Source organism: Diospyros lotus, chromosome 14, assembly GCF_014633365.1.
Source record: "Diospyros lotus cultivar Yz01 chromosome 14, ASM1463336v1, whole genome shotgun sequence".
Taxonomy (NCBI): Eukaryota; Viridiplantae; Streptophyta; class Magnoliopsida; order Ericales; family Ebenaceae; genus Diospyros; species Diospyros lotus.
In genome coordinates, this window is record NC_068351.1 from 20,001 (window position 1) to 136,402 (window position 116,402).

Below are 116,402 nucleotides of genomic sequence, written 5' to 3' on the forward strand. Positions count from 1 at the left end.
TCCCAACCTCCCATTACTCTCCCAACTTGCTCCCATCCTAAGTTCCCACGTTTTCCTCAAGAACCTCCCCTCTACACTCTCCAACTTCATCATTTAAGGTATGTGTGGAATCATTTTTAATGTTTTTGCATGGATTGATGCTCTATTGTGGAAATGGGTATTGAGTTGATTTGTGAATAGGAGAAAAGATGTTGTGGTTGGTGTTGTTATGGCTGTTTGTTGTGCTTTTATTTGGGGAATTTTAGTATATCCTAAGCCCTATTTGCATTTCTCCCTTTCAACAATGCCCCCCATGTGTTTGATAAAATGTCCCAACCAATGTTTACCTGTGCATTGCACCTTAAGTTTGGGATTGTGAGGTTTAAGTTTGGGGGGAGTTTGGGCATCCATGTGACTCTGTCTACCTCATGTCGTTCTTATTCATTGTTGCTCTCTCATGTTCAAACTTGTGCATTGTAGGTACATTTTTGGAAGTGATAATGCAGTCGAAGAGTAGTCCTACACCAGCTGTTTGCAAGGGCAAAGCCATTTTTGAAAGTTCTAATACCTCAAAACGAGCATGTGTTGATCTATCTACCATCACAACCTTGACACTATGGACCAAGTACACTCCTTCCTTTTCTTTCTTTTTGTTCCATTGGGACAATGAAACGTTTAAGTTTGGGGGGAGGTTCATTATGGGTAGCTTACATATGTCACATGATATAGTTAAATGATATTAAAAAAATTGTCTTATTTTGTTGGGTAGACATGCCATCAATGATGAAGCCTATTTGGTACCATTTTGATGAAACAAGTAAAGATAGTGATGCTATTCATTTTGTTTTGTGATTCATTATCCATGATAAACGAATGTGAGCACAAGTGTCAGGAGGTTAAATGCGTAGGTTCCCATTTAAACTTTCGCCCTTAAACCAACTTTGTGAGCAACTCAATCATCAAACATTATGAAAAGGAAAGTTTGGGGAAGGTTGAGCCATGATGGCAAATATTGAGGAATGTGTTGACTCCGTGCTTTGTGTGGAATGTGTTAGGCATATTAAGGGAATCTAGGCAATGACCATAGGTTAGTGATCTAATCCCTATGTCACTATGTCGTGCACCAAATTAAATTTAAGCATGCATACATCTTATACCTTTCTTCGTAGCCTGAATGACTTGAGTGATTATGCCCGTAGGGGTATCTTAAAACCTGATGCCCTGTGGTCATTTGGCTCGGCAGTCATCGGCTGAAAGCTCGTTACAAGGGTCATTCGAAAAACTTAATGGAGTCAAGGCTTGCACATAAGATATCTAAAAAAAATGAGATGGAGCATAAAATGCACTCGTTTAGCAAAAAAAAAAAATCGCAAGGCTCGTAAGGCCAAAGAAAAAAAAATCTCAATAATGGTACTGATGTTTGTAACTCTTGAGGATTGAGAAAACTAACAGGTTTGACTGTCTAGGGGATGTTAGCATACAGAAGCATTCAAAATAAAGGAGAGTCTTCACAAACCGAGACAACGCCATTTTTGGCTGAGTCCAACCAAACTTGAACAAGAAAGAAAAGAGTGGTTGAGAACACCTAGGGATTGAATGAAAAGACCAAGTTTGGGGGGTGGACTGAATATCGCGAGCGGGAAAGTGTACAGGACCATCAAGGGGTCAGGATAGCAACAACCTAATGCATGATAAAGAATCCGACTATACACACACACACGTCAAGCATGGAATGAGTCCAAAACTATGGTGGAGCATTACTTGATAACTCTTGGTGAATTTTAAAAGATACCAAAATTTGAGATTAATGGTAAGGCTATCAAATGTGTGTGTGAGTGATAATCTTGTTCGGGATGACCAAGAGGCTAAGTTTGGGGGTATTTGATCAGCATATTTTGCACTATTATATAATGGGTCAAGCCTAGCATTTAATTATTCAATGAACATGATTGCTACTCATTTTGGGCTTAATATTGTCAATATAGGTACACATTGCATGTAAAGCGGACATGGAGCAAAAAGAGTGATTTTGGTGCATGATGGGAGTTGAAATAAAGCTTGGAGGCATGGTCGGGTATCGATTCAAAAGAAAGCAAAAGAGTATCGAGAGAAAAAAGTGAAAGATGATGAAGAAATAAGCAAAAGAAGAAGGCTAGTGGGCTTATAGTGGAATGCGTACCGCTGTAAGACCGCTGTAAGATTTAGTTTCTGGAGCTCATCGTCTTACAGCGGAATGCATACCGCTGTAGGACCGCTGTAAGATTTAGTTTCTGGAGCTCATCGTCTTATAGCGGAATGCATACCGTTGTAAGACCACTTTAGGAATTAGTTTTTAGAGCTCACGAGTCTGCAGCAACAAGCATACCGCGGTAGGACCGCGGTAGGGTGTTGGAAATGTATGCCCTAAAGACACGTTTTGTTTAATTTATGGTAATGATGTTTCTTTCTTCGGTTTATGGCACATATATTATTTGCATTTAATTGTTGGAAAGGTGTCCATGCTATTAAGTAAGTGATTCATGTGATGGGTCGTTCTTCACAGTTAGGCATGAATCATGGGTACTTAATAAGCAAGAAAATATAACTCTTGATCTTTTGATAGAACTGGGCATTCTATCATGATAAGATCATTGTGCAATAGATCCTAATGGAGGATGGCTTGCCTTAGCCAGTAAACAGTCCGTTTACTCTAATTGTACAAGCGCATTTGGAGCTAGAGTGGACCTGTGATAGAAGCTAATGACAAAGTACTAATTATCATGGAGCTAGTCTATCACTGCTACTACGTGGACGAGTACTCTAATACTTGAGTATTAGTTGGTGGTCTAGTGAACCTAGAGCTATATTCTTAGATTCATTATAGGTGAGGTCTATCAAAGATCAATATCCTTTTGAGTTGGGAGTATGGTTTCTAATTAGCTAAGACAGACTAATACAAGATAGTTTCTGTGATTCACCCCCTTGTGATTGTCCAAGAATAATCGAATAATCCAGGGCCCTGGGAACGTGACTTAAGAGTGTGTGCTTCTGGGTAGCTCCCAGTGATAAGCAAGTACATTCGAGTAGTCACGGATTATTGGACTAGTGATCTAAGGATGGTAGAAGTCATTTAGAAAGGTGTTAGTACATTATTCCTTTCTAAATGATGGGTGTTACGCAGAGGGGTATTTTCGTCATTACACTAGTAGGTCAAAGACATGGCATATGCAAAATTATTCGTGGGGTCAGTGTTACCATATGGTGATAGTTGGAACACTTAGAATGACAAAATATAGCTACTAGGTAGCAGGGATATTTTGGTCATTTTAGTAGCCGTGAATAATTTGTCTTTTGGTCCCCGGGGTAGCTCGATGTAACTCATGTATTTTTTAATACATTTGGCTTGTTGGATGAATTACATTGAGAGAGAATTATTTTATTCAGAATGGTCCATTGGGCTAGAATAAAATAATAGTTCATTAGGGTTTTTAATTAATTAATTGGGCTAACCCAATTAGAAAATTAATTAAAAGATCTTGGCCCATTAGGGTTTGGCCCACTAGGGTTTTAACCCTAGGGTTCTCCCTATATATATCTCTCTTTAGTTGTTTTTTTATCTAAGTCGTTTTTCATTCTTCTTCACCGAAGAGAGGCCACGAGTTCGAGTCATACTCCGGAAGATCGAAAGGGTGCGTTTGAGTTCTGATGCGACGGAGCCGAAGGCTAGCAGGACAGCCGTCGTCTCCACCACGCGAAGAAGCTCCCATCGCTCCATTCCGTCCGGTAATCCGTCGCAAAAGTAAGTCTCCTAGACTCTTATCAATACGAGGAACGTTTTTTGATTTTAAAACGCTTCCGTTGCATGCTTTGTTTCCTCGTTCATGATCCTTCATAGGGTTCAAACCTTCGTGAAAATGCCATTTTAAGCCCGTTTCAATCCAAATCAAAGAGAAATAGACTTCTTCAAGGTGCACGACTTTGATAAGCTAAAGAGGACTGTATAAAGACTTGTTTTGGGGAGATTAAGGAGTTTTGGGGAGGAGGAGAAGACGACAAGTCGAGGAAAAATGAGGAGATTTTCTTGAAGATCTTCAATTTTGGTTTTATTTTTCTGTTCTTTCTTTTCTCCAATATCTCGATGCCCCTTTGTGTGATCATATACCCTAAGAATTTTCTAGACTGAACTCCAAATGCACATTTTGCTGAGTTTAGGCGCATTTTGTATTGCCTAAAGACTTTGAGCACTTGTGCCAACTTTTTTACATGCGATTCCTTCTCCCAACTTTTCATGATCATATCATTAACATATGTTTCCATTGTATCACCAGTGTAATACCCGAAGTTTTCCTAGGCATTGTTGTTTAAGAAATAAAACATTTCCTTGGAAATCGAAGGATACATGTGAAGTTCCGAGGTAATCGCCGAGGAACGAATGAAGGGTTTTCCGAAAAATCACGGAAACTATCGCAAGGGGACATCATCTAAGGTATTTTGGAGAAGTTTAAGGAGTTATAGGGGCTCAAGGGATATAAGTGCAAAGAAGTATTTGGGTTAAAGAGTTATTTGTAAGAAGTTAAAATATCTTGTAACTAGTTAGTTAAAGGAACCAAGTAAGCTAACTTAGTTAGGAGACATAATCATGAGGAATCTTGAAAAATCAAATTAACATGTGGTGGCACATGTTTAAAAGGACACATGTCACAAGGGGGAGAAATGGCTCAAATCTCAAGGGACACTTGGCACAATCCTACGAAAGTGATGATTACAACCTTATCTAAGTGACACATGGCAAGTGACACATGACACTCTTGGATTGGCCATAAATGCCTATAAATACCAAGGCCATGGAAGGGAAATTCTCACCATTAATCAAGAGGAAAATGGGAGGTGAGTTGAGAGGAAAAGCTTTGCCCAAAAATAGAGTGGTAAAACACTTCGTCGGAAAAGTTGGACCGCCACCGTAAAAGGCGTTAAACAGTGACAAAACAGCAAGGTAATTCTAATTTCTTTCCTTAGTTCGATAGATAATTGAATAAGGGTCGTGTGGGTTCAAACGGAAGTCAAATCGGAGTCCGGATGAGGGAGAACGAGCCAAAAAACCTCAAGACGTCAAAGCTGGAGGGGCGGTGCATGCAGTTCACACGCCACCTGACTGCCGCGAGTGGAGCGCGTGAGGCTCCTTCCCCAAGCACGTGAGGGCGCGTGAGATGCCCTCTTAGGCCCAAATTTTGTACAGTTGGCCCTTAAATTTTTCCCTAGGACCCCATATAAAAATATTTTAGGTTTGAGTTTCGAAGTTATGTTATTTTTGCAGAAAAACTTTCCCGAACCCTGTGAACAGTACTTTAGAGCTTCCGAACCAGCAAGGTGAGTGCTTCTTGCATCTTTATATTACATACCGAACATTTTGTCTTCACACGGGTAAGGGTGATTACTTGCATAAGCATGACTTTCCTTTAAATCAAGTATTTTCTCTTTCTTTGTCATGCATCACTTGGTGTGTGTGGCTAGTTGAAGTCAGGATCTCATGTTAGACTGGTGAAAAGTCTTGGAGATGTGAGAACAAGATTGATCAGCGGGGGTGATTGCAACACCTCGGCGTCACTACCACACAGGCGGTTTCATATCATTTTACATATCTCATCACATGCATGTTATCTCTTCTTGTTGCACTCACTAGATATAACTATCTAACTTGGGTGTCTCATACCCCTGGAACATTCAACGTTCCAGGTGGGTTAGTCGTGACAGGTGCCCCGGAATCAAGTCAGAGGAAAGGAAATGAAGTGGTTCTTGGATAGTTAGCTCCTTTATGTTTAAATTGCAAAGCGTTGTACTATTACTTTAGTGTGAGTTTTACTTGTTGTAAAAGGGAGCCTAAATGATCCCTAGATTTTCAAGTTGTATTATGGCTTTTCAGATGGTTTTTGTGTTAAAAGCATATAGTGGAAGCCTTAAATATCTAGCTTATGGTTTTATAAAGCTTTTAGGTTCGATCCTTGCTTCTGTTGGCAAAGGCTTCCATAAACGCCCTTTGATTACCATACGGTTGCTAGCGTCATCATGCATCTTTGTATGTGTACCTTGGAAAAAAAAAAGTGGGGCGTTACAACCAGTAATTCCTTAAAGACTTTATTCACCATGCGCTGATAAGTGGCTCCAGCGTTCTTGAGCCTGAAGGGCATAACTTGGTAGCAATATGTCCCTTTCTCTATAATGAACAATGTTTTCTCCTTATTCGGCGGATACATCATTATTTGATGATACCCTGAGAAGGCATCAAAAAATCTCAACAGTTGATACCCAGATGTTTCATCCACCAGATGGTCAATTCGAGGTAACAGGTAGGAATCTTAAGGACACGCCTTGTTGAGGCTGGTGAAGTCTATACACACGTGCCATTTTCCATTGGGTTTTTTAACCATGACGACATTTGCCAGCCACTCTAGATATAACACCTCTCGAATGAAACTTGCCTTTAGTAGCTTATTAACTTCATCTTCTAACGCTGACAGTCTATCAGGGGCAATATTCCTCTTCTTCTGTTGAACAGGATTGAACTGAGAATCCACATTTAGATGGTGACATATCACGTCTGGATTGATCCCCTGCATATCCTTTGGTGTCCAAGCGAAGACATCCAAATTTTCTCTAAGGCATTCCACGATTTCTTCTTTTACTGGTTTCGAAAGCTGTGTGCCAACATACGCTAACTTCTCAGGATCTGTATCGCTTAAGTATACTGCTTCTAACTCTTCCACTGGTTGGGGCTTGCAAGCAACCTCTTATGCCAAGGATTTGTGTATGGTTTTCTCAACAATAGACAAAGTCTCTTCTGTTCTTTTTCCTTTTGTAGACGACACATAACAGGATCTTGCTTTCCTCTGATTTCCATGCACATGCCTCACTCTTGAAAGCATGGAAAATTTCATTAATAAGTAGCAAAAGGACACTACAGCCCTCATATCATTGAGGAGCAGTCGACCCAAAATCACGTTGTACGCTGCAGAAGGGGCTTTGACCACCATAAAATTTGCCTATCTAGTCACACTTTGAGGGTCGGTGCCCAATGTGACTGGTAGTTGAACAGACCCCGCCACTAGAACAGCTTCCCCAGTGAAGTTGTACAAGAGAGATGACACTTTTCTCAATTGGTCTTGGGATATATGCATTTGCTCGAAACAATTCCAATAGATCAGATTAACAGAGCTGCCGCTATCCACCAAGATTCTACTGATGGGGTGTTTGGCGACAATTACAGAAATTACCATTGGATCGTCATGAGGGAGCATTATATCACCTCTATCAACAGGGGTGAATGTGATTGGCTCCTGATCTTCCCTTGCCTCCATCACTGAATTGACCTAGTAGGCCTGACGGGCATAGGCTTTTTGAGAAAAAGAAGTATTCCCAGCTAGAGTCTCGTCCTCGGAGATAACATGAATGGCTTGATGTGTCGGCTCATTGTTAGGGGGGGCACTATTCTATCATCCCTTGTCCCTTCATTTTGCCGCAAATTTCGTCTGTCTTGACCCTCAGGTCGGTCTTTCATTCTCTGACGCTCTCGATCATTTCTTCCTTCAGTCCTTACATACCTTTGCAAGTGTCATTCACGAATGAGTGCTTCAATCTGGTTTTTTAACTCCCTACACTGATCAGTAGAGTGTCTCCGAGTTCGGTGATACTTGCAATATTCTTCTTGATTTCTCCCCATGGGGCGATTTGCCTTCTTCGAAAGCTGGAGAAGGCCCGACCCCTCTACTGCCTCCAGTATAGTTGATCGGGGTTGATTGAGCCTAGTGTAATAATGGAATTGTGGTCCAACTGTATCCGACCTCCTGATCCGTTCTTTTCGCTGGTTTGATCCTTCTTTATTATCTCGTCCTTTTCTCTTTCTCTCTCCATCTTCATTTCCCTTTACTGTTCTCATCATCTCCATATGGAGTATGTATTTATTAGCCCTGAAAAACAAGTCTACTAGAGATTTTGAAGGGTCTAGAGACAATGATTCTTGCAAAAGGGTTAATCGTGTCCCTTGGAACATAGTGGACACTGCCATTTCAATAGGTAAATTACAAATCTCAAGCGTGGCATTCCGAAATCTGTCCACGTAGTGACGTAGGGTTTCCTTATGCCCTTGTTGAATGCTAAAAAGGTATGTTGTGTCTTTCTTCCTCTGACTATTAATAATGAATGCCTTAATGAACTCCGTTTTTAACTGCCCGAATGAAGAAATAGATGCTTCGGGTAAACCATTAAACCAAGTCTGAGCGTGCCTAGTTAAGGTTAATGGAAATGCCCTACACATTATCTCATCGTTCCATCCATGAAGCATCATTAAAGATTCATAATTTTGCACGTGATCATAAGGGTCGTCATTGCCTGAATAAGGGTTTATCTGGGGCATTTTGAACTTTCTCGGCAAGGGTTTCTCCATTACTTCTGCCACAAATGGTAGTTTTCCTCGAGATTGTTTCTCGAAAGCGGGTAGTAACTTATTCTGTTGTAGCACCCGTTCTATTATTTTTTTCATATTGGCTACCTCCCATGCACTAAATGCGATAGAGTTGTCATCAACCCCATCTTTATGTTGGGTTGTGAGTTTAGAATCCCGATATCTTTCTATAAGAGTGTTGGCTACCGTTTCAGAATATCTTCCTTTTTGTGGACTCCGCATTTTAATCTTTCAACAGTCAGTTCCTCTGTGTTTTTCTCGCTAGGGAGAAGTTTGGCTATAAGCTCCTCTTAAAGGAGATTTTGGTTGATTGTTTCGAATAAGGACTGGTTGAGCATGAGTTTCATGGCTCACTTCTCGATAGGAGACGTCCCCCGGTACCTCATGACGAGCCCTGTGGGAGGGAACTGTCTCCGGTATAAATTTTCTTAATGCGTCTGGGATTGACCCGTGAGGAACCAAACTTTGCAAAATACCAGCCATCTCCCAAAGAGCTTGCATTCCTTCAGCATGTTGTTGTTGTAGGGCCTCGTAGTCCGCCCAAGGAACGACCGATGGGATCTATATCCCTGGGTAGGGTCCTGAGAGAACATGTGAAGCAGTAAGGGGCGGCACCTGAAATTGCACCCCCAATGGGTGAGAGGGCTCTGGAAGAGGCGGTTGCTGGTGAGTGAGGGATGGGTGACCCTCACGAGGGGATTGATGGGTGAGGGACAGTTGACCCCTAAGGGTGGGGGGGATGTCCCTCATGGGTGAGGGGTAGATGACCCCCATGGATGAGGAGTAACGGGCCCTCATGAGTAGATTGATGTTGATCTTCTACTCTAGTGAGGGTCTCTCGTCAAGGTGATTGGGCACCATGGGAGAGGGTCTAACAATTACTTCGGGTTTGAGCCATAGTGAGGGAATAGTTCTGTAGCTTTTTGTTTGCGTTTCCCACAGACAGCGCCAATTGTTGTTCCGGTTACAACAATAAATTTGTATAAAAGGGAAACTGCCCATGGATGACTCTCTTATGTACGATCCGAGCAATGGGTGACCCTCTTGTGGCGTACCTGAGCGATGGATGAGTCTCCCAGGGGTGGAAACAACGATGGGTGAGTCCCTTGGTTAAGTTGAAAATGATGAGGTGACCTGCTGGAAAAAGAATCGATTAGGGGAGCAGGCGAAAGTCCCCGCATGGACCCTCCGATGCTTAAGTCCGATCACCGTAGAAGTAGAGTACTTTGAAAGCAATAGTGTAAATACGAGAGCCAGAGTATAATACCCCATATTTTCGTGAAGATGCCACGTATTTTAAGTGAGTTTAAAATATCGAAAAATATGCTTGAAATGGCAACAAGTGACCGAATCAGTCGTAAGGAGTACCCTAGAGCTTAGATACCTAAGGTTAAAGGTATATTTTTGACGAGCGTCTCGAGGCGAGATTTATGACGCTGAAAGAAATCAAATCAGAAATGGTTTTCAGTTAAACTAAGTTGTAGCCTAAAAAGACCAAATTATGGTAAGGGGCTTCTCAAAAATCGTGTATATTGAGTAATTTTGAGTTATTAATTTTGGGATTTTAAGTATCTCGATGTTTGAGGGTGTAATTGTGATTAGAAAATTATCCAAACGAAATAAGGATAAAATTAAGAGCTTATGTGGTAAAATATTAAAGTTGAGGACTTGAAATAAGGGCCAAAATGTTATTTGAAATAAGTTTGGGGTTTTATCTTGGATTCCAAAAGTTTAATTCATTCTAGTTTTGGATTTCAAAAGCCACTCAATTATGGCTTTGAGTCTTTGGAGTCTATGGCTAAGATTTTGACAAGTGGCATAATGTGATTGGTTGGAGAAATCTATAAAAAGGCACCATGGGTTCTTCTCAAATCACTCAAACCAAGTTTGAGGAGTGAAGCACTCTAAGAGGAGGATCTTTCTCTAGAGAGAGAGAAGGGAGTTTGGCAAGAAGGCGGGAAGAAAGCGACGAAGAAGCGGCGGAGAATGAGCCTCGTCGGAGTTGCGGGTCTTCGCCGGAGTTCGCCAAAATCAGTCAGAAAAAAAGTGAGGTAAGTTCAATTCTCTTGATAATCCTGTAGAGGGGAAAGAGAGGGTCGCGTAGGTTCAAACGGGGGTCGAATCGGAGTTAAAACGAGGAAGTTATGGCCGAAATACGAAATCAGGACGAAGCTGTCCGAATTCTGCTAGGAGATGCGTGAGTTACACGCGCCGGAAGTGGCTGCGCATGAAGGCGCGTGGCCGACCTTCTCGGGGCGCATGAGAGGTCCTTTTTTCTTCAAATTTTTCAGATATACCCCTAATTTAATACCCTTCAACCCTATATAAAAATACTTAAGGTTAGGTTTACCAAAACACATGTTTTCTGCAGAAACCTAGACCGTTTGCTGTGAAATTATACCGTCGAAGAAATAAACCAACAAGGTGAGACTTCTATACTCCAAATCCTATTTTTTATTCTCTTATGAGAGACTTCTATTGCATGAGACGTGTTTCGTGAAGTTCTTACACATAAACGCTTGTTATTCTCTTACGTGAAATCATGTTGCATATATGAATTGTACTTTTCTAAAAAATATATGCTGTTGGCTTTTTAACTGTTGCATTTATAAAATTCGTGTGGCCATACTGTTGTACCTATTTGTTGTTGGCCGAGGGCAAAAGTCGAATATCCCCCGAGAAGCGCTAGCGTGCGCTATCGAGAAAGCTCTCGTGGGGAAGACCATGAGCCTAAGGAACAACGAATGCGGTACTTGCATGAGTGCTATGAGGTCGGGCCAAAGTGACATGGTTAGGGACCTCCCGAAAGGCGTTATGCGTGCGCCATTGAGAAAGCTCTCGTTAGAGGAGGCTAACGTGTTCACGAGGCACTTTGGAGTAGTTTTCGTTGTCTTCTCATACATTTTATACCTGATCATGCATCGATATAAACTGTTTTTGGAGTTTCTCACTAGAAGATTCATCTTCTAATTGGACTATGTCCCTGGAATATTCAAACGTTCCAGATTTGACGAGCAGCTCTAAGGGAAAAGAGGTAGCTGAAGGATAAGCTTACTTTACTGCCTGTAGCATGTTTAACATATCTATGTTTATGTGCAAACCTATGTAATTTTGGATATGTTTAAGATGTTCGGTTATCACTTGATGATGTCCATGTAATATATTTTGTAGACGTCTTGAACAATTTTATAATGAATAAAGTATTATGGTTGTGAACCATATCAGGTTCGATCTAGCTTCTACATTCGAGATTTTAACGCCTGTCTTAGCTATTCGATTATTGGGTTTGTTAAGATTAGAATGTGTAAATTTGGATTTTTGGGATATTGTGTGATGTATAACAGCTATTGTGATATGAAAAAATTTTATATTCCTGAAATCCTAAGATATAACACGCTCAAGAAATTTGGGGTGCTACACAGAGATTGTGTACCAAATGAGGGAAAGAGACCTCCTATTTATAGCAACAAAAGGGGCATCCATGTGTCGCGTGTCCCGACTTTCACGGCAAGAATCTCAGAGAGGCTTTGACCGAGTCTCACGGGAGTAGTTTTAGGACGATTCTCCTGGAGGCATTGGTGCAAGAACAGAGGGCACGCGGATGTGAGTGTGGTACCCCGGGTGACCCTTACTCGAGGGTGTGTGCGAGCACCGGCAAGGGGAGCACGAGAGGCCGTGCGCGCGGATGCACGGGGCCGGGTGCGAAGAGGTCGCACGCTAAAGCGCAGCTCCCCCCGAGTGGGGTCACTCTGGGGAAGGCTGCCCCCGAGTGCCCTCACTCAGGGGCAAAGCCAAGGGCGCAGCCTCTGCCAGGCAGCCGCGTGCTGCCTAGCTGCGCATGCGAGGGAGGGGCCGCGCCTAGCGCTCCCACCAAGTGTCGCTTGGGGGCGCGCCCTTCTGCCACCCTTGAGTGACCCTTACTCCGGGGTGGTGTCCCCCTGGGTGGCCTCCCTTGGTTGCCCATGAAGGGCTTGCCACGTAGCGTTCCTTCGGGCTACCATGTGGCGCTTACACCATCCTTTATTTTCAGTATTTTATACATAACAAGTATAAATTAAAGTAAAAAAGTGTTTCTCAACAGTGCAAATATACATACATTGACATATATTTATACACGACTAAAGGCATACCCAGCCCCCTCACCTTTCACCATTTAACCATTTTGCCCCCTTAACTTAAACAAAGACCTATTAGCCCTATCAACTTCCAATTTTGAATCTTACACACACTTGGGGTCAAAAGAGTGTATTACACACGCGATTGAGGCGTGTTGAGCACAACACCTCATTCTTTCTTCTTGTCTCCGGCGACCTCCTCTCGCTCACTGCCTTTCTCCTCCCACCCGCTGCCTCTTTCTCGTTCTCGTTCTCTCTGTCGGTGGTCGCCAGTAGCGTCCGAGGCGTCAACCGAGGTTGAGGGGCCGTCGATAGCAGCGACTAGGCGTGGGCGGGCAGATCTGGGCGATGGCGTCAATTAGGGTCGGGGGGCGGTGTGGGAGGTGGGTTGCAGGCAGATCTAGGCGTTGGGCGTCGATTGGGGTCGGGGGGCGGCAATGGCGTCTTCCTCTTCCACGGTCGTCTTCTTCCTCTCTCTGCCTCTATCTTGCTCTCGCTCTCTCTTTGTCGGTCTCTCTCGCTCTCGCAATCTCTCTGTTTGTATCTCTCGCTCTCTCTCTCTCTTTGTGTATCTCTCGCTCTCGCTCTCGCTCTCTCTCTCTCTACCTCTCGCTCTATCTTGATATTTTACTCTTAGTAATAAAATGGTTTTGATAATGATTATATGAAAATCAATCTCTACAATATGGATTATATGAATGAGAAAATAAATTTTTAATATGTAAATCTAGAAGCAAGGAATAAAATCCTTTAGAAGAAATTTTGAGTATAGTTGAGTGTGGTTCATTTAAAAGTATACATATTTTGATAATCTCAACTTGTTTTCAAAAGAATCAAAATAAGAATTTGTTAAGTTTTCAAAGTTGTCTAAATGATAGTCGACTATGTATTTCATTCTGTTGACTATGCATAAGAATAGTTGACTATGCAAAAGGATAGTCGACTATGCTATTTTGATATGTTGACTATTTATGGCATCTGTCGACTATTTTTGAATTTGTCGACTATCATATAAGGATAGTCGACTATGACTTTTTATCTGTCGACTATTTTTGTTCATAAAATTCAAAATTTTCTTCACATTTTTACAATAGTCGACTGTGCATATGTATCTGTCGACTATGGATTTTTTTGTGTTAGAAATAGTCGACTATCTCTTTCTGTCTGTTGACTATATTTGTTTTTATTTGATAAAATAGTCGACTAACTTATTATCTCTATCGACTATATTTTTTGCAAAAACTTATAACGGCTAGTTTTTGACGTATTAAATGCTCGCCCAACCACCCACAACGGTCCAAATTTTGAACATATTCACCATCAACTATAAATAGGTGGTTGAAGATGCATTGAAGGCTGCTGAAACACATTGAATATCTTAAACGACTGAGCCTTCACTGTTACATCGAGTTTTTAACGTTTTCTCTCTGTATTTCCATTTAAGAGGCTCTGATATCTTACTGTTCTATTCTTTTAAGACTCGATCATTTATTTAAAGAGAGATAGCTTGTAACTAAGAGTTGTACTCTTAGAATTTCTACTTCATCTCTTATATTTGTCCTAGCAGTAGTTAGAGGGTTCATTAAATTGGAAGGTTGTACACTGCCTAGTCAAGGACTAGAGGACCTGTTCGTATTGAGTATGGGGTTTGATAGTGATATTGATTTTAAAAATCCTTAGTGGATAGCTAAGGTAGTGGACTAAGCTTGAAAGACTGAACCACTATAAATTTGTGTCTTCACTGCTTTTCATCATTTCCTTTTTATTTTTGCATCCTTGCTCTATTGACTTTGTTTGCTCATTGATAAGTTTTTATTTTCACCTTACAAAAGTATTTTGCTTCTCAAAAGATATTTAAATTTTAATTATACCAATTCACCCCCCTTCTTGGTGTGTGTCATATCGGTTCAATTCTTTCATATCTTTCGTTCTCGCATTTCTCATTCTCTCTCTGTCTGTATCTCTTTGTCTCGTTTTAGGCGACTATTAGCTGCAGTTGGCCCTCTTCCTTTCTTGCAGATCGAGACAAGTGGCACACTTCCATTGGTTTGATCGATGTGGGGTCCACATCAGACAGCACGTGCAACTCACGCAACAACGCTTGCTTCACTTAGGTATGTAACTATTATAAAATTAGTAGTTAAGGTACATAATAGGTTTAAAATTAGAAGTTAAGGGGGTTAATAGGTCCTTATTTAAGTTAAGGGGTAAAATGGTTAAATAGTGAAAGATGAGGGGGTTGCGTATGTCTTTAGCCATTTATACACATATACATACATGCATTACATAACATATATAAATATACATACATATAATATACAGCTCAGAAATAAGAAAAATCGCAGTCTAGAATACAGCTCACAGCGAGGGCTCTGGGCAGTGGGTTCTGGAGCCTGGCCCTGGGCTACTTTTTCTTAATTCATATTAACTCCCCTCCCCTCTCTCTGGCGCAAAGAATTCCCTGAAAGCGAAACCCCACCCACAATCCCGTCGGTTATTTGTTTTTGAGTAAATTTCCGGTCAGGTTTATGTCCAAAAACCTAACCAGCGCAGAAGAAGAACGCTGGCGACAGGCAGATAGATCGAATCGAACTTTAACAGTTTCCTCAATCTCTTTACTATCGCTTGTCAAATGGCTTCCACGGAAGGTCTGGTTCCCATAACTAGGGCATTTCTGGCTTCTTACTACGACAAGTATCACTTCCCTCCCCTATCCGACGATGTTACTCGTCTTTCGACTCAAATTCGTTTAATGACGAACGATTTGTCAAAGGACATTCCCCTGACAGAAGGTGATCTTTTTATTTTTATTTATTTCTTGATCGCTTCAGTTTCCATTCTGTATTCCTTGTGCGGCATTCTTTCTCTAGGCGACTCTTAACAACTTAGACTGAGGCAGGCTATGGGCATTTATGCTTTTCAGGGGACTTTTAGGGACATTTAGATTGGCAATTCTAGCGTCAAATTCTTAGAGGGTCATGATTTGCACAACATTGACATGCCCATAATGATGCGGTCGGAAAGTGTGAATTACACGATTGAACTCTTAACCTTGAAGAAATAAGGAAAACAGAACTTTGGTAATGATGGAGAGTAGAAAGAAACCCAAAAAGTAAGAATTGTATTATAGAAACCCTGTAATGCATAACGTACTTATAGAGAAGAAAAAGGAAGACCAATTGGTATGGAATAACTCATTTAATCTGTAGAAGTGGAGAACAACTCTAACCTGGACTCCAGGAATAATCTGGACTTATAACTTCTGTTAACGTAGCCACTTAATTTGTCGGGACCTATTTTCTAGGACCTATCCAGTACAATAATTAAATCAGTGCACTTATTTTAAAAAATAATCAATAAACTAAAATTAACTTATTTTCTTTCATCATCATTAACTGCACTTTTTCTTACCTAAGTTAGGGTTAGCGGCACGGCATTTACATTGTGTATTGACTTCTAAAAGTCAGATTAACAATACAAATCCATGAAAATCCATGCAAGAGAACAATGTGACTAATTTTATGTCAAATGCCCTTCTTGATGCAACCATCTATGTGGGAATCATGAGATGTAGTTCCAACACCATCCTCATGTGGAAAAGTTTCAAAACATGTTGGTGAATGAGGATAATTGATATAGTTGTAATCCATCACATATATTATACTATGAAACCAACCTGTTCAGCATGGAAACACTAAAAAAAATAACTTCTAAAACAGAAGTTATCTGATTAGTGTAACTCTTTGGCTTGAAATCACCAAGATTTATCAATTCTTTTTATATTGTTAATGTACATAATTTTTCATGTTTCCTAAGCTATACAATGATCCCATTGATATCGCTTACAAATTCAGAACAAAATATAAATGGTATGTTAGAGTAAGAACACAACAATCCCTCTAGACTCTCTTAACCCAATAACTCACATAAATCACTCAACACCTCCAAGAACACAAATGATAGAAGAGAATAACAAGAATAAGAAAAACAGTAAAGAACAAAGTGATTTATCCTGGTTCAGTTCCAAATTATGGGACCTACGTCCTGCAACCTCTTTCCAATCCACTATCTTGAAACAATCTTTAGGATGATTACAGAGAAAACCCGACTTCTCATGTCATGAGAAGAACTAGCTTGCTCTGAGATTTTAATTCCTTAGTAGCCAAATATTCTGTTATTTCTTATTGATGTAACTCTTAGTTATCTAGTTGTATTTTTTCTGTTGAAAGTTAGTTTTAAGCCCCACATGCAATGGGCGAATAGGACAAAAAGGTTGGTTGCAACTGCATGAGGGAAGGAATCTGCTATGGTAGACTTACCTTACCTCTTGCTAGTATAAATATCCTCTCCCAGGTTCTTGGGAGGAATGATCAAGCAATAGAATCTGAATTTCTTCCTACTTCTCATTTCCTCTCTATTCTCTCTATCCTTTCTATTCATCTCGCTCTTTCTAGCCCTCTTACTCTGTTCTTACTTCTTTTATTACTTTGGAACTAGTATCAGCTTGTCACAGTCAAACTGTGGCAAATTGGTATCAGAGACACCATCCTCGACTGAGCTAGGATAAAGACGATGGCGGAGGGAACTTGAATGAATTCCTTGGAGTTGCAATTACAACAGTTCAACTCGGCTATGACCGACACCCATAATCGGATAGAGCAATTGGAGTTAGGAGCTAACCGGAGTCACGAAGCGATTGTGGCAATGGATTGGAAGGTAGAAAGTTCCATGGAAGGTCTGGAGCGAAGGCTTGAAGGCTCCATAATGAGGGTGCGAGAGGATCTGGCTGCCCAAATGCAGTAGTTTATGTTAATGTTCGGCCGCCAGAATCAAGTAAGTATATCTCTCGAATTTCCTCCTAGGGAGAGAATAGAGACAATTCTTCAGGGGAATCAGAGGACAAGGTGCTGTGGAGATAGAGGGTGAACCCGAGGATGAGTTGGAAGGATTACTCCACGAGGGGAGGAATGGTCTGGGTAATATCCACCAACCTGGATTTCCCATGCCTCGGGTAGACATTCCCACATTCGATGGAGTGAATCCTCGATGGTGGCTAAGAAAATGTGAAAGAATGTTTGATTGGTATAACATCCCAGACGAACAGAGAGTGTCACTGGCGTCAGCTTACTTCAATGAGGTGGTTGATGCCTGGTATCAAGGGTGCATAAGGCGGAGGAGGGATTGTACTTGGGCGGAGTTCTCGGAGAAAATGTGCGAGAGATTCAGGGAAAGGAGTATGGTGGATGTCATAGAAGAATTCAATAAGCTCAAACAGACTGGAAGTGTAGAGTCATATCAGGTACGATTTGAGGAGCTAAGGTCTCTCATGATTCAACATAACCCCACCTATCCGAGACATACTTTGTGTCCAGCTACTTAAGTGGACTCAATGAGAAGCTTAGGCCGATGGTTAAAGTATTTAGGCCTCAAATGGTAGAGCAAGCAGCGGAGAATGCCCGCCTACAGGAGTTGGCAGTGGAGGCGCTATTAAAAAAACAGAGGCAACAAACAAGGGGAATGGTTGTGGGAGCCTTTAACTCGGGGGGAAAGGGTTACGCTAGAGAGCCAGTGAAGGTAAACCATGGGAGTAGAGGAGGAGTGGGCACAGGTTCACTGTCGTATGGGGATCAATTGAGAGAACATACGAGATTAGCTGGCCTTTGCTTTCGTTGTGGGGATAAATACCACATTGGGCACCAATGCAAAAGACAGATCCTACTGCTAGAAGGGGATGATAACCAGGAAGAAGGGGTGATAGAGGAAGGAGATTGCGAGGACCTCAAAGAGGAAGATACTGAGGAGATTTCCATTCACGCCTTGAAGGGAGTAGTTAACAACAAAATCATCAAGATGGAGGGGCAAGCCAAAAAGGGTGCCCTCTTGATCTTGATTGATAGTGGGAGTACCCACAGTTTTCTTGATAAAAGCACGGCCAAAAGGCTGAAGTGTCCGTTGGCAGGGACACTTCCCTTAAGTCACAGTAGCCAACGGCCAAAAGGTGTTGAGCAGGTCATCTTGTAACGATTTTTGCTGGGAAAAGTTTGAGGAGAATTTAAGGTTGTTGCAGCTGGGGAGTTGCGATGTAGTCCTTGGGGTGGATTGGATGAAGGGGGTGAGCCCCATCAGCTTCGACTTTAACAAAATGGAAGTATCCTTCGAGAAGGAGGGAAGGAGGATGACTTTATCGGGAGATAAGGAGGCTGGAACTTGTAAAATGATTTCGGGAAAACGGCTAGAAAGAGTGTTCAAAGAAAGATGGAATCAGCTGGCACAATTCTTCTCAATGATGGCCATAAAGGAAGGGCTGGAGGATCAAACAATACAAAACGAGATTGGCTTTACTACCAGCACACCTGAGGGAGGTCCAAACCTGGTACATTACTTAGAGATTATTAATGAATTGTTGATAGAATATGAGGATCTTTTTGTGGAACCCAAATCTCTGCCCTCAACTAGATTATTTGACCATTCCATCCATGTTAAACCCAACATGGAACCTGTTAATAGTAGGTCCTATTGATACCCCCCAATTCAAAAAAATAAGATAGAAAAGATGGTTAGGGACATGCTTCAACAAGCCATAATTCGACCTAGCCAAAGTCCATTTGCCTCTCCCGTTCTCTTAGTTAAAAAAAAGGATGGATCATGGCGATTTTGTGTAGACTACCGCCAACTTAATGTTATGACCATCAAGGATAAATTTCACATACCCTTGAGGACCTTCTAGACGAACTTCATCATGCCCAATACTTTTCTAAACCAGATTTGTGTTTGGGATATCACCAAATTAGGATGAATCCCGAAGATATCCATAAAATAGCCTTTAGGACCCACCATAGGCACTTTGAATTCTTGGTGATGCCATTTGGGCTCACCAATGCCCCAACTACTTTCCAATCCCTCATGAACAGAATTTTTGAACCACATCTTCAAAATTTATACTTGTATTCTTTGATGACATACTTGTCTATAGTCCTACCTTTGAGCAACACTTGAACCATCTTAGAACTACCCTTAATATCCTCAGATCTAATCAACTTTTCATTAAGAAATCTAAGTGTGCGTTTGGTTAAGGACAAGTTGAGGACGAGAATTGTTTTTTTAAGGGTGGGGGAATTGTCACAATCCCATGGGCCTACATGTAATTTCTTTTAAATTTTCAAATGTAAGCGGGAGCCAACTGCATATTGGCATTGTTGTTCTCCTCGATAAGTTGTAACCGCAGGGATAATAAGCCTATAAAAGGCTTAGACGGGCAGATAGGAATTCATAGTTGAATGAAAATTGAATTATTTCCCTCTTAAATTCTCTCTCTCTCTCTCTTCTTAAACGTTCCCAAGTTCAAGTCTCTCTCCCAAGACTTGACAGGCTATATGTCCCTGTGCGGGTTAGTCTATGCAAAACTGTCTATGGGTGTATTATCCTACTTTACATTCAGAAGCGGGTTTACACAGTCAAAAGTATGAGGCAGCACATTGAACATCCTATTGCAATGCATGGCTATATTGATTAAGAAAATGATGCCACTCTCCTCAACAGTCAAGCATTTGTAAAGAAAAACAATATACAGTGTGAGTCACATTGACACAGGGAATTAGACCATCTATAATAGGAAGGAGTGAAACATTGCATTGCAAGAAAATAGAGTTCAATGCAACAAAATATCTTTTACTTAAAGAAGTTAAATAAGGTTGTAAAATACCATTTAATATACAAATACAGATGCATGAAAAGAATGTGGAAATATAGGTGGGAATAGACATAGCAGCGCATATCATGTTCGGCAGGCATGAGCCTGCCTGTCAGGTTTTCAACTTACTGAAACTGTATCCAATAAACATGCATATGTGTTGGCCAGCACATAGCATTAACATGTCTCCTGCTAACTTGTTTTAACACAGTGCATCATGGCTGATAGTATTTACTATTAGAAACAGTATCCTACCTAGTTTCCTAAATAATGCATGCATGATCCAAGTGTTCAGGTAAGAACAGGTATCTATACTAAATCATCATTTCAATTTATAAGCAAGTCATATGCAAAAACTCCATCATCAATATCAACATATATCAATATCATGTCAAGATACCATAATTATCTGTTTTACTGGCCAACCTAAAGTTTCAAATAATTTGCGTATGCAGAGAAAGAGTTCATGAGTGGTGTACAAAAATGGCACATGGGGTTATAATATGTGTATAAGTAAAGGAATGTGCCTGCAAGAAAAAGAGTAAATGGATAAAAATCTCACTATTGCATAAACCATTGACTCACTTTGCTGGCTGAAGTGCTTTCACTCAGGCGTGCCTACCCTCATTAGTCTACAAATTACAATTAAATTCAGAGAAGGGAATTCTTGGTTGGCTTCAAAGTAACAAATGAAAGAAGGATCTCTCCATGAACCTCACATATTCTTTCACATGATTAATTTCCAAAAAACAAAATTAGATTCTGTTCTCCTTACTGTGTGTTGCCTCTTCTCAAAGTGTTCTTATTATTGCATATCAATGGCCTGCATTATGAGTTGGTTGTGATGTAAAAGACTTTAGGCAAATACATCTGAAGTATTAAGTTGAACTGTTCACCACCATGTTGCCTACCCTACTTAAGCTACCACGGGTGGGGTTATCATTTTTGTCAACCACTGTATAGTCACATTCTATTTACTAAGCAGGTTCAAGACATGCCAGTCAATCTAGTCAGAAGATGTTTTGATTGCCTTGTACCATGTTGAATTGTTAACTGCTTTCTCATCTAAAATCTTAACTGTTTAGAGAGAGGGAGGGGTCATTTTATTATTTATTCTCTCAACATACTATTTATTGTTGGAATGGTTATGAGTACACTTTTTAACCATAAAAACTATGAGCAATCATTATTTCTCTGTCAACTGATCTAGTAATGCAGTAAGAACCTATTCTATGAACTAGTTTAACACTGAAATAAGAAGCTAAGACTTTGGGAAAGGTGGATGCTGTAGAATCTATTCCCTGGACTAGTCCTGTGCTGCACTAACAAGATAAGACTGACAAGAACTAGAACTTACAGTTTTAGTCTTGTACTGGAGAGAGAACTTCCTGAAGACACACATGCATGCAGAAAGTACTGTTTCATTGTCAATCATTCTTTGATTCACCAAAGTGCAAATTATACTCCCTCAGTTATTCGTTTTCCTCTATACTTTCTTGAATGGTTTGTTCTGCAACTTATATTTGGAATGAATGGTGTCCTAGGAGAAAGTTTGTTGGTGCATGAAGCAGAACGCCAACCTCCCCACAAAATTGATGAAAACATGTGGAAGAACCGTGAACAAATTGAAGAAATTATTTTCCTGGTAGACAACTCTCATTGGCCAAAAGTGGTGAGATATTCATAGTTTCTGATTTTTTAAATTGCTGAAAATATTTTCTATCTTTTATTACAAATGCAATATGTGATTCTTCTGTGGAAGCTTTAATAGGGAAGCCTCAGCATCATCACATGTTACTAATTTTAGTACCTTTTGGTTATGATTGTGTGATTTTAAGTCACAAGTCCAAGCAGTTATAAAATTTCAAGGGAGTGATACCTGTTTTTGTGTTTTTCTTACTACTGTAGCTTCAACAGCAATCAAGTAGTGAAGATGTGGAGCTTGCTTCTGTTTTTGGGCAGTTAAAAGACAAGTTTCAGAACACTTTGAAGTTGTTAGAGTTTTTTCAATCCAGGAATTCAGAATATATATTCAACACGGGTTTGTTCTTTATTTTTGCTTAGAGTTCTTTAAGGTCTTGTAGCTGTGCATGTATGAGTTCCAAGTTCTTGTAATTTCGTAAATGAATTCTTCCTGTAGGTGCCTAGTTTTAACTGTGCCATTTGTAAACTCAGAATGGGGCATCACACATGGACTAAAAACCGTTGGGTGGCACATTGTTACAGTTACTTCCTGTACGGACTTAGGTATCTAATTTACCATGATAGTGTACATATCCCCACCTACCAGAAGCCGTCGGAATGCCTGTCAAATTTAATGAGCCCTTGTAATGAAAATGTCATTCTTGTATGGGAAAGTACCTTGATGCTTCATACCTGCATTGGTAGGTGGCGAGTTAAGGGAGTCCTTGTGGCTCGCTGCTTGATCACTCTTTCTTGTTGCCACATGCACCTCTAAATACCTACTGGGTGAGTCTAGAGGGTTCTAACCTGGAAAACCTGAGGCAAGGGCTTGATTGTTTTTGCTGGTCCTGCTACTAAGGATGTAGCTTTTTGGGGTTAGTCAACCCCCCAATTAGCTCTAGATTTATGCAACAATGCACTGATCCTATTTCACTAGGTGGGGTTGGTTATTTAGATTTTAACTTTGCCAATTATCTCTATCTAAGCCCATTCTAATTCATGTCATGTCTAACAGTTTTTTACCAAAGCTTTTTTGGTCTTCCTCTACTTCCTTTGCTACAAACTTCCTCTATTCCATCATTGCTCCTCCTTCTCACATATGATCAAACTGTCTTAATTATGTCCGACTCATCTTATTGTCAATAGGTGGCTTTTCTCAAATAAACTCTACACATAATATCACTGCAAGAATTTTGTGGATGCCCCTAATATTTGTCATAGGCTTAGTCAATGTTATTAAAGGCACGTCTAGGTGCAAGGTGCACCTTGGGCGCCTGAAAGCATTCCAGGTGGGTGCAGACCAAAAGGCGCAACAAGGCGCGCCTTAGGCTTTTTAGCTATTTTTCAAGGTTTTTATTCATTGTTTTTACTTTATTTAATTTTTTACTATTTAGGGTTTAAATTTATTGCTTCAACTACAAATTTGATAATAAGTAAAAAGGCTACTACTTCAAATGCTCCAATTGAATTTGAACTAGATGAAGATGGATAGGGAAAATTGAACAAATTCAAGGTATGCAATAACAAAATACAACATTAAGTCACCAAAACAGCACCCCCATACTTGCAACCATTTTTCTTAGGCTTCTACATATCACCCTAGATGCAAGAAGTGGACAAAAAGGGAAAAAGAAAATTATATTTTCATAGGCCCAAGTTAAATAGTGGCTTTTCCTTAGTTTCCCATCTTCCTTGATTGTGTTTCATTTACTTCAACAATGTTTTGTTAAAGCTGTTCAAGTCTCGATTTTCTTAAGATTATATTATTTCAGTAATAAAAAGTCAAACTACACTCAATATCCTATGATCGACATTCTATTGACGTGATCAATATTTATAGACACCGCAGAAGCTGAGTTTTCATTATACAAAGAAAGATGCAAATTCAAGTCTAGCATATTACTGTCAGACTACGAATCTGACAAGGGGTAGTTTCCTCACAATTCAGTAAGGATTGCGTGGGAATCTCGCGTATTAGGAAGAGAAAGAAGAGTGGGGGGAGAGAATTGGAGAAAAGAAAGTGAGTGAGAGAGAGAATGAGAGGGAAAAATGAATCAATTATCCTGTCCAAAGTTGCTTTCTCTGGACGCGAAGGCTGGTTATATAATACCCATACCTTGGCGCCACTATTTGGTTACATTTGAATTAGGCCCATGTGCTATAATGTCCAGCCTACTCCATATTACTATAATATCCTATATCTTTCCCTTATTTACATACTGATCCCGTGACAAGCCCCCCTGCTAGAAACATTACTTGTCCTCAAGTAAGTCATAGGAGACCAGCAACCTTGGGAAACTGTTGCAGCAGGTTGGGAAGATATTCCCACGTGTTGTTTTCTGGGTGCAAATTGGACCAGCGAACCAACACCTCGGTGATAGGGGCCTGGTGTCGGTAGATGATTCTTCTGTCGACTATAGCTATTGGTTCTGTTTCTTGGTGTGCTGGTTGTATAGCGGTAGGTAATGTAGAACTGACAGGATGGCTGCCTGGGGAAGGTTTGAGGAGTGAGACGTGAAACACAGGGTGTATGTGAGACCTTTCTGGTAGTTGTAGTTTGTACGCCACCTGCCCGACTTTGCCAATTACTTCAAAAGGCCCATAAAATTTGGGACTTAGCTTCAAAACTGCCTTAGGCGCTAGAGTCTTCAATTGGGCTTGTCGCAGCTTGAGATACACCTTGTCTCCCACAACGAATACCCATTCACTTCGCTTTCTGTCTGCATATTGTTTCATTCTATTTTGGGCAGTGGCTAGTTCCTCCCGTAAGGTCTGTAACAATTGTTGCCGCTGAATTAAGTAATCGTCTACTGTGGCCACTTGACTGTGGCTTCCTCTCAGTGGTAAGAGAGGTGGCTTGTAGCCATATAGGGCTTCAAACGGGGTCATCTTCAAGGAGGAGTGTGAAGTGGTGTTGTACCACCACTGTGCGAGGGAAAGCCATTTGTGCCACCCCGTAGAATGCATTAAACTCACGCATCTGAGGTAAGTCTCCAGGCATTGATTGGTCCGTTCCGTCTGACCATCCGTCTCCGGGTGATATGAAGATAACATGTGCAGCTGGGTACCGAGAGATTTCATCAGTTCTTTCCAGAGGAGGTTGGTGAAGATTTTGTCTCTGTCCGAGACAATTACTTGAGGTAGCCCATGCAGTTTGCCCACCTGATCCAAGAAAACTCGTGCCACTTCTTGGGCGATGAAGGGATGGGTCAAACCCAAGAAGTGGGCATATTTTGTCATACGATCCACCATGACCAACACACAGTCCTTACCTTTGGACTTCGGCAGGCCTTCTACAAAGTCCATGCTGATGTGGGTCCATGCTTGAGCGGGAATGGGAAGTGGCTGTAGCAATTCGGGAGGATGTATGTTCTCATGTTTGCATCTGTTGCAAGTGTCACAGCCTTTGACATACTCCATCACATCTTTCGTAATCCTAGCCAGAAGAAGAGCTGTTTAACTTTGTTGTAGGTGTTTTGTATTCCCAAATGACCCCCCACCAGGGAGTCATGCAATGTTTCTAGGATCTTGTGACGTAGAGCCTGGTCCTCCCCAATTAGTATTCTATCCTTGTACCGTAATAGCCCATTTTTCAACGCATAACCTGGCTTGCTGTCTGGTGCCATAATTTGCTGTTCCAACAACTCTTTGATCCATTCCCCTTTGTTGTAACTGGACGCCACCTCCCGTAGCCAATCTGGGGTGATTGCGGTGATGGCTGTAGATGCTCCTTCTTCCACACAACGAGACAAAGCATCAACTGCTCTGTTCTCCTGGCCCTTCCGATACTGTATGCTATAATCAAGGCCCATTAGCTTTGACATGCCCTTCCGCTGGAGGTGTGTATGCAATTTTTGCTGTAGTAAAAACTTAAGGCTCTCATGGTCAGTTTTTATAGCAAATGAGCCTCCTTCAAGGTAGTGTCGCCATTTCTCTACTGCGATGAGAACAACTAGTAGCTCTTTATCATAGACACTTGAGCCCAAATGTTTGGGCGCTAGTGCCTAACTGATAAAAGCCAACGGCCTCCCTCCTTGCACCAACATTGCTCCCACCCCTCCATCACTAGCATCAGTCTCCAATATGAAAGGCTGATTGAAATTAGGCAAACTAAGTGTAGGTACCATACTCATGGCAGTTTTCAATCTCCTGAAAGCTTCCTCTGCCTTCTCATTCTAGCGAAATCCCTCATTTTTAAGCAAGTCCGTCAACGGTTTACTTATAATGCCTTAATCCTTGACGAATCTATGGTAGTACCCTGTGAGGCCCAAGAATCCGCGTAAGGCTTTCACGTTAACCGGTCTGGGCCAAGCTGTCATGGATGCCACCTTTTGTGGGTCGGTGCTAACTCCCTCTCTTGAAATAATATGGCTAAGATACTCCACTTGGGATTGTGCAAATGCACACTTCGATTTCTTAATATACAACTTATTGAATCGGAGGATTTGTAGAGTAGTCCGTAAGTGCTCAAGGTGTTTGGCAAAGGAAGGGTTGTATACCAAAATATCATCAAAAAATACCAAGATAAATTGGCGGAGGTAGGGTTCGAATATTTGGTTCATAAGGGATTGGAATGTGGCTGGGGCATTGGTTAAACCAAAGGGCATAACCAAGAATTCATAATGCCCTTGATGGGTTCGAAAGGCTGTTTTGTGGATATCTTTGGGATGCATTCGGATTTGGTGATATCCCGATCTTAGGTCAAGTTTAGAGAAAATTTTGGCGCCCTGCAGTTCATCTAATAGGTCTTCAATAATGGGTATAGGGAATTTGTTCTTGATGGTTTGTGAATTGAGTTGGCGGTAATCAATACAAAATCGCCAACTTTCATCTTTCTTCTTTACTAACAACAAGGGGGAGGCATAGGGGTTGATACTAGGCTGTATAACAAAAGTGTGTAGCATGTCTTTGATCATGTGCTCAATTTCCGCTTTCTGTTTTTGGGGGTATCTATATGAACGGATGTTGATGGCTTCAGCATTGGGTTTGAGATTAATGGTATGATCTATTGGTCTTGGGGGTGGTAGAGACTTAGGTTCCTCAAACAAATCCACAAATTCATCTAAGAGTAAATTAAGAGAATCGGATTGAGTTACCTCCCGAGGAGTGTGCGTCGCCTCTACTAAGTTCAGCCCGCAGTGCTCGTCATCATTTGTGTCCACCCTCATGTCCATGGCCTGTACTAAGAATAACTGGGCTACTTGTGTCCACTTACTTTTGAACAACTTTTGTAACCTTTTACCCGAAATCATCTTACATGTCCCAGTCTCTATGCTGCCGGTCAGGGTCATTCTTTTTCCCCCTTTCTCAAATGTGACCTCCATCTTGTTAAAGTCGAAACAAATGGGGCTCACTTCTCTCATCCAGTCCACACCTAAGACCACATCACATCCCCCCAGCTTAAGCAAGCGGAGGTCAGCTTCAAAGTCTTCCCCCTGCATCTGCCAACAGAACCCTACACAAGCAGATTTGCACAAGACCTTTTAACCGTTAGCTACAGTCACAGACAGGGGATGAGTTCCTGAGAGTCTGCATTTCAGTGTTCTTGCTATCCCCTCATCCAGGAAGCTGTGTGTGCTTCCACTATCAATTAGAATCATCAGGCGACTATCTCTTGCTTTGCCTTCCACTTTGATAATCTTATTGGTCACAACTCCCCTTAGTGCATGTAGGGAGATCTCTACCTTCTCCTCGTCATCAACTTCTTCCACAATGTTGCTATCCTCTTCAGCAAGTTCTCCCCTGTCTTCTTCCCCTTCCAACAACAACAACTATCTTCTACATTGATGGCCAGGTGTGTACTTGTCTCCATACCTGAAACACAAGCCTGCTAACCTTCTTTGCTCGACCAATTGTCCTTGAGACAGTTGGGTAGGCGCTGGTAGGGCCGCCAATCCTCTGCTTCCAGTTCCCACATGTCCTCCATTCCTTCCCCATCCCTTATTATTGGATGGTAAGGGCGTCGTTTGCCATACTCTAGTCACACTCTTCTATTTTTTAACCAGAGCCTCCACTGTTAACTCCTACAACTTAGCGCATTCAACTGCTTATTGGACCGTCTTGGGTTGGAACATCTTAACTGTGGGACAAACTTCTTCATTCAAGCCGCTAATGAAACTTGATACAAAGTAGCCTTTTGTCAATGTGGGATTTGATAGTAACATGAGAGCCTTCAGCTCCTCAAACCTCTGTTGATAAGCCTGTACCGATCCTCCCTATTTTAGTTTATTAAACTCTTCTACCACATCCAACATTCCTTTCTCCCCAAATCGTTCACAAAGTCCTGCCACAAATTCTTCCCACGAGCACTCTTCCTTCACCCCGCTCCAACCTTGATACCATGCATCTCCTTCGTCATTGAGATACGCAACCGCTAGCGTCACCTTCTGAGCGTCTGCCACATTGTGTAGGCTAAACACCCTGCCACAACATCTCGCCCACCATCGTGGGTTCTAGCTATCAAAGAGAGGTATCTCCATCTTAGGCATAGGGAGGCCGATCTGGTGTGTTCCGGCTCCGTAGCCTGGCCTTCTAATACCCACATTCTCCTCTCTGACTGGTGGTTCGATCTCTAATTCCGCCTATCCTTTCGATCGGGAATTTCCCCCGTAGTCATGCAAAATCGGCTCCGATCTATCCCTCGGAGGAAACTCAGGTGAAAGTCGTACTTGAGTTTGGCGAGTGAGCATCAAAACAAATTGTTGCATCTGATCTTTGAGGGCCTGACCCTGCTCCCTCATCTGCTCCTCCAACCTCGCCGCTTGCGACCTGCTTTCCTCTCGCCAAACTTGCACCACTCCGTCAATTCTTCGATCTACAGAATTCTCCAATGCCTCCATCCGGTTCTGCATCTCTCCCATCGTTGTCGACATCTGATGAAGCTGCGATTCCATCTGTTTCATCCGAGTTCCGTCCGCCATCTCTGACACCAACTTATCACCCAAGATGATGCTCTGATACCAAATTGTCAGACTACGAATCTGACAAGGGGTAGTTTCCTTGCAATTCAGTAAGGATTGCGTGGGAAACCCGTGTATTAGGAAGAGAAAGAAGAGTTAGGGGAGAGAATTGGAGAAAAGAGAGTGAGAGCGAGCGAGCGAGAGAGAGAGAGAGAGAGAATGAGAGGGAAAAATGAATCAATTATCCTTTCCAAAGTTGCTTTCTCTGGACGCGAAGGCTGGTTATATAATACCCATACCTTAGCACCACTATTTGGTTACATTTGAATTAGGCCCATGTGCTGTAATGGCTAGCCTACTCCATATTACTATAATATCCTATATCCTCCCCTTATTTACATACTGATCCCGTGACAATTACCTACCAAAAAAATGTATGAAACTATCATCACTTTTAAACCATAGAAATCATCCAACAAGAGGAGTAGATGATATGGAAGAAGATATTATAGATGATGCTTCTAATGATGAAAATATAGAAATGTTTGATCTTGATGATGAGGATGATTTTTAGGTTATTTAAAATGCATAATTAGTTAATCTTGATTAAGATTTAAGATCTATAAATTTTTTTAAGATTTAATTTAAGTTGACTTAAAGACTTTTAGATTACATCTTTTGGCATTTTTTATTGTTCTTTTCATTAGTGTATATGTTAAATTTTTTAATTTCCTTGATAACATACTTGTAAATATGTCATTAGGAGTTGAAATTTATTTTATACCCTTATTTTTCAAGTAGAATATATATTTTTCTTTTTTTTTGAGTAAGCATGCGCCTAGTTCTATTAAGCCCGCGCCTCGTCTTGCGCCTTATGCCTCAGGCTCCAACACCCTTTTGTGCCTTAGTGCGCCTTGAGCCTTTAATAACACTGGGCTTAGAGTTGCTACCAACGACCATGCAACACTTAATCACCTTTGCTCTTGACTATGTTAGCCTACTCGTGCCAAGCATGGCGCAATTGCTTCAATTGAGGAGAACGTTGATAGGAAAAGGAAAGGAAAGTACTTTTGTTGGAATCTTGGAAAGAGTACTTGTATTACTCAAGAACACACTACCCAAGGCTTAAGAGAGCATTTAGCTTTTCTCCTGTTTCTTACAATGCCCCCTTGGGCTATTTATAGGCATTCCACCTCCTCAACGAGTGATGGAGATGCATCTGATCCTATGGCTAGCAATGCTTCTCTAGAACATTCTACAACATGCTAGATATGTACAAGATATTTTATAAGATTCTAGGACCTTCCACAACCTTCTAGAACCTTGTGGAAGCTTCTAGGTCTCCCCACATTCTTCTAGTACCTTCAAGCTTCTTGAATGTTCCACGTCCTTCTAGAATATTCTAGAAAACTCTAGAACATCCTAGAGAACTCTAGAATAGTCTGTATATTTCTTAGTCTTTTTAGAATTCTCTTCATCATTGAACTTTGGAGTCTCTAGACTACCTTGCTCTTTTGGGGTGTGGAAAATGTGATGAAGATGTTCACTGAATGTGTAGCCATATCAAAAAGGCCATAATTAGCAATGAGATTATTTGTAATAGAGCCAAAGTGGTGTATATTCAAGATAAGATGCACTAAACATATTTAAGATGGTTTGGACATGTGAGAAGAACACTGATAGAATAGAGCACTTGTGAGGAGATTGTATGTAATAGAAGTTTTTTATAGTGAAAGAGGTTGAGGAATGCCAAAGAAAACTTCGTGAGAAATGTCACACTTATGCTGTGACAATAGCAACTCTTCTAATTCAGTGTGAATTAGAAGTGATGGCTGAAGAATCGTGAAAAGAATGGGAGAGATTGGAGAAAAGAATGAGAGAGAAATTTGAGAGAGTAAGAATCAGATTCTTGATTGGATTTTCGATAACTCTTACAGGAGTAGCCCAAAGTTTATATAGTTTGCTCTAGGGTGCTGCCACAACAAATCATCTCTCCTATAACAAACTATTTTGTCCTATTCTAGCCACCTTTACACCTGGTTGTACTATCTAACTAACTATCAATTGGAAAAGGGAAATTACAATTAAAAGTAGTAGAGAAAAACAATTAATAGCAACTAAAGTCTGCAGCAAAATTGAGCCATAATTCGACGTCTGTTTTGTGACACTACCCCTCCTTTCAGCAATTTCTTGTCCTGAAGAATTGTTCAAGAGGCTGGTTGGCCTTTAAATTGTTGTAGTAATTGGGGAAGGTATTCCTAGGTGTCCTTCCTCGAAGATCCTCCTTGCCACCTGACCAACACTTGGATGAGAGGGGCTCCTTGGTGGTAGACTACTTTTCTTTCCATTATAGCCTTTAGCTCCTTTGTAGCTTCCTTCTCCTTAGGTAGTACTGGTAGCTTCGGATTAACCTGCTCCTTTGCCAATTATCCTCTTAAGTAGGGAAACATGAAAGACTAGATGGATTTTGGATCCTTTCGGTAGCTGTAAGTGGTAGGCCACTTTGCCTACCTTGGCTATTATGGGAAAAGGGCCAAAGTATTTAAGGCTGAGCTTAGATATTGGCCCCTAGGAGATAGACTTTAGATGGGGATGCCTGAGTCTTAGGTAAACATTTTCCCCAACTTCAAACTCTCGGTCACTCCTCCTCCTATCGGCATATTGTTTCATCCGATTTTGAGATGCTACCAACTCTTGCTTGAGTTGCTGTAACACCCCCCCTCCTCTACTACAAGTATTCCTCAACAGTTGTGGCCGAGGTATGCCCTGTAGTGGCTGGTAGGATAGGGGGTTTATACCCAAATACACCCTCAAATGGTGACATTTTTATAGAAGCATGGTGGCTAAAATTATACCACAATTGTGCTAAAGCTAGACACCTATGCCAACTCTTGGGTTACAGCAAACACATGCATCGAGGGAAGGTTTCTAGGCTTTGATTTACCTTTTTTGTTTGCCCATTAGATTGGGGATGATAGGCAGTTGAAAGGTTGAGTTCCGTGCCCATGTTCTTCATCAACTCCCTCCAAAAATGACTTCTAAACACCTTATCCCGATCAGATATAATGAACTTAGGAACCCCATGCATAGCTACCACTCCATCAATGAATGCCCTTGCCACTTCTTGGGTTGTGTAGGGGTGGGTTAATCCTACAAAATGTGCATACTTAGTCATCTTGTCGACTACCACCATTACACAATCCTTACCTTCAAATTTTGGTAGTCCCTTAAAGTCCATGGACACACTTGTCCATGACTACTTCGGAATTGGTAGGGGTTGCAGTAGCCCTGGATATGCCACATTCTCATGTTTGCACCTCTTACATGTATTGCACCCCAAAACAAAATCCTTCACTATCACTCTAAGCTGGGGCCAATGGAATAGTTGCCTCACCCTCAAATAAGTATTTTGGATGCCCGAATGTCCCCTTAAAAGGGACTCATGCAGTGATTGCAAAATTTTCCTCGAGTCTCTCACTGTGACCCACTACTATTCTGCCTTTATATCTCAACAGACCATCCACCATAATGTACCCTTCTGCCTCCTTATTTCTCAAAGCCAATTTCTCTAGCAAGCCTTTTGTGTGTTCTTCTCCCTCATAGTTATCCACCACCTCCTTACACCATTCGGGGATTACCACAGCCAAAGTGGCTGCACTCCCTTCCTTTTGACATCTCGATAAGGCATCTGTTGCCAAGTTTTCCTTGCCTTTCTTATATTGTATGGAGTAATCCAACCCCATTAACTTGGCTATTCCCTTCTTTTGCAATTGAGTTTGCAGCTTTTGCTGTAGCAAGAACTTTAAAGACTCATGATCAGTCTTGATTACAAACCTCCCCACCTCTAAGTAATGTCGCCACTTCTCCACAGCCATAAGGGCAATCAAGAATTCTTTCTCATATATGCTTAGGCCTAAGTGCTTTGGACGTTGTGTGTGCTTCCACTATCAATAAGAATTGACAAATTGCCCTCCTTCACCTTGCCCTCAACCTTAATTATCTTGTTTTTGGTGATTCCTTTGAGTGCATGGAGTGATATCTCTGCATCGTCCTCCTTCCAACTTCTCTGAAATCTTCTACCTCTTCTCCTTCTTCCACTTCTAGTCCATCTTCTTTATCCCCCTCTAACAATAACAACTAGCGCTTACATTGGTGCTCGGGGTAGTATCTATCCCCGCACTTGTAACACGCCCTAGGTTGCCTCCTAGGTTCATTAGGCCTTCCACCAAGATATGGACCACCAAAATTTCTTCCTCGTGCATTTCCCTTGATCGAGTCTCTGTTGGTTCCTTTGTTGTTACCCCTTTGCTGCCAATTTCCCATGGCTACAAAGTACAACCTACCTCTGTTTTTTCATCAGGGCCTCAACTACCAACTCCTGTAGTTTGGCACTCTCAACTGCTTGCTCCACTATTCATGGTCTTATCATCTTCACCATAGGCCTCAAATCCTCATTAAGGCCACTAAGGAAGCTAGAAACAAAGTATGTTTCAGATAGGTGAGGGTCATGGTTGCTCATCAACGACCTCAGCTCTTTGAAGCTTCTCAAGTATGACCCAACGTCCCCAACTTGCCTTAACTTGTTGAACTCTTCTATGGTATCTGACATGCTCCTTTCTCCAAATCTCTCACATAGTTTTTCAGTAAATTCCCCCATGTATAGCTCTCCCTTATTCGGGTCCACCCTTGGAACCATGCATCTACCATGTCATCAATGTTGGAGATAACGTGACACGAGTAACTAGAGTTTGTTATCTTTCTCTATGGTTTAGCTTTTTGTTAGAGCTTTTCGTTAATTGGTCGTTGTAAGTTAAAACGTTAAGCTTGTATCAAAGGCTGGCTGATTGTATATATATATCAGCATAGTCTTTCTTTTCTGTATTCGATTGAGGAATTAATTCAATATCAGTTCTCTCTCCCTATTTCTCTCTGAATCATTCCTCCATTTTCTTACATTTTGACATGGTATCAAAGCCTTTGGATTAACATCCATGGCGTCAAATCCTAGTTCGAATTCTGCTTCCTCTCTTCCTCCACATGCCTCGTCGTCACTTTCGTCTGCATCTCAGTTGAATTTTGTTGAGATGACCAAGGCGTTTAACTACATTTCGATTCGCCTTGATCCGAACAACTTTCTTTTCTGGAAGGCACAGATCTCTGCCACTATTCGTGCTTTCGATCTTCAGTCGTTTATCAACAAGACACCACCTCCTCCGAAATATAGCTACTTCAAATGTTGATGCAGAAGATAATACAGCGGTGAATCTTGAGTATCTGGCTTGGATGCAATCTGACCAGTTGTTACTTGGCTGGTTGTTTTCAACTATTGACAAGGAAGTCTTAGCTTAAGTGATTCATTGCAAATCATCCTCTGAGGTATGGTTGTGTCTAGAGAATTTATATTCGAGACAAACAACTGCTAAATCTTTTCAACTTAAGCAACAACTTCGATCGGTTAAGAAAGATTCTATGTCAATTAACGACTATATACTCAAGATCAAAATGAAAGGACACTCTCTTGCTGCTATAGGCGAACCGTTGAATGATAAGGATGTTCTTCTAGCAATTCTTAATGGATTGGATCAAGAGTATGAGACTGTTGTCAATCTCATAACCTATCAAATAGACGACATTGATTTAGACAAAATGCAGTATCTTTTGTTAATGCATGAACAATGGTTGAGTGTCAAGAATTCTGCTCATACATCTGTTAATGTTGAGTTGTTTTTACCATCGACACTGAATGTAAACTTTAGTGATAGCAAGGCGAGAGGTACTGGTGGTTCAGTGAATCATGGCGTAGGTTACATACAAAATAGAGGTGGTTATAATCGTGGAGGAAGAGGTGGAGGTCGTTAGTCTAATAAACGTGTGTATTGTCAGCTTTGTGGAAAGCCAGGACATGTTGTGGAATAGTGTTATCATAGATTTGATCGTAATTTTCAAAGAGGCACTTCTTTTCAATCAAGTCAAAATCCTGGTCAGGCCTATGGGAGAGGTAACTCGAGTTCTTCTTTTGACCCAAGAGCCTATATAGCCTCTCACTGTGAATCTAACGAGCCCTACATTAGTGATGTAGGTTCTGCGTATGGAACAATTGGCCATTTTTCTCAGCCATAGAATTTTGACAGCTCTCAGCCTTCTGTTTTACCAGATTCTTCATGGTTTGTTGATTCCGAGGCAACTAATCATGTTACATCAAACCTCAACAACCTTTCTTTACATGCTCCATACAATGGCAATGACAAAGTCTTCGTTGGTAATGGTAAGAAACTTCCTATCTCTCAGGTTGGTCTTGGATAGTTGAATACCCATACTCAACCAGCTTCTACCATTTCTCTATCCAATGTTTTACATGTGCCTAATATGAGTAAGAATTTAATTAGTGTTTCTCAACTCACTAGAGATCATGATCTTGTGGCTAAATTTAACTCCTCTTCTTGTTTGATCAAGGACAAGAATTCCGGGCTGGTTCTTCTCAGAGGATTTCTTAAGGATGGGCTTTATCGGCTGCATTCAACATTTGGTCATGCTAACAGCACTTCTGCCCAGCCTCTTGAATCAACTCTTCATTCCTTTTGTTCTAGTAGAACTTTTCTTTTAGCAAATAAATGTAATAGGCCAGATTCATTTTTTCTTGAACTGCCTATGCATGTAAATGTAGCTTTTAACAGCACATTGTGTAATAAATGGCATGCCAAATTAGGCCATCCCTCTTTTCATATTCTGAAAATGGTATTGAATAAAATTCATATTCCCTGCTCTAGTTCTACTCTCTCCTTTTGTGATTCTTGCAAGGTTGGGAAACTACATCAATTACCATTCGTTGATTGCTCTATAACACCAAAACAACCTTTCGAATTAATCTACTCTAACCTCTAGGGACCTTCACCTACTATTTCTGTTGAAGGTTATCAATATTATATTGTTTTTGTAGATGCATATACACGGTACACCTGGCTATACCCTCTGAAACTTAAATCCGATGCCTTGTGTGTTTTTAAAACCTTTCACAAGCTTGTTGAAACTCAATTTTCGACCAAACTTAAGGCCCTACAAACTGATAATGGTGGCGAATTTAAAGCTTTTATTCCTTATCTTCGTCATCATGGTATTCAACCTCGGTTCACATATCCCTATACTCATCAGCAAAATGGAGTGGCTGAACGCAAACATAGGCATATTGCTAAAATGAGGCTTACTCTATTGTCTCATGCCAATATGCCTCTTAAGTTTTGGGTTGATGCTTTCAACACTGTTGTGCACACTATTAACCTTCTACCTTCTTCTCCTCTCAAATTATGTTCTCCATTTGAAGCTCTTTTTCACAAGCAGCCGAATTATCTTAAGTTACAGCATTTTGGCTGTACATGTTTTCCTTATCTTCGACCTTATCATAAACACAAGTTTGATTTTCACTCTACCAAGTGTGTTTTCATTGGGTATAGCTATGGTCAAGCCGGTTATAAATGTTTGCATTGCATCCTTCTGGAAGAATCTACATTTCTTGTCATGTAGAATTCAATCCAGTTGAGTTTCCTTATATCAAGTTGTTTCCTTCACCTGTATTGGCTTCTTCATCATCTTCTACCTCTGGTGGACTTTCCACCATTGTGTTTCAATCTCTTCCGTTGTCTAAATCCTCTAGCGGAACTCAGCCTGTGAATTCTTCTCCTATGAATACAAATGGTTGTCGTACCTTAGCCACTGAATCTCCATCCAGCCTTGTGGCCACTAGATCTCAATCCTGGATTCCTAACCCTATACCTGCATCAGCTCCCTCTACCCATCCTATGCAAACTCGGTCCAAGACCAAACTCCTTGTTTCTTCTCAACCTTCTCCTCATGTTCTTATTAGTTCCCTAGAACCTACTTCAGTTAGTGAGGCCTTGTTAGATTCCCAGTGGGTTCAGGCTATGACTGATGAATTTCCAGCTTTGCAACGCAATCATACATGGGATTTGGTTCCATTTTCTACTGATATGAATCTGATTGGTTGCAAATGGGTGTTTAAAGTGAAGTATAAATCTGATGGTACAATACTTAAACATAAGGCTAGGCTTGTAGCCAAAGGGTTTCATTAAACACCCGATATTGATTTTGAGGAGACATTCGGTCCAGTTGTTAAGGCTCCTACAATCCGAGTTTTGTTTACTCTAGCAGTGACTTATGGCTGGGATATTCAACAAGTGGATGTGAATAATGCTTTCCTAAATGGAGATCATCATGAGGATGTGTTTATGGTCCAGCCGGAGGGTTTTGTTGATGATCGATTTCCCACTCATGTCTGTCAACTTAGAAAGTCGCTCTACGGCCTTAAACAAGCACCTTGAGCTTGGTATACCAAGTTGAGATCAGCTCTCCATTCTTGGAGTTTTGTTAGAGCCATTTCTGATGCTTCTTTGTTCATCAAGCGGACTGATCAGTTTGTTGTGTATGTTTTGGTGTATGTAGATGATATTTTGATTACAAGCTCTAACCAATTGGCTCTTCAAACATTCATTTGTGATTTGGACACTCACTTTGCTCTCAAGACTTTAGGGTCGGTTCATTATTTCCTTGGGTTTGAGGTGTTTCGAAGTTCCACTGGAATATTTCTTTCTCAATCTAAATATACAGTTGATTTGCTTAGAAAGGCGTCTATGCTCGGATGTAAACCTTGTGACACTCCTATGACTTCCACTAGTGCATTAACATCTGAGGGTGAACTATTTTCTAATCCTTCATTGTATCGAACAATCATGGGTTCTTTACAATATTTGACTTACATTTCCTTTGCTGTTAACAAGCTTAGCCAGTTTCTTTCCGCTCCGACACAGCAACAGTGGGTGGCTTGCAAACATTTATTGCACTACCTCAGAGGTTCTGTTGGTCATGGTTTATTCTTCTCTCCAGTTCCTTCTGATCTACCACTTATAGTCTACTGTGATGCGGATCATGTAGGTTGTAGAGTTACTAGGAAATCAACCAATGGTGTCTTTGTTTTTCTTGTCAACAATTTAGTGGTGTGGAGTTCAAGAAAACAGACTGTTGTAGCTCGGTCAGTTGGAGAGGCTTAGTATAGAGCTATTGCTCAAGGTGTCACATAAATTATGTGGTTGGTTTCTTTTTTTTTTTCTGAATTGGGTCTTAAATCTCAACATACGCCAATTATTTGGAGTGATAACATGGTGGTGAAGAGCATTGCAGAAAACCCGATTTTTCATTCTCGTACAAAACACTTTGAGATTGACCTTCATTTCATTTGAGAAAAGGTTGAGAAGAGAAAAGTGGAGATTAGATATGTTCCTACATCTAATCAGTTGGCTGATGTTTTTACTAAGTGTCTTCCTAAGAACAGATTTCAGTTCCTATGTACTAATATGGGTCTACGGATGTCTCCTGCTCAAGCGACTCAGTCTAAGCCAGATGAAGAACAATCATTGGTCAACAGGAAGTTTGTTTTGAGGGGGAATGTTGGAGATAACGTGATTGTCAGCAATAAAGGACCAAATCCAGTTCCTATTCTCGGTCAAGAGCAAATCAGTGATTGATTGATATATTTGTGATATGTTTCCTAAAATAAAGATAGTATTTTTGATTTAGAAATCTGCTGTATATTTCCTATTATTGGCTGTATCTTTTAGCTGTTGTATTTTAGGAATGCTTTCCCATCCATTCTTACAATCTTTCTTATTAGGAACCTCCTGATTTAGGAAAGGAGTTTTGTATATATTTTGTCCTACCCGTCTAAGGGAAATAAGATTGAAGAGAAGCATTTTTTTCATCTTTCTTGACATGGTATCAGAGCCCTAGGTTTCTTTCCTTACAGATTCCTTGGGACGTTTTTTTTTACCTATCTCTTTCAGTCTTCTCTCTACTCGTTTCTCACTTAGAGGCTTAGTCTACGATGTCTACCATCCAAAATTCTACTCCCGATTCAGCAGATTCCAGCCATACTTTGGAAACTCCGACGGCTAGAACTCAAAATGGTGGCTCCGGAGGGGAACTACAGAATCTTCAAGTTGCTTGCCGATTGAATGGTAAGAACTATCTAAAGTGATCACAGTTAATTCGAACTTTCCTCAAAGGAAAAGGAAAGCTTAGTCACTTGCTGGGAACTGGCCCAAAGGAGGATGATCCGGCGTTTGGAGCATGGGATGAAGAAAATTCTTTGGTAATGTCTTGGCTCTGGAATTCCATGATTCCAGAGATCAGCGACACTGTTATGTTCTTGACAACAGCCAAAGATATTTGGGACGCCATAAAGATGACTTATTCAAAGGTCAAAGATGCGGCTCAAATCTATGAGATACGAACAAAGGTGGCCGCAACCAAACAAGGTACAAAGACCATTACAGAGTATGCAAACTTGTTGCAAACCCTTTGGCAAGAACTAGACCATTACCAGTGCTTGCAAATGAAATGCAGCGAGGATGCAGCACTACACAAAAAAATTGTTGAAAAAGAAAGGACGTATGACTTTCTAGCCGGTCTCAACATAGAGTTCAACGCGGTAAGGTTACAAATCTTAGGTAAAGAAGATTTACCTTCATTGAATGAAGTAATTTCTTTAATAAGGGCAGAAGAAGGAAGAAGGGGTGTCATGTTGGAACCTCCTCCGATGGAAAATTCTGCTCTAGTATCCTTGAAATCTAATAAAGGGTATAAAGAAGAAAAGAAAGCAGTGGACAGAGACACTCTATGGTGTACCCACTGCAAGAAGCCTAGGCACACCGTAGAGAGGTGTTGGAAGCTTCATGGCAGGCCACCACTAAAAGGAGGAGCAGTACGAAATCCAGGACAAGGGCAGGTGTATATAGCTAACTGCCAACAACAACCTGAACCTAAGGATCCAAATTAAGGAGATGGTTTTGAGCTCAATAAAGCTGAGATCGAAAGGCTGAGGAATTTTTTGGGATCCCTTGACAAAAAGGCTGAGAAAAGTACCTGCTCTCTTGCCCTTACAAGTACTTCTTCCCCTTCTTTTTCCCTACACGCTTTAGAAATTGCACACTACAATTCTTGGGTCCTAGATTCTGGAGCTTCAGATCATATGACTCCTTTTCCTCATGTTTTCATTACTTATAACCCCTGTCCTAGCTCCAAAAAAATCATGATGGCAGATGGCTCCCTGACCACTGTTGCTGGCCTAAGAGATGTTCTTCTCAATGAACATTTCACTCTTAAAAATGTCCTACATGTTCCTAAACTATTTACAAGTCTCATATCCATCCAAAAACTTATTGAGGACACTAATTGTAGTGTTATTTTTCATTCAAATGTCTGTGAGTTGTAGGAACTGGGCAAGAAGAGGATGATTGGACTTGCTAAGGCAAGGGCTGGACTTTACTATCTTGCAAAACCGAGTGGACAAGACAATAAGGAGGGTACTTCTCTTATGTCATACTTAGCTCAGTCCAACCAAGATCTAGTTTGGTTACATCATTATCAACTTGGTCATCCATCTTTTCTAACTCTTAGACATTAGAAGTTTACATTATGCTGTGTGTGAGTTTGCAAAACATAAAAGAGTGTCATTTCCTCTATCTAATAAAAGAATCGAGTCTCCTTTTACTTTAATACACAGTGATATTTGGGGTCCATCAAGTGTTCCCAACATTTCTAGGGCAAGGTGGTTTGTTATCTTTATAGACGATTGTACAAGAACAGTGTGGTTATATCTGTTGAAAACAAAGGCTAAAGTCAGTAACGTGTTTCCTGTTTTCTACAACATGGTTAAAAATCAATTTGGAGTTGGAATAAAACGATTTAGGTCAGATAATGCTAGGGATTTTTTCAACCAATCTCTATCTGTTTTCTTCCAACAGAATGGTATTATACATGAGTCGTCTTGCCCCTACACTCCTCAATAGAATGGTGTGGCCGAAAGGAAGAATGGCCACCTTCTAACTATTATTCGAGCTATCTTGATTCATCATAATGTCCCTAAACACTATTGGGGAGAGGCAGCTCTAACAGCCACCTTCATTGTCAATAGACTGCCCTAAAAAACTCTTGGGTCTCAAAGTCCAATCCAACTGTTAACTAAACACTTTCCTGATTTTCATGTAACCAGTTGTTGGAACCCCAAGGTATTCGGGTGTGTGGCCTACGTTCATATTCCTACAGTCAACCGAGGAAAATTAGACTCTCGTGCACAAAAATGTGTGTTCATTGGATATTCTCCTACTCAAAAGGGATACCGGTGCTATCATCCTCCTTCAAAGAAACTCTTAGTGTCAGCAGATGTAACTTTTTTAGAAAATGAGTCCTACTTTGGATACTCGAATGCTCAGGAACAAAACCTATCATTCTCTAACCAGGACCATTCTCCCATTTCTTTTGGTCCTGACCTATTATCCTTCCCTATGTCAGTGTCTATTCCAGAGGATCCATTAGGTATGACATCTGAGGAGCCTAATCTAGAGACTCCTAGACCACTGTAGGTATATTCAAGAAGGACAAGACCAGAACCTACTCCTATGCAAGCTTCATCATCCACGGCTAGCCTAGGTCTTACCACAGACAACACTGACAATTTAACCAATCCTTCTGACCAATCACCAGGTAATTCTCTTCCTAATCCTATAATACCTGCTGATAGCCCTGCTAAATCTACTGAACTCTCTCTTGATACTTCAAAGAGTGACCTTGATTGGCCTATTTCTCTTAGGAAGGGAACCCGAAACTACACTAAACATCCCCCGCATCTATTTTTATCTTTTTCTAAGTTGTCATCCACCCACAAAGCCTTCCTTACCAATCTCCATACAATTCCTATACCCAAGACCTTTTCTGAAGCAATAAGGGATAAGAATTGGAAGGATGCCATGGAGGCTGAGATGGCAACCCTAGAAAAGAACCAAACATGGGAACTTGTGCAATTACCTAAATGGAAGCATCCAGTGGGCTGTAAGTGGGTGCACACAATGAAATATAAATCTGATGGGTCGTTGTATAGGTATAAGGCACAGCTGGTGGCTAAGGGATATACTTAAGTGTATGGGGTAGACTATCTTGATACCTTTGCACCAGTTGCAAAGCTAAACACTGTTAGAGTCCTTTTATCTTTGGCTGCTAACCTAGGTTGGCCATTACAACAATTCAATGTGAAGAATGCATTTTTGCATGGGGATCTAGAGGAAGAAGTGTACATGGAGATACCGTCGAGATATGGTCCAACAACACAAGAGAAGGTAGTTTGCAAACTAAGGAAGGCCTTGTACGGACTAAAACAGTCCCCAAGGGCCTGGTTTGGCCGGTTCACAAGTGTGATGCTTAGTTTGGGCTATAAGTAAAGCCAAGGGGATCATACCCTATTCATTAAACACTCAGCTGTAGGGGGAGTGACAATTCTTATTGTGTACGTTGATGACATTGTTGTCACTGGAAATGATGAGGAAGGAATATGTAAGCTAACGGAGTGTTTGGTAAGAGAGTTTGAAATCAAAGAATTAGGGAGGTTGAAATATTTTTTGGGAATCAAAGTAGCTCATTCAAAAGAGGGAATCTTCATCTCACAGCAGAAGTATATAGTAGACCTTCTCAAAGACACTGGGTTGCTTTTCTGCAAGGCAGCAGAAACTCCTATTGAACCAAATCACAAGCTAGCAGAAGCCTTGGAAGATGATACGGTTGACAAAGGGTCTTACCAAAGGCTGGTTGGAAAATTAATTTATCTGGCTCATACTCGACCAGACATAGCTTATGCGGTTGGAGTAGTTAGCCAATTTATGCACAATCTAAAGGAGACACATCTAAAGGCAGTTTATAGGATCCTACACTACTTGAAGGGGACACCTGGGAAAGGTATTTTATTCAAGAAAGGAGAAACCATAACTCTTGAGACTTACACGGATGTTGACTATGCAGGATCCATGGTCGATAGGAGGTCAACGTCGGGTTATTGTACTTTTCTAGGAGGTAATTTGGTAACATGGCGAAGCAAGAAACAAAATGTGGTTGCTCGATCAAGTGCAGAAGTTGAATTTAGATCCATGGCCCTAGGGATGTGTGAACTTCTATGGCTAAAGATATTGTTGGATGATCTTAAGATTCAATGGACAGCACCCATGAAGCTGTTTTGTGATAATAAATCAGCAATTAGCATTGCCCACAATCCGGTTCAACATGATAGAACAAAGCATGTTGAAGTGGATAGACATTTTATAAAGGAAAAATTGGATGATGGTTTGATTTGTACTCCTTATGTTTCTTCAAATGAGCAACTAGCGGATGTACTAACTAAGGGACTTCCGGCTGCTATGTTTCACAGAATGGTAAGCAAGATTGGGATGCATGATATCCACTCCCAATCTTGAGGGGGAGTGTCAGCAATAAAGGACCAAATACAGTTCCTATTCTCGGTCAAGAGCAAATCAGTGATTGATTGATATGTTTGTGATATGTTTCCTAAAATAAAGATAGTATTTTTGATTTAGAAATCTGCTGTATATTTCCTATTATTGGCTGTATCTTTTAGCTGTTGTATTTTAGGATTGCTTTCCCATCCATTCTTGTAATCTTTCTTATTAGGAACCTCCTGATTTAGGAAAGGAGTTTTGTATATATTTTGTCCTACCCGTCTAAGGGAAATAAGATTGAAGAGAAGCATTTTTTTCATCTTTCTTGACAGTGACATGAATAACTAGAGTTTGTTATCTTTCTCTATGGTTTAGCTTTCTGTTAGAACTTTCCATTAGCTGGCTGTTGTAAGTTAAAACGTCAAGCTTTTATCAAAGGCTGGCTGATTGTATATATATATCAGCATAGTCTTTCTTTTCTGTATTTGATTGAGGAATTAATTCAATATCAGTTCTCTCTCCCTATTTCTCTCTGAATCATTCCTCCGTTTTCTTACATTTTGACAATTAAAGTAGGCAACAACCAAAGCTACCCTTCTCTCCTCAGGTACATTATACCATTTGAACAATCACTCACACTTCCTAATCCACTATCTGGGATTAGTTCGCTCAAACACGGGTATTTCCATTCGTGGCATGAGGAACCCTGGCTAAGAATCAACTTCAGATTCTTGATTGGATTTTCGATAACTCTTACAGGAGTAGCCCAAAGCTTATATAGTTTGCTCTAGGGTGTTGCCACAGCAGATCATCTCTCCTATAACAAACTATTTTGTCCTATTCTAGCCACCTTTACACCTGGTTGTACTATCTAACTAACTACCAGCTGGAAAAGGGAAATTACAATTAAAAGCAATAGAGAAAAACAGTTAATAGCAACTAAGGTCCGCAGCAAAATTGGGCCATAATTCAGTCTCTGTTTTGTGACAAGAAACTCTTGGACAGAGATAGGAGGATACAATTGCCTTATAGACGTTTACACGAGGAGGATGGAGAAGCCAATGTTACCAATATGTTTTACCGATACACATGATTGTGTTGTGGGTTGACTTTCTCAGGCTATGCCTAGATATTTCTTATTCAATTATTAGATTCTGAATGTGCTCGCAGTAATGACTTACATGCCGCAAGATTTTCGAGGGACATTGATTAGACAACAAAGAGAGCGTTCGGAGAGGAATAAACAAGCTGAAGTTGATGCACTAGTTAGTTCAGGTGGAAGTATACAAGACCGATATGCTCTGCTATGGAAACAACAAATGGAGAGGTAAAGTTTATCGGTTTTACTTTCCTTGTCAAGTATAGGTTTGGAACAAACCTGTTTAGCAACTGCTTATGAGATGTCACTCATCCAGGAGGAGACAGTTAGCTGAGCTTGGTTCTGCTACAGGTGTATATAAGACACTTGTGAAGTATTTGGTGGGAGTACCACAGGTATGCATGATTTGGCTTATTGGGTCATTCAATTAATGATGTTCGTGGTTGTTTCTGTCTTTGAAAATTCTTAACACCAATTTTGGTGGGAGTACCACAAAAAAGTGTTGTTCTTTAGTGGTAATTGATACTCCAGAAGTAGAGTTCCCTATTTATTATAGTTATGTAGCTATGCTATAGAGGCCTTCAGATATTTTATCCTCCATGATGGAGGTTCCTTCAAATGAATCTGCTAAACTGTTACTGAAATTTTAAGTGGAAAAAGAAATAATAAGTTGTGATGCACTTTAGAAGGGGACTAGGACTTATTTGTATGTTGTATGACCAATGGTTAATTTTTTATGCTTTTACTTGGTGCAGGTTCTACTGGATTTCATTCGACAAATTAATGATGATGAAGGGTATCTTCTTTCTAATTTTAGGGTAGTAATATTAGTCATATTATCAGAATTGAACTTAGTTCAATGATTTGTCTGTTCATCCCCACTGCAGTTTAACTGGTTTGAACAAATATGCAAAAAATAGATCGTTTTATTCAAACTGCTTATATTTAAATGATAGTTTATAATACATGGACAATGAGAAGCTGTGGTACACTAGTTCCACCTACACACCTTTAACCTGCCAATGAACCCTAGTGCTGTCATTCCTTGGATAATTCTGGGTTCTGAATCAATGTACTGTGCTCACAAAATCTCAAACTTGGTTTTGGCTTTTTCTTTAGCTGATCCAAGCATTTGTTGGATGAATTTTCACCGACCTTTTGTTCAACATATAGCAACTTTGTACTGAAAACAAGCTATTACTAGGCCCATGGAAGAGCAACGACAACGCTATGGACCTCCTTTGTACAGTCTTACAACAATGGTTCTTAAAATCAGAGTTTTCCTTTCTCTTTTGTTGGGGCGACTTGAAGCTGGAAAACCGTGAGCCATCTTGCACTCTATTCACTTCAACAGATTTTGTTAAAATTATAATAATTATTTTTTGTGGAAGGTGAACAGTGTTACTTATTTCATCAAATAGTGCTTAGGTGTTGCGCATGTGGTTGTTTTTCTCACCTTTTAATATCATTTGGCACTTGTATGTTGAGCAGACAGCAACATCAAATAGCGGTTTTGTTGGAAGCAGTTGACATATATACCTGTGAATTTGAAAGATTCGTCAAATTTATCAGGTATTCTCTTTTCTGATTCTTACTCCAACTTGTTGTAATTCCATTTTGTTCTGATGATGAGAAAATAGTACCTTATTGTATACTCATGACTCTTCCCTGATTTTCATTTCATTAATTAGCCTATTGTGTTCCCATTTTATGTTCAATTTGTTGGTCTGTCTATTTGTAAAGTGACTAAATGTTTGTGTCTGCATGAGGTTCTATTTGAAGGATTCCTAATTATGAATTTTCTATTAACTTTTTTCTGATAGATAAAGGCAATCAAGAAAATCATGAGAGGAAGGGGGGGGGGGGGGGGGGGGGAAGGAGGGTGAACCAATACAAGTTGAAACAATAGAAAATAGAAAACCAGAATAACATTTCGCAAAAGCTCATCAACTAAAAGAAGAAAAATGCTCTGGAGAGGATCCAGTATTCAGAAAACAAAAAATCTGGGAATCAAGAGGCCAACTCTCTAACCCCTTGGAAGTCAAATATGCCAGGCAGAAAAAGGAATCAGCCATCAGTACCACGGAACCTCTTACTATTGCAAGACCTACTCCAGCCACTTAACACGAAAAGGAGAAGACCATATGTCATATTCATATATATCACTAATAACAATACAATGTAAAAGTAAATTATCATTTGACTCCCCATTCCTCTCGCACAGATAGCATCAATAACCAAGACCCTTCTTCTTCAAATTGTCCCTGGTATCCAAATGAGGCAATCACAACCTCAACAAAGAAAGCCACTGGTCAAAAAATTTCCAAGGAAACATGAGATGCAGGACAACCCCAAAGAACGCTCTGATACCAATTTGATGTGGAACAGTAGAGATTTGTAGAGATATTGATGATGAAGAAGCTTGTGAAGAAGTAACGAGAGAGAGAGAGAGGAAATCAGTACCAGTTCTATCAATAATCACAAGTTTAATAAAAAAAAAAAAAATCAGGTGCCTTATTTATAAGCGAAATCTAATCCTAACATTATTAGGAATCTAATTCCCACTATGATTCCAATCCAAATCCTATCATAACTATAATTATCTAATAAAAGTGGAAATAAAACAATATAAAACCTAATAGAGATCTAATCTCTAAAAATCAAAATAGGAAACTTTTTCAAAATATCCCTATCTTCATCCCTATCATCCTCCCCCAGTGGGAGAAAAACTCATCCTTGAGTTTTGCGGATCAGCATTGCTCTATCTGGGAGATGCGCCCAATAAACCAAATGTCTTGTTCATAGAGCGTCATCTTGTGAGGAGGCAGGGTAGGAAGGATCTCATGTGAAACAGTATCAACGGAAGCTTCAAGAATTGGCAGAGGACCAAAAGGTTTTGAGAATTCCTCATGCAAGGTTCTTTGGCTTTGGTACGTCATGTTCAGGCTCTTCACAGATACTAATCCGAATTTCCTTTCCTTTGATTTCTTGAGCAGTCTCTTTTTAAGTCACCCAATTCATTAATAAGCTTGTTTTTTTGGGGGGTTCTTCCTGAGTCACTCTTCTTTTGTTCCATATATTAGGAAGCAAGAATGCACAATTTCCAGCCAATTAACCAACATGACTACATGTAGAACACTGTGGTGTCACATTAGGTGAAAGAGTACCTGAAAAAACTAGTTGTTATAGCTTATGTCCCAAAGCATTTGTAGTATTTGGCACCATTGTTGGGACTTGGATGCAGACAGGTTTGACTCCATGCCTAAGATGGTTGTTGCACCTTGTTCCAATGGATTCTATTGGACTTCCTAGTGTTAGTAATGCACTGTGTTCTTCTTACGGTTGCTGTGTATTGTTGTGAGCAGCTCGTTGAAGGGCGCTGTTGCTGAAGACATCTGTTTGTTGCAGATTGATTTTTGCTATAACAGCTGATGTGTTGCTTCAGTGGATGAAAGAAAAAATTAGTGGACGCCGAAGGAAATTTGGAATTGAATTTTGCTGATACCAAATTTGGTGCGGGACAACCACAAAAGAATGCTTTGACACCAATTTGATGTGGAACAGTGGAGATTTGTGGAGATATTGAATGGCCAGATAGAAACAACAGCAAAGCCATTTCTAATATTTCTTATTTACACCTAGGAAATATAATCTTAGATTAACTAGGAAGTGTATAAAAGAAGTGAATAAAGCTAATTCCTATATTTATGCCTGCAGTAATATTTTTTAAAATATGTGCTTCTATGCCCTTTATCACACATGTTTGTAGAGCTTTTTTTGGAGGGAAGCCATTTGTAAGAGCAAGACAAAGGAAGAGTGGGAAAAAGAAAACGAGTTCCTTATAGCTGGTGTTTGGTTGCCATGCTCAGCATCTTGGATAGAAGGTTTAATTGTTTGTTTGTATGGCAGGGGTATGGGGTCATTGTTTTAAAGTTAAGTTCAAGGCAGAATTTGTTGGTTTTAACACTTTGTTTTTTTATAATTAAGAATATAAGTCTGGGAGCAAATATATGTACACATGGAAGTAACTGATCTAGGAACTTCTTTTTAAGAGTGTAGACAAAATGAAAACTCCTGTATTAACAACAAAAACAAGGAAACAAGAATGGTTCTCTGCTCTCTTCAAATTATGAATTCGGTTACTATACCTTTGAAATCTCCCCTATTTCTCCCCAAGTTATGAAATCAACTACTAACCCTTAGAAATGTTTTTCTCTTATGCCAAATGTGCCATCACATATAGAAAGGATGGTAGTATATGTGAGAATCCCACATCGCCTTAGCAAGGGAGACTTGGGCTATATATAAGGAGGAGAATCCCTCCACCCATAGTTCTGAAAGGCGCGAGGCGCAGCGAGGCGCAAAGGGTCCTGGAGCCTGAGGCGCGAGGCGCACGAGGCAAGGCAAGGCGCGCCTTTGCGAAGCGAGGCGCACCTTTTAGAAAAAAAACTAAAAATCTTGTAAAATCATAAAAAACTATCAAATTATCAATAATAACACATGCATATCATTAATGTTTCATTATCTTCAAATTCTAAACTAACAACATCAAAGTTAATTCATTCATCATACAATTTCTAAACTAGAAACATCATCAAAGTTCAAACTTAAAGTCTCAAACTCAAACAAGTACCAACCATCGTGCAAAGTTCTAAACAAACATATAAACACTACAAGTCCACAATCAATAAAGAAGTTTTAATCATCATCATCATCATACCCTTCACCAAATTGAAAATCATCATCTTATGGTGCCATATTTTGCTCATCCCTGATTCCCTGTTATTTTTCTTCTTTTGCATGTACTCTCCAATCTCTTGTTTTATTGATGGAGGACATTTTGGAATAGCTTTAGTATTCTCCACAATCAATAAACACTACAAGTCCACAATCAAGAAAATGCTTTCATTTTGAAAAATGCTATTTTTCTAGGTCTGGAAGATTAGCGCATTTTTTCTAAGTCTGGAAGATTAGGGCATTATAAGGAGACATATAAGAAAATGTTTTCATTTTGAAAAACTAACTCCCGGTATTTTGATAGTTAATATTCATTGTTGTTAAAATGATTTTTAATGAATTTTTCAAGAAATAGTAGGTATGTATTTTGGGGGTGGTAAAATCGCTAAATCCTGAATTTGTACTAAAATCAAAATTCTATTTTCTTATTGTTATGGATTTTGATTTTTTAGATATTTTTATTGAATCCAAATGGGGGGTACTTTCTTATTTACATTTATGTATTAAAGTAAATGTCCACATTTATACATGCTGAAACTGAGAAGAGGGGATGCTGGAGAGGAAAGAAAAAAGTGATGCAGGCAGGATGCAGGCGCAATTTTCATGAGGCGCGCCTAGGCGCGCCTCAGCGCCTCACCTTACAAGGCGCGTGCCTTGCAGAAACCGCCTCGCCTCAGCCCAGGCGAGGCGCCAAACTGGCGCCTTAAGGCGCCTTGCGCCTAGGCGCTGCGCCTAGGCGCGCCTTTAATAACTATGCCTCCACCTGTTAAGCACTGGCTCTTCAGGTTGGAGTTCTACCTTTAACTTCTAATATGGTATCAGAGCCAACCCTTGGCTGAGGGACTACCATCAGTCATGGTCATGGACCAGTACCTTGCCCGATCACCTAGGCATGTATCAATTACTGGAGAAGTTTCGGCGTGAGGGGGAGTGTGAGAATCCCACATCGCCTCAGCAAGGGAGACTTGGGCTATATATAAGCAGGAGGATCCCTCCACCTGTTAAGCTGGCTTTTCAGGTTGGAGTTTTACTTCTAACTTCTCACAGTATACAAATGCTTCTGACATTGCAGTGAGTGGCCTTGTTCTCCAGTGTAGTGTTGATGCGGGGATCAACTACCATACACCAAAACTAGAATAAACTAAAACTTACTCCTTTTGGACATTGGACAGTGAGAAAAAGGTGATGAACTGATTTTCTATTTTTGTTTGACATGAGATACAAACCTAGAACCACAAGATTCACTTCCACATGCATGAAAAGTGAAAATGGACCTAGGAGAAGCGAAAATAGACCCTTGTGGGAAAGGAATGTCTCTTCTCTGCTTTGGGCTGCATCTTGGAGGGATTAGGCAATTGCCCTTCCCAGCCATTGTTAGCTACGTCAAAGTTCTCAAAATTTTCCCTAGACTAGGGCGAGGCTTGGTTAATTTCTAGATCAATCTCATTCCATCTCCAAATAAGATAGGCAAATACCACTTAGGGGGTGTGTAATATCCAAAAATTTTAGAAAATTTTGGATATTAATATTTATTTGAAATTAAACCTGAAAAGGGGGGGTTTGGCGACAATTGGGGAAATTATCGAGACTCAAGGAGAATTTAAGAGGATCCAAGGTGATTTTATAAAGAAATAGGCCTGTAATTCTCAAAAAATTGCTCAAATAAGCACTAAATTAAGGAGTTGACTTTGAGCGCAAATTCAACCAAGTCAAATCAATTTGGTCGAGCCCACTATTGGGCATCAGGGAGGGGGGTTACAACAAACTCATGGGACTCAAGTTTGTTGGAAATTGGTGAGTAGATTAAAAGTTGTTCGAGCCCAGAGTTAGTTTAAATGCATAAAAGGTTAGTCGAATAGCCTACTTTGAACGCGAATAAAATTCAAACGACCTCGGGTTGAAACGTACTGAAAGGTGGGTGCCGAAGTAGGCATAACCGAAAACATGACGATACTTATGGATTTCACAATTGAATGTAGAATAGGAAATAATTGAGCTCAGAAGATTGCGGAAAAGGTTGCCCGAGACATGACGAATAACTTGGGTAAGCCACTTTGAGCCAAAATTTTGAGCAAATGGTTACAAATTGGATTGAACCATGTTAAAACGTGCGAAGATGACATGGAAGAAAATTTGTAAGCCACTCTCATTTGCCTTTCAGATTAATAAATACTCCTAGCACTTTCATGCAACATATGCATCAACTACTCCAATCGTTTATTGGAAAATTTGTTGTGGTTTATTTTGATGATATCTTGATTATAGTCCTTCCAAAGAGAAGCACATCATGCACTTGTGAGACGTGCTAACTCACTAAAGGAAAGCAAGCTTTATGTTAATCTTAACAAATGGAACTTTTTGACTTCAACGCTACTTTTTTTGGGATATGTGGTGTGCTCATGAGGGATCCATGTTGGTGAGGACAAAAGGCTATCCAAGAGTGGCCTACACCCAAAATCGTGACAGAGGTAATGAGTTTCCGTGGTTTAGCTACTTTCTATTGGCGTTTTATTCAAAATTTTAGTAGTATTGTTACACTTATGATTGAGTGGCCTACACCCAAAATTGTAGTAGAAGGGTGTTAGACCGGGAAGTGCTATGGCACACACCAAGAGGGGGGGTGAATTGGTTATTTTAAAAACTTAATTGATAGAACTTAAAAAACTTTTTAATACAGATTGAGGTTTTAGAGTTTTAAAGCGTAAAGCATAGAAATGACAAATGAACAAAGATAAATATGTGAACCGAGTGAGAAATAATAAAATGCTTGGAAAGATAAATATATCAAAGAACACAAGCACAAGAAAACACAAGGATTTATAATGGTTCGGCTTAACCCAAGCCTAATCCACTACCTCAGCTCCTCACTAAGGATTTTTCAAACCATCCACTAAAACCCTCTACTTAAACCAAGTAGGTCCTCTAGTCCAAGACTAGGAATTACAAAACCTCCCACTCAAATGGGCCCTCTAGCTACACAAGTTAGGAATTTCAACCCCTTGCTTCAAACAGCAAGTCCTCTAGCATAATAAGCTAGGAAAATAAAAACGATACAAATGAAAGAGAGAAGCTAAGAGTTAACACTCTTAGTTACAAGTTCTCTCACAATGAAAACAAGGCTTAACAATAAATTCACAATAATAGAACAACGAAGTCTTGGAGAGAAAAATATAACAATGAAAGCATAAACACTGTAAGCTCGAATAAAATGATTTACAATCTCTAGATCAACTCGTTTCCGTCCATTATCCGTCTCTTGATCCTTCTTGACTTATATATATAGGCTTCCCAAAAGATTGAAGAGAAATGTAGCCGTTTGTGACCGTTGGGATTTGAAAAACTAGCCGTTGTAAGCTTTCTGCAAAAGAGATAGTCAATAGAAGAAATTGCATAGTCGACTATATTTTCAAGTAAAACTAAGACATAGTCGACAGACAAGAAAGCATAGTCAACTATCTTCTAACACAAAATACCCATAGTCGACAGACACATACATATAGTCGATAGATACAAAATTATAAGGAAAATTTTGAAAATCATGAACAAACATAGTCGACAGAAGAAAAGCCATAGTCAACTATCCTTACACAATAGTCGACAGAATGAAATATAGTCGACAAATCAAACCAGTATAGTCGACAGCACAGAACCACATGGTCGACTATCCATTATGAAAAATTAAAAACTCAACTGATAACATGTAGAAGCACACTTAATTGATACAAAACTTCACAACTTATTTACATTTCTTTAATTTAAGTAAATGTCCTCATTTTGTTTAATTTATATTTTACCTTCCATTTACTTTAATACATAAATGTAAATAAGAAAATACCTCCCATTTGGATTCAATAAAAATATCTAAAAAATCAAAATCCATAAGAATAAAAAAGTAGAATTTGGGTTTTAATAGGAACTTAGGATTTTGCGATTTTACCACTTCCAAGATATACACTTTTTATTTCTTAAAAAATTCGTTAAAAATCATTTTATCACTAATGAATGTTAGCTATTGAATTACCGGGAGTTAGTTTTCTAAAAAGAAAACATTTTCATATATGTCTCCTTATAAGGTGCTAACTTTCTAGACTTAGAAAAAATATGACTTTGAAATCTCGATACTTGAAATTCATTTGATTTTCATTCTCACAAAATAATACTTGATATTGAAATTGATTTATGTTGAAAACCATACACTTGACACATGACTTAGGGATTAAACCAATATATGTTTTTCATCATTAAAACTAATATACAAAAAGTACAACAACAAAGGGGAAATTCCATTGGGATGAAGAGGCAGAGAAAAGCTTTGCCTTGATTAAAGAAAAGCTATGTACCACACTCGTCCTGGCAATACTAGATTTTTGATGAACTCTTTGAAGTTGAATGTGATGCAAGTGGTGTTGGAATTGGGGCTGTTCTTTCTTAAGGAAAAAGGCCAAGTGCATTCTTTAGTGAAAAGCTTAGTGACTCAAGACACAAATGGTCAACATGTGACAAAGAATTCTATTCATTGTGAGGGCTTTAAAGCATTGGGGGCACTATCTAGTTCAGTTCAGTGTGAGTTTGTGTTGTATATAGATCATCAAGCATTGAGGTATTTAAATAGCAAAAAATGAAGCAGCAGTGATATGCATGCTAGGTGGTCTACATTCCTTCAAAAATTCCCTTTCAAACTCATTCATAAATCGGGTATGCAAAACAAGGTTGCCAATGCTTTAAGTAGGAGAGCAGAATTATTGGTGACTATGGAATTATTAGTGATAATGAGCCATGACATTGTGGCTTTTGATCAATTGAAGGAATTGTATGTGGACGATGAAGATTTTCATGGAATATGTTATTCCTAGGGTTCACTGGATTAGATTTCTTTAGAAGGAAATTAAGCCTCTCACCACTTTACTCACTCATGGATTAAAAAACTCAAGAACAGAATTAAAACAATCAACAGAAACAAATGAATAGAACAGTAAAAGAAATGCAAACCACATAATAGAGACAGATCTTTATCCTGGTTCGGATCATTCAATATGAATGACCCTACGTCCAGCCTTGAAACAGCCGAGAGCAGTCTTTGATTATTCCGGAATTGATCAGTACAACAGTCCCTTCTTCGCCGAGTACACACACTTGAATTCTCTCCCAAGATTACAAAATGCTATCGATTATATAGCCTTTCCTCTCAAAGAATACAGATGTACTCGACAGCCAGATTTTCATCTATCAAACGACTCACCCCTGCCCTCTATTTATAATAAGGGCGGACATTCCTTGAGAATTAGATAATTCTGGTTTAACCCCCCTAACTTAAACTAATTTACAGTTGGGCCATCGCCTATCTAACTTAGCTGCTTGAGACACTTGACTGCTTCACTTGGATATTTGACTTAACTCCAGGCAAACTGATTCACAGTTCTCCACCATTTGACTTGAGTAAAGTCTATCCTCCAACATTGATCATGATCTCCTTGGAACCTGCTTCAAGTACCTGATCACTTAAACAAATAAACATTAAGAATATCCAAACAATGTTGTAATTTAGATATAGGAACAACTTTGGTGAAAACATCAGCTGCATTATTTTCTCCAGCAACTTTAATTAGATTTATTTTCTCATTCTCAAGGATTTCCCTAATGATACCTAACATCAATATGTTTGGTTCTTTCATGGTAGGATTGATTCTTAGCCAAATGAATAGCACTTTGGCTATCACACATCAACTTAATCTTGACATTTTTTCCTAGGAGTTCACTAATAATCCTTTTTAACCAAAGACCCTCCTTAATTGCTTCCGTAACAGCAATATACTCAACCTCAGTGGTGAAAAGAGCCACCAGGGGCTGCAGGTTAGTTTTCCAACTTATGGTAGAATTCCATAGCTGAAAGACATAACCGGTTAAGGGTCTTCATTTATCTATGTCTGCTGCAAAATCAATACCTAAGAATCCTAAGATGTAAGGATTTTCTTCTAGATTAGCTCCACCATAAACCAAAGCCATGTCTAGAGTTCCTTTCACATATCTCTAAATGTCCACGTAACAGCATTCCAGTGGGGCTTACCCGGATTGGTCATGAACCTGCTAGAAATACTCATAGCATGAGCCAAATCCAGCCTTGTACAGACCATGTTGTACATGAGGTTGCCAACTGCATTAGAGTATGGAATCTTACTCATTTCTCTTATGTTTATTTCATCTTTTGGAGACTGCTTATGGGATAACTTAAAGTGTTGTGCAAAGGGAACCGAGACCTCCTTTGCATTACTCATATTGAACCTATTGATCAACCTGCTTAGGTAAAACTTTTGAGATAATAACAATTGCCTTTGCTGTCTATTTCTCCCGATTTCTATGCCCAATATCTTCTTAGCTTCTCCTAATTCTTTAATTTCAAAGGCTGATCTTAATCTGAGCTTTAACTTCTGGATTTTTATGATTGATTGACTAGCAATCAGCATATCATCTACATATAGGAGAAGATATATAGATATATAGATATATTGCTTGGCATATGCTTAAAATATACACAAGTGTCACATGCACCCCTCTTAAAACCTTGGGCTAACATAAAAGAGTCGAACTTCTTGTACCATTGCCTAGGGGATTGTTTTAAACCATAGAGAGACTTCCTAGGCAAGCACACTTTCTCTCTTTTCCCCCTAACCTCAAACCCCTTAGGCTGTTCCATTAGAATGTTTTCCTCTAAGTCTCCATGTAGAAAGGACGTGGTAACATCCATTTGTTCTAGGATTAAGTCTAAGTGTGGTGTTATGGCTAGAAGGATCCTAATTGAAGTATGCCTTACAACGGGTGAGAATACTTCATTAAAATCTATGTCGGACACTTGAGAGTGAAGCCCCTAGCCACTAGCCTAGCCTTATACCTAGGCTTATCTTCTTTTCTAGCACCTTCCTTAATCTTGAATAACCACTTACTGCCCACCACCCTCTTTCCTAAGGGTTTATCTACTAAAGTCCATGTCTTTGTTTTTCATAAGGGAGTCCATCTCAGATTTCATGGCTTCCAGACATTTTTGAGAGTCTTTAGAGTGCACTGCTTCTTCATACGATAGCGGTTCTTCACCTGCTTCAACAGTTGCACTTGATAGTGCATATGATATCAAATCCGAGAAGCCATATCTCATAAGAGGTCTAAAGAGTCTCCTTTGTCTATCCCTAGCTACATTATATCTCTGGATATCAGACAGATTTTCTGGACTAGAGGATTCATCATTCTCCTCTTGTTGTCCTGAATCCTGATCATAGGAATCATCTAGGTCCTTTTTAGGATTTTCATTGCAGTTCTATGTCAACAGCCTTTGATTTTCCAGCTGATTCTGATCTATCATTTTCCTCAAAATCTCTAATAGTAGACCCTTCATCAAATATAACATCTCTACTAACCAATGTCTCAGGCATATCTGGATCCAGGCTCCACAGTTTATACCCCTTAACCCCATTCGGATATCCTATAAACATGCACCTTTTTGCCTTTGGATCTAATTTGCCTTGCTTAATATAAGCATAGGCTATACATCCAAACACCCTCAAATGGTCTAAACTAGGCTTGTGAGCAGTCCACATCTCATAGGGAGTTTTAAAGCCTATGGCAGCTGATGGGGACCTATTTATCACATAGGCTGCAGTGGAAACTGCTTCTGCCCACAAAAATTTTGGCAACCTAGCATGAAATATCATGCATCTAACTCTCTCTAGTAAAGTTCTATTCATCCGTTCAGTTAGACCATTCTGTTTTGGATTCCCTGGGGCTGATAGGTGTCTAAGAATACTACTTTCATGCACAGCTGGGTAAATTCTTTGTTGCAAAATTCTAATCCATTATCGGTTCTAATGATTTTGATTTTGCTATCTTTCTGATTCTCTATCATAGTTTTTTAGGTTTTAAAAACCTCAAAAGTATGATCTTTTGATTTTAACACATAAACCCAAACCATTCTAGAATAATCATCTATAATTGATAGAAAGTACCTAGCTCTACCATGGGATAAGGTCTGCGTAGGCCCCCATAAACCTGAATGTATGTAGTCTAAAGGAGCCTTAGTGGAATGAATAGCCTTCTTAGGAAATTTCACTTTTACAACTTTTCCAAAAATACATGATTCACTTTTATCTAAAGTTGTAACACTTCCAGCACCTAAAATCCCTTGCTTAGATAGTTCCTTAAGTCCTTGCTCACTGATATGAGCCATCCTATAGTGCCATAACCTAGTATGTTCATAGCATTTGTTTTCTCCTACTGTTGCCTCTCCACACAATGTGGATGCTTGCAACACATATATGCCGTTCTGAATGACTGCCTTCATGCATATAAGAGAGCCTCTAGTTACCTTAAGGACTCCACCAACTCCTCTATAGGAATAGCCATTCTTATCTAGCTCACCAAGAGATATAAGGTTTCTCTTTAAATTTGGAACATATCTTACATCAGATAATGTTCTTATAGTTCCATCATGCATTTTGATTTTGATATCTCCAATTCCCATAATTTTACATTCTTGGTTATTACCTAACAACACCTTACCATTGTTAAGATCCTTATGTGGCATCATATGGAAGGAACAACCAGAATCTAATACCCATGCATGCCTATCTGTTGTATTAGATATTACCAGTGCATATGCACTGTCATAATTGAACTCACATATGGAAGTTGAGATTTCAACATTTCCTTTTTCTTGAAATTCCTTCTTTTTCTTAGGATAGTTACATTTAATGTGTCCCTCTTCATGGCAGTAGGAACACTTGATTGTTTTCCTACTGGTTTTAGACTTTGACCTAGATCTGCCTAGACCTGGTCTTGATCTAACAGCAAGAACGTCGCCAACAGAATTCTTGCCTTCTACCTTTTGTTGTAATTCTTTGGAGTTTAAGGCTCCTATCACATCATCTAAGGTAAGGGTGTCCCTACCATGTTTCAGAATATCAACGAAAGACTCATAGGATTTAGGCAAGGAATGTAGAAGTACTAAGGCTTTATCCTCATCATCGTACTTGACTTCCATGTTTTCAAGATCAAGACACAATTTGTTAAAATCATCTATATGTTCTTGCAGATTCTGTCTTCACTTATTTTAATGTAAAAAATTTAGCTTTCAAATATAATCGATTTGACAATGATTTAGTCATATAGAGACTCTAACTTAAGCCCAAGCTCCGTTGCAGTCTTCATCTTCGAGACTTCTTGCAGCACCTTGTCGCCTAGGCTTAGTATTAATATATTGAAAACCTTTTTACATAGTTCTGCCTTCTTTTCAATAGAGTAAGTTTCAGGCATCTTTTTCTCCCTTTCTAATGCCTCTTCCAGTCCTGAATTTCCTAGCAAGGCCCGCATTTTCAACCTCCATAACCCAAAGTCATTCAAACCATCAAACTTCTCTATATCAAACCTAGAGGCAAAGAAATTAGAGGCCATTTCAGAGATTGGGATATTCCTATAGAGGTTTCTTGGATTTTCTTGATTTAGAAACCGGGCTCTGATACCAAGTTGTTATCTCTAGGGTTCACTGGATTAGATTTCTTTAGAAGGAAATTAAGCCTCTCACCACTTTACCCACTCATGGATTAAAAAACTCGAGAACAAAATTAAAACAAATGAACAAAACAATAAAAGAAATGCAAACCACACAATAGAGACAGATCTCTATCCTAGTTTAGATCATTTAATATGAATGACCCTATGTCCAGCGTTGAAACACCTGAGAACACTCAATGATTATTCTGAAATTGATCAGTACAACAGTCTATTCTTCGTCGAGTACACACACACTTGAATTATCTCCCAAGATTATAAGGCGCTATCGATTATCTAGCCTTTCTTCTCAGAGAATATAGATGTACTTGACAGACAAATTTTCATTTATCAAACGACTCACCCCTGCCCTCTATTTATAATAGGGGCAGACATTCTAATACAACTAATTGAGAATTAGATAATTTCAATTTAACCCCCCCAACTTAAAAACTAATTTACAGTTGGGCCATCGCCTATCTAACTTAGCCGCTTGAGACACTTGATTGCTTCACTTGGATATTTGACTTAACTCTAGGCAAACTGATTCACAGAATATGGAGAAAGTGTCTAAGGAAAAGGCGGAAGACTTCCATATTCATGAAGGGTATCTCATGAACCTCACACTTCTTTGAGAGAAAATTTGATTAGTGATTTGCATGGAGGAGGTCTTGCTGGTCATTTGGGAAGAGACAAGACTCTTGCATCCTTACAAGAGCGATATTATTGGCCACATTTGAGGAGAGATGTTGAGAAGTTTGATCAAAGGTGCTATGTATGCCAAACTTACAAGGTGCAAGCATAAAACACTGCCAATGTCGGTTGAGGATGTTGTAGGATTGTGTGACGATAAGATATCCTTGGCTTTGATCGTGAAGAATACACTCAATCTCGAACAACTTGGACATTTTCTCCACGTGTGAGTATGCCTCCTTCGCAACCTTCTAAATTTCTACAACCATTTCATGAAGGAGAAATTTCTCTCCAATTTCATTCATGGAGTTGAGGAGCCATGACATAACCAGGGTGTTCTCCATCTTCCACTATCGAAACTTTGGATCTTTTTTCTTCGGCTGTATGGCTTCACCAGTGAGATAGTCATCTCTGCCTTTCCCGAAGATAAAAATCAAGATTGACTGTGACCATTGCAAGTAGTTTTGACCATTTAGTTTATGGCCGGTGATGGTGGGTGATGTGTTGTTAATGGTTCCCGTGTGACTCAAAATGATTTCTAACGATAAGGAACCCTCCTTCTCGACGACATGATTTTTCTCAGAGACTAGGCTATAGCGGAGGAGGCTGCAGTGATAGCGGACAATGGCTAGGATTAACAAGAACAATGACAGTGGATGATGTCGGAGATAAACAATGGACCAAGGGACTGCCCTATAATGAGTTGCTCCTTATTCTTGGTTGGAAACGGAAGGGATATCGGTAATTAAGGCCAAAAAAGACAGAGAAACAAGAAGCCCTAATCCCACTCTAACACCACGCGGAGAAATGAAAAATATTTCTTCACTCGTATATGGGAGTTGTAAATAGCAGGAATATATGTACAAAGAGGATTCCAATCACATCCCTAACAGATCGTTATCTCCTAAGAATCATCAATCAACTAAAAAGGAAACAAAGAAAATCAAAAAACTGTAAATCTCCCTAGCTGTACTCCTAAACTCCATGGCTCACATGAAGAGCTTGGCATACAAACCTTAAATCCTCTGGATGTTTTTTGGCAACTTGAAACTAGAAGTCAGAATGCTCAACTATTGTCGAGACTTCTTTCCGATTCTGAAATGGACTGGGGAACATGATTGGCCAAGAGATTGGACATGCACCATAAAAGTTTCCCACCAAGTTTTTATTGGTCTTCCTATACCTCTTTGCTAGAGACTTCTTGTTCCATTCCATCAACTTTTCTCATAGGAGCCTCTATTGGTCTTCTCCTCAAATGATCAAACCATTTTAACTGTTTCTCACATTCTTTAGTAGGAGTCGCTATCGAAGAAAACTAAAGTCGTCTATTTAGGTTATCCTAGTGACCTTTCCTCTTCAGGGTTTTCTTTATCAGCTTGATTCTTTGACCACTGTAATGAATAATGAAAAAATAGGATGAAAAGTGTACCTCTCTCTGATTTTACATCTTCTTGTCCATCTTAAAGACCTCACAATGTTAAGCCCAAAAGGAAGGACATCTTTTGTTGTGGCCCCAACATGCTTTGTGACTGTTGCAGCATGGAAGCTTGTTCCTGCCGCATAGCAGCTTCTTAAGAACAAATGGATGATAATAAAATGTTGATGTCGGGAAATAATAAATATTTTTTCAGAATTATCAGATTTCTAAATTATTGTTTTTTTTCATATAGTTGTTGGTTTGCTTTTCAGTTGTTTTTATCTTGTAGTGGGCTGAGTTATGGTCCTTAATTTGTGTTTTGTTTCAGATTAGGTGGTTAGATAGTGATTCCTTATTTTAAGGAAGTGGGTAGTGCTTCTCCTAAACTGTATATATAGTGAGCTATTGTGCTGGAAATAAATTATGTTTTTCCTTGCTAAATCCTAACAGTTGATGTCCCTTTGGGCCTTCTTGATTGTTCTTCTTGGGTTTGCACTGAACTGGGAGATATGTTCCTGATAGGATACCAGATAGCAAATTCAACAGCAATCGAATATCAATGGTTTCCAATAATTTGCAACAAGGAAAAATAAGAACAATAGGGCATTCGAGAGGCCCTTAACTCTCCCTAAGACTCAATACCAAAATCATCCTCCCAATATTCTCCTAGCCTCTCTTATTTATAGTCTGTTATCCAGCGACACTCCCCTCCAACGGCCTCAGCTATCAGCCATGCTCCCTTGGCTGCTCTTTCCCTTTTTGCCCTTCAACTGTTTTTGTCACTTTCCCCCTCTCCGAATATCCTATTCTGCCCCCTGCTTCTTCCCTCCTATTTCTTTGCTGGTACATGTGACTAACAAGGGTCCTATCAGTTCCATGTTTTTTGCTCTTTTCTTGTCCAGCACAAGTACTTGCTCATTCGTGTGGCATATTTTTTTAACTTTTGGTAATATTCATTGGTTATCAAACTAATGATTGCAAAACTAAGGCGTCTTTGTAAGGTGAGGTGGGTTTGATTTTTTGCTTTGATATGACTTCACTTTTCTTATCTTGTTCTACGTTGTCTGCTATTGCAGTGAGGTGCTTTCAAATTCTCCATTCTTCATTACAGCAGAGGTTGCTGGTGCTGTGGAAGGAAGGTTTGTTTTTATGTACTTGTCATTTTCTCAATCGTCATGGATAGGGTCTGGAATAGCATGTTGTAATGGCTCAAATTCTATTTGCTTGTTTTCTCCAGGAAAAATGAAGACTTCAAAGAAATAAGCATTCCTGCTGGGAAAACTCATGAGGTTTGACTTGGATCTAATGTTTCATTTGTACTTCCCTTCTGGACTAGTATTTTGCATTGTGACTTGAGGTTGTTTGAGAAGCTATATAATTTTTCTACTGATATATTAGAGTCACATTGAGCTGTGATGAAGCCCATTGATAACATCTGCCACTTCTAGTTCACCTATGAGTTCTTTTTTCATGAGTATGTTGTTGAAGAGAGAACAAGGGTATACCACCCATGTACAAAAGAATAGGATCTAGACAAAAGCAGTATTCTATATACATCAAAAAATAATAACAGAAATAAAGAAAAACAAGTGAAGATCTTATATGAAATCATAGCTGTCAAAGGCATGCCTTAGGTTAGTACTTGGTCATAGTAATCAACAAATAACATTAGATGAATTCATGTAAGTTAGGGTCTGTGGTTTTATAACTGCTATGATGGCAACCAAGACTTGGTGTCACATAGGTGGGCAAGGATCCTAGATTGAATTTGTTGAACTGTGTGATCCATGTGTTGGTAAGGAGTTAGTGATAAAATAGGGAGTTCATTGGTCATAGTATACAACATCGGCAGTGTACATGGAAGATCTTGCATGCTTATTGGGTGAGGGCCAATACAGCCCGTCTAGAAACCTCTAGAACTATGGAATTGAAATTCCAATTCTAGGGTTTTAATAAATTCTCGTGTTAAGGGTAGGAGTAGGTGCTAGAGACAATTAAGATTGTTTGGTCATGTGATAAGAAGACAAAAGAGGTAGCTTGTGAGGATAGTTGTTGATGGATGGAACATGTAGTTAGTAAAAGAGGTAGAGGAAGACCAAAAAAAAAAAATAATTGATTGGAGAGCTTAGGTTATATATATTGGATAAAGGCTTGATATGTTGTGGTTTCCGAAATAAATAATCAGAACTCTAATTTTGTTGGAATCATTAAAATTTTGGAATTCGTATTTTGATTCTATAATAATTGGGTCATGTCACGACCTGCTAGTTAATTAGGGGCAGTTGTAGTATTTTTATTCAATTGTAGTATTTTTGCAGTTATGTTCTAGGAGTAATTGGGTATTATTTACAATTAATTTACAGTTATGGAAAGTGGGGAGGTAGTGGAGTGATTTAGGAGCAATTATTGGTAGCAGAGAATATTGTAACTATCACAAATAACTGTTGGTTAGCTTTCTATATAAACCTATAACCCCACAGTGCAGATCATGTTGTGAGCTATCAAAAATTTATTGAAGTCTCTCTATTCTCCCTCAATTCTGTCTATTTTCCTCCTTTTATTCTCTCTGATTTCTGCCTCATTTCTGTCGGTTCTTCCTAATTTCAGTCTATTCTCCCTAATATTTTGTCTGTTTCCCTCTCAATTCTTGCTATTTCTCCCTCAATTTCCAATTCCTGTATGATAGGGTTGTACAAACTATTGGAAAGGCTACTAGCCCTTTCCACATCTCTACTCTTCACAAATCCTCCATTGGAATATGCAGTCCAGAAGTCATCCATGCACTTAAAAAGATGATAAAAAGGGGAAAGATAAAATTCTTTCTATCCTGTATGATCCAACATACTAAGAAATCTGTTCATCTTTTCCACCTCACCAAATGATCCAGCTCCAGATATGTGCCCTCTTCCTAAATATTTTGTGAGCACTCATCATCTAATTAATGCCTTTTTATCTCTTGAATGCACACCACATATTCAATCTTCATTAAAGCTTTCTCTGCTGACTGTTTCTCTACTGCATTTATGTCGCCTAATGGTCCAACTTGTGTTCTTTGATAATGACATATGCAGGACTGCCTTGCTCTCAATTCAGCCGCATTCATTTTCTTTTCTTGTAGTTATTGGAACAACAGAAATTCGATTTGGACTCTTAGTTATGAACTTTTGTGACCCTTGTGTATTGATATATTATATTTTGTGTCACATTAGTGTAAATGTAGAACACATCAATGGACTTATCAAAAGTGTCACAACTGAGTGTCTAAATAGCAATTCCTATAGAATAATGCAAGTTTCTCACTTCCGTACCTGGTTTACCTTGATGGCCTCCACTATCCTAAGGTCCCTGGTTGAGAACTGTTACATTTGACCTCTCTCCTACCTGAATAATGCAAGTTTTCCCAACTTTCTCACTTCCCCACCTGAATTACCTTGGTGACCTGTCTCCAAAGGTCCCTGGTTGATAAGTATACCATATGGGGTGAACTAATTCTGACCCTTGAGGTAGTCTTTTGGAAGACCCTACTTCATAATTAAATTAGGTGAAACCCGATCTTTGAAAATATTTGTTGAACTATATTCTTTTTATGTTCTAGTTATTTGATAATAAGGATATGATTGTTGACTACTGTCCTCCGCATCAAATATATTTGATGAAATGTGTTTTCTTCTAGGTTTCGTTAACTGTGGAATCTATAAACTCATATATTGCCTGGGATTTCTGCTTGTTACAAGGGAAGATGAACATGGTAACGTTATCAGATCTTCACATTATTTGCTGGATATTGATTATTGGTGACTTTTTATCGTTGAATATTATGACTACTCTATTCAAAACAGAATTATCATTTTTCGTGAAATGTTTAATTTCTTTTTATATATTCTTCCCCCAATATGAGTTGCAGTTCACTTGACAAAGTTGTGCTATAGGACCTCTATGGATGAGTGCATGGGGAAATTCGTAGTGATATGGGACCTCAATTTATTGTCAGAGTCTGCCTTTTTTTCAACAATCTTCTTTTTTTTTTTTTTTTTGTGATATCATTTTATGAATGAAACAAATGCAATAAATTGCTTCAGTCCTAATGGTGAGTGGCATTTCAACATATGATAGAATCATAAAAAAAGAGCACTCAAAACTAGCTATTCATGGGACACAAATAGTACAATCTTATTCATCTTCTAAACTGGGGGCCTGTTGACATTGATAACTATTCGATGAATGTTATGTTATTTGGATGAGTTTCCTGTTTTTAACTATATGGCTCATGCTTTGCAGTCATGTACTTTCCACTTTTCATGATGCTTTGGACATTGTATCTATGTAAATGGAATGGTAATGGATTGTCGACATTCTTTTTTGTGCAGAGGATCTTTTCTAGGCCAAACTATCATAGATTTTTGACCTGCATGTGCCTATTGTTAATCTTTGTTGTCTTGTATTTTTGTTCACTTTTCTATGTATTCGTAGTTGTTGCTCATTAGAAGATTGCCCACTTTAAAGTGCAGCATGAGTGGGGTAGTTGTAGAAGAAACCAAGGTTTCGTTGTCACTCCACTTCCATTATGAACCTATTCACACTCCTAGGCTGTTGAAAGTCTTATTTTCTTCATGTCCTGGGGATGAAGACATTGACATAAAGCAACATAAAGAACAAAAACTTTAATTTTTTGTAGCGCATCTCTCCTGCAAATAATGCTTAACACCACCACCATTACTACCAATTCTTAGTCCCATTAGGTGGGGTTTGATAATGAAGGATTTATCTTACCAATCATCTCTATCCATGACCAGAGGTCATTCACATCTTGTCATACCTAATAATTTTCTGTTGTTTTTTTTTAATCTCTCTCCCTCCATCCCTTTTGGTTACAAACTTGTTCCAATCCATTCACTCCCATTACTAGTATGTCCTTTAATATTCTTCTGAAATTTGTAAACATCTTTATTGGTGTCTTTCAGATCACATATCCAATATGTGCCACTCCAACCTTATTACAAATGCCATATTTCTAATTCTATCTTTTACAAGCCATACAATTGTTGCTACATCGTTATCTCGATTACACTCATACTTTATACGTATGGGTTCTTGATTGCTCATTATTCTGTGCCATGCAACAAAAATCTTTTTTCACTATCACATACATATTCTAGAAGCACTTCTATATTTTAACTACCTTGCTTTGGTTTTGTAAGTAACATTCTCAAAAATCTTTCATTTATTGAACTATTGACCCGGAATATTTGAATTAATTTGTTTTTAGAACTACCTTGCACTAGTCAAATCGTCGGTGATGGAAGAAGAGACTTGGCATGCACCTAATGTGCTGTTCCAGATCCGCTGTTTGCATCGTGTGCATTCCGTTTTGGGCTCGAACTTGAAGCTTTAGCATGAAGCTGTGGGAAATAGAATAGAGAGGAAAAGCCACTTATTTGAATGAAATTCACTCTATGAATGTCACAGAATAAGTGGTTGAGATAATAGATATGAAGACTGAGCATTTGGAGAAGAGTGTAATCTTACCCGCTCTTTTAAGGAAGTTCAGTGATCATCGGGATAATATCCTACCTTAATGAAACTTTTCTTTCTTGAATGGCATTCATTCTTCTCTAAATTCCTCTTTTTCAAACTGACTAATGAACGACCTTGTACACCTGTCACCATATCTCACAAATTGGATTTGAACCAATATCAACCTATATGGCAGGCTTTAGAGGAAGCTATGGTGCAAATTTAATATGCTTACAAAATAAAGAAATAAATGAAACTGTCATGAACCTCTTGGTGTAAGCATTGTGCTTAGTCTAACCAGGGCCTTTTAGGGGGGCTTTCTCCCCCAATCTTGGTGTAGGTTAGTATGTGGTGGGGAAAGACATGGGAAGAGATGTTTGGAGTATTTTATCAACCACACCATTGTGAGAAGAGTTTAAATGTTTTGTTTGTTGGGCTTATTCCCAAAAAGGGAAGTGCTAGGATTCTAAAGATTTTAGGTCTATTAGCTTTCTAAGGGATGTGTACAAAATTTTAGCTGAGAATTATCTAAAAATTATTTTAGCTGAATTGTACTTGAAAGGATGGGGTTCAGGCAGAAATGATTTTCTTTGTATTTTATGTGTTCAGTATTTGTTTGGATTAATAGGGTTTCAAGGGTCCCCGCCCACCCCGAAAAAAAACAATAACCTTAGAGGTTTGGGACTAGGGGAAATGTTATTTCTTTCTTTTTATTCTTGTCGTGGGGACCACATGTTGGTCCCTTAAATAATGGCCACTCAAGAGGGAAGGGGTGAATTGAGTGATTAAATAAAACTTTTTGCTTATTCAATTTTTTAGATGATTATTCACCCTATATCGGAATATATCTATTTTACGACAAATAACGATGCAAATATGAAAGCAATAAAGAACAAGAAATAAACATAGCAATATATAGTAGTTCGGTGTATCTCAAACACCTACTCCACTCTCCAAGATCTCAACCATTCTTGAGGTTCCACTAATCCTATCAACGCCAAGGTTTTTCCTTAGTTTACCTTGGGAACTACACACAAACATCTAGATTTTCAACGGATCTAGGAAACCAAAACAAACCACGCAACAGTGTAATGATTACAAGGATCGTCCTCATAGGGATACAAATAAATCACAGAAAAATATTACAAGGCAATAAGAGAATAATTGATGGAGTAAAAAATCGATCTCTTTTCAGCGCTTCAACTCTCAATTGCCTTGGGCTTGATGTTGATTGAGCAATCAAGCACACAAGCTTCTTGAATCTTTAATGGAAGAATAAGGACTTTTAGAACTTGTTGATAGCTCTTGGAGTGCTTGAACGTGATTAAGAGAGGCCACAAACCGAGCTTAAGAAGCTTTTATACTCCTTAGGGCAACATGCTTTCCTTTTAAACTTTTCTGCCCGTTAGACTCAGATAGTCGACTAATCAGAACCTTTAGTCGACTATTGGGGAATCTTTAGTTGACTAATGAAAAATCACTACTCGACCCAGTCAACTAATGTTGCATGGAATAAAACATTTATGTGGAGATGCCCTCTGCTTAGTCGACTAATGCTATATGAATAGTCGACTAATGAATTAAAAATGCTGAAAATAAGTTTTCTCCATTAAAAAATATTTGCAAAATGATTTAAATAAATAATCATACTTTATTTGAATTAATGCCATAAAAAAATATTAGACCATAAAATTGGGGGTTAACGATTTGTACATAGTTCAAAAATGGGTCTTTTTGTTAATTGTCAAAATGTTAAAAATAAATATAATAATACAAGTTGGCTCAACACCACAATCTTCTCATAGCCAAGGAAGCTAGGTTAGGGTGGTTTAGTGGTTCAGGTTAGGATTTCTGGTGTTAGAATTGATGTTTCCAAATTGAGTTAATCTTGTGGGAAACAGTGTGCTTGCCAAGAAAGGTGGGGCACTGGAAAGCAAATATGTTTTGAAATTTCTTAAGTTTTCAGTTCAGTGAACAATGAGGAAAAAAATTAAAAAAAAAATGCAGAAACCATAAACAAATGGGGTCCTAATTGTTTGAAGAGGTTTATTCTAGTTTGTGTATTTTGTGAGCAAGAGAGATTGTTCTTATCTTTGGCATGTGATCTTTCTTTGCAAAAGGTTGCTTGTTCACTTTGTACCTGGTTTACCAGATTTTGTCTCCTTTCTATTGTTGTCCGTTTGGGTTTGATTTAAAAAAAAAAAAAAAATTCTTAATGAAAATTAAGGTGTTCTCAAAGTTAAGTTCAGAATACAACAAAATAATGAAGAGAAAAAAACATAAATCATAACCAATTTGGCCCTAAAATAATTTCCCAAGTAATATCTAACTAATTGAAAGTAGGACTTCCATGAGAAACAAGCCTCTAATGAGATTTCCAATGCATAATTTCTTCACATGCCGTGTACTACATACAGGATAAATAGCTCGTAATTCCTTAATGAAACATATTGTTAGAGGAACTTTTAATTCCTTCTTGTGACGTGGGTCCCCAAGTTATTTGGCCTGGCTTCTGCTCACAATTCAGTATTTTCTCTCTGTGCTTCACTGCATTGTAGTCCTACTTTCTAAGTTCTGGAAAACTCTGGCCAGGTATTTGATAGTGGAGTTTAAGAGATGCATCCTGCTGCTGCCACTCCACGACATTTTAGTTAATGCATTATTTCCCTTCATATCTGAGCTTCATATTGTCGTGGAACAGGATATTGGATTTAGCTTGGAGTACATGGATTCTTTGGGGCAGAAAACAGTAGGTTCCCTTCAAGAAACTGTATATTGTCATTCTGTCCTTGAGTGACTTTTTGGGTTATTTTTTCACAATCCTAAGTAGATTCTTATTGCTAACTTGGTTGTAATGATATGTGTCTACTTGGCCTTGCATTGTCTTGCAACAGCTTATCCTGCCTTATAGGCGCTATGAATCCGACCAAGTGAGTTTGTCCTCTTTTTGCTGGCTACTATTTTTATATATATGGATATAATATATATTTTGCTAAATGCTGGCTACTATCCTTGACATGCATATTACTATAATCATCTTTTTATCCCGTGTTCATGGTGCAGGGCAACTTTTGTGCATGCATGGCTGGAAATTACAGACTCATTTGGGACAATTCATATTCGGCTTTTTTTAAAAAGGTAGAAATATACATTTGATGACTTTATTTGATTCTTCATTTCGGCTCTGATGGTGGTAATAAGTGTGAGCTATTGCAAATTGTGGCTTGACTGATGGGGAATAGGATTTATGATATCAATCCTAACTGTTGCCCATTGAGTAGGGATGCTATCCCTGCACAATTATGAATGGGAAAACTGCTATTCCACCCCACCCCATTCTGTTAAAACCTAGCACGGCCCTACCTAATCTTTCCAAATGCGACATAAAAGAGAAGCACCAGCACTCCATGGATCTAAACATTTCCTTTTCTTTTCTTTTTGGTTTCCACTTCAATCGTTCTCCTTGCACCTCTTATCTAATTGAAATATATTGAAGCTTTACAAAAAAAAAAAAATGAATGAGATCCACTTATAGCCTTCTAGCTACTCTGCAATTGACTATAATACCCTCCTTAGATAAGTACAATGGTTCTTATCTCTTTTGTCTATAGATATACATCAAGAACTGAATACAATCCTTGCAAATACACCATAGAATACCGCAGTCGGTGTTTGCCCATTCTAGAAAACTCTCAAAACATTTTGGAACCACCTTGCCATGTAGCATCCCATGTAGTGCCATATCTTGCCATGCAGCTAGTATGCACATCCAGTCTTGATAAATCCAGCCTTTATATATATATATATATATATATATAAATAGGTGTAGAGGATCTATTTGGGAAGCAAGAAGCGCTGTTACAAGAAACAAAATTTGCCATTTATCCTTTGAAATGGCTCCATATTTTCTTTTCATGAGCTGTGTTTCTGGGCTGCCCTGGAATATTTCATACCTTCTGGTGGTTTTACGAGAGCCTTACGTAAGAACCATGCCGCTAAGGATAAGGAGCGTACTAGAATTAATATTTTGGCAAATATTTTTTTGTAGTTTTTAAACGGGCCCAGTGGCCCATGGGCCTGCCTGGTGTGGCTCGTACTGTAGCAAACTGAGCCTAAGCCCAGCTCACTAGGTATAGATGGGGCTGAGGCAGGCCCAGTAAGGTTGCACCCGAGCCCAGCCTGGGAAAAAGCCCAGCTCAGCTCGGTCCTGGTGGCCTGCCTAGCCTAAATGTATTTTTTAAAATGAAAAAGTTATAATTTTTATATTGCAATTTTGATTTTAAATTTTTGATATATAATTTAATAAGTCTACTACAAAAATTATAAATTATAAAGAAATCGTCACAACATGATGATAATGAATAAAAAATACATAAACATTATCCATATGATTATTTTTTAAACATTTGAGTTGGTAACAATAAAGTGGAAGCACAAAAATTATATCTCCTAATCAATAACCTAAAAAAACTTCTCATACACAATTATATAGTCATGCACAAAAGGCTATAATCACTTTAAATGTAAAATATATATTTCTTGAATGAGGAACTTTTTATAACTTTAAAATATTTATAAAATTTAAAATAATTTAAAAGTGTAATTGAATCATTTAAAACTATAAAGTGAAAACTATTAAAAGCTAAAAGTTTTAATTTTCAAACTTCTAATTTCTAAGTGGAATTTGTATTTTTAAAAATATTTTTATATCATATTCATTAAGTAAATAATATAATTTTTAAAATTAATTTTAAAACTATTTTAAAATAGGGCCGGAGCACTAGGCTTTGGCTAGGCTCGGCCTGTTTGATAACACGAATTTTTTGTATCTTGCAGATTCTTTTGTATATTTTTCATTATATTTTCATAGTTTATTACCTATTTAGGTTAGTCATAGAACTTATATATAATCATCATATGCATCCAAGACAACACAATATAATACAGTTCGATTTCAATATTCTCTATCAACTTCATCTTTCATCTCTTCTAACAAAGAGATCTGTAACCATTGATCCTGAAACGGCTACATCATATTTGCATAAAAAGAACCATATTCAGGTTGTTTACTGCATAAAGCAGGATGTTTTACCATCTACTGGCTTTTGATGTAAATGCTGCTTCACGTTTCTCCTTTCCGAGTGAAAAACTACTGGTTTTTCTGATAATGTACTGCATTTTTGCCATGTGACAGACTGCAAATATGCTGTTCCATTGAAATGTATAATCTTTTCCTGGTCATTTTGTTTCTCAAACAGGTCTTGCGTTACAAGGTAGACTGCATACCTCCAGTTGCGGAGCCAGTGGATGCAGCAGTCGAGGGAGAAGAGGAAAAAATCCATGTGTCACTGTAACATTCATTTGTATTGGTTACGTTGTTAATTTTCCTTTCATCTCATGGGTTTGATGATCTCCCCGCAGTTTACTGTTAGACTTGCCAGAGTGATGAAGATTTTCACCTGCGTATAAAAAGAGAAAAGAATCTTGTATTGATGGCTGTATATTGTAGTAACCGAACTAAAAAGATTTTAACGCAAACAGGTCTACCATCGATGGCAGTTAGAATAAGGTGTGAAGTCTCTCTCTCTCTCTCTCATTTGGGAGTAGCCGATTTTGATGTTGGTTGCTGATTACTTGGTGATTGGCAACAGGGGAGGTGGGGCGCAGTGATCCAGGTGGTTTTGATAGTGGGTTCCATTAGTTGTATGTATGTTTGATTGGTAGGGACGGTGGTGGAACCAACCTGTTATTTGTATTAAGGTGTGTTGGTCCTTTGATCACTTCACCCTGTTTTATTAAAATTATCAGCTCATTCACAGTTTTTCGATTGGCCAAACAGCAATTGTAAATTACCTTACTTGAATGTCTTTTTCAAATTAAGGCAATACAAGAATCAAGTCGAAAGGCGCCCCACATAAAGCACATATCTGATGTAAATTAATGAAAACTACCGAATCAAAACCAACTTTAACATTGTATGGCCAATGCAGTTCAAACTCACGCGAATCTGAAAAACAAAACAAGAGAATGTCAACTAAAGCTGTATGCACGTTTGGCGGACTCGAGCGTGTTGGCAAGCAGCATAGCAATTGTCATTGGTCCAACTCCCCCAGGCACGGGGGTTATTGCTGATGCCACCTTCACGGCTTCTTCATAACAAACATCTCCAATGAGACGGTAACCACAACGGCTGTCAGGATCCTGTCGTCCATTAAAAAAAGAGAGAAAGAGAGAAAATAATGAATGTTGGAGAATGCGGCTCAATACCAACCTAGCTGACTTAAGAAAGTTTTCTACATAGAATTTTGCAGCTAACCTACCACAAATATTATGGAACTAAAGTTATCATCTCTAATAAACCTAGTTAGTTGTACCTTCACAGGGTACGTCCCAACATCAATGACAACTGCACCAAGCTTGAGCCAAGTGCCACGGACTAGATTGGGCACACCTGCCGCTGTGATCACAATGTCAGCTTGACGGGTTACCTGGTCTGGGTTCTTAGAGAGAGCATGCACCGTGCTTACCGTTGCATGGTGCCTCTGCCAACATTTCAACGAAAGCCTACTTAATAATCTAATATAAAAGAAGCATAATATACAGTGGAACATTTCTCAGTAAAGATGAAACAGAGGAAACACGGTTTCACCTGCAAGAGTAAAGATACAGGTAACCCGACAATGTTGCTCCTTCCAATCACCACAGCTTTCTTACCCATGATTTCCACGTCAGACCTTAGCAGTAACTCAACGCAGCCTTTTGGAGTGCAGGGAATAAACAATGGCTCTCTTCCAGTCATGGCTAGATTCCCCATGTTCAGCGGATGAAATCCATCCACATCTTTTTCCAGGCTCAACGCATTCAAAATCTTTTCCTCATCCAAATGCTGTCAGATTTTTCATCAGTCATCCACAATTTCCCAACAAGTTTTCTTGCATCAATCAGAACATCAACAAACTGCATGCATCTGAAATATATTACGACAGGCCAAAAACTGGTTGAGTCGTCTAAAGCAACATATTGAGCTGGCCATTGAAGTGTTGGAATTTTTCTTTGCTCTAGCGGTTGACCTAGAAAATTCAGAATCCAGACCATCTCTTACATATAGTTGAAAATTCACTATTCACAGTGAGGAGTTCTACAACATTAATGCCAGGGATCCCTGTGGCAGGAGTGCACAGAGGTAGGAAGAGATAGAAGGTTGAGAAAGAGCCTCCAGGAAATAGAATTTCATGTTTGTAATTCTCACACAAGTAGCACCTATTTCTCAAAAAGGCCACATGCATATGTTAGATATATTTTACAGCTAAACTCTGACACTCGGAGACATCTAAAAGTCCGGTATGAACCTTGCTAATACGTCCAACGCAGATGAATCATCAATCCACACTTTAATGTAGGGAAGGAATGATGTTGTGAAGCAAATTAAACACAGGATAAGGGATCGGTAGTAATAAACATAAATAACTGTATGATGCACGTGCTAGCCTAGTTTCATTTACTAATCTTTTATGCGATCAAGTCATATATGTATGACAGCAGAAAAATGTTCTCTCCATGTCCATGCCCCACTTCTTGTTTGGAATCAGTCAGATTCTTATTCCATGCCTGTGCTAGTTATTCTAGTTGAATTCAAGTCTCAACAGCATTCTGTAAATATAAATACTTACTGAATAACAATAACACAAATTCTTCAATTTTAGAAGAAGCAATAGATAAGAGTCAAATTATAGAAAGTTAAAGAGAAATTACACGTGGGAGAGGCAGCTGCACAAGAATACCATGAACTGATGGGTTCTCATTATAGCTAGACAAAGCCTCATGAATTTCATGTTCTGTACAAGTCCCAGGCAGTTTGGTCAGCCAAAAATTGATACCAGATTCTTCACAAGCTTTTCTTTTGTTACGGACATAGGTTTCAGAGTCCTTTCGTTGACCCACCAAAATTACAGCCAGGCCAGGGACCATCCCAATGGCCTCCTGCATTCTAATCACTTCACCAGCTATTCCTGTTGTAACTTTCTCAGCCATCAACTTCCCATCAATTACTCTAGCTCTGCTTTCATTGGCTGTTAGGAGAAAAATATAACTAGTGTAGATTAGTCTTGTGAGAACCATTCAAAGACTTGGACTATATTATCTGAAGTCAAATTAAGCTAAGGATCAAGTTAGAGCATCTATCAAGTTGGGTTGTTCAAGGCAAACAATACTTGGTGTGTACATGGACGAAACATATCATAACAGAAGGTGGTCCTTCGATGAGGACATTAAGTGCCCTATGCACAATGATCTGGGCTCAATGACTCATTACAGTAATCAAAATAGGTTTCATGTACTGAAGACACTAAGCGTGGATACTAATGCATTAGTGGAAGGCACATATACGTGGACTATCATTTTTAAAAAACCCATTTATTTGTCATTGATTTCTTAAAATTCTATCACAATAAACAACAAGGTACGCATTGCAGAATCACAAAATAGGTTACAAGCATTAGGCTATGGATACATAATTCAGACTAATAACTACATCAACAAGGCAAATAAATGCATTCAAAATTTATTTAGTACATAAATTCAGGACATAGAACATCAAGACTAGGGCAGAAAGGAAATAGATTTCATGAAGAGACTGAATTTCACTTTGCTTTGTATCACTTGATCCACATAAAAGGACCCCTAACTTACACATCAAAAATTCATCGATTCCACATTAAGTAGTAATTAAAAGACACAACGAGTCCTCTACACGTAATGCCAAAACAAATTCACACTCTTAACATAAGTCAGTCTTCCATGGATATGATACAATTATTTCCTGCATCTGCAAGTAAAAACATATAGTTGATTCATTTTTCAGAGCACCCATACTACAGTCCCTGTCTTCAACTCCATTCCTTTTGCCTTTCCTATCAGCATTTTGAGTCAGTTTGTCTCATAAAACAACAGAACTTTCAAAATATAGTAACATTTTGGACAATGAGCAATAGTTACAAAATATAAATACATTAACAAGCTATTAAAATATAAACCCTCTATTTGGTTGGAACAATTTTCGTCTGAATAATTCGAAAGCATTTGGAAATTAAACCACCAATGACTTTAAGTAGAAAGTAATCTTGGTTGTCACAATCCACTTATTATAGAAGACTAATATCCATGGCATATTATATATATGTGTCAAGTGCCAAGGGTAGCTATTGTAATTATGTCTTTTATTTTCTATTATGGATATTTTCTCTTTTTGTCTTTTCTCTTTTTGTACTGTAGCTGAGGCAGTTACAAATTTGTTGTACTGCACATGATAGTGTAGTGGCTGTGAGCCTATATATTGAGCCACAGCATTAGGATGGATTTCCCATGAATGAAATAGACTTGAATATTCTCTCCAATTCTTTCGAATCTTCTTCTCTCCCCCTTTCTCTCTTTTCTCTCTCTCCCTCTTTCTCCTTTCTCTCAATTTTCGTTGGTTTCTAGAAGATTTCCCCTCAAATACCCCTTGTAGATTTAGCGATCTAACAATTGGTATCAGAGCCAAGTTATTCTCTGCCAATCAATTTGGACATTTTGGTGAGTAGTAGATTCCGAGGAATCGAAATTCTAGGCAATTTCAGAAGGAAATGTACACCGATTAGAATTGATGAGTTGGAGATCACCTGGGCGAAGACGACCAACTACCTCTGTCGACTTTTCTGGCAAGCAAACCCAATGATGGCAAAAGGGACACGGATGAAACAGTTGGAGTCACGGTTGGATGCAATGGAGTTGGGCATCCAATAGAACTAGGAGCAAATCGAGGAGAGACTGGAAACGATGGAGCTCAGCCTCTGCCAGACCCAAGAAGAAGTGAGTCGAGGCCGAGTGGAAATGATGGTGGTGGAGAAAAACCTAAGTAGCTAAGCACGAACTTGACAATGTTCTCCAAACTGCCTAATGCAAGCCTACCAGTGGATTTCCCGCTGAGGGCCAATCTGGCTCTGATACTTGTTGAGGGCTGAACCATGCAACTCAGCCCAAATCAGGTGGACACATAGGAGTGGCCGGAATTGGAGCTAGAACCAGTGATGAGGGATATTTATATCAATCCTAACCCAATTCCAATACCAAGACTCGACATCCTGGTATTTGAAGGAAACAAACCGAGATGTGGGCAAGAAGGTGCAAACGTTTCTGTTACGAAATTGGATCGAATACAAATCACAATCAAACCATCAATCACACACATGAGCACAGAATTTTACGCGAAAAACTTAAATCAAGAAAAACTATGCGTAGAAAGAACAAAATATCACTAAACAAATATTGTTATAACAAAAGTGATATTGCCACACTAATTCCAATGATCTGAGCACCTATTTATAGACCTAAAATCATCTATGAATGTACACAGAAATCATATTTTGATCAGAAGATGATTCATAAGGATATTCCTCCAAATAAGATAAATCTTAGTCAAAATTGAATTTGACAATATGCTAAATATGGTCAAATTTAAAATCATAATTACGGTTAAATTAGGAAACCCAATCACAGATGAATTAAGATTTTGAGTCATAATTATCATAAATCTCCACCTTGACTCAAAATCCACAAACGAAACTATCCAGAATTTTTTCTTCCAGCAAAATCATGAAGAATCAATATGCCTAATGAATACCAACAAAATCCTCACCACAAGGAATACCAATTAAATCCACAAAACTCTCACTGCAGTGGATATCTTCAACCACACTCAAAGCATAGGCGACAAGATTAGCTTCAACATACCGTTGCTGATATTTCTTTTAGATCTATCCTTAGCAATACAATAATTTGATGGACCAACAATTGATTTCGAACTTGACTTGGGGCTTGACTTATTTAACTTTTGTCGATTTCAAGCTCCACCTAAATATCAAAACTTTGGTGACCTGTAGGATTAGATTCTTTTGCAAAAGAACCACGAAGCATAGTAATTTCATCAAAAATAACATCTCTGCTAATTACAACTTTAGACGCTTCTGAAACCCATAAGTTATAACCCTTAACACCAAATTTATAACCAAGGAAGATACACCATTTAGACCTTGGTTCTAATTTTCAGCTCTAATTCAAGGGCTTGACAAAGTGGTATCAGAGCCAAAAGAACCGGCTATGGGGTGATCAACGAGTAGCATCACGGTGAGGGCAGGCAATCAGAACTTGCTAGCAATAGCAATTCCAGTGTAGTCACGATAGTACAATTATTCTAGCGAGTCAGTGTCGCTAACTCAACAAGCCCGGTCAAATAGTGAAGGCAAAGCAAGAAGTGGCCATTGGCGATGATTGAGCTTCGACAACTCCTAATCGCTATTCATTTGAGATTCCAAAGGTGGGCGATCGTGGAATCACAGTGATTGCCACTATGATTCCAGCGAGTACGGGAAACGCGAAGTCGATGCGAATAAGTGAGGCAATCACGGGGGTGGTCAGGTTAACGAACGACAGCAAGAGCACGACCCAAGGGCATTCCAAATTGATCGGACCAGCGATTCAAGGTACATTGATTTCCAACACTCGGGGGTGCCAATTGCGTTCCCAAGCAAGGCCGACGATCTTGAGTCAGAATTGAAGGCGAACTGGGGTTGGAATAGAAGGCGAAGCTAGTGCTAGCGTTTCTTGGTGTCAATTGCATTCACACCCAAGTAGATTCCGACGAGCTGGGGTCGGAAGTTGAAGGCGAAGGATCAAGAATCGGTCTTGATCGAAGTTCAAGACCGATGCTTCTTGGCTGAGAAGTTTAGCCATTTCTAAAGCAAATTCCGACAACCTTTGATCAAAATTGACGACAAAGAAGGCACCAGAAACAGCAAGAAAGGGTGCGAAAGAAGCGAGTAATAGTTGTTCCGGTGTAGGAAGGGAAGAATCGGCAATCGTGGGGTCCATTGCGATTGAGGAGCAAGAAGTCATGGCTGAGGGTACATGACTGAAGCAGCTGGAGATGAGGTTGGAGGCCATGGAATTTGATATGGCCGACACCCAAGACCATGTGGGGGAGGATTTGGCGGAATGGAAGGAAGTCATGCAGGCTGCAATGAAGAAGTAACAAGAAGCTATGGAGAAGCAATGAGGAGTTACTAAAAGGTGTCAAGAAACGATGGCGCAGCAGTGGCAAAGGATTGACAGTATGTTAACTCTATTATCTTCTCTACCCCAATTCCGACTATCACCGAAATTTCCACCAAGATAGCCATCTGATCCAATTTTGCCACATCAAGGCCATCGTTCAAGGATGCAAAGCATGCTGCAATTCAAGAAAACTAGGTGAGGAATCTGCAACCTTTTAATCACACCCATACCTCTACACCAAGATTGGAGATTCCTATGTTTGAGGGGAAGAAGCCAAGGTGGTGGGTAGGGAGGTGTGAGAGATTCTTTCAGTTCTATCGGATTTCAAAAGCGCAAAAGATCAATTTGGCTATGGCCTACTTGAATGATATAGTAGACTCTTGGTATCAAGGGTGGTGTCCATCCCCTTAAATGGGCTGGAGATGAATCGGAATTTCTGGGAAATTCTGTTAGAATAGATTTAGGAAGAGAGAAGAAAGAGATAGAGAGAGATGAGAGAATAGACTTGAGAAAGAAGAGAGTTTGTATTCATTCCAAAAACTGCCTTTCTGTTGCATTCTTCCCTTATTTATTCATAGGTAGGTTAGTTAGTTCTAACCTCCTCTACCGCCTTCCATTCTCCTTCTACTTATTACAAAAATACCCCTCAGTCCTAACAATTCCCCCCCCCCCCCCCCCCCCAATGAAATAATTCTTGTCCTCAAGAATTTAGAGCAAGCTGATAGCATGGGAAAATCTTGTCAATATGTCTGGTAGGTATTCCCAAGTTGGCTGGTCTGGTGGTAGATGGGACCATCGGACCAGCACTTGCGTAATAGGGGTACCTCCTCTATAGATCACCCTTTTGTCTACAATTGCTCGAGGTTCAATGGCCTCCTCTGATTCCTCTTCTATCCTTGGTAAGACAGCAGTGGAGAATTCTTCAATGGGCTCCTCTGTTTCCTCCTCTATCCTTGGTTTACAGCAGTTGAGAATCCTTCGTCTGATGGTGGCAGTGAAGCTTCATTGGCTGTTGTTCCTTCTCTAGACTTCTTTAATAACGATACGTGAAATACCGGATGAATCCTCACATTTTCTGGTAGCTGCAACCGATAGCATGGTCTAAAGGCCTTTGGGGTGGTAGGGTAGTCGGTTCTTGGAAGAGATCCTGGAATTCATGCAATAATAAGTGCAAGGGATCCTGGGTGTTTACCTTTTGAAGAAGTTGCAATGTAGTTGTTGCTGTTCCCTTGGACTATGGACTGTCACCTTCTTCCTCCTCATACTCCATTGCCTGAATAGAGTATAATTCTGCAATCTGCTCCCTTTTTTGGTTCATTAACTTGTGTAACCTCCTTCCCGATATTATTTTACATTCCCCTTGATCTAGGCTTCCCATCAGTGTTAGCTTTTGGCCTTCAACCTCCACTGTCACCTCCAGCTTCTTAAAATCAAATGTTAGAGGACTTACATTCTTCATCCAGTTAACCCCCAATACGATATCACACCCCCCTAACTCCAAGACTCTTAAGTCTGCCACAAATTCTACTCCTTGCATTACCCACTTAAAATTCGAACATTTATGGTTGCTGTACATCCTGTCCCCATTGGCGACAGTTACTGATAGTGGGTTGGTTCTGGTCATTTCACACTTGAGATCTTGGGCTGTTTTCTTATTCACAAAACTATGGGTGCTTCCACTATCAATCAGCACCGTTAGTCTTCGTTTTCCTACCTGCCCTTTAACTTGTATGATCTTCCCTGTAGGACCCCCTTTCAACGCGTGAAAGGAGATTTGTCCTCCATCATCCTCTTGTTCTTCCTCAACCTGCAGCTCTTCTTCTGTATCTTCTTCTGCCTCTTCATCGTTGGAGGCTTCTATCTTTAACATCAATCTCTTACATTGATGGTCAGGTCCATATTTTTCCCCACATTTGAAGCATAGGCCTAATTGGCGCTTTTGCTCCATTGTCGTATTCTTGTTTGTTCCTATTCCATTTCCATTCTTAACGCCTCCTTGGTTTGTTCCTCCCATGCCCGGTTTGAAATTACTTCCTCCGAAAGAAATTCCCCCTCTGTTGACGGCCGACCCTTCTTGCGGCCATGGCCTATTCTTCTTGAATACTGCCTCCCATGTTACTTCCTGGAGACGTGCTTTCTCTGCTACTTGTCTTACCGACACTGGCCCTAGCATCTTTACTACGGATCTTAAATCGTCTCTGAGTCCGCTGATGAAACTCGACACAAAGTATGACTCGGGCAAGCTCGGATGAGCTGCTCCTATCAACGCCTTTAATTCCTCAAACCGCCTCAAATAATCTTCAACCGATCTTTGCTGTTTCAGTTTGTTAAATTCTTCCACCGTGTCCGCCAAATTCCATTCGCCAAAACGACCACACAGTTCATTGGAAAATTTGGTCCACGACACCCATCCCCCTTCTAATTGCCTCCAACTTTGGTACCACGCATCCGCGGTATCATCCAGGTAGGCCGCTGCCATCGTCACTCTTTGTTCTTCTCCTATCCGGTACAATTCAAAGAATCTTTCACATCGTCGTACCCACCAGGGTGGTTTTGATCCATCGAAGATCGGAATTTCCCATCTTGGCGTTGGCGGGTGTCCCCCATCAAATCTTGACCCGAAATTCCTGCCATGGTTTTCACGTTCCCATGCATACCTTTCCTCCGTTTCCCTCGAGCCTCCCGATCTCGGTAATATTCCATCACCTCTTACGTCTGTCTCCATTCTTGGAACAGACTCTTCTTGTGATCGGAATTGTGGCCATGTTGACATGATCACAAACATGCGATCTATCTTCTGTCCATAAAAGTCAGCCCGTTCTTGGCCCTTTTCCAGCTCCCGTATACTATCTTTGATGGCAGCTAAATCTTCCCTCTGGATCGCCATATCCTCCCTTTGGATCGCCATGTCTTCTCGTTGGGCCCTCACATCTTCTTGCGTCTGGCCCATTAATCCATCAAGATTCTCCAGGCGAAGCTCCAGTTGTTTCAAGCGTGTTCCTTCCACCATGCCTTCGTGGTTGCTGAGTCGGACCTTCCGTCACTTTCTAACTGCACACCAGAAGCCGCCGAGGAAGGCTTAGCTCTGATACCACTTGTCCAGCCCCTTAAATGGGCCGGAGATGAATCAGAATTTCTGGGAAATTCCATTAAAATAGATTTAGGAAGAGAGAAGAAAGAGATAGAGAGAGATGAGAGAATAGACTTGAGAAAGAAGAAAGTTTGTATTCATTCCAAAAACTGCCTTCTGTTGCATTCTTCCCTTATTTATTCATAGGTAGGTTAGTTAGTTCTAACCTCCTCTCCCGCCTTCCATTCTCCTTCTACTTATTACAAAAATACCCCTCAATCCTAATAGGTGGGTCCAAGATAAAGGGCTGGAGGGGGGTTGGACAGAATTCTCGAAAAGGTTATGTGAGCGTTTTGGGGAGAAAAGCATGGCGGATATAATGGAGGAATTCAGTAAATTGAAGCAAGAAGGGACTATAGTGGAATACCAACCCTGATTTGAGGAATTGAGGTCCATGGTGTGCATTGTGTAGCCAAGGCTTATCGACAGTACTTGGTATCCAGCTTCATTAGCGGGTTGAGGGAGTAATTGCGGCCCATGGTAAAGATGATGACAACCACATCGGTGAGGCAAGCTGCAGAAAAAACAAGGGTGTAAGAAATGACCCTAGAGGCCATTTTTAAGAAGCATGAAGTTCCCTATGAGCCGAGTCTATTGGCAGGGCAGTACTGGAGTGGTAACTCTAGGCCTTTGCTTACATGGCCTAATCAAGAGGCCGCCAAAGCACCTTCCAGTAATAATGGCACTAAGGGTAATCTGTTGGAGCAAATGAGACAACTAGGGCTATGCTTTAGGTGTGGAGACAAATATAGACCCGACCATTAATGAATGAGACAACTGATGAATATGGAGGGTTCAAATGGGAAAGGAGCAGAAGAAGTAGAGGATGTTTTCCATGAGGAAACAGGTGAGTGCAAGGTGATCATTGGGAAAAGATCACAACTGCATTTTATACAGACTGATGGGTTTGAAGGAGGGGTTAAGGCAGCGGCAGAACAGCCAAAGGCTGTGAACATGACTAACTTCTACTACTCAAAGGGGAGAAGCAAGAGAATAAGAAAGAGAGACGGAAGCAGCAAGTATTGAAGGCAGGAATTGGTTGAATAGTAGTTGTTGCGATGAATTCTTGAGGACAATAATTCTTTGAAAGGGTGGGGATTGTCACGACCCTAGGGGTATGTTTGTAATTGGGGAAAATTAGTTAGGTATAAGCTATTAGGAGGGCTAATAGAAAGGGTATAAGAGGTTAGGCGGGAAAAGGGAATAACTAACTTGTACAATAGCTAGCATGGTTGTTAGGTTAGTTAGAGGATTGATAACAGCTAGAGGCTCTATAATAGAGACTTTTGGCAAGATGGAAAGGCATGCAATGAATAATACGGATCATCTTTTCCTTCCTCTCGTTCTCTCTCTCTCTCTCTCTCTCTCTCTCTCTCTCTCTCTCGCTAACTTTCTTTCTATCTTTCCCTCTCTGTCTATCTCTCCCTCTATCTCATTCTTGCAATTACTGAAATCAATCAACCCTAATTCAAGGGCTTGACACGCAAATATTCTCTCCAATTCTTTCGTATCTTCTTCTCTTACTCTCTCTCTTTTCTCTCTCTCTCTCCATCTTTCTCCTTTCTCTCCATTCTCTCGTCTCTTCTTCTCTCTCCCTTTCTCTCTTTTATCTCTCTCTCCCTCTTTCTCCTTTCTCTCAATTTCCGTTGGTTTCTAGAAGATTTCCCCTCAAATACCCCTTGTAGATTCAGCGATCTGACAATATATATATATTTTGCTCCTAAATGACATGTTAGATTATTTCTAAGCATTTTCTTTGCTTTTTGTTGACAGCCAACTCCACCACATTGATGTCATGATTGTAACTGATAACAAGTCATTTTCTTTTGCTTGGATTTTCACTACAAGGCCTTTTACTGAACTGCACATTCTAATTCCTACAACTGCTTTAGTAAAGCACCATGATAAAGCTTGTGGTATTAGGACTTTTTTTTAATTTATTGTTGATATTCAGGATAGTGCATTTGTTTAAAATGATTTCACTATATAGACTTGAGTAGGGGAGTGACCACATTTGTTTAATTACTTGACTTCCTTTAAAGCAATATGATGTTCTGGTAAGCAATTGCAGAAAAATGAGAATCACGTGCATCATGTATTTTTTCTAGTATGAAATAAATATAAGGACGGACATGAATAATCCACTAGAAGGTAATAGAAAGACTAGGAAATCCTAGAAGTGTAATCCTCACCATAATTGAAGCAACCTTCTACTTGCACTTTCTAGTTAAACATAAATGACTGTCACTAGACAAAGAACTATAGTGGTTAAGATATATAGCATCAGCATGTGGAAGAAAACACCAAATGCAAGTAAAGTTGACAAATAAATAATAGCAGTAAACAATTTTTCTTTTAAAACAAAGGAAAAGAAAAAGAAACAATACTTACAATATTTGTCAATATCCAAAGGATCATAATGCATGGAGTTGGAAGTCCATATATCAGGCAGGTCAAGAGAAAGAAGAGGAGGAGATTTTATAATTTGTTGACTGGAATCACCCTTTAAAGTACTGAGAGCCCTTGAAACTGATTGTGATTGGAAGCTCCTACTTAACCATCTATACCATATGAGTGCCATACTTTTTTGCTGTTCTGATCACCAGCATCACTTTTTCATCTTCTCTATTTCCTTCTCCAGCAACTAAATTGTTTTCCTTATCTCTCCCTATCAGCCTTTCTCAAACTCCTATGACAAATATTTTGTAATAGCAGTGACTCCAAACAATTCATTAATGTATCAAGAATTTTGTACACGAACATAAACTAAGCTTCAAAACTTTAGCAATGAAGTCGAAATACAATCAAGCAACCAACTAGAATAATCTAACCCTACTGCTAAAGTAAGCTACTGGAGAAACCATTAATGTAATATAGAAGGGAAATCTAGCCCAACCTGGGGTTCATTCTCTTCCACAGCCCCAGTCTGCCTTCTTAATGTGTAGAAATTGTAGATGGCTCAAGGGATATAAATGAAAGTTCAGCCACAATTCACAAATCAGGCAAAGTTTACAAAAGCTCCAAATCCTAGAAATACCTATCATGACCAAATTCAAATAAAACCTTGAACAACTTGAATGTCTTTGAAAGAGCAAGGACGTGACTGAAAGGAAAAGCAATCCAACATTCACAATGGTTTTCAACATTGCAATGACCTATCATAAGCTGGAGGCAAACTGAGAAAGATCAACTGGTAGGGGCTGTGACAAAAATAAAAGATCTGAAAACAAATTTGAACCCAGGGTCGCAAAATCATGAATGAGACTGTATCCAATTAGTTTCCACATGTACAATGCTACTGAAAAAACACACACTGTTATGATTTAAATATATATCAGGTCAATGTTGGTCATCAGACAAAGATGCAATCAAATGCTTTAAAAGCTAAAGCAACAAACTGAAGCTCCACAAGGCTAGCTCGAAATTGAATACGATATAAAGACAATACTGTGACATTATACATTCATATGCACTTTCCCATGCGTGTAAAAATGCGAGTGGTGAGTGCATGTTTGCCTCTTTGAGGACCATATCCAATATAGACTAGTGATGGATAACAACTCATTGGTCAAAACCCAATTGTACACATAATCTTTTACTATTTTACCTATTGTAAAGCTATTGTCAAAGTCATTCCAGTCTTGAGGTTGCACAGTATGACCTAGCTAGGATTTGTGGAAACAATCTCTTTAGAAAGAACCAAGGGGAAGGTTACATACAGATACAGCCCTCGCAAAGTGCAGAATCTCACCTGGTCCTTAAGGATATTAAGGGATTGTTCAGTTTTGGAAAACTGCCCCATTTTCCCAGAAAATTACTCCACAGAAAACGGGAAACTAGATAACTTGTTCAAATACAGAAATTATCTAAATGGAAAATGGATATTTGGAAAATGCGGTTTTTCAAAAATGAACTAAACTTGGAAAACTGTAAAAATGAATTTTCTAAGTTTTCCTTGTTAATTTGGAGATTTGAAAAATGCGGTTTTCTAAAAATATGTATTCCATAAATCATCTTCATCTCATTCTCTAACACAAGTTACATAAAAAAAAAATTAAAACATCTCTATTTTTTTAAACATATATTCTAATTTTCTATATTGGAAATTATTTTCTGTATTTCTAACGTTTGCTAGCGTTTTCCAAATTTTCTATAGAAAATGAAAACTAGAGATTTTAAAGAAAATTTGAGTTAGAAAACTGGAAATCATTTCCCACAGCTAAACAACCCTAAAAGCCTCATCTTTAGAACCCAGAGAATCCCCTGAATGTACACATGCAACAAGTACAAGCGGTACATGGATGCATAGCAAAAGCACATACTTACCCAACTATGCAGCAACACAATACTGTCACACTATGAACTTGACCCTAGGAATAATTTTCAATTTCTTGTTTCTTTTACTGCTGTAATTTCCTTACTGTCATTTTTACTTACTGCTGTAATTTCAATTCTATTAGAGATTGTTAGCCTAAGGAATCCACGTGCATGTGGATATAGCTAGCAGTGGACGGTTACAACCGCCTCACTGTAGGAATCTGCCTTGGCAGGCTGTATAAATCATTTCTTAACGATTCCTTGGGTATGAATGAAGAGTATCTGAAGATTTCTCTCTCTCTCTCTCTCTCTCTCTCTCTCTCTCTCTTTCTCTCCTTCTTTCCTTGCTCTGTTTAGTACTCTGTTCCTTTGGGACTTTGGGAACATCTTCCCATTCATATCGAATAGGAATAGAGACAATTGTCACGCTTAGGCCTAGACAGATACCTACAACCCCATAGAAAAAATGAGAAGGGTCATTCAATTATAGAACATTAACCAACTACAAAAATACAAGCCGAACATAATGCAGTTCACATCTGACTGAGCAATGACCGAGTCAAATCATCTTAAGAGATTTGGTCACATAAAGAGAACATTTTAAGTCATTATATGCAATGACATTATGTATTCTAAGAAATAACCACTGGAGATGGCTTCTTGATTGTGATCAAACAACCAATCCGAGATCCAGAAATGAAAGGAGGCCAATGAAGGAGAATTATTCTCTGCAAGTCCCCTTGGCGCTCAATCTTTTAGCAACAGGCAATTCACGGAAGGAACGGAGGTATCAAAAAAGATCAGCGCATAAAATTCACTCGGCAAGACAACCAAAAAGCTTTCCAAGCATTTAAAAGCTTAATAATTCCACAATGAAACTCTGGTCACAGCACTCACGTGAGTGCTGTGACCAGAAAAACCACTTTCGGGCTATTCACAATTTAGCTCTAGCTAAAGCATGAAATGAAAACCGCCAACGCAGTTTCCGCCTTTTAGGCACGTTGGCAGTTTTTCCCCTTTCACATGTTTTCAAGAGAAACCTTATTCATTCACAAAATCGGAATAAAAAAACTTTGTGGGTTTATTCACAAACTTTGTAAGTGCATTAGCGGTGCGGCTTATGGAACAAAACACATTTCCCGTATTTTTGCGCTGCATTGAACGATGAGAGAACATTTTGTTGTTGGGATGAATTTCATATGAGTTCTAGCTTGCAAAATTGTGTGCTGATAGGTTTGAAGTTTGAAAAAACTTTAACGCTGACAAAGCAGACAATTAAAAATTTTCAAGCAGATAGCATAGCACGATCTAACAATAGACAGTAAGGGCGTTCTTCTGTCTCGTATCGAGTCCAAGGATGAAAGTATTGGAAGTTGAAAGAACCCAGAAACCATAATCAGGATATCATTATCAGAGAGGCGAAAAAGAGGCGAGGAAGAAGACGAGAAGAGTCAACAGAAACCAGCAAATAGAATGGAATTAATTGTTTACCTGAAACACTTGAGGAATCAAGGAACTTGGGCAGAACAACTTCTTCAAAATGTTGCGGAGGGCAGAGAAGGAACGCGCATCCACTCCACCGACCGACCGACCGACCGATCGATCTCACCAAATATCCGTCTCTCAATTAATCAAGATCTCATAGGTATCTATTTTAATTTACCTTTTTTTCTTTTTCAGGTAAAAGGTGAAATAATGTTTATAACTACACTGCGTATGTCATATATCATATAACATTTATCAGATATGTAACTTTCTCTATATATTTTAAAGATATAAATAATATAATCGAATCGATGAGAATAAATACTCAATTTATAACAACCAAGTAACACTAAATAGTATATAATTGTGTACTGTGAAACTAAGAACCACCACCCCATAAAATACCGTATTTGTGTTGTTACTTGTTATAAGGTACTGTTATAATTGAATTTTTTTGACTTAGCTTTCAAATTTTCAGTTCCTTTTAAGTTCTTATTCAAAAAAATTTCAAGTAAAGATTACATTTCATACCCATTTTTCATCTGAGGATGACCAATTGACCAGCCAGGGCCTCGGCTTTGATTTTGTGCAGGTGGCTGAGACATCTTCTTTTATTGTTTTAGACATGTGATAACCTCTAGAATTTTCAAATAGGTTCTGTTGTCAATCTTTTTATTTTTTCTGGTTTTTTACTATTTCCTATCTTGGAAAAAAATTGGATTGCCTTGTACAAAATTACTACAGATATTACCCCTATTCCTTTGATTTTTTTTTATTTTTTTTTTTATCTTTTGTTGAGTTACAAACTGACTATCCATTCTTCTTCCCTGAGATATCAATCAAAGTTATTGTATCTACCCCACCCGCCAAACATATGAGAAAGTTGAGATTCTCCCCATCCCCGTACCATATTTGTAACTGCTCAATCCTGTTATTCCTTCATTTTGTACCTCAATTACTTCGGGTTTTGGTCACAATTATTTATCATGATTGATTTCCTAAACAAAGTGGGCTCAAAAAAGCCAAATCCGAGACAAGCTCAAATACCCAAAAGATTGCACAAATATCCACACACAAAAAAGCCCCAAAAAAGAGTTTGAGAGATCTTACCCACATAAGGTTCCCGAGAGTCCCTATAGCGAACTTGTTTACGAGGCCAAAAGAAAGGAGTCTCCAAGAGATCTCCGAGTCTCCCAAAGACCTTCTAAATCAAATACTCATCAAGAATGCATCAACTCACCTCTAAAGTCCTTGCTTAAATGTTGGAATTGACAATGATGATCCTAATCTTGAAAGAAATGCGAGTTTCGCCATCTGTTAGCTCTCATTTTTATAAATAAGAGGTGACTCTTCCTCTTCAAGTATACCAAAAATATTATAAAAGCTCTTTGAATTCTCTCATAATTTATAGTTGAACTAAATTAAGTATCAGAGGACTTGCATGAGAAAAAATATCTTGTGCTTTTTAACTAACTTTTGTTTTACAAGCTTTTAGAGATTTGAAAAGCTATTCCCTAACTACAAATTTTATTATTATATACAAACAACAATTGTTGTCATTAGTTGAATTCCTTATTAAAAAGCCAAAACAAAGTAATAATGGCCCGAACGAGATTTAACATAGCTAGAAACTAGCAAAGTTAAGGACCTAAAGTCCAATATCCCAAAAATCCTTAGAGAGGCCCTCCTACTAGTCTCCCCAAGACTTAGTTTGTTGGAAACACTCAAAGGCACCAAGAAACCTCTTAGTGAGTCTCCCATGGGCCTTGGTGTCAACTTCTCTCACTATGCCTCCCCTCAATTACAAAGCTCTCTAAATGCAACACAAAAAGAATGTGCGAGCTCTTTGGGAGATAATAAGGTTACTGTAAAACATCATACCTCATGCCTCATTGCTGTAAACTTTTCAAAACTTTGTGTTGACACCAATGACTCACTCGAGGATAAGAGAATATCTACCTATCTCGAAGGCCCCTAGATCAGACAATCTATAAGAGACTCTTCAAAAGCCAACCCCATCTCGAAAGAATGAATGTGCAGTTTGAAATCCTCATGCAAATAGAGAATTATTCAGAATGAGAAATACCTAGAAATTGTGGATAATACAACTTCAGATAAGGTTGGGCCCTTCTCATAAATCAACCAAGAATGACATAAGAAGTTGGAAATCCCTTAGCATTCAACTTTGATGCACAAAAATAGCTCAAAGACATCATTTTAGCATTTTTGAATAGTTTCATGTTTTGAAAATGGCAAAGACAACCCAAAACATTTTTCGAGCCATTTATGTTATTTGCAAAACGTTCTAGGGGTGTTTTGAAAATTACATAAAATTGTGGGAAATGTGTTTCCGGCAACTATTCCTTGGCTTCCATCTACAACAGAGCTGGCGACCACCGCCAGAACTAATTCTGGCATTCAAGGCACCGATAGATCTAGCCGTCGACTCCGCCGCCCATACTTCTTGTCACCATCAAGCTCCAAAGAAGAGAAAGGGAGAGTCATCACTACTCATCGTCACAGATTTGCCGAAAAGGGCATCAAAAGGGGTGATTATTATAGCCATCGAGCTCTAGAGAATACGAAAGGGTCGTCGACTTCACCACTAAAATCAGAAAGGTAGAGGGTCGCCACCGCACTCCACCAAATTTGCAACCTACTGCCTTTGTCATTTCTAATGGACCTTGTCATCATCTTTTTCACTCCATCACTATCGCTTGTTCTCTCATCGTCGAGTGCCATAACAAGAAAGGCAAATGATCGCATCGAAATAAGGAAAGCGAAGGGTTTTCCTAGATTTGTAGATTGCATTATTCGCCGTCCCCGGCCACTTCGCCAACTTTGCTTTCTATCATCGTCGAGTGCTAAGAACGGAGAAGACAAATGGTTTTGGATCTGCAGGTCACAACCACTACGGTCATTGTTTTTGACAAAGTAACTGCTTGTAGTGAAGAAGACGAAGGGTTGCCAAATCTCCAATTCTGCTGCACTAAATTCCAATTCTCATCTAATTTTTACACATTTTTTAATTTACACTTTACCCCTATATATATTTTTTTTAATTTACATTTTACCATACGTTTTTGTTTTCTACTTTATTGGAAAAATGTCATTTCTTCGTTTATATTTCGTATCGAAAACATTTCTCATTTTTGTTTTCATGCAACCTAGGTATTCAGTTCCAAAGAGATGACAAATATTGTAATATCCCAAGTCGAAATAAATAAATATATCATTAATACATGAAATATTGCATATTTCATGACGTTAAGAAAAATCTACAAGGCAGTTTAAAGATCTTAAACAGTCGAATCAATGAAAATGAATACCCTGGAACGTAAATGTCTAAAAAAAGGGGAATATCATTATTAAGCGTTTCGAGATAGGATTTTTTACGGCAAAAAAAATCAAATCGAAAACCTATTTTCGGTACAACTGCGATGCAGTCTAGAAAATCAAATCATCATAAAGAACTTTCAAAAAGGCAACGGAACCCAAAGAAGATTTAAGTTTAGTATAAGGATCAAGCCTAAAGTGGTTTCGGGGTAAAACAAAGAGATTCAAGATTAAAACGTGATTTTTGCATATTTTTTGGCCTAAGTGTAATTTTTAAATCTTGACCAAAAAGTGGTAAAATGATATTTGGGGAATAAAATGTGAAATAGGAAATTCTAAGGGTCATTGTGGAATTTTCAAGAACTCAAGGGATTACATAGAAAGGCCTAAACAAGATTTAGAAATTTAAAGAGGCCAAAATATAATTTTTCCAAAAGATAGCCATGGCCATCGCAGGCTAGTCTCCTACCAGCATTGAGAAGGTCTTTCCAAGGGCCAGAAGTGGGCCCTAGAGCATGGTGGTTTGATTTGGATTTAATATGGTCAAGAATGGTCGTGATTTGATGCGGTATGGTCAAGTATGGCCGTAGGTTGCCGAAAAATCGAGAATGGGTGTTCAAGGCAATCTCGGCCGATTTCAGGCCAAATCAAACCTCCAGAGGCCATTAATGCTCGAGATGTGACAAGATTTGATTGAGTCATGGCTCAAATGTGCTTATAAATAGCGTAAAACAAACCGAGGGTTTCTTTATAATTCAAGCTTCAAATTGAAGGCTTCAGAGGGAGAATCGAGAGTGGTGGATAAAGGGTTTTTGTTCTTGAGTGAGTGAGGATCATTTCTAGAAAATTTTGTGAGGTTTTGCATAGGTTTTGAGCTTGGTCAGATTTTCAAGTAGGGTCGCCAGAGCCAGTATGATTTTGGCTGATTTGAGGCTTCTCTAGTAGTATTTTCAAGTCATGGGCAGTACCATCAGGACTAACTTGAAATGGGCTTCAAAGTGGTGCAAGAAAATCGATCATCGGAGCATTGCCGAAGACCGGCAAAAGGTTGAAGATGATCGGCACATGAAGAATACGCGCCCGTTTTTTACTCATAGCTCATGCGTGGGCACGTGGAACATCAGTAATTTTTGAATTTTTTTTATATTTTTTAGAAAATCATTTTATGAATTGTTGTGGAGACAAATTTGAAAAAATATTTGAGGAAATATTTATTTTGGAATTATCAAGAAAAAATGGGATATTAAAATTCTTGAATAAATGTGATGGTCAGGGATCATTGAGGCATTAAGATTTGGTCAAGAGTGTGATTATTGGCTCTCGGCACGTTAATCGATGTCATCATGCATTTTGAGGTTTCGATGATAAATTGCTTTCAAATGTGAGTAGTCCTGCCAAAATTAGATTTAATTTCATACAAATGGTTTGACTTGTAAGTGGTTCGACCCTAAACTGGTTTTTATGTAAAAGGTTTTAACATGTTGACACGTCTTGTTATACTATATATCACGTAAACTACATTCACATGTTATGATAATGGTATATGCATACGCTCACAATGATATTATTGATCATGCATCACATGGGTTTGAGAATACGAACAGGCATCGCTACTCTACCAAGGGTGCCCCAATACACCTTTACCCGGTAAAGAGATCGTAAAAAATGGAGAGTAGCAATGAGGTGTGGTCGACTCAAACAAAAAGAATAAGGACATTTTGCATTTGCATCCATACAAAAAATATGTATGTTGTACCCTTAGATGATTCATCATCTAACTTAGACTTGGTCTCTAGAATATTCAAGCGTTCCAGATAAAGATGTAGCAGAGGCAGGCATAGAAGAAGTATGAAACGACACTTAGCAAGTGCATGTTATTTGGTTTTATGATTACGCATCTATGTATTTAAGTCTACTATTCTGAATTCGAAATGTTTTGAAAGTTATTGATGTATGATCAAATTTGCAGTTAATGTTAAAAGTTAAGTTTGATTCTTGCTTTCGTTATTGATGAATACCTAGTCTAGCATATATGGTGTATGATGAATCTCATGCTAGATAGATAGATGAAAAATTTTGGAAGTTTGTATTATGTTAAGATTATGTTTTTAAAAAAAATATATAGCCTGAAATTTCCTAAATTATAACACGCCCGAGTAAGTGGGGCGTTACAAATATGAAGAAAATGATACAAGAGATTCTAAAATAAAAGCAACTAGTACCAACTCAAGAAGATTAGTAGAGGAGAAAAATCTCTTTTACTCTAAAAATTATGGAGAAATCTCTCTCATTAAAGTTCAAGATGCACCAGATATGTAATATCCCATATTGCGTAGTGTTAAGTAAGTTCAATAAACTAGAAATCAGTTTGAGAATTTAGTTAAGTAATTGTCAAATCGATGGAAGGGAGCACCCCGGAACGTAAATATCTAAGAAAAATATATGTCATTGACGAGTGTCTTGAGATGGGATTTACGACACTGAAAGCAATCGGAATAAAGACAATTTTTTTGGTACAACTAATTTCAACCTGGAAATTCGAATGATCATAAAGGATGTAATACTCGAGATTTTTAGATTTGGATACTTGAGGAAATAGGATATTTCAAAGGATTTTGAAAGTCTAGAGACAAAAGTTCAATTTTTGAGCTAGGGGCAAAATTGTAATTATTAAGATTAGGGTAAAAGTGTAATTTACCTAAAAACTAGGAGTATTAGCATAATTAATCTTTTCTTCAGAGACTAAAATATAATTAAAAATTGGCCTTGAGACCAAGTTGAAAATGGTCTAAATGTACTTACTTGAAAATTTTGGGTCAAAGTGTAATTCTTGAAACTTCGCGACTGGATCATTAGCTTAATAAATTAGGCCAACTAACCATTAGAAGTTATGATGAGGCACACAAATCAAAGCATGAGGTGACAAGGCAAAGGTGTAAATAGCTGAGAAGGTGCGTACGTGAGTTTATATTTAAATCCAGCTTTGGATTTCAAACATCTTTAAATCCACCTTTGAATCACTTTGGAGTCCAAGACTTAGCCTCCAAGTTTGCTTAGTCTCCAAGTTAGGGACATGTGGCAAGAACTCATGATGATGCATAATGACTCACTTGAGATGGGGGATAAGACTCATGATGACCTGGCAAAGTGGCAACACGTGATTGGTTATAGAAGTTTATTTAGCCTCCAAGTCTCCAAAATATTACCCTTAAGGACACGTGGCAAGCAACCATTGAATTTCTTAGAAGCTAAGTTAAGTCCTCATAATGATGCATAATGACTCATTTGAGGTGACAATACGTGGTTGGTTAAAGAAGTCTATAAATAGAGGCCTAAGTTGATCACAAACTATTCTAAATATCTTTGAGTAGAATCTCTCCCAAATTGAGGAAAACAAGTAGGAGGTTCTTGTTCTTGAGAAAGAGGAAAGAATTCTGCAAAAATGACTTAAGGATTTGCATAGAAATTAAGGCATTCTGAGTACATTCGAGGTGAGTGGTTCAATCCAACTCTTGGTTTTAGCTTATTGCAAATGTTTTGACTTGTGAGTGTTCCTACCTACATAAAACTTGGTTTTGGTTCTTCCTAAACTTGATTTAGTGCATGCAAACGGTTTAATTACATGTGAACTGTTTAACTTGTTATAGTTGTTTTCATATGGGAGGTTCATCCCAAAATATTTATGCATGTGCATTGAATTTTGTGTGATAAATTATGTACATGAAATGTTGTTTTATATGATGCATCGATTCATGGTATGTGGCATTGACATGTTTTTGTGTTGTTTATGTGGGATGTGAGATGTCAACTTGTGATGTGGCACTTGAGTGATAGCACTAGGAAAACGTGTTAAGGATTAATGCCCACTTGTGATAGGGACTGAAAGTGGATACCACCCTTGCGAGTCAACAAGTGGCGGGACTGAGAGTGTACACCACCCCGGATTGACTTAAGTGGTGGGGTTGCGAGTGGACACCACCCCAGGGCCTTTGATTAACGATAGCATTGTTTTCAGAGGTGGACGTGGATTCTCAGGGATAATGTTGATCATCATGTGGCTAAGACTTGTGTTAATGTGGTTCGAAATGCTTCTGAGTGGGAACATAATGATGATGGGGTGATTCATGGGTTCATGCATTGATATTGCTGCTCTTAAGCTAGGATAGTGTTTTGTCAACATGTCAATGTGGTTATGTTGCTTTTAGAGATATTGAATTTTTCCCGGTTAGGGTTAAGTGATGTGTGAGATTCTCTTGGGCTGGGACATGTCAAGGGATATGTCAATTTTGTTTCATGTCTTGCATTCATTTATGAAAATGTTTTGAACTCTCACTTAAATGATTCAACATCTTATTTGGACTTTGTCTTTGGAATATTCAAATGTTCTAGGTGAAAGCAACGGTGCGAAATGAAAAATGGTTGCCAAGGAGTGACGAAGATTAGTAGGTGGTTCGTAGCATGTCTTTTGATTATGATGTATATAACACCCCACTTTCTCGAGCATGTTATAACTTAAGAAATTTGAGATATATATATATATATATATTTTTCCCTTAAGAACAATCTTAACATCATATTAATTTCCAAACTTTCCATTTACCTACCTAGCATGAGAACCATCACACATCATAAATGTTAGGCTAGGTATTCACCAATAGCGGAAGCATGAATCGAACCTTAACATACATCGAACCATATTAATATTACATGATCGTTTCCAACATAATCCATAATACAAGACTATTTATCAACAGAACATAAGTTTTTTAACATGACTTGAAACATAACATAAGTTTTCAACATGACTTGAAACATAACATAGTCAGGACATATTCGGTTCTTCACGAAGAAGAAAAATGCGGAGAAACATCTTTACCAAAACCATGACAACTTGAATCATTACATCTCGTCCATTTCTGTGCCTTCGGTGCAAACCCTATCTGGAACGTTTGAATGTTCTAGGGGCATAGCCCATGATAGATGATGAATCATCTAGGTAAGGGTACATTATTCCTATCTCATGCGTGTATGCAATGCAACATAACATCATTTCTTTCATTTGAATCGACCATACCCAATTGCTACTCTCTATTTTAATAGCCTCTTTACCAGGCTGAGGTGTATGGGTGCACCATTAAAAGAGTAGCGGCGCTAGTCCCTAATCCCAAACCCGTATGCGTGGCATGATTAATAATATCGTCATATGCATAATTCATCATCAATAGATGTAAATGCACTATACATGATGAGTAACTTAACATAGCATGTCAATATGATAGAACCATTTGCATAAAATTGGTTTTAGGTTGAACCATTTACTTTTTGTACAATTTATGAATACCTCGAAAAACACGCACCCTATCGATTTGCATGCCCGATCTCGATTATCACACAAGTCACTTGACCTCTAGTCTCAACGTCTCTTATTCATCATATTTATTTAAATGAACATCAAAGCCCATTTTTCCATAATTTGTTTTGCATTTTTCTTTACTTTTTTCTATTTTTCTCTTTGAAAAATCTAAAATAAATATCTAATCAAATATTTCTCCAAATATTTTCACACCAAAATTCATAAAATAATATTCCTAATAATCTGAGATTTTTTCCGAATTTTTTTCTATTTTTTTCTAATTTCCATATTCCATTTTTTCTCCAAAATTGAAAAAAATAAATATTTCCCTCGTCATTTCACAATTTTTTCTCCACAATAATACCCAAAATAGTTTTCTAGTTTTCTGGAATTTTTTGAAAATTTTTCAAAATTTTATCCTATTTTCTTTTTTTTTCTTCTTTTCCTCTATTTTCTTATTTTTCTTACCTTCTCCGATCATCTTCTCTGGCGACGACGACCTGCAACTTGCATCAATGCTCGATCCGACTTCACCTTCTAAAATATCTCCTCAATCTAATCACAATGGTGCCCTTGGATTCTTGAAAAAATAACTGAAAATGTTTTAAATCGGCCAATTACAATCGGCTCCGACGACACCCATTTTTCCGACAAACTATTAAAACATGCTCAAATGAGCACGAAATTATACCAAAATTTTCAAAAATAATCCTAAAAATATGAGGAACAAAAGCCCCTTATCCTTCTCCCTTAATTTTTCCTCAAATATGCGGATTCAAGACTTACTCGATTTTTCGGCGAACTCTTAAAATCCACTCAAATGAACACAAAATCTCATCAAAATTTTTAGAAATGATTCTAAAAATATGAGTAACAAAAGCCCCTTACCATTCTCTCTCAATTTTTCCTCAAACCCACGAATTTTGGAGATAGTTTTTTTTGAAGAATTTTCGTTATCCCATAACCCATATTTATAGGCAATCTGAGCTCTCAAATGCTCATTACTGCTCAATCCCACGCCTCTAAAGCTTCTACCTTCCCCAAATTGAGCCAAGACATCAACACTCAACCCTCAAATTATTCACCAAAATTCGGCCAAAAATGGTCGAAAAAATGGAAAAAATTGGCCACATTTGTGGCTAATGTCGGCCTAAGCCCGACCTTAAGCATCCCTTATCACCTTCCTCATCTTCCCATGGCCGAAAGGTGGCTAGTCAGCCATGGCAATCATCTCACTGTTCAAGTTGCAAAAATTGCACTTTAGCCCCTATACAAATTTTCAATTTCACTTTAGTTCTTTATTTGAAGCCCCTAAGCTTCCCAACAGTTCCATTATAACCCTCAAGCTCTATACCTTTCATTTCATCTCCTAAGATTCGAAAATAACATCATTTCGACATTTCTCGGGCAAAATTAAGTAATTACACTTAGGCTCGAATCTACGTTTTGATCATAAACCTTTTCGTTTCAACCTGAAACCACTGAACGGTTGTTCTACATACTAAATATGAACCTTTTTTGTGTTCCGTTGATTTCCCGAAAGTCCCCTACGATAATTCAATTTTTCAGCCTACGTTATAGCTGTATCGAAAACTGTTTCTAATTTGGTTTCTTTCAGTGTTACAAATCTTGCTTTGAAACACTTGGCATAGATATGCCTTTATTTTTGGATACTTACATCCCGATTATTTCCCTCCATCGATTCGACTGACCAAGATTGACAATCTGTCTTTTAGATCATTGAATACGACTATTTTAACATCACGGAATTAGGAAACATGATACATTTTATTCATTACAATTACGGGACCTTACAGTGTATATCTTGATGATGTCATGTTTGACGATAATACGATTTTCATGTTATGAATAAGATGGTTCGGTTATGTATCGTTTGAGATTTCGATCTAGCTTTTGCATTTATGATGATTTTTTTGTCTTAGCTTATTAATTCTTACTTTGGTATGCTGAAAAGGTATAACGAGATTGTCAGGAAACAATTTATGTGGAGTTTATGTTGGAAAAATATATCACCGAAATCTTATATTATTTAACGCTCTGAGAAAAGTGGGGTGTTACAAGTTGACTCTTTATTAAAGGAAAAGAGATCTTTACGATCATATACAGAATTATGAATCTCTCATGCTTCTTCAAGGTTGGGAAGATGCTATCACATGTTGAGCTCTCTTTCTAACTAGGTTGCACAAAAATGAAAGCAAGAAATTGATACGAGATGAGACGAAAATAGAAAAACGATGTTTATGAAAAAGTATGAAACGGGAAATGCGGGAAAACGAGTAAATAAAAAAAATATATGGGTATTTTTGTAAATATAATTATTAATATAAAAATTATAAAAATAGTTATTCAATATAAAAATAAACATAAATCTCATAATGTATTGGCCAAATAAACTAATATATCCTGAATTTTGAGTTAATTTTCAAGTTTATCTAGTTTTAACCTTTACTTCAATTTGGCCATCAAATTTTAACTTTTGTTTTAATTTTATTCTCAATTGGCCAAGTGTGTGCCCCAACTTATGTGGCATGCTGATGTGTCCAATAATGGACACACCAGCAAAACAATGTCATTTTGCTAAAATTAATAATCAAATACATAAATTAATAATTAAATGCATAAAATAATCATATATACATACACAAAATCAATAATCAAATACACATATAACATAATCAACAATCAAATATACAAATCAATAACCAAAATTATAAACTCAAAATTAATAACCACATACACAAACCCAAAATAACAAAATATGGCGAGTTGGGTCAACCCATAACTCAGATCTTGGCTGAAGCTTGTTGTTAACAGTGTTGATCGAAGAAGATGACCGGAGGAAGTCGACGGTGGGAGATGTCTGACGAAGACGAATGGTCGTGGTCATCGTCGGTGAAGGAAGATCGAGGAAGCCTACTCAATCGACAACAATGGCAAGGTTACAATCGGTGGTTGTGGGTCAGTTATGAATAGAAACAAGAAAACGTGAACGACCTAGGGTTGGTTGATGGTGACTCGCGACGGTGATGGCAGTGGCGCCCACCATCGACTTGCTCCAGTCATCTTCTTCGATCGACACTATTACAGTAGTCGCCTTCGCTGACGACCATTATCTTCGTCTGCCTTGCTGTCAATCTACCTTCACCAGGCTTATTCTCCTCTTGCCATCGACACACTCAACCACCTTGCCATCTGTCGTTGCTACCATTGGCGAGCCTCCCAGCCTCCATTAATGGTCAGTTATTGAAGCAGCCAAGCTTCTTAATTTCAGCTTATCCAAATCTCAACCCATATATGGTTTAACCCATTGGCCCATTCTAGACCCACTTTAGATTTGTCAGCCCATTGTCACCTATTACCCATAAACGACGTTGTTTTTGCTGACGTGTCTGTTATTGGACAAATCAGCCACCACGTAAGCTAGGGCATGTGCTTGCTTAATCGAGGATAAAATTGAAATAAAAGTTAAAGTTTGATAACCAAATTGAAGCAAAGGTAAAAAATGGATAACATAAAAAATTGACCCTAAATTCATGATATATTAGTCTATATATTTAGCCTAATGTATTCAAACAAATATAAACATAACTTCCATCATCTATAAACCATGACTTACTAATTAAAAATAAATAATAAATTTAAAAAATAAAATTAGTTAGAGTCACATTTTTAAAACAAAAATGTGTTTTTAATATTTTTCTAATATTATGAAACAACCCCAAAATGTTTTCAAAATTACAAAAATGGCCCAAAAATATTTGTGTATGCTTCTTGGCATTTATGTGCATCACAGCCCTTTAACTCTGACTGATCATGAATGTGCCTAGGCTTGACTAAGGGGTCAAGAAAAGATCAACTATGGAAAGAGTTCATTAAGGTCTTCATCATTAACAACTAGAGGAAAAATGGCATTACCTACCTTCATAGCATTTGACAAAGCAGTAAAAAAACTCTTTGACAATACATAGATCAATTTCAAAACACGACATTAGAAAATACAAGACCTACAAATAGGAGTGGTAATCGATGCCATACTTGGGGGACTCGATCAGTACTTTACAAAAGTCCTTTACCCTAGACAGGATAATGACACTAGCAAACTTGTTTGTCTGAGCTAGCAAGTACATCTTGCAAGCTGAAGTGATGAGAATAGTAGGGGGAAATTAAGAAAAAGATAAAAAGATGAAAGAAAGATAATTTGATGAAGAGCTAGTAGAAGATGAGACAAGTCCAAGAAATTTGTTGGCTCATTTAGGCTACCTAATTTTGATAGTGATGTTCATCCAGGTTTAAGTGCGAGATGGCTTCCTTATCTTCATGCCATGGTGGAGATGGAGCTCGAAACTAACTTTTAGCCATCGCCGCCTTGGTGGAAGGTGTATGTGAATGGGTAAATTTTGAATATTGTAAGAATATGATGAATTTATAGGTTGATGGGCACTTCAATTTTTGTATTAAGATGATGACAATATTTCTGTAATTTATTCAAATATTCAAATGTCAGAGGAATATGTGTATTGTAGGCTTGGTATCCCCCTATAGGAATCTTCGGCTTCTTAAGGGGTAGTACTAGTCACGACCCTCGGATTTTGGGTTGTGACAAAAGGGAAGCTGTTAACAATAGAGATGCTCTAGTAAGATGGGCACTAGAAAGTCTATTGTCAGAAGCTAAGAAGGAAAGAAAGATGCTCTTTCAACCACCATGGGGGAGTAGAAAGGCCTGCCTCGTCGTGGGAGAGGTGAAGGTGCTTCCATGTTAAAGCGCTCTTGAATGCCTTCCAAGACAAGACTTGTTTTTCCTCCATTCTTTTGCAGTTCACTACTTTGAGACAATCTATTTCTATAAAAACAAGGGAAACCCAACTTAGCAACACTCTGTATCAATTGAAAAAAAAAAAAGAACGTTGAGAAATCACTAAAAGAATAAAGGTACCCTTAGGAGAGGGTTTACTCTTGTAGGAACGTGGGAGTGTGACAAGTGAGTGATGTTGGGTCCTTGGAACACAGAATTCTTCTAGGGGCTCGTCGTGGAGGTTCTATGCTGTCAGGGTTTAAGGAAATGAAGTTGCGCATCTGTTAACAGCTATAACTTTGGCACGATGGCAAGCGCTTGATCCTCAGTTCAACTGGTATTAGAATAAGGTTGTGGGTTGGAGCTTCCAAAAACGCAATTCTAGAAGGGGGGATTGAAGGGTCCCTAGAACCCAAAATTGTTCTAAGGGCTTACCATGGAGGTTCTGCACTGACAAGGTTTAAGGAAATAAAGTTGCACCTCTGCTAACAACTATAACTTTTAGCACGGTGGTAAGCACTTGATATTGGGTTCAATAAGTGACTCCTTGGGAGGAATCCTTGATGGGTTCATAGATGACCATCCCTATTCCCTCATCAAGAAAATGGTTACTTCTTTCTATTGAAGGGATAAGAAGAGACGCCCTAACAATTCCCCAAGAGGAATACCCCATCCCACGGCTACAATGTTCTTAGGAGTCAATTTCTTTTTCCTATGACATGCCTTGGGAGAGGTTAATGCCCTGATAGCCTTGAGATGCACAACACGTATAATCTTAAGAAATGAAGCTTCACCACCTAAGTATCCTGCTTATCATCCCAACACCACTAAAGTAAAGCATTCCAGCTTGGCAGGGACTTCAACATGAGCTGTAATACCCAGAAAATTATTAAGAAAATAAATGATATTTAATGAAGGGTATAACTGGAATTATCGAAAGAATAAGGCTATATGACACACTAACGCAGTCTTAGATGATTAAATCAGTCGGAGGGAGTAACCCGGACCTTAGATAGCTAAAGAAAATATTATAGTATCGACAAGTGATTCGAATTATGAATTTTAGTGATGAAAGAAGTGGGATCGGGAACAGTTTTCGGTACAGCTGTCGACCGGGCTGAGAAAATCGAATCAACGTAGGAAACGTCCAGAAGATCAACAGAATGCGTCAAGGACTAATGTTTAATGTGTAGAACAACCCTTAAGCGATTTCGGGTTGAATCAAATGGATTTAAGGTCAATTTGACCAATCGGGCCTAAGTGCAGTTTTCTAATTTGGCCCGAGGGGGGTCAAAACAGTAATTTTTCAGGAGTCTTGAGGGTCAAATGAGATGTACTAAACTTGCGGGACATGGTGATATAATTGGATTTATTAAGGGTACTTTGGAAGGGGGCAGAGATGTCATTTGGAAAGTCAAGGGGGTGGAAGTGCAAATTATCAAACTTGCATAGTGTGAACACAGCAACCAGATTTCGGCCGCCGCACTGCCACCGCACGTGGCCGCCGTTTCCGGCGATGGGACGGGCGAGGCTTGCTTGGGGAAGGTCGTAGCCGGCGGTAAGAGGCTTGGGGACCAAGCCATGATCGGTTATTGGCCAGAAGAAGCTCGGATTTTTGATATAAATAGAGGCCGCGAGTTCGAGCTTTCGAAGCGAAAATCGACTGAGTTTTTGAATGATTTTGAGCGAGTGATTAAGGGGCTTTTGGTCGCGAGGCATCAAGGATCACTTTGGGATCGATTTGAAGCATTTTGGTGTATGTTTGAGGGATGTTCGAACTCGGCCGAGGGTTGGAGGCGGTCCGCCATCGCCGACCTGCAACTGGCCGTTAGGGCCATTTTCCGGTGGCCTTTCGGCCTAAAAATGGTACCATCTGGATCGATTCTTCAAGGGCTTCAAGGGGGTACCGGTTTTGCAGCCATCGGAGCAACCGCCGGTGACCGGTCTCGAGGAAGAAGACGACGCGCGTGGCTGCACGCGCCAGCTTCCACGCGCAGGCACGCGCCAGGCGCGTGAGGGCGCGTGGATGGGGGCATTTCAGTAATTCCAATTCCAGTATTTTTGTTGATTTATTTTAGGAATTAACATGTTAAAATATTTTGGAAAATATTTGAGGAGATAATTATTTTGGAATTATCTAGGAGAAAATTGGGAGAAAATAGAGAAAATTATGGAAAATTGAGGAAAATGGATTTTAATGCTTCCTTAATTAAATATGGTGTTTAGGAAGTATTGTGACTCGAGGTTGAGTATAAGTTCAAGCATTTGGGATTTAACACGCAAATCGAGGCGTTGCACGAGGATCGAGGCGATCTGAATACATTCGAGGTGAGTGGTCTGATCCTGTCTTTACCTTATCTTAAAAATATGTTGGAAGGTGTGTAGTGGGTTCAGGTGGGCAGTGTTACCCTCCCGAACTTAGGTTACACCAATTGGAACCAGTTCTAGTGAGCGGTTTAACCCTCTGGAACTTGGGTTGTTCTGCGAAAGCATTTCACTTACGTATTTACGTCATCATTTGCATATTGAACATGTGATATATTGCATCAACTGTTTTACTTTCAAAAGAGTCGGTGCATGGCGAGTAATTTTCATATCATCGGAGTATTGATATTCGTGTCAATGTTGTTTTCTGAGTGGGACGGGTTGGGGTCTACTTGAGATTGGGACAATGTTAATCCAGGTGAACGGGTGTCACACTGGGGGCACTCGAGGGAATAATGTTAAACCAGGTGAACGGGTGTCACGACGGTGCACCCGAGGGATTAACGTTGGACCAGGTGAACGTGTGCCACAGTGGGACATTCGAGGGATTAAGTATGTCAAGGTGATATCTCGAGTTAGACATGTTTTGCATGTTGCCGCTTGTCTGATTATGCCATGCTCATGTGTCTCTCATGCATTGTATAATCTGTTTCTATACCGTCACTTAGATGTTTATCATCTAACCTGGGCTATGCCCCTGGAACATTTAATGTTCCAGCCAGGGACTGCTGCGAAGGCAAGGATGTGGCCGGTTGGGGGCCAATGGTGCTTAGTTTGTTAGTCGTTGTAACGTTTGGAGGCTTTAGTATGTATTTCAGGTTGTAAATGAACAGTTGTATAATAGCAATTTTATCATTTGATCTGTATTACGTATTTTGCTATGGAAATACAATGTTAAGAACTATGGTGTTTTGGTATGAGTGTATCCGCTGCATTGTATTAAGACTCGTTTAAGATTATTGATCTTGAAAGTTAAACGGGCAAGACTGGGGTTCGAGGGGTTTTGTTTCTGCATGTGAAGATTGTCCTTGAGATACCGCGCGTGTTGAACTTAAAGAAAAAAAAAAGAGAAATCCCGAGAATACCCTTATAGTGACACGCTTGGCGAGACGGGGTGTTACAATTGGTATCAGAGCCCTAGGTTAAAACCCTAGGACGATTTGGTTAGGTTGTTGAATTTAGCATGATTAAAACTATTGAATGAGAACTTAGAACGGGATTATGGATTCTAGGAGACATTCGGAACATAGTCGAAATGGTATGGAGACTCTAGAAAGGTGAAATTTGAGGTTTTCAATTTGAATATACTTTCAGCGTCAAGGGGAGACGAACAAGTTCTATTCACATCTTTTGGAAATTAGGAAGCTAGTGAAGAGGGTCGTCGAAATGAAAGAGATATATGATCCAAAACCTTTGAGGAATAAATACTTTGGTAATTCCGGTACAACTTGAAGTATAGTATAAAATCTCTTTCGGAAGAATCTTAGTGAATCGTCTTAGTACCCTCCCGTTTGGGACATGTTAAATAATGGTGGTGTCATGCCCTGACAAAGATAAGCGAAACGATGGAGATTATAAGGAGAACCTGTCAAGGGCGTGGGAAAGAAAAACGACTTGAAGATCTTAAGGTTAAGTTAGATATCAAAATTGAGGACTTAAGAAGAACGGATTCAGTTAGGGCTAACTAGTAAAAATCCCGAATGAAGACTTAGGGGAAGGGAGCCGGTAGGTCGTAAAGACAAAATCCCTGCTTGGAGATTTGGGGGTTTGACAGTTGAAGTCTTTGAAATTGTTAATTAGAAAAAAAAAAAAAATATACTAGATTTATCTAAGTGCTGGAACATTGGATTGGGAGTTAGCATCCAACAATTTGGGTCGAATGTAAGATTGGTTCGATAAACCATAATTGAGGATTCGTAAGAATCAGAAATCGTAGATTGGAGATCATTAGTTAAAATCAATCTCACTAAATGTTGAGATAACTGGTGGTTATTAAGAAGAAACAAGTTGTGAACGATTAGTTTGATATAACATAACCTAATTGTAAGTCAGGTTTTGATCGAATGGTATAAGGATTCAAGGGAAAGAATGACTTGGTATAGATCGAGAATCCTAAGGAACGACCCGATAAGAAACCCAATCTGATTCGATAAAAGCTTTTGAAAATAGAATTTGAGGGTTTTAGGAATCCGAAATTATTGATGGAGATATAGAGATAGAGAAACCGGAATTAATGACAATAAGGAAATATTACCTTAAGAAAACGACTCATAAGAACAAGTCGTATGTGTATGATTTCATATGTTATTCAAGGGCAAAGAAAGTTAAGGTGTAAATTTGAGTCTTGTGAAAGTTTTGGGAAATTATAGAAGAAAGAGCTATATCAAGGATATTAGTTTAGGATCTGACAAGGAAAACGAATCAGAATTGACTAAGGATCAAATTCCTGTTTCGAAGTTTTGGAAGTTTTCTTGGTGGCAACTGGAGATTTAGGTAACAGATTTTGGGTGGCAATGAGAATTTCTCTTTCGAGTAAAATTTTGGAGTATGATCTAAACTTATTTCCCTTACATATGGTCACTACTAGTCAAAGAGGCAACATCCATAAATCAGCTGTAGTTAAGGTCGAGAAGCGACCAAAAACTACTAGGTTACGAAACATGAAGTTCGCATGTTTTGGGTATTAGAATTTTCCCTTGGAAATTTGAAAGAATCTTTTGGCTTATAAAGAATTTGCAAAATGGAACCTTACTTGATGATTTTGAGATTGAAAGTAATATAAGGGACAATGATAGATTAGAAATTTGTAATTTAAGACGAACCTTAGAAATTAGAAAAAAAAAAAAAATTGGGATAAGTGAATTGTGAGTATGACTTTGATGTTGCTAAAAGAAAATTTATGCGTACTGTATATACTTGGAGATAAAATGGTATTTCAACCTGTGGAGACGATTATATTTTAAGCTTGAAATGACCCTAGTCGGTTTAAGAAGATACAAACTCAAAGAAAATAGTTAGGATAACGATGATTATCAAGGACTGAAAGGTAGTCATAAAAGTCTCGGTTTGAATTTTAAGCAATGAGATAGGCTTGCTAAAGCTTGATTAAGCTCATAAAGATATCTTGGGATTTGATTAGGTCATAACAAAAATTAAAGTTGGTCCTAATAGATTCAAAGCAATAGGAATGATTGACCTAATGACCTATATAGTGAGTGTTGGTTGAAAGTCAGTTGAGGAATAAAATCTTGTAATAGATTAAGCATACGGCCGTGACAAGATTATGGTTGAACGATCTAGTATAAGCTTAGAAAATGATAAACTGAAGATACAATTGATGTTGGATTATGAACGTCTGCAAGAGTAGCAACAGAAGCGCGAGGTTCCGTCACATGCGTAACAATTTGGAAAGTAAAAGAGAATAAATTATGAGAAAGAAATCCGAAGTCTTAGGAATGGTTAGGATAAAGGTGCTCGATACGATTGAGTGTTACTCTGGAAAAGAACATTAGGAATCCAAAAGATCAGGGAATGGGATTAATACCAATAAGAACCACGGTAGCTCTCAGAGATGGAATGAGGAATTCTAGCATAACGTTAACACCATAGTGTTGGTCTGTAACAATGGATCTGAGCCTAGGGACCAAGGCAGAGGACTGGTGGTTGGCTCAAGGTTTGGAGTGAGATACCTACGAGTCGGAGCAACACAGTGAACTGTGGAGACGGTCAGATGCCAAAGTTTGGGCGACACTAAGGATGTTATGTATGGTTTAGAGTCCAAGTTCCAAGGGACCAGAGCATCGTGGCAGGATCCCTAAATCATTATGGAAAGGTTAAAGGATTAGAAGATAACCTAAGCAGGTTAATTGCTATATGGAATATGGTAGTCGATAATCCAAAGAGAATCGAAAGAAGGAAAAGTAATCTCGAGTGACGAAACAATGTTGGGCAAGCTGTTAACAGAGATTTGTAAAGGATTCTTCTAGGATAATTACATCCATGATAGAAATTCGTGAAGTTAAGGTTGCCAAAAAAATAGGAGAGCACTCGGGAAGTTCAGGAGTTGTGGTGAAACAGTAATAATGCTCCTAGGGCGAAGTAGCTCCTAACTGGGAATGAAGTAATCCTTGGTATAAATAAGTGCCGTAAAATTACCTAGGAAAATGTGGGACGATAGTTTTCTAGATATCGCTTTGAGAGGAATTTAATTATTGTTATCGATTTGGCTCTTAGTTTAGTGTATTTAATATTACACACCCTAGGAATTGTTAGCAAATGGCTGCGATTTAGTTGTTTCAAACCTTGCCTTTGGTAATATAAAAAGATTGGGGCAATGGTAGGTATACTTAGGTACCCTTGAGATTATGAGTTAATGTTTAAAATAAGTCAAAGTCAACATAAAGATATGGTAAGTTATAAGTTGATAAGTAAATAAAAATGTTTTTCTTCTTGAGAGACATGTTATGGTTTGAGGAAACATATTAAGAGTTGCTATAAAGGACGACGTAAGTTTCTTTTGGGTTGTAAAATAGTAAGCTAAGCTATTAAAGTTATACTAGGTGTTGCTAAAGACCTGGTGAGAATCAAAAGTTGTCCAATAGGTTTTTTTTTATGAAGTAGTATGGAAAATAGATCACCTAAGAGGGACAAGATTAAATCCATTCCAAGAATTGGGGAAAATAGGAATTTTGATTCATAGAGAAACTATTTCTCATGTGGAGAAATATATATAAAGCACCGTTTAGATGAAATAGAACATTTAGCGGTACTAAGTTGAAGAGCCACAAATGAAGGACGTGTACAAATATGGAAGGTTGTCGGTACATTGAAATGACACGGGAGTTCTGAGCTGAGATAAATTGATCTGATTGAGGGATAGTGTTTTGGAAGAGAAATAGTAGCATGTTAGGATGTTAGGCTGTTGTAAGAGAAATTGTATTTTTGAGAGACCTAAATGGATAATTTGCATGACCAGCCGTAAGAGGCTGAGAAATTATCTCTAAAGATAATACGCGATCGAGATAATTGGGAAAAAGATACGTTAAGTTAATTCAATGTTATCAATTTCTGTACAATCATGACAACCGAGGTAATTCAATGTTATCAATTTCTGTGCAATCATGACAACCGAGGTAATTCAATGTTATCAATTTCTGTGCAGTCATGACAATTGAGGTAATTCAATGTTATCAATTTCTGTGTGATCATGGCATATGCCCAGTATAAGAATGGGTTGGGAGAACTATTAGTCAAATAGGTTAGGAGGATTCAATTAGAGAAGATATTGGGTTTTATAAATAATTTTTGGATTCGTGTAGCTGCTGATATAAAGCTACAACGGGATATTCTGAAAAATGAGTAAGATGCTTGGTAAGCATAGACTGTGTTAAGATATAAGTTACTAAAGACTAGGCGTGGTATCTATGCTATTTCAATTGGGAATTATTAACGATGGCAGTAATACGATGATCACGGACAAAATTTCGAGGACGAAATTTCTTAAGGAGGGGAGAATGTAATACCCAGAAAATTATTAAGAAAATAAATGATATTTAATGAAGGGTATAACTGGAATTATCGAAAGAATAAGGCTATATGACACACTAACGCAGTCTTAGATGATTAAATCAGTCGGAGGGAGTAACCCGGACCTTAGATAGCTAAAGAAAATATTATAGTATCGACAAGTGATTCGAATTATGAATTTTAGTGATGAAAGAAGTGGGATCGGGAACAGTTTTCGGTACAGCTGTCGACCGGGCTGAGAAAATCGAATCAACGTAGGAAACGTCCAGAAGATCAACAGAATGCGTCAAGGACTAATGTTTAATGTGTAGAACAACCCTTAAGCGATTTCGGGTTGAATCAAATGGATTTAAGGTCAATTTGACCAATCGGGCCTAAGTGCAGTTTTCTAATTTGGCCCGAGGGGGGTCAAAACAGTAATTTTTCAGGAGTCTTGAGGGTCAAATGAGATGTACTAAACTTGCGGGACATGGTGATATAATTGGATTTATTAAGGGTACTTTGGAAGGGGGCAGAGATGTCATTTGGAAAGTCAAGGGGGTGGAAGTGCAAATTATCAAACTTGCATAGTGTGAACACAGCAACCAGATTTCGGCCGCCGCACTGCCACCGCACGTGGCCGCCGTTTCCGGCGATGGGACGGGCGAGGCTTGCTTGGGGAAGGTCGTAGCCGGCGGTAAGAGGCTTGGGGACCAAGCCATGATCGGTTATTGGCCAGAAGAAGCTCGGATTTTTGATATAAATAGAGGCCGCGAGTTCGAGCTTTCGAAGCGAAAATCGACTGAGTTTTTGAATGATTTTGAGCGAGTGATTAAGGGGCTTTTGGTCGCGAGGCATCAAGGATCACTTTGGGATCGATTTGAAGCATTTTGGTGTATGTTTGAGGGATGTTCGAACTCGGCCGAGGGTTGGAGGCGGTCCGCCATCGCCGACCTGCAACTGGCCGTTAGGGCCATTTTCCGGTGGCCTTTCGGCCTAAAAATGGTACCATCTGGATCGATTCTTCAAGGGCTTCAAGGGGGTACCGGTTTTGCAGCCATCGGAGCAACCGCCGGTGACCGGTCTCGAGGAAGAAGACGACGCGCGTGGCTGCACGCGCCAGCTTCCACGCGCAGGCACGCGCCAGGCGCGTGAGGGCGCGTGGATGGGGGCATTTCAGTAATTCCAATTCCAGTATTTTTGTTGATTTATTTTAGGAATTAACATGTTAAAATATTTTGGAAAATATTTGAGGAGATAATTATTTTGGAATTATCTAGGAGAAAATTGGGAGAAAATAGAGAAAATTATGGAAAATTGAGGAAAATGGATTTTAATGCTTCCTTAATTAAATATGGTGTTTAGGAAGTATTGTGACTCGAGGTTGAGTATAAGTTCAAGCATTTGGGATTTAACACGCAAATCGAGGCGTTGCACGAGGATCGAGGCGATCTGAATACATTCGAGGTGAGTGGTCTGATCCTGTCTTTACCTTATCTTAAAAATATGTTGGAAGGTGTGTAGTGGGTTCAGGTGGGCAGTGTTACCCTCCCGAACTTAGGTTACACCAATTGGAACCAGTTCTAGTGAGCGGTTTAACCCTCTGGAACTTGGGTTGTTCTGCGAAAGCATTTCACTTACGTATTTACGTCATCATTTGCATATTGAACATGTGATATATTGCATCAACTGTTTTACTTTCAAAAGAGTCGGTGCATGGCGAGTAATTTTCATATCATCGGAGTATTGATATTCGTGTCAATGTTGTTTTCTGAGTGGGACGGGTTGGGGTCTACTTGAGATTGGGACAATGTTAATCCAGGTGAACGGGTGTCACACTGGGGGCACTCGAGGGAATAATGTTAAACCAGGTGAACGGGTGTCACGACGGTGCACCCGAGGGATTAACGTTGGACCAGGTGAACGTGTGCCACAGTGGGACATTCGAGGGATTAAGTATGTCAAGGTGATATCTCGAGTTAGACATGTTTTGCATGTTGCCGCTTGTCTGATTATGCCATGCTCATGTGTCTCTCATGCATTGTATAATCTGTTTCTATACCGTCACTTAGATGTTTATCATCTAACCTGGGCTATGCCCCTGGAACATTTAATGTTCCAGCCAGGGACTGCTGCGAAGGCAAGGATGTGGCCGGTTGGGGGCCAATGGTGCTTAGTTTGTTAGTCGTTGTAACGTTTGGAGGCTTTAGTATGTATTTCAGGTTGTAAATGAACAGTTGTATAATAGCAATTTTATCATTTGATCTGTATTACGTATTTTGCTATGGAAATACAATGTTAAGAACTATGGTGTTTTGGTATGAGTGTATCCGCTGCATTGTATTAAGACTCGTTTAAGATTATTGATCTTGAAAGTTAAACGGGCAAGACTGGGGTTCGAGGGGTTTTGTTTCTGCATGTGAAGATTGTCCTTGAGATACCGCGCGTGTTGAACTTAAAGAAAAAAAAAAAAGAGAAATCCCGAGAATACCCTTATAGTGACACGCTTGGCGAGACGGGGTGTTACATGAGCCACCCAGTTATCGATCTTATTTAATAAATAGAATAAAAGCTTATCAAGTCCAGGTACTTGCTGAAGGGACTCACACATGAGGCGACGGTTGGCATGGCTGGCGCACACGGATGCAGCTGGACCCGACTGAGTGGGGTAGATGCCACGGGGCAGTCACACAGGCTGAGAAATGTGAGCACGCTAGTGGGCTGAGCTAGCTGAGATGTGCGGAACACGGGGGCAATACGCGTAGCCTTTGTAACACCTCACTTTTTCAAAGTGTGTCACTATGTTGGAACTCAACATATAAATACTGTAACACCTCGTCTTCCCAGAACGCGCATTACCTTGAGATTTCGGGAATATATTTTTTTTTCAACATCATACACACAACATAAGTTCCTCGATATACATACCCTTATCATAATTATTTTCCGACAATCCCGATTATACCTTCTCAGCATATCAAAATTTAAAAATTAACGGACTAAGACAGGTATTAACAATCACATCAGCGGAAGCAAGGATCGATCGAAACCTTAATGATATATAACCGATAAATTCCTTTTACAGTTAAATAACCAAATCAATGTTTCACATGAAAATATCAAAATATTACATAACCTCTGAACATCGTAATTGTAATACCCTAAGTCATATTTGAATAAATTAATTTAGTCTATATGATATTAAGTTTATGTAATTAATTTGATTTAACTTAAATTTGATTAGTTTAAGTATGTATGTGAAATGTAAATAAATGTATAAATATGTAAATGAAAATAGTAAAATTTAAGATTTATGTGATTAAATGAAATTATAGTATGATTAAAGGAAATCATAATTTATGTAAATATAAGTATATATGCAGGTATGTATATCGTGTATATATATATATATATAAAAAAAATCAAAAAATCAGATTTGCAGAAGCAGTGCGCGGCCAGAGCATGGCCGTGCCTGCAAGTTGCTTCTTGGGGGTAAAGGAAGGGTTTTTAATGCTGAAATGACCGGGGTATGGCCTCTGGGTCGCGTGGCCGTCGATGGGGAAGCGAAGCACATCGAAAATGGGCTATAAATAGCCGCTCCAAGACTGCCCAATCCATCCGAAAATTTCGAGGCTTAGATCGGCCGATTGGGAGAGAGTTTGAGAGATTGGTGAATGGGGTTTTGATCTTCAAGTCGTGGGCATCGTTTCTGGAAACTTTGGCGACCAACGGAGCAGAGGAAGAGGCGAATCGAAGCCTCGCCGGAAATCGCGCGACACGCTGGAGCCGAGCCTTCAATCGGGAAATCGAGGTACCAAATGTTATTTTTTCGAAAATTTAATGCCATAATCGAGTTTTTGGGGTCGAGTTTAAGGGGGGGGGGAGGCTTCTTTCGAAGCTTCGGGGGTTGGCAGCATCACCGGCGGCGTTAGAGCCGTCGGAGAAGATGATCCAGCACGGGCGCGTGGCTGCACGCGCCCGCGAGTAGGAAGACGGCGTGTGTAGCCCACGCGCCCGTCAGAAAAATAGAAAATAAGAAAAGAAAAGAAATAAAGAAAAAAAAAAGAAATAGAAGAAAGAAAATTTTGTAAAAACTTTTATTAAATCAGAAATTTTATTTATGGCATATTTTGTGAAAAATATTTCTGGAAATGCTAAATTTATTAATTATTAAGTGGATTTTTCTATTATGAAAATAGAGAAAAATAAGATTTTTAATTCCGAAAATTCCAAGAAAATTTCAGAATGTTATAAGTATTATTTAAGAAATATTAGTGAAGAGAAATTTAATAAATTGAAAGATTAGGTAATTATTATGTAATAATTACATATTTGGCTATTATGAAATAAGGGAAACTAGGAATTAAAGTTAGAAAATTACAAGAAAAATTTCAGAATACTAAGAATATTATTTAAGGAATATTGGTAAAAAAAAAGTAAATTTTTATGAAGCCTAGATAATTATTATGTAATTTTGGAAGAGATAAAGCTTAGGAATAAAAGAAAAATGGAAGAAATTATGAAAAACTAGCAAATGGTATTCTAAAAATAAATCTATATTGTAGGGGTCCTTGTGAGCAAGGAGATTAAGGGATAGCCGCTTGGCACGTAGTTCGAGACAAATTAGCTGTAAGTATGCTGCCTGAATTTAATACAGTTATAAATGTAAATGCTTTTATCATATTGGCATGCTATGATATGAAATCATCACGTAGACTGCATCAATGGTATGACTATGAAATGCATACATGCACAATGATACGGTTGATCACATGCATATGAGGCCGTAGGGAGTACGAACTGACACCGCTGGCCTATCAAGGGTGCACCCATACACCCCGGCTTCGAAGAGGTGGCCACTAAAATGATAGGCAGTATGAGGGGTGTAGTTGACACCTACGATGAAAGACATTGCATACACTCATAGCATTGCATTTTGTATTCTTACTTGGATGATTCATCATCTAACATGGGTTCGCCCCTGGAACATTCAACGTTTCAGCCGAGACTTGCAGAGATGATTCAGAGAGTGGTGATGTGTAGTGACACGAGACACCAAGATGCGAGTAAATGTACCATGTTATAATATGATTAGTTTAAGATTTATGTATATTGTACCATCATCAAACGCTTTATGTATTAACTTGTATTAAATGCCATGTACAATTATTAAATTATGCATTACCATGAGCAGGTTCGATTCAGCTTCCGCTTGTATTTAATTTCTAGTGTAAACATCTCGTCAAGCACTAGATAAGGCCTTAGGGAATTTCGAAAATAATGTAACAAACAATATATATATATAGACTAAATTTTCTAAGATATAACACGTCCGAGAAGGCGGGCTGTTACAGTTGGTATCAGAGCCCAAACAGAATACCTAGGAAGGAAAACTTGGATTAAGCTTAGCAGGACGAGAGTACCAATATGAGAACGATTAGGGATACTAACGAAAGTTGTGGTGACAGGATGGATGGAAATTTTTCAGAGCAAATCTTAGTCGACCATTGGGCACACCGTTTGGAACATCGAGTTCCGCTACCAAACGAGGGGATCATGGAATACCTCGTCCAAATAGAAGAAATTATCGACGATGTGCCCCCAAGCTACTGACTTTGGCCTGAACTCGCTCAGTTTCAGATAAATATGATGGTCGCTGTATTGGAAGATGAGCTGCAGGAATTTGCAGATTGGGTCCGCCATCAAGGCGAACAATTCCCCGAATTCCGCCTTTACTGCGCACGTGTTTGTGAGCTACTCATAGAAATGTACGAGCCAGTACCTGTGGAGGAGCACGACGAAGACATGGAGGACCCGCTAGAGGAAGAAGGAAAAGGTATGGAAAACCCAATTGAGCCAGGGGAAGCAAAAGAGATGGCAGATCCAATAGAAGCAGAAGAAGAAGACGACATACCCATATTCTGGGCCGAGGATGACCTTCTTGAGTTCGAGGACACCGATTCTAAAGACGAGGAAGAGACAGAAGTGATGATGAATGACCCCGAGGCACCTCCATACGAATCTGATGATGAAAAGAACATTTGGATCTGGAGGTCATCAGGACCAAAATAGACCCATCTTAGAAACTCCCTAACTATTTACATATAGTGTTGTCTGTAATCTATGGGACTATGTAGCATGTACATATAACATTTTGCAGCTGAATGTATAATATCAATAGAGGTAATCGGATGGCAAGATCATGTTCTCTAATCCAGGATGCTACTTTTCTTTCAGATGGTGAACACTCAAAGATGGTTAGCAGTTGGGCCTAGGACGCCCAACCCACAAGTTGGCAACACTGAAGGAAACACCAGTAGGCATCCAGAAGGCGACTCCAGTCAAGAGACCGGAGGTAGTCGACTAGATCAAATGGAGCGAATACTGGGGAGTGTGGTGGGACTCATACAAGAAACTCAATTCCGAGACAGCCATGCAGTCAGCATGCTTGATCTTTATCGTCGACAGAACCCTCCCATCTTTCACGGGAAGCTTGGCGCAGACCCTAGTGAAGGAGAATTTTGGATCGAGCAAACGGAGAAGCTACTAGACCACCTGCACTACAGAGAAGAAGAGAAGGTCAATTGTGCCACCTTTATGCTGCAAGACGAAGCAGACAGGTGGTGGAAGGGAGTCAAGAGGGCAATGAACCCTCGGGCCAGGGCTCCCTACATCACCTGGGAGCGATTTAAGGAGCTCTTTAATGAAAAATACTTTCCCCTGAATGTGAGAATGAAAAAGGAAAGAGAATTCATGGAGTTAAAACAGACCGGAGACATGACTGTTGCTCAATATGAAGATACTTTTAGCTGATTGATCCGGTATATGTCCATTTATGAAGAAGACGAAAGGATCAAGGCCCAAAAGTTTTTGGGAGGGTTGAACCTGAAACTCCAAAGGGCATTCAGTAGTATAAATACTCAGTCCTATTCAGAAGTGGTGCTGCAAGCTTATACCACTGAGGCTAACCTAAGCCGGATTGACACTATCCAAGGAGAGAGTTAGCAGGGGAGCAGTCATAGAGCCGGCAAGAAGCTGGAACCCCAGAAGCCGAAGTTCAAGCCTAGTACCCCATGCGCGAAATGCCAGAAGCAGCACCCGGGGAGGCCGTGCCGGCTCGGGACAAATGGGTGTTACAATTGTGGAGAGATAGGGCATCTCAACCAGAACTGCCCGAAGAAGAGAATCACCTGTTACAACTGCCAGCAGACTTGTCATTTTGCAAAGGATTGTCCTAAGCCGCAATTGATGAATCAACCTCAAGGGACGACCGGAAATGCTAGAGTCCAGCAGGAAAGGGTGTTTCATCTGACACGACAGGATACGGCAGAAGAACCAGCCATAATTGAAGGTACCATGCTATTATCTGGTATTCCCATGCATGCATTAATAGATTCAGGTGCAAGTCACTCATTTATCTCGCATGCATTTGCTAAAGTATTAGGAGATAAACCAGAAAGTTTGAATTGTCGTATGATTATCGCATCCCCAATGGGGAAGTCTCTAGAAACTTCATCGGGATACAAAGATAGAAAGATTCGAATAGGAGAAGTTGAGTTCCTGGTGGATCTAATCCTTCTGGAATTTCAAGATTTTGACGTGATCCTAGGAATGGACTTCCTAACTAAGTACAACGCGACATTGGACTGTAAAGCTAAAACAGTCTGTCTCAGGGGTGGAGACCTGAACGTCAAGTTTCAAGGGCAAAAGAGGGCAAGTGATCGGAGGTGGATCTCGGCCCTAAAGGCTGAGAAATTATTACGACAAGGAGCACGAGGATACCTGTCTTGTGTCCTAGAGAAAGGCACAGGGCCATTGAAGATTGAGAAAGTACGAATCGTTAGAGAATTCAGGGATGTGTTTCCTGACGAATTGCCTGGATTGCCACATAGGCGAGAGATTGAGTTTGCAATAGAAATCGTGCTAGGGACAGGACCAGTTTCGATACCCCCGTACAAAATGGCCCCTGCAGAGTTAAGGGAACTAAAGACCCAATTACAAGAGTTGCTCGACAAAGGATTCATAAGGCCAAGTA

General features: G+C 39.1%; 2 protein-coding genes across 5 annotated transcripts; one reads left to right on the forward strand and one right to left on the reverse strand.

Moving 5' to 3' along the window:
- The first annotated feature begins 14,865 nt into the window (after positions 1-14,865).
- Positions 14,866-71,897, forward strand: LOC127790236 (uncharacterized). Of its 3 annotated transcripts, XR_008020741.1 has the most exons (16): positions 14,866-15,320; positions 21,763-21,890; positions 22,127-22,259; positions 44,256-44,412; positions 44,501-44,579; positions 44,940-44,980; positions 45,389-45,505; positions 45,676-45,756; positions 61,639-61,701; positions 61,800-61,851; positions 64,236-64,310; positions 68,778-68,846; positions 68,971-69,006; positions 69,140-69,214; positions 71,335-71,645; positions 71,728-71,897. XR_008020741.1 is itself a non-coding variant. In XM_052319571.1 (15 exons), exons 1-15 carry the CDS (start codon positions 15,161-15,163, stop codon positions 71,428-71,430), a joined length of 1,362 nt encoding a protein of 453 aa, XP_052175531.1. In that variant the 5' UTR covers positions 14,866-15,160; the 3' UTR covers positions 71,431-71,897. The 3 variants fall into 3 exon arrangements, 2 of the variants coding, with proteins under 2 accessions (XP_052175531.1, XP_052175532.1); XM_052319571.1 differs by having other exon boundaries at positions 71,335-71,897; XM_052319572.1 differs by having other exon boundaries at positions 68,778-68,825; positions 71,335-71,897.
- A 51-nt stretch (positions 71,898-71,948) lies between these two features.
- LOC127790237 (bifunctional protein FolD 1, mitochondrial) lies at positions 71,949-87,260 on the reverse strand. 2 transcript variants are annotated; one of them, XM_052319574.1, is made up of 7 exons: positions 87,102-87,205; positions 84,190-84,330; positions 83,685-83,982; positions 73,829-74,145; positions 72,726-72,962; positions 72,451-72,618; positions 71,949-72,277 (listed from the first exon to the last, which is right to left on the reverse strand). In XM_052319574.1, exons 3-7 carry the CDS (start codon positions 83,872-83,874, stop codon positions 72,107-72,109), a joined length of 1,083 nt encoding a protein of 360 aa, XP_052175534.1. In that variant the 5' UTR covers positions 83,875-83,982; positions 84,190-84,330; positions 87,102-87,205; the 3' UTR covers positions 71,949-72,106. The 2 variants fall into 2 exon arrangements, with proteins under 2 accessions (XP_052175534.1, XP_052175533.1); XM_052319573.1 differs by lacking the exon at positions 84,190-84,330 and having other exon boundaries at positions 71,950-72,277; positions 87,102-87,260.
- Between the last annotated feature and the right edge of the window lie 29,142 nt (positions 87,261-116,402).

What these genes read in the sequence shown, in the direction of transcription:
- LOC127790236 (XM_052319571.1), top strand. Translation starts at nt 15,161, where the DNA reads ATGGCTTCCACGGAAGGTCTGGTTCCCATAACTAGGGCATTTCTGGCT. An exon ending in ATTTGGTGGGAGTACCACAG is followed by an intron (nt 44,580 to 44,939) that starts GTATGCATGATT and finishes TACTTGGTGCAG; the next exon opens with GTTCTACTGGATTTCATTCG. An exon ending in CTGCTGGGAAAACTCATGAG is followed by an intron (nt 61,852 to 64,235) that starts GTTTGACTTGGA and finishes GTTTTCTTCTAG; the next exon opens with GTTTCGTTAACTGTGGAATC.
- LOC127790237 (XM_052319574.1), bottom strand. Translation starts at nt 83,874, where the DNA reads ATGGCACTCATATGGTATAGATGGTTAAGTAGGAGCTTCCAATCACAA. An exon ending in TGCAGCTGCCTCTCCCACGT is followed by an intron (nt 72,963 to 73,828) that starts GTAATTTCTCTT and finishes AAAATCTGACAG; the next exon opens with CATTTGGATGAGGAAAAGAT. An exon ending in CTGTATCTTTACTCTTGCAG is followed by an intron (nt 72,619 to 72,725) that starts GTGAAACCGTGT and finishes AAATGTTGGCAG; the next exon opens with AGGCACCATGCAACGGTAAG.